The following is a 144,179-nucleotide window of genomic DNA, read 5'->3' as shown; positions in this document are numbered from 1 at the left end:
TTGGGCCAATCCAGCTGGCTTCCTATTTCTGTATGGCCTGTGAGCTAAAAATAGTTTCTACATTTATAAATGGCTGAAAATAATAAAAGAGAGAATATTTTGTGAAATGCAAACATTATATAAAATTTAACTTTCAGTGTCCATAAATAAAGCTTATTGGAGCACAGCTGCACTCATTCATTTACACATTGTTTGTGGTTGCTTTTGCACTACAGTAACAAGGTTGAGCAATTGTGACAGAAACCATATGTGGCACTAATTTCTTCACACTGTTCTTGGTGCACTATAAATCACAGTTCATAGTTACTATTCAACAGCATGTCAAGTGTCACACACATTGTCATACAATTCTATTTTATGTAACTTTTCTTGCTAGTGCATCCCATCATGTCAGTAAAAGAGAAAAAGTGGACTTTGAATGACATGTTTTTAAAGCACGGTGAAGTGTAGATGATTTTGTTATTGAATTAGATAGCACATTGTGTTCATCATGCAATGACACTATAGCTATAGAATACAATATGTGATGACATTGCCAGATTAAGCCTTTATCACAATATTCCCAATTCACAGGAAAGCAACAGTCTGAAAAATTACTAGAAAGTTTAAAACTGAATATCTCATCACAGCAGAATTTCTTCACACAAACATAAATAAAAGTAAGTTTACAACCAAAGTAAATTTCTAAGAGGCTCATTTGTTACCCAGCCAAACAGTAGTTGGTGAGTTAAATAAATCATGCGTGATTGCAGCAGCCAAAGAAATGTGTTCAGACAAAACTTGCTTAAGACTATTAGCCTTTCAGATAAAATACTTGCCCAAAGAGTTGAGAACATTAGGGGCAATATCAATAGTCAATTTAAAACAAAACAAATGATTGTCAGTGTTTCCATGGTGCTTAGTGATTCAACAGACGTTACCAATACTGCTCAGCTGTTGTTTATTCAAGGAGTTAATGCTGAGTTTGAAGTGACTGAAGAATCAGCCTGAGTGATCTGTGTGGAATAACTACAGGAAGGAATAGTTTCAAAGTTGAGAAAACATAATTCAATATAACATGAAGTGGAATCTTCTAAGATGTGTTACAACTAATAATGGTAAAAATGTGGATGGAGCAGAAAATCACAGCTGAGCAAATTTACAAATCTTGTGAGAAGTATAGTTTTTATAGCCTATGGTTATTTGCTGTATTATTCATCAGCAGATATTAGCAGAAAATTTTTAGTTATCATGTGATATTATTCCAGTAGTGTCAATTGTGAGCTTTGCTTGCTCTCATGGACTTAATCATTGCCAATTCTGGGAATTTATGAATCGAAGCTGTGAATTGCAGCTGAATGTTATGACTTAGTCTACCACACAGCAGTTCAGTGACTTAGCACCAGTAACATTTTATTGCTATTTTTTGGAGCTCACAACCAAGATTGGAATTTTTCTGAACAAAATGAACCCTAAACACTATTATCAGACACTGAACAACTTTGAAAATTACTTTTTGCTGTGGACTTGACAATGTTTATTTATGAGTTCAACCTAAAATTATGAGGCAAAACAATGTTTATTCAAGATACGTGTAGTAGTTATTTCAATGGCAATAATGTTTAAATTATAGTAACATCAATCTGCTTTACATACTTCCTGTGCTGTCGAAACAAAAACTGAGATCTCCATTCCGACACAAATTTGCAAGAGCTATATTTTCTATGTTCAAAGTAGAGTTCCAAGAGCCTTTATCGTATTTCAATGCAAGTACAAAAGAGATGTTCAAACTTCAAAATCCATTTAACTGTGCTATCAAAGAGAGTCCACCTAAGCTTCAATTTAAAGTGATTAATTTGCAATGTTTTCACATGCTCAAAAGCAACTATCAGGAGAGGAATCTAATGGAATCCTATCAATACCTTCCAAGCAATGAATATTCTCAACTAAAATCATAGACACATGGATTGATACCAGTATTTGGTGGTATCTATCTTTGTGAAAAGACATTTTCAAAGATGAGATGTACTTTTATACATGATATTACAACTCAACATTAACAGAAGAAAATTTGCAATTGATTTTGTTAATAGCAAAGACTACCTTTGAAATTCAATTAGGCAAACTATTATCCCCCCTCAAAATAAAATTCCATTTATCTCATTAGTGGATCCATATTACAAAAAGTAGTATATTAGTTCTAATATAATATTATATAATATAATAATATTACATTTTTTATTTCCTCAATAAAATTTAGGGCAATTTGTCTCCTCTATTGTTATAAGTACCTATAATATCTTTAATTTAGCCTCTTGACCAACAAAGTCTAAAGTATCAATATTTACTATCTGACTCTTTACAGAAAATGTTTGCCAATCCCTAGTCAAGATAAACTATGTTGTAGTAGCAATGAACCCTGAAATATCAAGGACTTAACACAATAGGGGTTTACTTGCTCATCATGGCTCAGTCTAACTTGGGTCCCACAAGTCTCCTTGTGCTCTCTTCCAGTGGTGACTCAGGAATCCAGGCTTCTTCCATCTTGCAATGCTATCATTTTGGAGTTCTTTATTTTCAAACCTGTGTATGAGAGAGAGAGAGAGAGAGACTATGAAGAATTCACAACTGTTTTATCTACCATGGATTAGAAGTGACAAGTTCCTTCTGCTCAAATTTGAGAGTCATCAGAATATGGATGATATTTAAAGATATGTGAAGAAATGAGATCTTCTACAAAGAAAATAGAGTGAGAGAGAAAAATCACTAGAGGAACATGCCCTAAGGTACCTCAATTTATGGAGGCCCAGTCCACAAGAGGAAAATTCATATGAGAAGATCGTTGAGTGTGACAGCTTTAAGAGGAAAAGAACCAGGATACTTTGATGTCACAAAAGCCAAGCAAAGCCTCGAAAAGAGTGTCATGTATGATCTATAGTATCAGTTACCAACCGTGACTAAGGCAAGTCACAACTTCCCTGAAATGAACTGCCCACACCTCTATATTAATATATTAATAATATTTACCTGAAAAGATCCATAATGAAGATGAAATGACATAGTGTATATGAAAATACTGGGATCCCTACATAAATTATGACAGTAATTGTTTTCATTGTAGTCACAAGCAGAGACTCCTCTATTTTGTGCCAAATCTTTCTGAAGAGTTAGAATTCTCCCATAACCTACCCCAACCATTGCCTCCAAATTAACACAGCAGGTTTCACCAAACTGGTTTAGGTGCAGATAACAACAATTTAATTGAAATTCAGTGATTCCTAATCTGAAGGATTTCAGAGGCAAGAACGACTCAGGGATATGAATCTCTCTTTCATTAAAATCAGAGTAGTGTGTGAAATCCTTACGATCTTTCTGGAACAAAGATCCAACTCAAGCTGGCAGCTCCTAAGCCACCACATGGCCATAGGCAGACACAGTAAGCTATAGTCTGAAATTCTGGTAAATAGTGCCCCAAACTTTGGGGAAATCATAAAATCAGCTGAATGAAAGCTGTGTCCTAAAGCTCTCTGGTTGTTAGGTGTGATCGACACGGAAGGTAAAAATAAACAAATATAAATGGGTCTCTACTTAACTCTAGAGCTTTCTAGATTTTTATTAAAACACATTTGCAAAAGTACAAAGGTTAGTTTGTGTTTTATTTTTCCCTCTTTTTTTCACAATGATATATTGGAATTGTTCAATTGAAACCATATGTTGGCTCAATAATTCTCAATTGCAAGATGTGCACCATTTTAAGACCCAATAAAAAAGAGGGGGAGGGGACTAATGTGTCAGCCTAAATACTCTTGAGGAGATAGAAATACTGTGTTTCCAATCTATTGGAAAAGAGGAAAAGCCACCTCTTTGGTTACTTAACTACAGAGCAGAAATGTAATGTAACTGAGGTAATGACACACTGATGCATCAGGGAAAAAATATATAATTTCGAAAAAAAAACCCAAACAAACCCTGGGTTCAAATCCAGCTCTTCCACCTATTGGCTCAGTGTCTTTTTAAAACATTTGTCATTTCAGGGAGACAGTTTTATTTCCTGTGATATGAAGATAACAATTCCTACCTTGGATCGTTGTTATATGGATTAAATAGATTTAATGAGACAAAGCACACATATGGATGATACGTGGTTGGAACTTGACACAATGAAATGGACAACTTAGTCCATTCTAGATTCTGCTACTTTGTTTTGTTTGCTTTTTTTCTGAAAATTGATTATGGAAAACTGAGAAGTTGAATAGATAGCAAATTCGATAATATGCCAAAACCTGAAGCATGAATAGGAATGAAAATAAATCTGTTCAGTCATGAGCACCTGTCATGCCCCCCTCCACCGAGTTTAAGCTTCTCCAAAGCCAGCGTGTATCCCAATTACCAAGGACCTTGATAAAATGCAGATTCTACTTCAGTGAGTCTAAGGAGGGTTCTGAAATTCTGTATCTGTAACAATTACTAGGTGATGACAATGGTTGACCATTAGTGAGCAACATTTTGGCACAAGGGATAATTTAAGAAAAATAAAAATGTTTATGAGCCACTTTTTTTCTTCAAAATTCCAGTAGCTTTACTGAATTTCATAGAGAAAAATTCTTGTTATTAGAATTTAGGGTAACAATAATAGCCAACATTATTGAGAGCTTACCATGTGCTAATTGCAATGTTAAATGCTTTATAAATATTTTCTTATTTCATCCTCTCAAGAGTCCTTATGTACCTACTACTGTATTAGTATCTTCACAATAAGGAACCAGAGGTCCAAATGTGTCTTTCCTTTTCACTCAGCCCTTCTCCTTTGCCTAAATCACTCTCTTTTGAGTATGGGAATCTATGTTCATTGCCTTTAATAAAACGGACAGACAGAAAAAGTATATTCAAGGTAAGATTGATTACAAAACAGTCTATACTTGTTGACTGTTAAGTAGTAGCTTTTAAGCAGCATTTGATATATTTTAATATAACGATAATGGACAACACAGTTGGACACCCAAGGTGTCAGAAATACCTGGATTTTTCCATGCATCCTTCATAAAAATAAGTTCCCATTACAACTATTTTCTCAAAATGTTCTTTTTTCCTATTACATAATTTTGGCATATTATGGACATTCCATACTCAGAACAGATTAAAATAGCTCTCATACATTCTATAAATGTATAGTGAACACACCTATTCTAAATTATACAAGAAAATTTACTTTGAGAGCAAGCAGATAATTTAGAACAAAGATAATGTCAAAGTGGTTTTGGAGAGCCACACAAACTCTGAGGCTGCTTTGGAACTCACTCATTCCAGCCCCCAAAGGAAAGTTAGAATAATGGTAAGCAGTGTCGGTACTTGTATCAGACAGATTTGTGTGAAAATCTCAGCTCCTCAATTTACTAGTTATATGACCCTGGGCAAGTTGTTTACCTTTATGAGACTCAATTTCCTCACCTGCAAGGTAGAAATGAAAAATAATAATCCTGATTTCCTATGCCTGTTGTAAGGATTATTAAAGTATGTAAAGCACTTAGCCAATGATATATGCTATCAGTGTTGTACTTTTTTGGTTCTAAGATGTACTTTTTTTTGTAGCATTTTAACATCTCTGAAATTAGGAAGTGTTTTCTAATAGATGTGTAGTGTAAGTGTCTGACAATTGCTTTTCTTGATTGCAATGTAATTGCCTGACATTAAGCTTTTAATTGCAAGGCATCCATTTCAAAGACATCCATCTATAATAAACACATTGCCAGCTACACAACTGGATAAAGAGCCAGGCGGCTCCACCCATGAAGTTTCCCTTTTGGAAAGCCCTAGTTGACCTAGATAACTGACTGACTGACCCTGCTTTCCCTTCCTGTACTTTAATTCCCACTCTTATGTTTTAAATTCACCAATAAAGAGTGAAACCTCAAAACCCTAAGCACACCACCCTTGATCCCAATAAAGGCAGAGCCACAGTTCCTCTCTCTCACTCTCTCTGTCCCTCTCTCTCTGCCCCGCTCACCTACCTTTCTGTATGGTCCTGGGTGCACCATGTACCTTCTAGGACTTGTGAATAATAAACCTTGTTTTTTTCAAAGTTCCCTGATGGATGTTGTTGAGGTGTTTCTTGCAATCATAATAAGAATCACAAGGGTCAGGCCAACCATACACTGGGTCTGGTTGGTGAAATGTCTGTGGAGCCTCACCACAAGTAGTCTGTTATGGTAGGTGTGTGCTCCCAGGCATTTCTAGCTGATAGCCTTAGGGAACCATTGATCAAAACCTCCCACTGTGGCCAGACACGATAACAACGGCTTGTATGAGTTGCCTCACAACAGGAGGTCCCATAAGGAACACAGTGCTGCCGCCATGAGAGAATTCGTGAGGGGTTGAAAGGAGGGAGGAGATGCCAGCCCATAATATGGGCCAACTTCCCAGAAGCTCTTGCACTAGAATCTTGGCAGAGAGATGCATGCACCACCAGGAGGGACCCGAGTCTGACCAAATATGACACAAGCAAGATGACTGGCCAGAGACAACCCGGAAAGCTAACCCCATGACCTTAAAACCTGAGACTGCGAGCCACGTGGCAGAGCAGTTCTCCTGGGTTCCCTTACCCTGCTGCTCTCTGCCAGGGCCCCCCTTCCCAATAAAGTCTTTTTCTCTGTCACCACATGTGTCTCCTTGGACAATTCATTACCGAGGGTTAGACAGGAGCAAACTCTCAGGCCCTGAAAGGGGCTCTATTCCAGTAACGATAGTATCATTATGGATAGGCAGAGACCAATTCAAAACAAGATAGTTTATAATCACTGTTGGCCAGGTAGAATTCATGAGGTAAGTGTCATTCTCTGTGTTTGCATGATTTCAATAACAGATGAGCACATCTTTGTCACTTCAATTGTTGTATGTGCATAGCTGTTTCCATATGTGCTAAGTGTAATTGGCATTTTAAATGTCTTTTAAAAGATTATGCTATGATTCCATGTTGAAACAAAAGTTATTATGTATCCTCGAGATCACAGGAAAAGAATATTGAGACGTTTGGGGCATTGAGATATTTGAGTATTGATATATTAAGTACACAAATATCATTGTTGAGAAATCACCAAAATTCCATATTTTCTTGCAAAGCAACAATCAAGTGTTTAACAGGACCTAAGAAGGTAAAATACCCACAAGTAAATGAAGCTGTTAACATTTTCTTGCCTGCATATCTACAAAAAGATTGTCTATCACACAACAAACAACAGAACTAAAGACAGGAGAAATTGATATCTGAAAGAGATAAAGGAATCTTAAAGAAATGAGAGGCTGATAAGACCAATTCTTATTTTACACAGGACAAGTGATAAGGTATTAAACAAGAATTCATGAAAAATTTCCTTCTAACTTTGAATTTAAATTCCAGAGATATATGATCAATGAAGACAAAACGATGGAAGGGAAAAAAAGGAAGAGGGAAGGAGGAAGGACAAATTAATTTCTCTTATATTTTCCTTTTAATGTTTGCCCAAAAGTGATAAATGATTAAGGTCTATGTTTACATAAGTCTAAAAGGGCTCTTTCAATAAATTTTTTTTAAAAAAATTCTACAATAGCATTATGTTATAGTGTAATAGACAGCATTTTTTTCTTTTGGTACACAAAATAATAAGGCATCTCAAAGTTGATAACATCTTGGGATGGATGAAATATGGAAAGGATTAGCTACTACAGTATAGCTATATCTCCATAATATTAGCAAGATTTCTCTCAAAAATATTTATTGATAGAAAAATAGCCACTTTACACTTTCAGTGTTGCACTATACCTATCAGGGTCCAATTTACAATATGTAAAACAATGACCAAGCAATTAGACAAAATTAAAAATTCAGGGACTTCCCTGGTGGTCCAGTGGTTAGGACTCTGTGCTTCCAGTACAGGGGGTGCAGGTTCGATCCCTGGTCAGGGAGCTAAGGAACTAAGCTCCCATATGCCACGCAGCCAAAACAACAACACCAACAACAAAGAGCCTCATGATAACATAAATAAAAACTATTAAAAATTCAGCCATTTACTTATTTTTTTCATCTCAAGTACTGTTTGGTAATCTGTGACTTTTCTCCTGGTGAGCTTTTGGTAATACTTCTGCGAGGCTCAAATGCATGCTGTTAACACTTAGGTTACCATTTTTGACTGATTTGTCTGTTTAGTCCAAAAAGTGATTCAATAGATATTTCCCCAGTGAACTTCCTGCTGGGACTGTGATCACCCAACATGAATAATAGTCTCTAGACCATGGAAAGCACTAGAGAGGGTTCTGAAGGTCATAACCAGGGACAGCCCTTGAGAAATATTGCCCATCATATAAATTTGTCTTGAGTGTTACCCTCCTTCCCCTTCAGTTACTCATTGTAGGTGTGCACCCATGCACAACACACACACACACATACACAGTAGCATTCAGACTCTCAGCTAGCTAATAACAGAGTAACAGAAAGTTAAACATAAGCAATATGACAGGAGAAAATATTGGCAAAACTAATGGGTTGATAACTTGAGTGCGTGAGGTATTTGTCCCCTCGACTCTATTTGTGAAGGGTTGCAGTGGGAGAGATGTTAATAAGCTTAAAGAACTTAATTCGTGAATTTAAGCTCCTAGCAGTTTGAATCCTGTCATAAACAAAAGATGTGCAGGCATAATTAGCTAGCCAGAATTTCCTACTGCAGAGAGAATACATAGAACTTCTAAGGGCTGGAGGAGATAGACAGAAATTTTTCAAAGAAAGTGAAAGAGTTAGGCAGAATGTGGTACGCCTACACATTTTCCACTCCAAGAATAGAGCCGTGGGATGGGAATAGGGGAAAACAATAGAACTCCTAATAAAAACTTAAACCCCAAAGTAGAAAATTCCTGAATATTTTTTCTTGGGTGCAGCCCAGAAAAATGATAAACATCTTAAATATCACACACTTGCAAAGAGCTGTAGTAGATATGGTGGTAGGTATGGTAGTTGCATCTGGAGGTACTGGAAGACAAAAAGACCCTCAGAATTTTTCATGTTACTGTAGCATACAAAGAGAGAATAAGGATGCTTAGGCAAATGGCCAATCTTATGCTGACTACAGCTTCTAGTGTCCTTACCATGTCTGGCATCTCACTCTAGCAACATCCTACTGCTGGATTTACCATGTGGTATATTTGTAAGTTCGATGACATACCATCCTAGCAAGAGTGATCCTATGTCCAGGCTGCCTCTTCCATGGCTTTATTTTGAAACATATTTGTGCTGGATAAGAATTCTTTGTTGACAGGTTTGGGGTTTTTTTTGGTTTGGTTTGGTTTTTTTGTTTTGTTTTCAGTACTTTAAAGATGTTGCTCTACTGTCTTCTAGGTTGCATTATTTATAAGGGAAAGTTGTTGCTATCCACATCTTTGTTCCTCTGTTCAAAATTTGTCCTTTTTTCTCTAGCTGATTTTTACATTTTGTCTTTATCATTAGTTTTAAGCAGTTTGGTTCATGATTCTTTTATTGGCTTTCTTGAGCTTTTTGGATCTGTGGGTTTATAATTTTCAGCAAATTTGGAAAAATATTGGCCATTATATCTTCAAATACTCTTTCATTTATTTCCCCTCTTCTCCTGCAGGAACTGCAATTACATATGCATAAGTCTGATCCAAGGCATCCCACAGCTCACTGATGCTGTCTTCATACTTTTTTGGTCTTTTGTATTTCTGTTTTATATTTATATATTTTTATAAATATATAAATACACTTATATTTGGGATTTTTTATGTCTTCAAGCTTGCTAATCTTTTTTCCTGTATGTGTTATCTACCTTTAATCCACTCTGTTTGTTTTACACCTCAAGTGTTTTAATTTTCATATCTGTAAGTGATTTGGTTCTTTTTTATACTTTCCACCTCTCCTTAATATCATCAGCCTTTCCTCTAGTTTTCTGAATAAATGGAAAGCAGTTATATACCTGTTTTCATGTCCTTGTCTACTAATTCAATTATTGGTGCCATTTCTGGGTCAGTTGTGATTGATTTTCCTCCTCATCATGGGTTCTGTTTCCCTAGATGAGAAGTGCCTGGTAAATTTGTATACCCAGTAATTTTTAATTAATGCTAGACGTGAATAGTTTTACCTTGTTGGGTGTTGGTTATTTTTATGTTCTTATGAATATTCTTGAGTTTTGTTCTGGTATGGTTGTGTTATCTGGAAAGAGTTTTGGTCTTTGGAGGTTTGGTTTGTGAGCTTTCTTAGCCTACAGAGCAGCATTTAGGATATGACTAACATTTCCCCACTACTGAGGCAAAATTCTCTTGAGTAATCTACCCAACATTCAGTGAATTATGAAATGTTCTACTCTGCCTGGATAGAACTGGACCTCTTTCCAGCCCTGTGTGAGCTGTAGATATTAGGCCCTCTAATTCTTTTGGGTGGTTCTTTCTCCACTTCTGGTAGTTTTCTCACATGCCTGCGCTTATTAACACTCTGCTGAAGACTCCAAGGAGATCCTCTACATATTTCTGGTGCTCCTACTGCACACAGTTCTATCTTCTCCATGACTCTGCTCTGTGAACTCTAGCCAACCTAGCCTCCCTGGACTTCAAGACCCACCTTGGTTTCCCTCCCTACTCATGTTTGGTTTCCTCTCTCTCAGGGGTCACTTTCCTCCATTGCCCAAAGCCCCATGTCTTAAAAATTGTTATTTAATGTATTATGTCTGGTGTTTTAGTTATTTTCAAGTTGGAGGATACATTCGAACTCTTTTACACCATCTTGGCCAGAAACACAAATCAATGTGATATATTTTTATTGTGTTAAGTTTCCCTATAATATTTGAGTTTACATATTCTGATCATATTATGGTTTTGGTTATTTGGGATGGCATTTTTCAATCAACAGTCTTTCTTCCTCAAATTAAAATACCTATAAATCTCTATGTGTTTAGGATTCTAAGTCCAGATTCCCAATATATTAAAATATCTAGAGTAAGAGCAAAACACAGATGTATTTTGCCTACATATTACCAAACATCCAAAATCTAAATGTATCCAATAGCCCAATGTTTGGTTTCATATAGGCTTAACATTTGAGTGCTTACTTTTTCTCTTTCCTGTCAGCTGTTGGACCTCCACATCCACAGATACAAACCACAGTGAATTCACTGTTCCAAAGCTAATCCCTTTCTTCTCTTCAAGCTGCTTTGGAATGCAGTCATACCTGAGCCAAGGAGGGCCTGAGAGGTTAAAAATAAGAAATATTTTCCTCTAATTGAAAATTTAAAAAATCATTCTACAAGTGGAAAGCAAATTTTTAATGACAAATCACTTTTAGTTATTTTTAAACTTGTTTCCGTAAGTCCTAACTGGAATATTTTTCTTCTCTGGTGATCATTTTGTCCTTTTCCTTGGCTCTTGCTTTTGAGATAAAGCCATTATCAATAAAACACTTGGGAGGAGAAAAAAGGAAGATGGCTTTTCCTAGGCAGAAAGCCTCTTTCTCATCTTACCCAAACATACATGCACTCCAGTGACATACCCCATAGTGAAGTGGCTCAGTATTCTTAATGCTAATAAAAATCTCTAAGAAAATAATGAGAACACTTTATTTATTTATTTATTTATTTATTGGCTGAGTTGGGTCTTTGTTGCTGCGCTCAGGCTTTCTCCACCTGCGGTGAGAGGGGCCACCCTTCATCGTGGTGCATGGGCCTCTCATTGTTGTGGCCTCTCCTGCCACGGAGCACAGGCTCTAGAGTGCAGGCTCAGTAGTTGTGGTGCACGGGTTCAGCTGCTCTGCGGCACGTGGGATCCTCCCAGACCAGGGCTCGAACCCATGTCCCCTGCATTAGTAGGCAGATTCCCAACCACTGTGCCACCAGGGAAGCCCTGAGAACATTTTTATTTTGTGTTCTCTCTGTATTAAACATCATCAGCCCTATCACTGTGCTGTCACAACAGGGTTATTATAAGTCACAAGTCTTTCCACTATTCATAAATTATAATTTGCTGTCAGTTTGTACCAGACACTAGTCTATTTAGGGGAAAGGAAAAAGGATGCTCTATCTTTTTATACTGTTAAGAGTCTTTCTAAACATCATCAGTTACTTGGATACTTGACAGACCTTCCTGGCAGTACACACTTTATTTTTAAACGTTCTTAAAATCCAAATTTTCTTTTTTTATTTCACAACATTGAAAAATAAAAAGCTTCAAAGGGTATTTTCCATAACTAGTGTTAAAACCAAGACAAATTTTGCTGTTAAATTTCATTAAAACGTGTTCTCTTTATTTTTCATATTTGAAAATGAGAAATTGTAACTTTTCCCCCATTTTCTTTACAACACCACATTTTCTAGACAGCTACACATCTTCAAACTTGGCTTAAACATTCCTGAAAGAAACCTTCATTTATATCAAAAGAAATGAAAGAGAAAAAATATATGGTATATAACATTATGGATTTTAACATTTTCTCGTGTACATTACGGGATACAAATTAGGCTATGAAGAAATCCCTAGCAGAAATCCCTTCCGTTTAGGTAATGGTGTGAGGAAAATCTGGAAAGCAGCAGTCTTAATAAATATTCAAAAGACCAAAAAGTGAGAAAGAAAAAAAAAATCCAGTTCTTGGATTATTTATCTTGACTCTAATTCCTGGATTTTAAGATTTGTGGTTAGAAGATCTTTATCTAGCCTAGCGTAGAGAGGCTTTATCACAAAATAACACTCTACAACACATAGGAATTGCATCTTCTCTCACCTTGCCCTTCAGCCCAACAAAAATTCCAATCCATGAAAATTTAGGAATTTAACCTCAAAGTCTACAGTAATGGAACATGCTGTGTTTTATTTTGACAGTGGAAAGAATCTACCAGAGGCTCCCGAATCCACAGGGCTTGGGTATCTGGTTCCAGAGCCAAGTGGTTTAGGAGTCGAATGCATGGGAGAGTCTGCAGGCTGCAGACCCAGGATGAGGATGTCAGGGAAGCCTTCTGCCTAAAGAATGAGAAGTCAGGAGCTCCAGGAGGCAAGTGCTTTCAGAATGCAGCTCAAGGTTTTCTACCTCTATATTCTATTTTCCTTTCTTTGTTTCTCTTTTTCTTCCCAAAATTCATACTATCTTCTATTGTAGAAAATGTGAAGAAAGCACACCAAATTAAAGAAGAACATAGCATTGCCTACAATCCCTCCATAGAAATAAACATAGCACCTTTCACCATATCACCATCTTGGCTTTGTGTTGTTCCTTTTGTTGTTGTTTACTTTATTAAACATTTTGATAAAATGGGAAACAATCATGATACCATACTCTATATAACTATATAAATATAGTATGGTATCATGATTGTTTCCCATTTTTTTAAAAAATCTTTAAATTTACTTTTCAGAAAAGGCAAAATAGTTCCAACATATGGTGTACCATGTATTTAATTTTTTTTCTCTTTGGATGTCTTGCTTGTTTCTAAGTGTCTATTCTTGGACACAATGCAGCAATGAACATCTTTGCTCATAAATCTCTCTGTGCATTTCTGTTTATGTTGCTGATATATATTCTAAGAACAAAATTACTGCTTCGGACGCGCAGGCTCAGCAGCCATGGCTCACGGGCCCAGCCGCTACCGCAGCATGTGGGATCTTCCCAGACCAGACACGAACCCGTGTCCCCTGCATCGGCAGGCGGACTCTCAACCACTGCACCACCAGGGAAGCCCCACAATTTCTTTATTCATTTATCCATTGATGGACTCTTAGTCTCCATATCTTGGCTGATGTAAATACTACTGCAGTGAATATGTGGGTGCATATATCTTTTCAAATTAGTGTTTTTGCTTTCTTTGGATAAATACCCAGAAGTGGGATTGTTGGATCATGTGGGAGTTCTATTTTTAATTTTTTGAGGAATCTCCATACTGTTTTCCACAGTGGCTACACCAATTTACATTCCTACCAACAGCCCACAAGTTTTCTCCTTTCTCCACATCCTCGCCCAACACTTGTTATTTCTAGTCTTCTTGATAATAGCCATTCTAACAGGTGTGAGGTGATATCTCATTATGGTTTTGATTTGCATTTCTCTCATGATTAAGGATGAAGAGTATCTTTTCATGTACCTGTTGACCATCTTATATGTCTTCTTTAGAAAAATGTCTATTCAGATCTGCCCATTTTTTTAATCAGGTTGTTTACTTTTTTGCTATTGAGTTGTATGAGTTCTTTATATGTTTTGGATATTAGCCCCTTATCAACTATATAATGATTTTTACATACACTTTTTTATGTAACCAAATATATCATACTTTCCTTTTATAGCTCCTTACATTGTTTTATTTGCTGATCATTACAGAGCTGCAATAGCATGCTAAAGATAAGCTGTGACTCAGACTCACTCCCAACAAATCAAGAGTTGTTTGTTGTAAACAAAATTTTGCAGAAAAAGTTCATCAGTAAATGAGAATGTTTGCCCAGTCTAAATAATCTTCAGCTACATGTTACGTAAATTCTGTTGAAGAGTCTTAACCACACTAATGAATCCTGTCTCAAATCTATACCATTGAGTCCTCTTACAGCCATAGTTCAAAACTTATGGTCATTATTAAATTGGTAGGCTCACTTATCGCATGATCATTTGTTTAGTACTTCTATCAACAAATATTTGCTGAGCACCTACTCTGAACATGATCAGATTGAAGAGCATCCCAGTTTCAAACAAGCACATGCCCTAAATTAAGATTCAATACCTAACAGGCATATTTAAGTGACTTGTTATATGACAAACATCTAGATGAGCTGGCTCTTCTTCCTCCATCTGTTTGACATTTGGGGTCATTAGTGATAAGGGCCCAATGAGGAGTAGGTGAAAAAACCGAGAAACAAAGTGTGGGTATTCATTAGGTGGCATAAACAAAGCTGCAAAATAGGAAGTGGAGTAAATCATGTCCAGCCTGGCACTAGAGTCTGGAAATAAGCTTTGTGAAGTCTATTCAGACTTCTTCTCCTAAAAGCAATCATGACAAGCCCGTTCTTGACTCACCTTCAAAATAGCCTCTATCATCCTCTTCCAACTACATTTCTTTAGAATTAAAAATTGGAGGGCTTCCCTGGTGGCACAGTGGTTGAGAGTCCGCCTGCCGATGCAGGGGACATGGGTTCGTGCCCCGGTCCAGGAAGATCCCACATGCCGCGGAGCGGCTGGGCCCGTGAGCCATGGCCACTGAGCCTGCGCGTCCGGAGCCTGTGCTCCGCAACGGGAGAGGTCACATCAGTTAGAGGCCAGCGTATCGAAAAAAAAAAATTGGATTTGAATTTGGATTCAAAACATAATCAAGGACTTGTTCACTGCAGGACAATTTAAAAGTATTCAAGATCTTGAAAAAGAAAAGGCAGCCAAGAAGAAAGAAATACAACTGTGGAAGATATTCCTCTTTTCTAACAAAGAAAAGAAAGAAAAATGTGAATACTAACCCTGCCACAACCCTCCATTTCCTGCCCAGGCTGATTTCTGAGGGGCACCTCTTTGGCCATTTCATGAGCTCCTTTGTAAGTTTTATTGAGTCCAGAAACAGCAGAACGCCTTAAATAAGGGGATTGACTCAGCCCCTTTGTTCCTCGGTAACCTCAGTCAGTGGCTCTTGGCTTAAAAATTCCATGACACTTGTCCTGTTCCCAATCAGATGTGAGATTCAACTCCCTAAAATCATCACAATCTTTGTAGGACCCTCTTGTGATCCTCACTGTACACTTCAGTTTGTGTACTCTTTGCATCCATGTTTCCCACAACCTCCACAGAGTGTAGACCTGCATCTACTCCTCCTATTTCCCCATGTGTGCTGCTGAACAAAGTGCCTGCAGAATTGAAGTGAGACCAATAAATTTACTCTCTCATACGCTGTCTCTACCTTTTCTCATCTCCCCTGATTCTACCGGACCTGAGAATTAAAATAAGGAAAAATAAAAACACTGCTTAAAGAGGGGAAATAAACAAGGCCAGATTATCCTCCAACCTGGTTCAATCACAAACCAGGCATGAGCTTTCAACAGCAGAAAAGAGAAAATCTTTACCAGGCAAATAACAAGCTACCCTGCAGGGTGGTCTGATGCTTCTGAAGCTTATAGACCAGAACACTAGGATCACATGTACAGACTGCTGCATAGTTTACTTAGAGTGGGTCAAAAGTCACCCTTCTGAGTGATACTCCCTTCTGAATGTTCTGAATATTGGAATGCATAGGGCTCTTCCCTTCTCTCCTGCCAGGATCATCCAGATTAAGTGTGAGACATCACTGGCTGACTGTTGGCTGGATAAAACATGTGCTCAAATAAGATGGATTATCTGACCATCATTAAATAATAGAATGCCTTAAATTCTACAGTTTAGCTATCATATCAATTAACAAATATTTGGTCCTTGCTATACGCTTGGCTCTGTGTTAATCAGAGAAAATAAAGGTAAATAAAACACATCCTTACACTTGGGAACTCACAGTTAAGTAGGGGAGATAGACCAGTTTAACAGAAACCCAATGCAATGCAATACACATTACAAAAAAACAAAGAAAAAGTGCCTCTGAAATACTACCAAAACATTTTGTCAAACACTAAATAGGAAATGATCAACTTAACCCAGGGTTTGCTAACGAATACTCATTAAGCACCTCCTATGATTCAGGCACTGTGCCAGACACTGGGGAGAGAGAAGTGAACATAGGTCTTATCTTCATATGCTGTAAGTTGAGCTGGACTGACAAACCTAGAACAAATAAATACATAAAGTACAATTATAAATAGTGGAAAATGCCATGAGGAAAAGAACAGGGTGGTATGATAGGGAATGCTCGGGAGAACTAAGTAAAATCTAGAAATCAAGGAGGGACTTTTAGAGGAAATGGCATTACAGTTAAGACATGAGAGAGTAGGCATGAAGCAGGGCAGGGGTTGGCTAAGAGGGTTCTAGGCAGGGAAAACAGAACAAGTAAAGACTTTGAGATAAGAACAAATTTGAACAAGAATCCCATATGGCTTAAACATAGTGAACAAAGTGGGGCGTTGCAGGAGGTGGAAATTGGGAAGCTGGGACCAGACAGAACAAGACCTGGTAGGCTAAATAAGGGAGCTGAACTTCAGTCAAAGTGCAGAGGGACGCCATTGAGGCATCTACAATCGTGGATAAAATCCCTCCCAAATGACTCTGAATCCTTATAATGTGCCTAGCTTACACGGCATCGTGCTGCACAGACAGACACTATTTGATCCCTAGCTCAAACCTCTTAGTAACACTCTCCTTCTCTCCTCTGAACCCCCTAGCTCTTATTTTCAGTGATGCATCTCGTCCCTGAGAATTTAACTGCCCCCTTCCATCCCCTCCCTTCCCCACCACCATATGCATTATTTCTTGTACCTTTGTCCTCAGAATCCCCTTCAGCTAAGGGTGGTCCTCTACCTGATACCATGCTTTCCCCCTGTACCTTCCTGGAAACCCTCCTCATACTCTTGACCTCCCTCCCTTCCTTCAGACTCTCCTACTCCACCTCTGTGACTCTCCCTAGCTCTTTCCTCTATGATTAGCATAGACTGTGTTGATGGGTGAAATGGGTGCATAGGATCACAGACTCCTTGAATCTGGTAGTGACAATAAAATAAGTGCTTATAATCTTTTCTTTGAGAGTATTTTCTAACCTAGCTGCAAATAAGAAATATTTGCATTATTGTAGAATCTATTTCACAACCTACATCCTCATTTCCTGTTTGGCAGTTCTACAATATTTCTAACAGCTTTTTTTTTCTGGAAAGTGTGATAGAGATACCTAGTGTTCTTTCACATATGGTTTTCCTCTCCTTCTGGGCACATGAAAGAATTAGACTCCCCTTCCCTTTGCACCAAGGCAGGGTCATGTCACTGGCCAATAGGCAGTGTGCAAAGTGGCACGTGTCACTTCTGAACCAATGCATTTAAGTGCAGCACGTGTCTCTCTGGAGCCCTCTTCCTCTGCCACGTTAACCAAGGAGGTCTCATGTTGTAAATGGTCAGGTAGAGTTGCCACATAGAGGAGAGTTACTGAGTCGCCTTGAACTGCAGTAGACTTGAATTTGGTGCTAACATTTAGTTTAGATGTTTGTTACCACAGCATATCATGCCTATTCTGACTAATAGAGAAAGATGGGAGAACTAATCACTCTCTTCACACATTATACTTATTTCCTTGTAACCATTCTAATTATGATGTCATAGGTGAGTTTATTGCTTACTTTTTAATAAATTTATTTTATTTTATTATTTATTTGTGTCCGCATTGGGTCTTTGTTGCTGCGCGCAGGCTTTCTCTAGTTGCGGCAAGTGGGGGTTACTCTTCGTTGTGGTGCACAGGCTTATCATTGCAGTGGCTTCTCTTGTTGCAGAGCCTGGGCTCTAGGCATGTGGGCTTCAGTAGTTGTGGCACGTGGGCTCTAGAGTGCAGGCTCAGTAGTTGTGGTGCACAGGCTTAGCTGCTCCATGGCATGTGGGATCTTCCCGGACCAGGGCTCAAACCCGTGTCCCCTGCACTGACAGGTGGATTCTTAACCACTGCCCCACCAGGGAAGCCTTATTGCCTAATTTTGATGGGAACTTTGTGTGACTGTTCTTGTTAATTAACTCTCCTCTGCCCCAACCAATGTTCTCAAAGTAAATAATAATGACTATTTCACTGAGTTAATGTGACAAATAGTTGACTAGAAAATCAAAATGCATTCTATTGTCTTCCTTATTTTCTTCCTTCTGTCTTTTCTTCCTTCCTTCCTTGCTACCTTCCTCATTCCCTACTTCTCTCTTTTCTTTCTTTCTCATCCATTTCTAATCCTCTCTCCTTCCCACCCTTTGTAAACAATGGCTGCTCAATAAAAGCTACTGACATGTTAATTGATCACATAATCCCCAAAGTGCTAAATATTGTGTCCTTCTCATCTTCCCCCCCTTTCTTTTTCCCCTCTTCTCCCACCTCAGGACCCCTATTCTGGTCCAGGCTAATTCCCTTTGTTCATTTATCTTCTTTGACATGGTCTAGGGATGAATTCAGCCTGAGGGTTTTGGGGGGATTTTGGGAGCCTCCACTCCCCGAGGCCCCTTTTGGGTTAGAAACCAAATATAGTCTAAAAGACTATACAGTGGAACCTAATCTCCCCAACCTTTCTTATACTTAATGCATACAAGGCCCTTTTCTATAAAAGTTCTACCATTACCATAATCAGAAACAGTCAGAGGATCACAAAAAAACCTGTCGGGGTAAGTCACAGAGCTTAAGAAATCTTACAGGTCTTTAAGCTCAGGGTGCCAACCTGAATTCCTCCTTCCTTCTCTGAAGTGGTAACTGGACCAAAGGAGCAAGATTTTAAAGTGCACTGAAAAGGATAAGGGATAAGCAAGTTTTAAGCTAGCCAAACCTGCTGGTACTGCATAGCAAGGATTGCATATAAGAAGCTGGTATTGGGCAACGGTGTTCATCTACATGACATCTATATGACTCTGGCCCCTGCCCCTGAGTTTCTCCTTTATTCTTGAATTCACCTAGTTCCTGTCCCTCAACTTTGTCTCTAATCTTCAGCCCTAAACTCAACTGCTGTCCCTTTCAGCAGATAGTGCTTCTTGATTTTACTCTTCAAAGTCCTCTATGTGGCATGTCTGTGTTTAGATGTTTCCTCTGGCTCCATTTATTTTAGACCAATCCTCAGAAGCCCACCTTAACTCTGATCCTGGTAGACCAGCCCAAGATGGAATTGGGCATATACAAAGAATGTATGAACAAATGTTTATATAAAATGAACAAAATGAAGTGTTTAATGCAAAAGGCTACAGTGGGCTGGAGCTGGCTGACACTGGCTCATAAGAGCCAGTTGTTAGGTTTTCAGGAATTTTGCAAGTCAGTTGTTAAACATTGATCACCATTATTAAAAATTGTTATCGAAACTTACAATTAAATAAATTATACTAAATTAAAGGGAATGCATAAGTAAAACTCACCAGTTCTTAATTATTTTACTACATTTTACTATATTCTATGCTTTTGTGGTCATCTGTGTCTAATGTAGCTCTATGATAGGAATGCTATATAATGATGTGTTGTTGCCCATGTCATTCTAACTCTGCATTCAATGGCATCAGCCATGGTGAGAGTATTTACCCCATGGAAATCAGCAAATGCTAGAAAGGAGGTTCTTTTCTCCCCTCAAGCCTACTGTTGAACGCTTACCAGCACAGCACTGCAATAGGGTGCCAGTGTCTTTCAGAAGTGGGTACTGAAGACAAAAGCATGGGGAAGGGGGAATATTTGCAGTTACTTCCCCAGAATCTATTCTCATGCTGTCCCCTTGTTAAGCAGTTTCCTGTTTCCCAGCTATATAGTTTGCATGGTAACTTGCATTCGGCTGCACATCTGGGTCCTTATTATCTTAAACCCAGTGGCTATCTTAAACTTCTGACTATGATCAGCCTGGTTCAAGGATGGATTCATCTTCTAAATCAGTCCACCTGTGGCCACTGAGGCTGATCTGAAGGACCTGTATTTGAGCTACCAGGAAATCTAACCTGCCATTCCTGCTACACATGAACAAAGAAGTCTGTAACCCCAGAAGACACTGGTAGCCATCTTGGAACCACAAATGAAAGAGACTGCGGAAGAATGAATATACACTGAGGAAGTAGAATCAAAAAATGGTAAGAGAAAAACTAGAATCTGAACAGGTTTGGGTTGAAAACAATCTAATCTTAGACTTTCTGTAAGTCAAGGCATTTCCTTTGCCTTTAGTCTGATTAAATTGGACCTTCAGTTACTTGCACCAGAATGATTCCTTCCAGCTTCGTGACATGCGGTTTGTCTTTTAAAGGAGGTAACTGCAGGAAAAAGCAAATACTGTGTGTGTATATACACGCCTGACTCTTCAACCAAAGAGCAAGCTCTTTGGAGGCTGTAACTTTTTATTGCACACCTTTGTATCTGTAGCTAACTTAACACTGTGCCCTGCACATAGTAGGGGGCAAGTAGTAGTAAGTGCTTAAAATAGGCTTGTTTAGTTGAATTGGTTAGCAAGTCAGAGAAGGGATTGTGCAAGAAGTAGAGTGAATCAGAGTAAATTCCTCTTGCTTTTCCTGGCTGACCGGCCAATTTGAATCCATCTGTTGTCATTTGTCAAGGTTCCAGGGGAAAAGGAATGAAGCAATATGGCTCTTGAGTCCAAGAGTCCAGTCTCTCAAATGGAGAAAGTTGGAGTTTTCTGCTGAAACACAGTGAAAATGTCATAGTCTTTAGTTAGCATAAACACTAAGAAAACTCATTTGACCTACGTTTTCACGATGTCAAGTATCTGGATAAAAATTAAAATGTGTGCTCAACATACTCCTCAAAATCTGTGCATGTGGCACCACATCGACAAATATCCAATTACTTAACTGGACTTCTCACTGTCTAGCCAGGGTTGTTTATGTCATTGAAAGTTATGGCAGCAAGTATGGCACTGTGGCGCTAAATGACACCAGTGCCTTATGATTCTGAGAGGGAGATAAGCATAAACACAGGCAAATCACATGAGTGTTTCAGGTACATTTCAAGGCAGAAAGAGGAAATAACCATAGAAATAGGGACGCTGCCTCTGTTCTCCCACTCCTTCCCTGTCTTCTCCTCCACTACCCTATTCGACATACAATATCTCTTATTTATTTATATTAATTTTCTTGCCATGTCTCAGAATGTAAGCTCCAGGAAGGCAAGGATTTCTATTTTTGTTCACTGCTCTTTCTGTGAACAAAATAGACTCTGGTGAATGGTAAATGCTCAATAAACATTTGATGAACAAATGAGATGGCCTGAAGGATGGCAATATGCTAAGCAATTCATAAATCAAAAACTAAGATGGCCTGGTGAAAAAAATACTTTTTTTCTAAATTAACTTAAAAGACAGTGAATTAATGAGTTCTGGCTGGCTGAACTGCAATCTTTGTGATAATAAATAATTTGTTTAACTTTCTATCCCTTGGGTTCTCCACCCAGAAAACTGGAGATAACAGTGCCAGTCCCATATTCTTCAAAAACTTTTAAGTGTCCCCAAAGAGGCAATAGCTGTAAAGGTGTTAGGATAAAGATGCAGTGGAGGAGCTTAGAAAGGATAGACTTTCATGAAATTAAACAATTATCTCAGTTGCCCATTGACTTATTAAACCGGCAAAATTCCATTTATCAGCTTTTGTTCCTATACAAACTAGCAACCATACATTAATCAGTTTTCTATATTCTTGTTTCTACCAAAGTATTGTTATTGTAACTTTAATTAACTAACCATTTCCAAACAAAACTGCAATTTCATACACTTCAAATTTTCCTTTAAAGCCATAAACTTTTTAATGCTAAAAATAGACATACCCACAGAATGCAGTCTAACTGACATTTATTTTATTGTTTTGGAAACAATTTTAAATTGTGAAATGGCATTTCTCCAGGGTAATTAGCCTTCTTCCCGATTCGTTAATAGCAAAACAGTCTTTCTGTTATGGGAATTGGGAATCCTCTTCCCATTTTCTCCTTCAAGCTAAATTCTATTTTCCGGGGTCTCCTTACCAATCCTCAAAAAGAGACCCTGTACCTTTAATAGCACAGACCTGGAGAGAGGTTTCTTTCCAAACTTGTTCCCTGGCTTCCAAGTGACGAAACCAGCTGTAATTTGAGAGCAAAGAGATCCTCAGGATATCATTAGCCAAAGGAAAAGCTCCGCATTCCCACCCAGTCCAGGAGTTGAAATAGTATCAGAGGGCAAGAACCTTTCTCTCCAGCTACAGGCTCCATTTCCCAAGGAGCGAGGGGGAACTCAGGGAGCCAGAGTGGGGCAACGGAGCCAGCCAGCGTCCAGCCAGAGAGCTGCAGCAGGGGTTCTCCACCCGTGCCGGGATCCCGCAGGGAAGGAGCCGGCTGAGTTCCAGCCACCCGAGCGAGCGCAGGAGCTCAGAGCGAGGGTGCATCCTGGGCTGCGGGCTGCGGCGGCTGCTACCCAGGTTCTGGTGTCGCAGCCACATGAAGCCAGTTGGGGAGGGGGTGCCAGGGTGCAGCGAGGCTACTGGGACTGAGGCTGACGCCGTCTCAGGGAGGCGCTGACTCCCTAGGGGACCCCCTTCCTCGCGCCTGGGCGAAAAGTCTTCTCCAGGGGTCCCCGGTCATCCTGAATATCCAGGATGGTGTTCATGAAGTTCCTCTGGATGGGTTTTCTATGCCACCTGTGTCAGGGCTATTTCGACGGTCCTCTCTATCCAGAGATGTCCAACGGGTCTCTGCACCACTACTTTGTGCCCGACGGGGATTACGAGGAGAACGATGACCCCGAGAAGTGCCAGCTGCTCTTCAGGGTGAGTGACCCCCGGCGCTGCTCGCAGGGGGAGGGGAGCCCAGCCAGCAGTCTGCTGAGCCTCACCCTGCGGGAGGAATTCACCGTGCTGGGCCGCCAGGTGGAGGACGCGGGGCGCGTGCTGGAGGGCATCAGTAAGAGCATCTCCTACGACCTGGACGGGGAGCAGAGCTACGGCAAGTACCTGCGACGGGAGTCCCACCAGATCGGGGATGCTTACTCCAACTCGGACAAGTCTCTCACTGAGCTGGAAAGCAAGTTCAAGCAGGGCCAGGAACAGGACAGCCGGCAAGAGAGCAGGCTCAACGAGGACTTCTTGGGGATGCTGGTCCACACCAGGTCCCTGCTGAAGGAAACGCTGGACATTTCTGTGGGGCTCAGGGACAAATACGAGCTGCTGGCCCTCACCATCAGGAGCCATGGGACCCGGCTAGGTCGGCTGAAAAACGATTATCTTAAAGTGTAGGTGGAAGGGCAAACTTCCAGGGAGAGGGAATCCCATCAGACCCGTGGTGGAAGGTGGGGGACAGAGACGGGGCTTTTTCCCATATACTTATTACTTTTTATAACCAGATTTGCACTTGGAGAGTGACCTGATGTGATCTTAAAAAGAAAGAAGTGAGAGTTGAGTGGTTTTAGTTTTGTACACTATTTATGTGACTGCTATTGATTTGTCACCTGGAAAGAAGAATTTAAAACCATGTCTCCTGCCTTTCCTAGAAGGGCTTTATATCTCTGCAGACACCTGTTTCAGCCACCTCTGAAAGGACACAGTTTATGCAGTAGGGACTGTTTAATCTTCCTCATCCTGAAGATTATGTGAAAATACCCAGGGAGCATGTGCATAGCTCCTTTCTGCCTTCAGCCTTCTCTCCTGGGCTCTGAAAGCTGTCAAAGTTGCCTGTTTTTCAGATGAGGTCAGAGGTGCTGCTCAGCATGCCTGCCAGAGGATGGAAGTTGCCGGTTTCTTCTCCTTTTCCTTCTTATTTATTAACCATGGTCTTTAGTTGTTTTCTTTTTGGTTTTGGATTTGGGTTTTGTGGTTTGTTTTTTTCTTAAGTATTGGCTAGAAACTATATGCAAATCACCTTTTGCAGGGAGATGTCTGCTGTGCCTCTGTGGGTGTGTGTAAGTTAAAGGGGTCACATTCAAGAAGTTTAAGGTTTGTGGTGATTATGCACTCCTGTGATATGCTGATTTGCTGTGTCTCTCATTGTGTGTCTGTGTCATCATCATTGCAGTCCATTACAAAGAAGTAGGTAGATTGCCTTGACACACCCCCAAATGCCTGTGATTTAGGTTACCAGTGTATTCTTTCTCATTTAAGGATTTTGCTTCTGTTTGCTTATTGAAAACTTGTACTTCAAGTAGAGGGAATTTTAATTCTCATAACTCCTTAACTAAGTTTTATTATTCAGCCAATAAATATGTTCTCATATAATACCTGCTTATTTTCTAATTTATATTCATAACTTTCATACTGCAAAGAGGAGCCAGTGCAAAAGGGAAGAGAAGGCTGGGATTGAAGCCAGTTTACTTAGCGCATATGATAAAGAAGGCAGAGGGATCACTACGTATTTGGCAATCCTCCCTTCCCTGGCCACCCTTACCATCCTCAAAAGGAAAAAATAAAATCTAGGCTGTGCCAAAACTTGATCTCTGCTGGTCTGCCTAAAAACTCCAATTTTCTCTAGTTTTCCCCTAGAATTATTTGGAAAAGTTTATGGCAAGTCTCAGAGCTTATACGCCCTCAGAATGCAGAGGGAAGTCTCCATTCTAAGCTGTAAGAATATCAGTGATGTTTAATAACTTTGAAGACAGGTCTACGTTATTTCATTAATGATTTTTAAAATGGAAATGCACTTTATTTCATACCTTTTCCCAGCCAGTCCTCACCCTTACCTTAAATATGCTTTCCTTTCATACATATGCACACACACACACACACACACACACACACACCACACATACTGGGAAATAAGTGTTCATAATCTATTCTTCAACAGGGAGCCATTTTTTCTCTCCCATGCACGAGGAATCCAGTTTTCTATTCCTCTGAAGTGTCCAATATCCTCCTACGACAATAGGGGAAACTGAGGCCCAGAAAATGACCGATCCTCAGTTAGTTCTAACAGCACCAAGTCTCCTAGATTTAAGTATGGGACTTTCCCACACTGCTCTTTTCAAAGATGCTGAGAGATGAGAGGGAGTGGTTTGAGGCCTGAGGCTTTGCATAACTCTTTCATTGTTTGAAATAAAAAGGAACAAAATATGGAATAATACTTCAAATAATCATTTGTCATTTCAGCACCCAGGGGCCTGATTTTAGCCGCCTCTAGTGTATGGGGAGAAGACTGGTGTGTGGGAAAAAGGTAAAGATCTTTTAAGAGGGTTTCTATCTTTATTCCATGAAAGATGAGGGAAAAAATAACAGCAGAGGCAAAGGAGAGGATATTTGGTACCTAAATGATTGTAGTTTGTAGTCACAACACTTCCTATCTCAAAACTTTCATATCACTCACTTCACAGTGATCACATCTAATCCACAGACGTATTAAATGTCATCTCCTTAATTTTCCCAGTTGTAATAAGAGGATATTAGACTCATGATATGGATGGAAAACTGATTTCTTCTTGGTGCTAATTTCAATCAGTTGGGAATGGCTACATACAGTAGTACATCAAAGAGGATTTAAATGACACAGATGTAAAGATTGCTGTACCCAATTAGAGATATCTTCCATGCGTGCAGGAAGGCGAATGCTGACACATCTGCTACAAATTTGAAAACCCAAAAATAGATAATCTCTGAGGTTCTTTCCAGTGCTGACATTCTATGATTCCTACAAAACCAGAATGAAATTATCTGACATTGAATGATCCATTCAAGGCTAGATGTAATGCCAGTAATCTCACAGTCTTTTGTAAATGAGCCCAGAGGGCAAAATGGAATTCCCAGGTGGGGAGAGCAAGCCATCCTGGACTATCAACCCTGGACTATCAATCACAAGGAGTTTCCAAATCCTCTTATGACGGGGAGCCAGCCCCACGCAGATCTTTCCTCTCTGCTTCCTTATTATTCTTACTAAGACTTTATTACTCACACAGTGACAAATTCTTTTTTTTAAGTAGTGTTCTTTATTTTTTAGACCATGAAATATTTTAAGAATCTGAAGAAAACTATATACTTTCTTCCCTGAGAAATCTACTTACAAGAACATTCAATGTGGGATAGTCTTTCTTTAATAAATATTTGTCGGTCACTCAGTATGTGTCAGGCACTAGGTTAGGTTGTGGGTAATTCTGAGATATTACAAAGTGTTGGGATACCAACTAACTGAAAGTTTTAAAAAGCCTCTTAGGGCTTTTTTTGTTTGTTTTTTTGCGGTACGCGGGCCTCTCACTGTTGTGGCCTCTCCCGTTGCGGAGCACAGGCTCCGGTCGCACAGGCTCAGCGGCCATGGCTCATGGACCCAGCCGCTCCGCGGCATGTGGGATCTTCCCGGACCGGGGCACGAACCCGTGTCCCCTGCATCGGCAGGCAGACTCTCAATCACTGCGCCACCAGGGAAGCCCCCTAGGGCTTTTTTTTATTTGGAGTAGGAGACATTTATTATTATTATTATTGTCATTGTTATTATTGTTATCAACAACAACAAAATATCCAACCTTTTTGAGAACTCAACTCAGCATTATTGGTTAGAGCCTGTGCTAAGAACTTTGCCAGGGTATTTCCCTTAATTCTAACAACAAACTGTGTGAGGAAAGTATTATAAAGAAGGAATTAACATATGCCAAGGGCTTAGAATAGTACCTGACACAGAGTGAATCCTCAATAAATGTTAGTTGTTGCTTTACTGTATTTATTATTATCATTATTTTTATAACTGAGGCCCAGAAAGCCTAGGTAATTTTCCCAAGGTTGAAACAGTGATGTCTTATTTGCTTCACTATTCTCTCACTTTTTAAGCTGATGATTATCTAGTGGGATATATGATCAAATAAAAGAAGAATGTGGAGAGTAAGGGTCCACTGGAGCTGCCAGCTGTCCACTCCAAACATTGCCCCTTCTAGGCCAGGCAGCCTACAGCCTACAGCAGTTCAGATGCCTGAGAGCTGTCAGTCAGAAGCTGAGTGGCTCCACTGGTAACAGAATTCCTCACTGATACTTTCTCCATGTAATGCGTCATTCAGTATCCTCACACTCTCAATCTGACCATGTGAAAACTGCCATATACCTACTTTGAAGAATTCCATAGATATCTGTCCATCTATAGTCTGCCGATAAAAGACACCAGGCCACGTTAGCCTCTGCAAAAACCAAAGCCACACTCAGAGAAGCTGGCAGGTGTGGGTGTGTTATGCATGGCAGCACGGAGAGGCTGTTCCACAGTGTATATGTTTTCATTGTCTTTTAAACTCTCACTTACAATTCTGCTAAGGAAACAGACACAAATCTTTCTTAGAGAAGCCTTGAAACTTCAATTATAAACTATTTAACAAGTAATAAAAGCATCCATGAAAACTACTAAAGATATAAAATCTCCCTAAAGGGTATGGTCAAATTTCCTTGGGACATTTTTCAGAGGATGATTATTAAAATCTTCTTGATAAAGAATAATACTAGGGTGTGAAATATGAATGGTAAATGTGGTTTACAAATGTTTTAATATAAAAGGAAAAACAACTGGAGACATAAAAATCTTGGTTAGAAATAGAATAGAGAAATACATAACAATCATTCACCAGTATAGAGAATGAGATTCTGCAAATCATCTTAGTAATTTTGGAATCAGGGTGGTCCGTAGGAATACTATTTCCAGAGTCAGAATCCCCAAGGATATGTTATTTACCAGACATTTTTAAAGTGCCACTATATGAGGTAACTAGGATAGAAATAGTATAGTCGGCTCTCTGTATCTGTGGATTCTGCATCCCTGGATTCAACCAAACTCGGATAGAAAATATTTGAAAGAAAAAATATTCCAGAAAGTTCCAAGAAGCAAAACAAAAAGCAAAAATAGTGCACTGGCAACTATTTACATAATATTTATGTTGTATTAGGTATTAGTAATAGAGAGATGATTTAAAGTATATGGGAGGATGTGAGTATATTATATGCAAATACTAAGCCACTTTTTATAAGGGACTTGAGCATCCCTGAATTTGGGTATCCACGGGGGTCCTGGAACCAATCAACTTCAGATACAGAGGGACAACTGTGTTCAGGCATATGAGAAAACTGACACCTAAAAAAGGATTTGAATTTGGCACACTGTGGATTTGTATGTACAAGGTCCAGCAAGAGTCTAAACAAGAATTCTCTGGACAATGTAAAACAGTGTAAATAAAATAAGGATTTTGTATAACCACATATTCAAGGGATAAAGGAGTTTCACTGTTGCTGTTATTAATGTTGCTGTTTTGCTTTTTAAATAACTTTTTTTCTAGTTATATAAGCCATACCTGCTGAATTCTAACAACGTGGCAAACAGCAGAACATAAAGAAAACAAAATCGTTCATATTCTCAAACTCTCCCTGCCATACACTTACTATTTGCATTTCGGTGTGCATTCTTTTAGTGCTTTACACACATATCTATGTATTGTATTTTTTTTAGAAAAAATGATATTATAATATGTATTGTTTTGTAGCCAATGTGAAGTTTAAGTGTTAAATATGCTCAATTGCACAAATCTTTTAAAAATGCTTAAACTATCCACCATGCTTCAGGAAGTGGAAGTTCTGGATTCAGATCTTGGTCCAACACGTGTTAGCTGTGCAACTTTGAAGAAGTCCCTTCAATGTTCTGAAATTCAGTCACTTTGCTTGCAAAATGAAGATAATAATAGCTAATATTTACTGAACAGGCACAGCTTAAAGTGTTTTCCATACATTACCTTATAAAATCCTCACAGGGTCATATTTCAGGTAGATGTTATAGTTTCTGAACTTTTTGTATAATGACACTGAGGCACAAAGAGGTTAAGGTCTCACAGCTAAACAGGAGTGGAGTCAAGTTTCAAAAGCAGGTAATCTGGGGCTTCCCTGGTGGTGCAGTGGTTGAGAATCTGCCAGCTAATTCAGGGGACGCGGGTTCGGGCCCTGGTCTGGGAGGATCCCACATGCCGCGGAGCAGCTGGGCCTGTGAGCCACAACTACTGAGCCTGGGCATACTGGAGCCTGTGCTCCACAGCAAGAGAGGCCGCGATAGTGAGAGGCCTGTGCACCACGATGAAGAGTGGCCCCTGCTTGCCACAACTGGGGAAAGCCCTCGCGCAGAAACGAAGACCCAATACAGCAAAAATAAATAAATTAATAAAACTCCTACCCCCAACATCTTCTTTAAAAAAAAAAAAAAAAAGCAGGCAATCTGACTTCTCTATTGCCCTCATAACCACTAATGATGCTTTTCCTTTCTGGAAGCAGGAGACTGGACACATGATTTCTTATCTCTCTGCCTATTCCAGGATCTATGACATGTGGCCTGTGAAATGAACATTTTCTTTATATGATTACCTTAACCAAAAAAAGTTAAACCCAATTTCTCTCAAAGAACTTTTTTCTCTGCTTGATTTTACATTGGACCAAGTATCTCCTTATACCTGTGTCACTCTGTGATTCTTTGCCTAAGAACAACTGGTTTCTTGATAAATATGACATTTTTCCAATCACTTTCACATGTATTATCACTTTCTATCATAACACATGTTATGATAGCAGAGTAAATCAGAGAAAGAAAGAGCTTGGGGTCAGAGAGGAGAACTGAGACTAGGTAGTATAGGAACTAGATGGTTACCATAAGAAATTTGGATATTATTCTAATTTCAATGCACTTGAAGTCTAAGGAGAGGATCTATTTAGATATTAATTAATATAATATATGTAATATTGGATAATATTTGGGTATTATTCAAATTTCAATGATCTAATTTCCTTTTGGATATTATTCAAATTTCAATGCACTTGGAGGTCTAAGGTGAGGAGTAGTATGATCTGATTTACACTAAAAAGACCACGTTGGGAGGAGATTATATGTAGGGCAGCAAGAGTGGAATTAGGAAAGCCACTTGGATAGGTGGCTACAAGGTCATGCTGATGAAAGATGATGAAGGCTTGGGCTAAGGTGGTAATTGGAAAGACAGCAGGAACTGGCCTTGATCCTCTACCAATATGTCTCATTGTTGCTTCTGTCCCAGAAGAGTGTGTGTCATTATTCCCAACCTTCTTCTGCATTGATCCAATTTCCCAACTCTTGGCTCCACTTCTTCTCTTCCTCCCCTTTTGGATTTGACTCTAGCATTGCCTCCCTCAGGTTCTTGACCACCTTCCCCTCCAAAAGGTGGCTGGATATGTATGAATGACTACATCAGGCAATATATGGACCCCAGCTGACCCCTCCCAATCAAAGCTCCAACTCTGGCCCACCAGCCCAAGCCCTGTCTACCCTACTTTTTAGGCTGGAATGGACAGACCTGTAAAGGTGGAGATTTGCATGCAAACCACAGGCATGACTGACATGATTGCCTATTACACAAAGATAGCTGTGATCTCACTAAAGTTTAGACATCTCCCCTTTACTAATGATCTCAGGCATCACCACTGCATCTCTATTTATTCTGCATTTTTCTTCACAGGAGTTTTAAGATAGATAAGCTATATCTAAATACATAACTTTTCTTTTGAGGCTTTCAAATGACTTCAGAATTTGTCATTGCCTCGTACTCGATAAGGGCACAGAGCATCCTATTTTGACTCTCACAGTGTTTACTCGTATGGCTTGTACATTTCACCATGTCTCTTTTTTGCCTTTCCACGAAAAACAGAAGACATTTTGTGTGTCAATAGCTTGCTGTTTACAGAGCAGAACCTGACAGCTATGATTAATGAGGGAGAGCCTCCATGCTTTGGGATTGGCAGTAATGACTTGCATTTTCCAGTTGTGAAAAGTTTCCTCCTGCAGGAGTTAAGGAAATGTGCTTCCTGAATGTCTTTTCTTGCTTTGATCTTTGCCCGACTCTAAATGCAGGCACTCCGCTCAACTTTCAAAACGTATGCTTTGCTGGCAGTCCCACTGAGTCAACCACTAACATTTTCCACATGATTCAACTACAGATTAAATTATAAAGAGCAGAAAATCTAGTGGGTTTGCTCTGCTCTGAGGTATATTTTTGCCTACCCTTCAAGTGTCTGTTTTCTCCTGCCCTGGTTTCCCCTCCCCCTTGCCTTAGCAAAGCTCTTTCTCTCCTGTTTCCTCCTTTGCTCTCCATCTCTCCCTCTCCTTTTGCTATTAGGAGCATGGGGAGTAGAGGCAGAATTCTGATTCACATCATGACTCTGCAATTTATTAGCTGCAGAAGCTAAGCAAATCGTTTAACCTCTCAGAGCCTCTGTTTCCTCCTCTGTACAATGGGAATCATGACACGTAGTTTGCAGGGTTCTTGTGAGGATTTGATATGCCATTGTATGAAGAGGACTTACTATAATACTGAGCCAAAGTGCGTGCCACTATACCTATGCTGTCTGGCCATGGGTAGCTTATTGAAGACCCTCCTTTAAGAAGGGACCCCTTATGTGTTCTTAGGTTAAAATGAAAAAGATGTGTTTCAAATAAGCCTTAGACATTGTATGTATGTGTCATGAACCTGTATGAACCTCCCCATTCTAGGCAGGCATCTCAGAAGCCAAAGATGTGTTTGATCCCATTCATGTAAGAGAAGCTCCTTTGCATGTATGTGTGCATACCTCAAACATTCCTCCCTATTTAGGCCAAGAGAATGAATGCTGTTGCAGGAAATAACAGTTAGCAAACTTGCTTACCTTTCCTTTCCAAATGTTGACAGTGTCTTTGCTTTGTGCCTTGAGCATGGGGATGATGCACATGAAAGAAACTCGGGAACTCAGTACTTGGGCAGCTACAGTGAGAGAACTCGCAAATCTTGGCAACAGGGTTATCAAGTGAGAGAGAATAAGAATATTAATTCCTAATATTCATTGAGCACTAACTACATATTTGGTCCCGGGTATTCTGGAAAAGTCCAGTTTTCAGGCCTGTCAGACTAAAACCAGAGCCCATTTGTGGTGACCTCAGTATGGAAAGCATTAGGGTGACAGCATGATCTTCTTTATGTAAATCCACACTCTTGCTATGTGATTTGCTGGCCTTAACTGCCTGGTAGTCCTCTATCACAGCAGTCCCCAACCTCTTTGGCACCAGGGCCCGGTTTCGTGGAAGACAATGTTTCCATTGGTGGGGCAGGGGAAGGGGGGATGGTTCAGGCCATAATGCGAGTGATGGGGAGCGGCAGAGGATGCTTCGCTCGCTCTCCCACCCACCGCTCACCTTCTGCAGTGTGGCCCAGTTCTTAAGAGGGGTTGAGGACCCCTACTCTATAGTCTCCAGGTCATGAGCTTGCCAGGGCTGATAGACTGTACTGATCTAAACCCTGTTTCAGCTCGGACATATGTGGGCTTCACTAAGAGGACCCGGGGACATTTGTATGCAGCTTGCAGACTTCCTGAAGTGAGAATTTCTGAAGTTAGTAATTCTCTAGCTTGCCTGCTTCTCCCCCATGCACTCTCTACCTGCGCTGCAATGGAAGAGGCTCTGGGTCAGTTGAACAACGACTCAGGATAGGGCATGGTGATCCCTGCAAAACACACTCAGAGAAGACTTGGATCTACATCCTCTTCAGTACAAAAGCAGACAGTGTGGCCCAGTGAACACTAATCTGTGCATATATTTAGCAGTAAATCTAAGGAATAAATAGGCAACATTTCTTTTCTAATTAGAGGAATTTTGTTCACTTAGGAAACTTCAGAAATAGAACAATTTTTAACTGTTTGGCTCAAACAAAAACTCATTCAGGCTCAGAAATTGGCAAAGGCCATACTAATGATAAATACTTATCCCATAATCACATTTTCCATAGCCCCTCTAATTTCCAAGAGTTTTGTCATAAAAAGAATTGCAGTGAAAAATCTGGACTGCCAGTTTGCAATAATGACATAATATTACCAGGATGTCAGGGTTTACAGGGCTCTCCCATTTATTCGGTAAAAATCTGACCATTACCAAAGCCACCACTTTGCTTTTCATTCATTGTTAAACAACTATTTTTCAGAGAGGCTATTCATTCATTTTTCTGTTCATTCAACAAATATTTATTGAATACCTACTATGTGCAATTACTTTACTAGATTCAGAGCATAATAATTGTAATAATAATGATAATAAAAATAAAACAATAGACAATATTTTTACACTCCTTACTATGTGCCCAGCACACTATTTTGAGCATATCACATTTATTTAACACAGGTAAACCTTGCAATAACACTTCAGAAGGTTTGCTTGTAAATTGCTCAATGACCTTTCTAGAATGTCACCAATGTCAATGCCAATGCCTTCTTCTTACCTCTTCCCTGATCCCCAGCTTTGCCAGAGTCCCCTCTCTGGCTACCAGCCTCTCCTGATCTGACCCCTCCTACCTTCTAATGGAATGCTAATTCTGGAAGGATTAAGCAGTCTTTAAATCAGGAGTTCAGGGATATTTGGAGAAAGTTCTTCCTCAGTGATCCAGGGAGTTAAATAAAACAAACTTTAGATTATCTGAGAAAGAAATGTTAGAGAAAGAAAGTTAGCAGGAGAAGACCTTGACCCCAAGCTCAAGTTTTCAGGATTGAGCCAGCCAACCTGATCATGAAACCCAAGATTTCAACATTATGTTAACCTCTGTCAGGCTAAAATAGTAATAAAACCGTATTTGTAATTACATCTCTAGACACAGTTTGGCCCTGAGAGCTACACAGTCTGAGAACATCAGAGCTAGAAATAACCTTCATAAATGGAGAATCGGAGATCCAAACAAGTGAAGAAATTTATTCCAGGTCATATAAATGCATGATATTAAGGCCAGGATGTCACAGAATCACAACCCGAGGGGCCAAGTTCATCCCATTTACCTGGTCAGTCATCAGCTGCCTGAATTTCTTATATTATAATATGGCAGCCCTGCCAAGTGATAATACAGCCCACATGCTTGCACTCCTCAAATTGTGGTGCATTCCTTTGTCTCTGGAGGAGTGCATTCAATTGTCAGAGAGTTCCAACTCTTAGAAAGTTCTTCTGCAGTTTGAATTTAAATCTCTCCTCATGGAGCTTCCACCATTCAGGGACCCACAGCTTCATTTATCCCTTTTCCATATCAGTTTAATCAGCGACCTGGCAGCTCCTTTGGCCAGGCTCCATAGCCTCCAAGCTTTCCTTCTGTAGCATAATAACCAAGGTCTCCTTGCTCTACTTTATTACCAGCAAGCAATGATTTACAGTGGTTAAAAGCATGGGCTTTGCAAACCGACAAACCTCTGGGTTGAATCTCAGTTTTACACTTACAACACAAACATCCAAGGGCAGTTTATTTATTCTGACCATAACCTGGGTTCTTTTACATGAATTGGTGATGATGATACCCACAACATAGGATTGTTGGGGTGAATAAATGAAATAACATGAATAAAATTCCAAGCACTACACCTAGCACTTCATAAGAATTCAACAAATAGATCTGAATGGATGAACGAACCAACCCCAGGTTGGGTCTTTGTATAAATTCAGCATTATTAAGGGAGCTGTATAGAAAGAATTGCAAATCTGGAGAAGACCCTGTTGGGGAGAAGGCCAAAGGAGGAATGAAGGGGAGAGGCCTGAATGATTACCCCAGAGCTGCCACGGCTTATGACTGGCGAGCTTTCCATGCAGGGCATCCTCAGCCCTTCTGTCACAAGTTCACCAGCCACGTGATAAGCCATGTAGTTCATGCTCATGGCTGTGCTCAGTAAGAGGACAGGAGGAGTCTTAAATTCAAGTCTTTTTCAACTAATTCTGGACTTCCTCATGAATGTCTGACCACATGCTAATTTGAACGTCCAAACACTAAGTTATTTGGGGAATGGGAGAAAAGGTACTTTCTATCTTATCTCTCTCCACCCCCTCACCAGCTACAAAAACAGCTGAACAGACTTTCTTAACTCTTTCCCAAAACTTTCACGTTTGGACTGAGCTCAGCCCTGGAAGGTCTCACCGTCAAGAGAAAGACCTGAGAAAGTCATTAAAGGCAAGTGAAAGCCCTGGAATAGAAATACACAAGGAAGATGGGAATTCAGTTGGCTTTTTCTCCCAGGTGATCCATCTCTCAGTAACAGGAAGATGAAACCAAAGCAAACTGTCTCAAGGATAACATCTTTTAAAGCATATAAACTTCAACATAGTGTTAAGAAGGGGCTCTTGGGCACAGACTGCCTTGCATTGAATAATGGCTCTTCCTCTGTCATCTGGGTTATCTGTGGCAAATAAGTACACCCCTTGGGCCTGTTTTCTTCTCTATAAATGGATATTATGGTCCTTATCTCCTAGTATTTTGAAGAGAACCAAATGAGAGACTCCAGCTTGGTATACGGTCTGGCACGTATGTTACACTATTTCATTAAGTATAAAAGGACAAAGAGCAAGCAGTCTTTGTCCCATGAATATGATGGGATCAAAATGATTAACACCTAGAGTCCACACTCTTTTTTTTTTAAACATCTTTATTGGAGTATAATTGCCTTACAATGTTGTGTTCGTTTCTGCTGTATAATAAAGGTAGAGTCCACACTCTTTTTCCTGTCCCTTACCTGTTTGGCCCCTCCTCTCTTCCTATCTCCTTCCACGCTCTTGGCAAAAGGAAAAAACTGCACTGACACATGATCCACCACACTTCCCAACAAAAACGTTTTGAAGGAGAAAGAACCACATGCATTAGGGGGATAGAGTGTGACATGAAAGGAAAGGGATAGAGGCCAGGGATGCTGATCGGCATCGTACAGTGGACGGGACAACCCCCATGACAAAGAATTATCTGGCCTGCAATGTCAGTAGTGCCAAGGTTGAGAAACCCTGGTCTATAATATGTAAGACATAAGGGAGCAGGGAGACAATAGGGATGTGATAGTTAGATTGAGGATCTTGAATATCAGGTTAAAATTCTTCCCAGACATAATGGGTGTTTTATAGAATTAAAGGCACAAAGAAAATACAAATTTCAGAAGATTTGTATTACAAAGGTTTGTCTAACATATTAGAACACAGAGATACTAGAGACTTTCAGACATCCTCATGCAAATTCACATATTTTATATAGTATCATGGTTATAATGCCCCAACATCTGGCTGAAAAGTGAAAGCATCTATCAAGAGGCTTATTTTATCTCCTTGGCTTCAAAAGACAACTGGATTTCTGGCCCTACCATTGATTAGGGCTTCCTCTACGCTCTGGCAAGACAATTAAAAGGGATGAGGGATGTTGATTTTTCTAAGTAATAGTTTGGCATGATGTAGACAAAACATCTGGTTGATTGGCACTTTCATTTTGCACTTGGTGGTTTTGATATGGAGGAAATGTAATCATTGTTGGATGTTGGCTAGTCATCACTGTAAACCTAGCTGATAGCAGGGTACTCAACTGGTCCTAAAATAAAGAATTGTAGGTATGAATCTTCAACTTGAAAGACCATTGCTTATAAGAAAGAGGAGCTCTAGAGTTGAAAAGGAAGAACTCAAGCATAACCTTCATTTATGTCGCCCTGTATATGTACTCTCAGTGTACTCCTGGGAAGTTTGTGTAATCCACCAAAACATTAGATCAAGCCACGTTCCCTGGACAAGGAATATATCTGCCTGGAGAATGTGGCTCCTTTATCTTCATGCACAAGTTACTGTCTGCTCACAAACTCAAGTGAATGCATCCACCCAGAAGGGGAACATTATATTTTTGTTTGTTTTTTAGTTTCCTTTTTATTCATCTACCAAGAGGTGACATCTTGTTCTAATTCATCTAAAGGAACAATATAAACCAGTGAAGACCGTGGTCCCTTTTTTCTGCTTTTCCAGTTCTTACATGTCTTTCCAAGCCCAGCTCATACTACCTCCCTAAAGCCTTCTCTAGGGTTCCTGTCGATGGTGATATAATGCATAACAACTGTGATTAATAAAGACTACCTGGATCACTGTGTCAGGTAGGATATTAAAGTCTTATCAATACAAGGAGAAAGAATTCTATGATCTATTAACAGCATCTTTTAAAATTACAAGATGAGGAGGAGGTAATATGTAAACCAAGTATTTTCTTTCCTCATCCTTTCCTGACATTTACTGACATTATCATTCATTTTGGTACCCATTATAGACATTAATATAACAATAGTGAGCAACAGTAGATATTATCCCTGCATTCTCAGCGCTTAAGGTCTAGTGGAAAGAATCAGTAATCAAATAATCATTTACCTTCTGATGAATTAGAGATAGTCCTAATTCTTTGCTGCTTCATCAGGAGGTGGCATTTTACATTCCTCCCCTTGAATCTGGATGGCCGTGTGACTTGCTTTGACTAATATAATGTGGTGTAAGTGACACTGTGCCAGTTCTGGGCCCAAACTTTAAAAGGCCAAGAGCAGCTTCCACGCTTTCCCCCTGGAATCTAGCCACAAAGTCGTGAAGAACATTGGGTTAGACTACTGCATGAAGGAGCCCACATGGAGAGAGACCAGGGAAGGTGAGAGGCCATGATGGACATGACAGGGTCAACTGAGCCCCCAGCTGAATGCAGCCACATGAATGACCTCATCACAGAATGTGGAATAGAAAAACCACCCAGCTGAACCCAGTCAACCAAAAGAATTGAACAAAATTTAACTTGTCATCATTTTAAGCCAAGAAGCATGGAGGTCATTTGTTATGCAGCAATAGCTAGCTAAAACACATCATATCTAAGATAGACTTCCACCACATTCTTTTTCTATCACATTACCCTGTTTTCTTTATAGCTCTTATCACTGCCTAAAATTATTCCATTTAGGTTTCTGTTGTCTGTCTCCCCCAGCAGAAGAAAACTGTGAGAGCAGGGACCTTGTCTATACTGTTTCCTGTGATAACTTCTATGCCTAAAACAATGCCTGACACAGAGCAGAATGTTCAGTAAGCATTGTAGATTAAATGAATAGATGGACAGTTGCAACTATGATAGATGAGATAACTGAGAAGTAGATGTTGCTAAAACAGTTTGTAATAAGGGAATTAGACCTGGACAGGGAAGTCAAGGATGAGGAGATTTGTTCTGATAAAACCTTCACATGATTTGTTCAGGAGGAGAGTGGTAGAGGAGCTATTTACTTTCTAATTATTGTTCAATTAATCATTCTCTTATAAGTGACATTATCACTTTAAACTTCCCATGGTGACAGAGCATAGAAATTTTTTCAAAATATTTTTAGATCAACCTTCTGAGGATCCAGATATTAAGATATTAAGTAGGTAAGTAATTTCCTGAATTATCTAAAAAATTTAATTTTACAAAAACTGCTGAAGAAAAGATGTGGAATCTGCTCTAGTCCTCTGCTAGAAATCTGAATGAAAGGGAAAATTCTTCTTCCTCAATTTGAGAAAGTACCTCTTTCTAAACGTGAGGAAATTTTGAGGTGTATTTTGTGTTTCCTAAGTGTAGAGTCCATTTGAGAAACTTTACAGGAAGAAAGAAAGAGAAAGAGTTCTTAAAGAAGAGAGTCAGTGAGAGAGAAACATGGAAAGATCTTTTTTCTCCTTCTTCCTGGAAAATGTTTCCTTGCTGGGAAACAGGAAATCAGAAGAACTCTGGAGTTGCATGAACCAAAAACCAGAATGCTGTAGACACATAGTTTCAGGGCTGTGAGTGAGTTGGTGAGTAAGAAGCTGAGACCCTTCCTTCAAAGCCAAAAGATGAAGATAAGAAAAGATCAGAAAGAGAAAAGGATAAAAATGAAAACAGTTAGGAAATAACGGAGCTGATAGCAATTTTGCTATATGTGTAAAATATATATGGACTGTGTGGTAGAATTAAACCTATTTTCTTCCTTATAGTTGTATGTATTTTATAAATGTTAGTTTTATACACACACACATATACATGCATGCATATCTATAAATATATACATGTATCTTGAGTTTCTATCTGTTTTAAAATTTTTTAATTACTCTTTTGATCTTTGTTTAAGCTTGGTTTGGGTTGTTTTAATGGAAAAAGATAAACAGCATGAAAGGAAGAGAAATTCATGGTTATAAGACTCTGAGATGAGTTTGAAAAGAAGCACACTATCAATTCGGCACACAGAAAGACAACGAGATTCAGATCAACAGGTAAACAGAGACTCTGGCTTTATTTGGACCATTGTCTGAATCTTTGATCCACCACTTACAATCTCTAGAAACTGAGAACACTACTTAATCTTTTATCTCTAAAGGACAGGTTCTTTCAATGTTTTGAGGTATTTATGCATGAAATAATATGATGTCTGAGACTGGGTTTAAAATAATCTAATAGGAAAGGTCATGAGGTGGGAGGGGATGTGGGTAGAGGTGAAATAAAATTGGCCATGAGTTAGCAGTCTTTGAAACTGGATACAGATGACTTTTTTGTTCTATTGTCCTTACTTGAGTATATGTTTGACATATCTATAATATAAAATTTTAATGTCAGGAAAAAATAATAAAGAAAGAACAAGTTCTTTCTATTCAGTTCAAGAAATATTCTATGCTTGAAGAACTTTCTATGCTAGGTTCTGACACTACAGCAGGGAGCAAGACAGCTAGCTGTTGCCTTCATGGAGTTTAGATTTTAACCAGAGAAAGAGACATCTAGAAAGTAAATTATAAATGAGCCGGGAATCTCCTCAAAAATCTTTAAGAAAAGTTCCCTTATAAAGTAGTTGAGAGGATTTTGTAAAATAATACATATAAGGTTTCCAGGATTGTGCTTGTCACATCATAGACATTCAATAATTTGGAGTTCCAAGCCCCTTGGCCTTGAAGCAAACAGAAAGTAGACAACCAATATCTTCCAGATTTGAAAGGTTGATGGGGGCAAAGATCATAGTTGCCTATTGTTCACCATAGTTCTAATGCTTAGATTAGATTAATGAATGACTGAATTGATACCTCTTAAAGCTTAAATACAAAATACATTATGTAAGTGTGTAGCTTTGTAGCACTGCCTGTTCTTTGAAAGCCAAATAGTGTCTCACTTACCTTTTCCAAGTCCATGGTGAGTAGCACAATGCTAAAGAAATGATAGAAAGTATAGACCAATGGGAAAACACTGGACTGGTAGGAGAAATAGTTCTCTCTCTGCCAGTTCTCACCTGTGGATCACTTCATCTCTAAATACCAGCATCCTTACTTTCAAGTAGGTTTTGAAATCTTTGCTTCCCTCACAAAATAGTCAAATGAGATAATATAAGGGAAAGTGCTCTGAAAACTACAAGACACTACACAAACATAGAGGAGTGTTATTATTAAGACACTTTCATGCTCTAATCCACTGCAGTCTGGCTTCATCTAACCATCTCTTTATTGAGACACCAGCATGTCTGCTTCCAGGATAAGGATGCATCTGCCTGTGAGAAATGGATGTTTATACCATCTAATCAGAGCACTCTCCCCTCTGGCTTGTGTCTCTCTGCTTCTCTTTGCTGGTCAAAATCCCTTCTGAAATGACACATTCTTTCCTTAGATAAGGTAACTCCTTCAGTCAAGTTTCAGTCCTGTCTTACTGGCCTGAAAGGCATTCTTTCTTCTTTATGTAGCTTTGACCATCTCTAATGGATCAAACCTTAAGTGTTCATGTTATAGTTTAATTCTCATGTGGCCATCTTATTTCATTTTGTATGTGTTTTTAGAGGGCACTTCATTGTTGCCCCATTTATCACCAAAAATAATGACCTTCTAATACACTTTCAAACTAAACGGCCCTTTTATGGTCCTCCTTCTCCGTCCTCCTTCTCCTTCCTCTCTAAGCAATATGACAAAGTCCACCTTGCCTGCTCTAGGAATTCCACAGCATCATCCCTTTTCTCAATAGTACCCAATTTCTTTGGGAGGAATAATCTTCCTCCCATTGTTTTTGAAGTTGATAGAAGGGTAATTCCTGGCTTGCAAATGCACACCTCCAATTATGGACCAGACTCTGGTTTAGCCATGATAGGTCTGTGACCAAAACACAACTAATCAGATGATTTGGGAACTTTGAGGGACAATTATTCTTATCATGGGGAGGATGAAGTGGCAATGACTACAACATCACCAGCATACAAGATTCTTGGTCTTGCTGGAGATATTTGTTAAATGGTCCAATCTTCCTGCATTTTTTTGGCCTCTGGATTGATAAATATATTATACACATATTTTTTATATAATGTATACAGTATATAATATATAACATATTATTATTACATAATACATTTATATATTATATTATATTATATTATACATTGATTCCTATTGTTCCTGAGCCTAGTCTACTTACTACCATTTTATTGCATTTAAGGACATTTTCAATAAAAATCTTGAGTTTGAGGTCTTGCCTAGGTAATTCCCTTGCATGAGAAGTCAGGTTTCTCTGACATAACACCATGGCCAGCTATGGGATTAATCAAAACCACAAACTCAAGCACAATGAATATTTCAATATTGTACTCAGTTTTTCACATTGAACTATCTCATTAGCTACAAGACAAACCAATGAAATTCTTTTTTGTTTGTTTGTTTGTTTGTTTGTTTGTTTGCGGTACACAGGCCTCTCACTGTTGTGGCCTCTCCCGTTGTGGAGCGCAGGCTCCGGATGCGCAGGCTCTGCGACCATGGCTCCCGGGCCCAGCTGCTCTATGGCATGTGGGATCTTCCCAGACGGGGGCACGAACCCATGTCCCTTGCATTGGCAGGCGGACTCTCAACCACTGCGCCACCAGGGAAGCCCCTGAAATTCTTAATACATAGAAGAAAACAATAAAAGACTGACTTTCTACATGTCCCCTGTTCTTTAGTCCTTCAGTAATAGTATTTAAATTGTTTCAAGGATAATAACATTTATGCATGTTTTCTCAAAATTTTTAACCTAAATTCTAAAAGGTATAAACAAGGATCTGTATTGTCAGAGCCATTTTTATAAACTTTTGATGTTTATTTTGTTGTATATCTCACAAAAATGAATATCTGGGGATAAGGACAAATGTACAATGATAAGGGTACATTTAAGTCATCCGTGGTTGTATGAATTCTGCTTATATGGCTATTTGCTTATATGAGTGCTGTAAATGGCCAGATATAATAATTCTGTGTTCTATGACCCCTGAACACTTCCACTAAATCCTTTTGCTTAAAGTAGGCGGAGGGATTTTTTTTTGCTTGCTACCAAGGGGCTTTTAGTCTCCTCGTGTAAAATGAATACAGCAAAATGGTTTCTCTTCACCTCCCCCAGCACACTGCCTTATATATAATAGGTTCTCAATAAAGTCCGCATAATTGAACTATTGTGTGTTATTCAGCAACTATAGTTGAATTGAATTGAATTGCCCTGAATCAAATCAAATTGAAATGAATTGGACAGGCTTTTTCTCAGACCCACAGTAACTATAAAACTAGATTATTTGACCACCACTCAGAAAATTGTGCTCACAGGAATCTTGACAGATAAGATTTCAGGAACCCCTTATTTAAACACTTCTCAGACAAATGACATGTTGCACTGTATTACTAGGATTTCTGTCAAGGATTTCCAAGTAAAATGTTATTCCAAAGAAACTACCTGTGTTTGTAGGTGGTGTGTCATTGTGAAGTGGCCATAACAGACTGCAGTGTAGTTTGGGGCTCTGGTTTAACCACAGACTCTGACTCAATGGCAACACTGGTTTGCAGAATCAGATGGAGTAATGTATGCTGAATAGGAATTGCAGATAACAGCACATGGATTGGGTTTTTTCCTCCTGAAGCTCAGAAAAAAAAAATGTTTTCTCTCTCTGTTACTGGGTTTCTATAGTACCTCCCTTATCCAGCGTTAGATCAATGTTATTTGGCAGTTGTGCAAAAGATTGTTAAATAAAAATGAGAGATCAGTGTTATGCTCATGGGAAACACTTCTTCTTAAGCAACCTATTCAATAAGACACTTTTTAAAATAATAAGAATAGACTTTGATTTTTTTAAAAAAGTGGTCCATATTTATGTGGCTCAAAAGTTTACCAAAACAAGACTATATGCTAACTTTGTCAACTAGTATTTTTACTTTTTCCTGAAAATGAACCTCTCTCCATGGAGAGAACCATCATTGGAAACCACCGGATCTTGCTGACCACAGAGATCTGGATTTCATCAATGAGGCCACGGAACTCACTAAACACCACCACACACTTGTACTGGGTGTATATATGCCATGCAGAACATACCATCTCAACAGTTTTTCACTTTTGAACCAGTGTGTCTTTCCCCAGCTTTGCAGAACACGTAAACCTATACTTTCTTCAAAGTGATCCTTGAATACCCTGGATGAAACCTCTACCGAAGGAGACGAGACACTCAAGGCACACATGCTTCATCTTTCATCACTGATTGTGATCAGGGAGGGAGGATTTCGAGGCAATAATATGGCCCAGTTCGAAGAACTTAAGAGAAATGGTTTAGAGCAAAGCAAATCAAATAATTTTGCCACTAAGAAAAATATAAAAAACAGTTTAAACAGCTTCACTAAAAAATAAAAAAAATTAACCTTGGTGAGGACAGAACCTTTTCCCACTCAGTTATGATGGGGAGAATTTGTCTAAGGGAAGAAATAATGAGGCCCATTCTATATCATTCATGATGTTAACCCAGGTAGAATGTCAAACTCAAATCCCTTAAGTACAAATGATGTAATAGAAAGACCATCGCAAATTGGCTATCCATACAGTGAAAAATAAAATTGGATTTCTGCCTGCCCCATAAAAATCAATTCCAGATGGATTAGAGAACTAAATGTCAAAAGTAAAGGTTTTAGTGGGAAATATAAGTGAATTTCTTTCTGACCTCAATGTAGAAAGGATTTCTTAAAATACAAAATGTGCTGATGTAAGTGAAAAAATGGATGAATTTAACTATATTAAAATTAAGGCCACTTGCTAATCAGAAGACACATTAAAGAAAGTGAAAATACCTGTTATGAACTGGAAGAAGATATTTTCTACATGTATAACCAATAAAAAATTGATAACAACATATAAAAATCTTTTGGAAATCATAAGGAAACGACAAATAACACACTAACAAATAGTCAAAGGCATGAGCACACACCTCGAGGTTAAGGAAATGCGTGTTGCCAATATACATACAGAGAAAGATCCAGTATCATCAGATATCTGGAAAATACAAATTACAACATAAGATGTCATTTTAGACCCTTTTGATTGGCAAAATAATAATAGTAGTAATAATTTTTGACAAGTGCCAAGTGTTGAAAAGAACTTAGATAATAGGTTTGAGAGGTACATATTAACTCTCTGAGACCAATCCACTGCAGGCTGATCTCCCAGAAAAAGAGATGACTTCCTGCAAAACTTCATAGAAACGAGCATTGGTCAAATACTTAAGATGACGTCAATCCCGGTTAACCTCAAGGCTTAGACCCCAGCACACTGATGATGTCCCATGATGGACTGGTGCTTCTGTGAACATGAATACTCTTGCCAGATGACAAATTCTTCCATTCACTCACATCATCATACAGCTGCAACTGATAGATTGGGACCCTGACCTCCTGATCACTGCAAGGGAAAGGCTAATGGTACCCTCTACTGAGAAGACTCAACTAGCAAGATAGGGCTGGACTAAAAGTTTTGCTATATTACTTTGCTATTTTATTCTGAAATCTGACCACACTGGGAGAGGAGCTGGAGCACGCTTAACCATAGAGATTAAAAGCCCCACAACCCAAGAACCAGGGTCTTCTATAGTCCGACATCTGGTTATGCGAAATAACTGTAATCTATCCCGTAATGGGTGAGCAAAGGGTAGTTTCAAGCAGTATTCTAGTTCTTATATTGAACAGTGAGTCCTCAAGTGTTTATTGTATTATTGAAAATAAATGAATAATTATAAACAAACAACAAAACAAATGAAACCATTCATGAGCCAGTGATGAGAGTGCTTCATAGCTAAAGACTATGATTAATCCAATCCTGTGCTCCTGGGTCCAAAATAGAAGGAAAAAATGGTTTTCAAGCTTTAACTTAGATGGTTTACCTACTTTCTCTAAAGTCTTAATACGAATTTGTAATGTAGCTATTTTTGTATCCATATTTCATACAAAGTGAGAGGATCAGAGAGGATAAGTGAAGAGCCCAACACTAAATATCTAATAAAAGGTAAGTATCAGATTTGGACTTAAGTCTACCTGATTATGTATTAGTTTGATTAAGCTTCAGTGATACTAGTCCCCAAACTTTTACTGGCTTAACACAATAGAAGCCTCCCATTCACATAAGTGTCCCAGGAACATCATTTGAGTCAGTGGGGCAGCTCTCCTTTATGTGGTCATCAATGGACTAAACCTCTCTGTCTTGTGGTTCCATAACCCTTTAAATCTTCATCATCATGTACAGGAAAGAACATGGACTAACAGATTGGGGAAGTCATATAGGCCAGCTTTAGAGGGATACTCATTATTCCTATTCAAGCTGTGTTAGCAAAAATGAAGTCACATGGGCACACTTAACTGTGAGGGAGGCTGGGAAATGTGGGAAGAGTGAATTTGGGTGGACAGATGGCGACTTCCACCACAGGCTCCAGATCTCATGCTCTTTCCAATCTTTCCAATGTAATAGGTTGCTTCCCTCGAAGAAAATGGCAGGCCATGAGCCACAAGTTCTGTGATGCTAGGGCACATGTGCTCCCTGAACAAATGTATTCATTTTACTAGAGTATAAAAGAAACATATCCCAAGTGAAGCTGTGTGAGGTGCTTCCTCTTTATGCTTAAATCCATGGATGCATATTAAACAACTGTTTTGGGCTTCCCTGGTGGCGCAGTGGTTGAGAGTCCACCTGCCGATGCAGGGGACACGGGTTCGTGCCCCGGTCCGGGAAGATCCCACGTGCCGCGGAGCAGCTGGACCCGTGAGCCATGGCCGCTGAGCCTGCGCGTCCGGAGCCTGTGCTCCACAACGGGAGAGGCCACAACAGTGAGAGGCCCGCGTACCACAAAAACACAAAAACAAACAAACAAAACAACTGCATTATACATAGAGTTGGCCATCCTTCAGTTGGTAACTATAGGAGAGAAACTGCACTGACTAATGTAGTGGGTATGTGTGCATTGGCATGAATATAAGGAAGTAGTGAAAAATGTAAACAATCATAATGTTGAAAATCAGTATATGTTGGTTGTCATCCAAGACCATCTTTTCTGGGCTTTGCTTCATAAAATATAACATATTTTAAATTTGTTTTTAATTTTGGCTAGTCCATTAGAGACTGATATATTAAAGAATTACCAATATTATTTATAGGTTCTTCAGAATTAGGACTTGTAAAAAAGAGAGAGTTTTTCAAACAAAATTAAAAATTTCTGTAGAGTGTGACAAAGTTATTAGAGGGCAGTAGCAGATATTCTCTAAGTAAACATGCATATGTCATACTAACTCAATCAGTTATCTGCTTTCATGTTTTTCTAAATAAGAGTAGCCATTTATTAAGCACATACTGTGTGCTAATAGCTTTATATACATTAGATCATTTAACTACAATAATGGTATCAGGTCGCTATTAGGATTCCCAGTTTTCAGATGAAGACACTGAACTTGGTTTAACTGCTTAAGGTCACACAGCTAGGAAGGAGTAGATTAGAATTAGAATGTAGATCTCTCTGATTCCAGCACCCTTCTTCTACCTCATCATGATCAGTAACCAGAAGTCCAGCTCAGAGTCAATAATGTTATTCACAAGGTGTCAAAAAGAATGATGATTTCCTTATTTTGATTAGAGAGTTTCTACTGGGAAGGCTACAGCTGGTACTATATATGGTAAGTTTAAGTTATATCCTTGCATCTTGCCTCTCAGGGTGGTTCCAATTAGCCACCCAATTCTGACCCACTCAGACATAGGGTGCCAGACAGCTGAACTGAGGATAGAAGAGATTAAGATGTTCTCTTGGTTTAGTCATTTTGGAAGCAATGCTTATCCCTAGGATCCCACCAACTAAGAATTTTAAGATGGAGCATTTTTATCCAAGAGAGGATATTTCCAGGGCACTCAAATTATATCCTGCAAGTATAATAATTTCCCTAGTAGCATGGCTGCTCTTGACTGGAAATCCCAGTTTCACATATACTAAGTAATATGAAATCGAATGGACTTTCCACCATTTCCTTAGAATTGACTCTTGGGAGCCTCTGTTGATGACAAAGAAGTGACAAGTACCCCACATTTTAAAAAGAGCAAAAAACAAAGGTGAGCCAAATTCTCTCCAAGGCTTGTTTAGAAGCAGTAGATCTGGCTCTTCCAAACCCAACCATGTCTCAGCTACCTGAGTCATCTTCCTCTCTTCCCTGCCACAACATCCAGCCTAAATAAAAAGACAGAGAGTTAGCGGTGTGTGGGAGTAGAGAGTCATTGACTCCCCAACTCCAGCTTCTTTTGGAGAAGGGAAATGTGCCTCCTAACTTTACCCCAAAGCTAATGAGGAGGGCACATAAAAGACAATCTGAGAGCCTGAGGGTGTCCACAGAAACATGAAATTGTTATCTCATTCCCTGGTTGGACCTTTGCTTAGGCAATAATCATGTTAATCTGCCTATTTGAGCAAGGCAAAGGGACTGGGGAGAGATGGCAGCATGAAGAGAGGGACATCAACGGTGAGATTTGGCAAAGGTGTGTGAAATTTTCAAGGTTAAGTGGACATGTCAAAAGGTGGTTGAACAGGAAATATCTTGCTGGTAACACACCCAGGAGGGCTGGGCACCCAGTGAGATATCAAGAGCATCAAGAAGCTGTGGGATAAACTGTCAGGAGCACACGCTGCATGGGTTCAAAACAGTTAAGCTGGAAAGAATCTCATAATAAAATACTAGACAGTAAGGAAAGCTCAAAGGGGCCTCTTGTACCCCACAATACAGTCGGCATGTTTGCCTTACAGGGGCATCAGCAGCCAGTCCATCTTAGCCAGCGACTCAGAGATTGCCCAGAGACATGGAGAATTGCTGAGACCTGCTCAGTTAGCGATGCTTGTACTATTCCGTCTTTTTCCATACTAGAGAGAACAAGAAAAGGCAGATAAAGAAGAGAGAGATCTAACAGGTGCCCCAGCCCTAAATCAAGCTGAAGTTGGATGTAGAAGAGTAGAACATAAGCAGTAAATTGAATATGATATTGAAGCTTTAGACTGGATTGGACTTCTTTGTACCTAAAATTTACTGGAAACCTGTGGGATCTGTTTAAAATTGTTTAGATTATTCGATTTCATTAGATTGTTTGCAAATGGTCACTCCCTCCCCCTTGACCTCCTCCATAGACTGGAAGATAATGGCATGAATCCTGCATTCATGTTGGGCTCAGCTATGGCACCTGCTTTGGCATATGGATTGTTGGCAAGAACTCAACTAGAACTATATGGATTGGTTGGCCCTTTTGCACTTCTGCTTTTTACCATGAGAAGAACATGTCTCAGGTGGTCACTGGTCCAAAGAGGATGGGATACCCATGGAGAGGACATGAACCCAACTCATGAACTACAGCCAAGCCCAGTCTAGAACTGCTGGAGCCCAACCAACTGGCACAATGTGAGAAATAAAAGGATGGATATGAGTTAATGTAGCCATTCCACCATATTTATAGGCATTACGTTGTTTACCTCCTCAAATTTTTTAAATTCAGAGAGTGCTGCAATAAATATCTCTTTGAATATATCATTGTACATATGAAAATTAGTTCTATATGCTAGAAAACTAAAGAGGAATTTCTGAGCCAAAGGCACTGCACATTAAAACTTTGTTATATACTGCTTAAATTCCCTGGAAAGCTGTTAGAGTTCTTCATATCATCACTATCTACATTCTCACCCACTGGACTTAGGAGGGCCTGTTTCTCCATGCCCTCCTAAAGACAGGCCTTAACAATCTTTTCCAATTTTACCACGCCAAGAGGAAAAAACAAAATCTCATTTTTTCAATATCATGGTTGAAGATAGTAAGGCATTACTCCATGTGCTCATAGGGAAAGTTTTCCACAATCCAAGTGAAAAAGCAAGTTGTAGAACTATGTATATAGTATAATCTCATTTCTTATAACATGTATGAACTTATACATGCCTCTTGTATAAATGTATGTATGTATGTAACTGTGTGTGTGGGCATGCCTTTATGTAAATCTAGATAAACATTAAAAACCTGGAAAGGTATTCTCCAAACTGTTACCATGATTCTCTCTGGCAAATTAATTTGGGGACAAGAGAGTAAGGAGAGAACTTCAGTCGTGTACTTTACATAGGTCCATGTTGTTTAAAATTTTATGATCATGTAAGATTTTATAAGAAAAGAAAGTGAAACAGATAAAAATATTTCCTTAAATATAAAACAAAGATCTTCAGTATCCAGAATTATACAGCCATAATCTCCATTAATGATTTCTTTTATTTCCAAACTCACTAAGAAATCAATAAATTAGTATACTCATATGATACATCACAATTCTTCTGTGCCTGGTATTTATCATTAATGTTATTTAACTTAGTAATATATCAAATATGGTAAGTTATAATAAAAATATTTGGAATGTTAGTGTACTATAAAACAAACGAATTCCAGATTTCCATTTGTATTTCAGTCTCAGAGCTCTGTGTTTATTAATTTTTTTAAAGCCATTAATGGGCCAGCCCAACCCTTTTAAGTAAGTTATTAGAAGAGTAAAGCCTTTCCATTGAGATGTTTTTATAGCTCTAGTTTATCTGTCTAAAAGGAACTCAAAGTTAAAACTCACTCCTACGTTTGCAAATCAAGGACACATGTCTGGATGAAGCATTTTTTAGTGGCTCTTGTTACTCAAGAGGACATTCTCTGAAGTAGGAAAAAATAGAGTATTTTGAGAAGTTGAAATTTGGCTAGACAAATAATGAACCCACAAATCATTGTTTCCCAAATGTTTTATATAAATGGTGTGTTAACTCTCTTTTCCCACTGTTCGAATCATGTAGTGAGTGAGGAGTTACCCTCTTTCTGCCAAAAATGCCATCAGAGCCTTGTGAGCTAATTGGAAAAATGATCATGAAAGAAAAACAAAGAATGTTATAGAACCCTACAAAGCTAAGAAAAAATAAAAAATATTGTAAATACATCTGGATAAGAAAGGAATGTGAGATTTAGAATCTAGTGTCAAAGGAACAAAAGACACTTAATATACTTTCTCAAGTGCAAGTCTGCCCACAAATTGCACACACTGGACCAGGTTCTTTAAGACATTTCAGTGTAGTATATATTTTCTTCCAGTCACATTCTAAACTCATCTTCCACAGTATATTATCAAATCCTAAATCCATTTACCCACACATATGTTTAAGTCTTTTGTTGAGGTATACAAACAGCCTGGAGAGCACTTCATTTGTTAAATAACAAATCAGAAAACAGAACTATCTGTTACTTTGTTGAATTTGATTGCTGGCTTGCAGAAAAAGTTTATGCAGGAGATACACTCACAAGAAAACAGCAAGGAAAGTTCCCTTGGATCCCCCTGGGTCTCCTAGAATTTAGCCACAGAATAAGAAACATGTTCTATCTTTGAGATCACTTGAACCTTTGCCTTAGAAACCCCCTAATTTCAAGGTGGACCTATAGGCTTCAGACCCATGTTACAGTGTTGACTTGGGAACCATTTGATAATCTTAGGAAGGCATGTTTATCAGTTTATGTCCTCAAATCCATGGGTATCATTTATTTAGTCCTATTTCCAGCTATTTGTGTTAACCTCAACCACCACCAGTGTGTTACACATCTTTCTAAATGTAAAAATCTTAATTACAAACAGCTGTTTGTAATAATGCATGCTTGACCTAACTGTGCTCAATGCTATAGACAATGTTGTGTCTTGTGTTCAACAGATGCTTGAACGAATACAATGGTTTGCATAGCTAAATCCAAATCTGTGGTACATGTCACTAGGTCTTGGCGGGGTGGGTACAGAGTAAGAATCTCTGGGAGTAAGATTGGTCCCTTGAAAGAAATATTTTTTTAAACCTGTCTTCCAAGACTCCTCAATTTTTCCCTCTTGTTTCTTTTACTCTCATCCAAGAGCAGATGCTGCTCCCTGCCTCCCATCTTCTGCCCTAAATGATTCCTGCTCATCTGTCTAACGTCATCTCCTCCAGTTCTTCCCCTTATCACCATGTGCATCTGCAGTGGCCGTCTGTTCCTCAAGGGCACCAGACTGACTCTCCTCTCAAACCATTTTCCATTGCTCTTCTCCCTGCCTGGAATGTTCTTATACTCTCCTGTCCTCTGTTCTCTCTGCCTGCAATGTTTTTCATCCTCTCCCAAAGGCTGGCTCTCTCTCATCATTCACTTCTCAGCTTGAGCATTTTCTGCATTAAAAAAAAAAAGCTTTCCCTGACCGCCACAACTAATATATTTTCACTCAAATTTCTCTCCACCTCATTCCCCTGTTTAGTATTTTTTACAGCACTTACCACTAACTGGTGAAATTATCTCATTATGAAATTAGCTCATTAATTTATTTCCTCCTTATTGTCTATGTTCCTCAGTGGAATAATAGCTCCCTGAGGAGCATCTCGAAGTGTTTATGGTGGGCTCTTAAACATGCTTGTTGAAGAAGCGAGTAAATGAATATTGCAATTACTTTTAGTCTCTTCATTGCTACATAGTGATGGGGAGCTCTGGTTTTGAAGTCAGAACTGTATTTGAATTCAAGCCTTGATAATTACCAGCTGAATAAACTTTTGCAAATTAACAACCTTCTCTGAGCTCCAGTTTACTCACCTGTAAAGTAAGAATAATAGTGTCTACCTCATTGGGTTTTGTGAAGGTTGAACAAAATAGAACATAAAACACTGATTAAAGTGTCTGCTCCACAAGAAATGCTCAGTAAACATTAGTGACAAAGTAGTGCTTCTCTCAAAGGATATTTGCATTTGAAAAGATCTCAGGAAGAGACTGAATCTTAATGAGAAGACGCTTGCCTTTCAATCAATGGGACGCCTATTACTAGTGTGGTTTCTTTTGGCAGAAAAGAGATCATGTTAAGAAAGGAAGTTAACTAGCACCTTGCACATCATAGTTTGAAGACTGTTTCCAATGGAGAAGGCAAGAACTGTCTTTTAGAGGTTGAGACACGAGGTCAGATATTAGCGAGGAGAAGGTCTTATCCAGCAGCATTTCCTGGGTGAATTTATCTTAATCAAGTATTGGCCTTGTAGACCCAGAAAATGTCAGTTTCTCAGAGTTGATAACACTAAGTGAGACTGCCTTGCAATGTCCACACTGAAACATATAAACTAGAGACCAATTTGTTGAATTAGAACAAGAAATCTTAACTTTGAAATGGAAAATATTCCTATTAGCCTAAGCTGTCCATTTTCCCCCTCTATGAAAAAAAAATCTGTGAAAGCCAAATTTTGATATAAAAATATCTTGGTAGTCAAGGAGAACTATTTGTGGGTCTCAAACGTTACTGGATATATGCTGTCAGACACTAATGCATCCATCTGCACTACCAAATCCTTTGGTGGTGCTAGAGGGGTGCTATCAGCTTTCTTCTTCTAACTCCTGTTTTTCAATGTTTCCTCACCTTCCAATTGTCACTTTCCTTAGGTAATCTTAATATCATTTATCTTGCAACTGCTTGGGTCTTACTAATTCAGACAGGTGAGAGTTGGAAGAAATGTTTCAGCCACTCAGTTCTATGCTAATTTCCTAGAATGAATTTTCTATAATTGTATTCTCAAAACATCTTATTTTTAAGGTTTTATTATGCCTTAGTATATATTATGTTTACAATCTATGTCTGTGAGTTCACACACTTGAAAATTGTCAGTGACTGTAGGAGTGATAAGGATTTGCAGACATTGGGACAGTTCAAAAATATTCCAGTTTCGTCCTCCCAATAACACGGTTGGATTGCAGTTCTTTACCTCCTTGAAGGGATGTGTGATGATTGACTTGCTTAACTAATAAAATGAGTGGAAGTGGTATGTGACACTTACAGATGGGAGTCTTTAAATTCCAGGCATAATTAGCCATGCTTACTGTCCCTCTGCTACAGCATCTGGTGTTGTGCTAGGTAGTAGAGACTTCATCAGTCTTGATCCCCAAGTTCATGGAGAAGACCCCACTGCCCAAACATGATGGGCACGTCATGTGTGTGAGAAATACCCCACAGTTTCTTTAAGCCATTCAGCTTTTGCAGTTATTTATTTATGCACCATAACCCAACCCATCTTCACTAACATAGAAATGAAAATCTCTAGAGGACACCTAGATGATATCACTCTTGATGTTATCTGTTTTTTCTTTCCTTCAGAAGTATTCCAGATTCACCATCTATAAATTGAGATTTTTCCCTAAGCTCGAATAACAGACTTGTAGCCAAATGGAATTTTACCAAACTTTCTAAAATGAGTAACATTGTGTAAGCACTGTTCCCTTGGGAACTGTATGAAAATGAGATGTCTGTCACAAATGATTCTCCAAGAAAAACCCTCAAAGAAATGGGCATTTGTCTTGACCTATAGACAACTGCAGAAAATTACAAAAACCTAAGAACAGTTTAAACTAAAAAACTTGAATTTTCCCCAAATATGATAATAAAAAACATATGAAAATTTATTGAAAGTCTATTATTCATTCTTTCAACAACATTTATTGATTGTATATAAGGTGCCAAAAACTGTGCTAGATGTTTTCACATGAACTGTATCATTTGGTCAAGAACTCTATAAAGTACAGATGAATTTATAGCTGAATGGCTTACCTAAAGTCATGCACCTATAAAGCCTCTTATCCAAGAGATATTTATTAAGGTTTACTATATTCCAGCACTTTTCTATGCACTAGGGTGCATCATTAACATTTGGCTGTGGGGGGGGGGTCCAAGAATGGGAGTACAAATTGAGGCTCCTATACCACAAAGCTAAATATTTAAAATATAAATGATACCTATGCACAATGAGGCCAAACAAACTGAAACATCAGAGTTTGGAGCAGAGAAAGATTTATTGCAGAGCCATGCAAGAAGAATGGGTGGTTCCTGCATACAGCCAACTGTATGCATCTCCTCCCAAATTCACATTCAGTAATGTTGCATTGGCAGTTTGAATTTGGCCGTGGTGGGAGAATTTACACCATGGCAAATGGAAAACACTACAAATTGGTTCATTGTTGTTGTTGCTGTTGTTGTTTTCAGAGAGCCTCTTGTTAAACATTTACCAGCATACCACTGCTTGTGACAACCTAACTGTTGAACAAAATATGTTCTATCCCCCAAACTTGAAAAACATACCTTCAAAATAATCTAGGAGGCCAAGTTTGAATTTATAATTCCCAGATTCCTGTTGTTCTGCACCAGACTTTGACAGGGAAGGGAGAGCCAGCCCATAGACTCTAGCCCCAGCCTGCAGCCTGAGGCCACAGCTCTGTCCACTTCTCATCAATCTCAAGTTTCACCCTTCACTGGGAGGAAGATCATGTGGACACTCCAGAAAACACATGTAAGCTCATCTATCTGTACACCACACACACAGGTAGAGCTGCCCCTGGACCACACCTTGGGCCTAGGGTTTTTCATGTCAGGGGTGCCGTACAACCTCAGTGGCCTAGCAGAAGAGAAGAGAATGGTTACAGACCCTTGTAGCAGACACAAGTCTTTGCAGGTCTGAAATGCCAGGGTCTGGGTTCACAGAGCATCATCTAGAATGTAGGGATGGTACAGGTGCCAGGTGGGTCCCCTGGTCCCATGTGAAATCACCTATGGGGAGTGGTATGGATGGAGAGGGGCCAGAGTAGAGCCCCCTAAAACACAGGGCACAGCATAGAGTCCTCTATTGTTTGTTCTAAGAATGATACTAAATACAGAAGTCTCAAAGTCCTCATGGAGCTCATATTTCACTAAGAGGACATATAATAGTTTAAATATCAAATATTTAAATATTTAAAACAAATTATTTTCAAGATCAAATTGGTTATATTACCACCCCTCTTTAAGACTAGTAGTGACTATTAATCATAAGATTAATAGTGACTGTTTATGGACAGATTATTTATTCAGAACTTACTAAGTTCTTAGAGACTGAATGACAAAATTCAGAGCTTGGCTATTGATTTTAGTTCACAAAATGATTACCAATATTTACTTTTCATCACAGTATTTGTTATGATGTCTGAGGAAGAACCCAGGACAGTTTCCCACCCGATATAATTGTTCCTTCTACCTACCTGAATGAGTCCTTTTGCAGATTCTGGGCTGGGCTTGCTCCTTGTTCATGGGTCCCATCACCCTAGATAATGAAAGTATTTTTGTTATTTATCTGAAAATTAGAAACTTGTGGACACAGAGAGCTGGTTTTTCAGTGCTTACAAGCATATCACTGGGTTACACATATGTATGGTAAATAGTTCAGTGTAGACTAAAACAAATTATTAACAGCTATTACTTTTGGGAAAAGTAATTCAAAAGAAAGAGAAGGAAGGCTTTTTATTGATTGTATTTCCATATTTTTCTTAATAATAATATGAGGTCAGTGGGATTATGGGCCATTTTGGTTTTCTTCTTTATAGAGAAGTATGTATAAATTATATTCTTTTTAATATCATTAAATTTTTTGTGTGTTTTCAACCTTTATGAAATGAATACAATTTAAACAGAAAGAACGCTACTATCTATTGACTGTATAGGAAGTATCATGTGTAAATCCTGTTAGTTTTTCCTCCTTCATAAGTGGAAATGGTGTAAGCAGCAGAATCTTTCCATGGGCACTAGATTTCACTAAAACTAAAGAGTTCTGCCAGTTAACAATGTTTTCTTAAGCCCAAGTCACCCTCTTTAGCATCACCAGATGCTACATATGATACAGGTATGTTGCCACTGGAGTCTCCAGGCTCCAGTGGCTTTCCTCCTCTGGAAACACCACCCACCTTCAAATCTGCGAGTGAGATCTTGCTCAGTCTCATCAAATTCTGCCACTTGGACAACCCCAAAGAAGCCTTTCAAGTAATCAAGACCATCTTTCATTTGTGCATGCTGACTGAAATGAGGGCATCATTCATTCTATTTCTGTTTAAAATAAAAACGGAATTACAATGTGTTTCTAACGTCTAACTCATTGGCTGTACTTAAGTTCAATTAGCTGTCCTTAACATGGAATTAACTTTTAAAATAAACTTTTCTTCAGCTTAAACCTAAAAGAAACACATGGGCAAACTATCAACATTTCTGGCTCTGGTACGGATGTCACCTCTTGTGCGTTTTGTGACCTTCTGTAGTCCATGAACCTCTACAGTCTCATTTCCTCTATCTGAAACCCAGAATTTTAATATCGTTTGCCACTGCCAGGATAGTACACTGAGAGACCATATATGAAAACAAGCTGAAAACTGTAAAGGGTTAATACAGATAGAAGAGAGGCCTCAGGGAAATGCTTATTTTCTTTTTTCAATCTTAAAGGGGCTTCTCACAGTCAAGAGTAGGATTTGTCTGTCTGTTTGTTTTCAATATGGGAATTAATTCTTTATGTGCAGGTGTTTAAACTTTAACCTTAACAGGTTTGTTTGTTGATTGTTGTCATTTTGTTTTCTTTCACTCTTCTGTTAGAAACCGTGTTCATGCAACCCATTTTTTTCAACAACGTTCTGAAAGCTGGAACAGAATTTACCTAATTTATTCCAGCAATTGTTACTAAAGCACAAAGTGTGAAATAAAAGTCAGTGGAGTGTACAGACACCAAGGGGGGAAAGCGGCAGGGGGCGGTGGTGGTGGTGTGATGAATTGGGAGATTAGGATTGACATGTATACACTGATGTGTATACAATGGATCACTAATAAGAACCTGTTGTATAAAAAAATAAATTAAATTAAGTTAAATTTTAAAAAGTCAGTGGAGTGTATTTCTACAATATTATGTCATCTGAATGCTTAAAATATAATTAACTGATTGCTTCTGGCATACCTATCACCTCAGTTACTGTGGGTTTAAAGTGCTGGCAACACTGCTGGAGGACCCCTATGTCCACACACCTTCTCCTCTCGTATGTGGGAAATAAAACCTGCCTGATTTTCACTGGATTCCTGTGTGTCAGTCTTTTGACCTGGAGACTTGGGGGAGGGAAGGAGGAAGATGGAGGAGGAGACCACTGATGAAAGGACACAGCTTAAATTTTTACTGTGAAAGAGCTGACAGGGCATCATTAATGGAGGGGATCCTGCAGTTCTGGAAGGGGGGAGTTGTCCTGGGCAGGAGACCTTAGAAGAGGCCATGGAGAATGGATCTGCATTCTCTCTCTCTCTCTCTTTCTCTCTTCTTCTCTCTCTCATTAGCTCTTTTGTGGCTGCCTGTCTGAGTCTCACAGCTGTGGAGTCTTTCAGGCAAGAATCAACAAGTTGTGGGCTGAGGCTGTTTGGGTGTCTTCCTGGGAAGGGTGGTGTTTGGTGAGAGGAGGGCAGAGGGCTCATAGGTCACTTTCCTGGACTTCAGTTGCCACCTGCAGACTTTCTTTTAATGGAATCTGGACCCCCGTTAAGAACTAGGACCTGAGACTTGCCCACCAGCCCTCCCCCTACACCGGGCATGCACATACTGAAGGCCTGGCAGCCCACCAGCCCTCCGCCTGCACCGGGCATGCACCTACTGAAGGCCTGGCAGCCAGGCTCTGGGTCTCTGGCAGGCTGCCCACCCTGGTCTTTCCCTTTTGTTGCCTTAAGGGCTGTGTGTTGGGAGTCAAGTCACTTGGCAACCAGGTGCCTTCAGAAAAGCCCCATGCTCTCTGGCTGCTACTGTTCACTCCAGCCAAAGCGGCAGAGAAAGGAGGGCATCGGGCTCAGGGGGACCATCCCAGCCTTCCTACTAGCCCCTGAGAACTAGTCAAGCTCCCTCCAAAGAGACCATATGGAATATTCTATGGACACGGAGGTACCGCCTCATCTCTGCTCAGGTGGGAGCAAGTAGCTCCTCCCTGTTAAATGTGAATCTCAATGTCTTTTCTCCAAGTGCGTTTTTCAACAATAAAGCTGTTGCTGTGAACAGGTGGGGCAGGAGTAAAGGAGTTCCTTCACTTGCTGCTGCTGGCTCAGGGGCAGGAGATAAGACAGGTGAGAACTCTTCTCCTTCTACCAGGAAAGATTCTAACTATGGCAATGCATTGCACTGAGTCCTGGGGTTTTATGGTTTTAGGCACTAGTAGAAGTTAAAGTATTTTCTCTTTCTAACTAACTCCTTCTCCTCTAGGCCATAAAAGCTCTTTACTTTTCTTTTTTTTTTTTTTTTAAATCTCCAAGCACCCGTCAGGAGTTGTTACACCTTCAGATTGGGACATCCTTCCTCATTTGCAAACCTCAGCTGTGTCTGGGGGCAGGGCAGCAGTGGCGTTGCCAGGAACAGGAAGAAAGGCTTCCAAGTCAGAGCACTACATCAGACGTAGGGAAACTGGGGGCAGATACATCTGGAAGGTGACGGGCATCAAGAGGCTACCTGCCCAAAGGACATTGAAGATCAAAGCTGATGTTTTCTTTCCTTGGTAAATTTTGCATGACTTGGCACACAACGTACATCTGAGAACAGGTATAATTGAGCTCAACTTTCCCTTATTTTGAAGGGCTTGTGGATTCGGGTCTACGGATTGGGGGTGGGGTGGGGGGAGTATCCAATTGGAAATCCAGTCACATGCATCTCACAGCCATGTGGGCTGAGACGGGGATGGTCCATCAGGCATTAGGAATAGGCTTGATTTTGGAATGCAGTGGATCTGATTGCTTCTTGGCAGCTTCCTTTTCCCAATTATGTTTGGCTTAGTCTAGTAGTCAAATTATTTTGCAGTCCCTAAGCTGATCCAGGAAGCATACAGAGGGCACAGAGAGGATACTGTCTAAAAAGTAGACTGGGTGAAGGGAGAGGGAGGGCTCTGGCTGGAAATTGGAAATGTTCACTAACTAATCCACAACCCAGCCCAAGGAAAGTGACTGTATATTATACTTTGGCCCTTTGTTAAGCCCCCAAACTGAATGTAACATGCTTTTTTTAGAATATTGGTCAATTAAGGCTATTATGCCCTCTTTCAATTATTTTGCTTCCTGAATATAGCTCAAGAAGACATATGACAGGTATTTTGAATTGATTTTATTTGAAAACATAGAATTTCTCATAATGAATATATGTTCTGTTTCAAAGATTTAGAAACCTTAAAATCTAGACCCAGTACTCTGCTTTACCTTGGTAAACAAATGAATTGATAATTTGAGTTTCATTCTGAATGTAATAGTGCCACCAGACTGAAGCTAAAATTTTCCTTTTTATAATTTAGAAAGGAAGTGTTTGCATAAAATGTGATACTTTAAAAAAAATGTGGTACTTTAAATAAGGGAGCAGTCAGAAGGGTAAACCTACTCAAGAGAATGGGCCAGTTTTACTAATGGTTTCATATTATTCATTATTCCCATGAGAGTATATTCATGAATTATTAAGTAACTCAGCCACTTATTAAATCAAGTTAGAGAAAAAAAGCAATAACTTCTAAAAGTTAAAAGGACTTAGGTAGCAAATGTAATGAGGAGAGTATGTATGTATTCAAACCATATTAAGGTTCACACACTACAAATACAGTTTGGTCAACTTCTACCTTACCAAGTGGAAATTGAGTTTTATGATTTAAAGGTTGTATATAAAGGAATAATAATATTTTAAGCCTTTATGGTGTAATGTCTGGAAACTTCTTCCTATTCTCTCCTTTCAATGATGAAATGTCGGATGGTGAGGTCAACCAACAACCAATAATCCTGAGGGTTAACTGTTATTTTAATAGTACCTTTTTGGTAAATTGAAGTTATTGCCTGGAAAATTATTCAGCCACAGATTCTCCATGAGGTAGTCCTGTGTAGTGGTCACAATTTCTATTTCCTCTGCCTTCAAATCAGTTTCTTTACCTCTTGAAACTTAAGATAATCTGTAAAAGGGAAGTGATGGAATGGATCTCACAGTGTTTTCTGGAGGATTAAATAAGGTTTATGCAATCAAAAGTATCATTAGAGCAGCTAGAGCATAAAAAGTGCTAAATACATGGTTTTGTGATATACCTCACACACCTACCCATATGATTTGCATGTTTCTTGCATTTTGATCATTTTTTTGATCCTAATACCTAAAAGCAGGAGGTCAAACACAGAGAATCCTGTTCTATGACAACAAGTCTGATGACTTACCAGAGGAAGAGAAAACAGATATTAATAGATCCTGACATTTGATAACATGAGTCCACTCTATCTGGTCTTCCATGATAAAAATCAGTCCAAAAATGACAGCCTTTTATTTTGGAGGGTGAGTAATCTAGCAGATGAATCAGCCTTCTCAGGTGCATATTATTAATCTCCAGCAATTTTAATTTTATATATGGTAACTATGTAGTTTCTACATCAACTTCCTGAGCATCCTAACTAAAACCTCTGATTCAAATTAGTTGTAATTCACATTTGAGGAATTTTTGCACTCTCTTGTATAGAACCAGAAGTTGTTCACTTTCTATGTGTGTACTGGACTGGCAAATCCAGGTTTGGGGCAACCTCTCCCACTAGCCAGCAGTATGTGCTTGGACAAATCATACCCAACATCTCTGTGCTTCCACTTTCCTTGCATAAAAAAAGAGGCTACTGGGCTTCCCTAGTGGCGCAGTGGTTGAGAGTCCGCCTGCCGATGCAGGGCACACGGGTTCGTGCCCCGGTCCGGGAGGATCCCACATGCTGCGAAGTGGCTGGGCCCGTGAGCCATGGCCGCTGGGCCTGCGTGTCTGGAGCCTGTGCTCTGCAACGGGAGAGGCCACAACAGTGAGAGGCCCGCGTACCAAAAAAAAAGAGGCTACTTAACCCAGTGATATTGAAGATTGTTTCTTTCCAGCTCTGAGAGTTCTAGTTCTAAGTTTCTTTTATTTCCAAGATCAATACATAAGGTAACTTTCAGAGCTACTTTCTTGATTTTCCAAACCAGCTGACAAAATTTGAGTTTATAAAATTTTAAAGATGACAAAAATTGCACCTATGGCTTAAGTAAGATAATCTCTAAAACAATTTAGTTGTGCAAAACAGGAGTGACAAACACACTTCCATAACTCTGAAGGGGAAAAATATGGTAAGTGAGTTTGGAAGGAAAACAACAAAAACAACACATACGCATCAAGTGATGGGATGAAATTAAAAGAAATCTGTCCCATCAGATAGTAATCCCCCCTGACCCTAATCCAAGGTCTATTTTCCAGGATAGGTAAAATTACTTCCTCCCACAAAACTCAAGCTGATATTTCATAAACGAAATTATACTTGTGAATAATAAGCAGAATAGTTAAGTATAAAATAAATAAACATTTTCATTTTATAGGACCTCTCTAATTCAGCAAAAAGATCACACTGAGATAGATATAAAGATATATATATATATATATACATACATATCTAGGAGCATCAATCTTTCTCTTTTTCTTTTTTTCTCTTTTCTTCAGAGAAACACAATAGTTTATCAAATAACTAAATGGTCATTATGCTTCAACAGGGCTCAATTTTTTTTTAACATCTTTATTGAAGTATAATTGCTTTACAATGTTGTGTTAGTTTCTGCTGTATAACAAAGTGAATCAGCTATATTTATACCTATATCCCCATATTCCCTCCCTCTTGCATCTCCCTCTCACCCTCCCTCCCCCATCCCTCTAGGTGGTCACAAAGCTCTGAGCTGATCTCGCTAACAGGGCTCAATTTTAACAAGTCAAATTGAAAAACAGATTTCAACAAATCACACACACGTACAAGCCTATTCATTTTCATGAAGAATCTGCTTTCAAGTTCTGATGATCCTTGATGGTTTCTTCCTGTTTAAATTTTCAGCCCATTTGCCCCAATACAGCTTTAAATAAATCAAGAAAAGTTGAAGAGGGAAACTGTTTTCCCATTGCTCCCTGCTTTTGTTTGGATTACCATTCACATTTGTCATGAAGTTGAGAAAGGAATTGTGAAGTGTAAAAATAACCCACCAAGTTCCTTCATGGATACCCAAACAATTTAACTTCAGCAACACCCAGGTCTTTCCAGTTCTTCCACCCTCTCCCAGGCGCCTCAGGCAGCCTCCATCAACCACCCTCCTGATGTGGCCACCGTTCTCAAAATACCCTCCTCAGAACATCCATTTCAGGAGGGCTGGGGGGAAGAGTCTCAGTTTCCCCTAATACCTGGGAATGGACTTTCCCTCTCCAGTTCAAATTTGCTAGGCAGAAGAAGAAAAAGAAAGAAAAAAGAGAGAGAAAGCCTAAAAGGGAAGGTTGGATTGTAATTAGTGTCTGTTAGTGCAGATACATCTATTAGTGTGATCAGTTCAAGCGTTAGTGTGACTTGGCACAGTGCCAAGTTAAGTGCAGAACAGTATTTATTGTGGTAGGAGATGCACCCTTCAAACAATGTATCCATTAAGAATTCAATGTGTTATGACCCAGCAATCCCACTACTGGACATATACCCTGAGAAAACCATAGTTCAAAAAGAGTCCTGTACCACAATGTTCATTGCAGCACTATTTACAATGGCCAGGACATGGAAGCAACCTAAGTGTCCATCGACAGATGAATGGATAAAGAAGATGTGGCATATACATACAATGGAATATTACTCAGGAATGAAAAGAAACGAAATTGAGTTATTTGTAGTGAGGTGGATGGACCTAGAGTCTGTCATACAGAGTGAAGTAAGTCAGAAAGATAAAAACAAATACCATATGCTAACACATATATATGGAATCTAAAAAAAAAAAATGGTTCTGAAGAACCTAGGGGCAGGACAGGAATAAAGACACAGACGTAGAGAATGGACTTGAGGACACAGGGGAGGGGTAAGGGTAAGCTAGGATGAAGTGAGAGAGTGGCATGGACCTATATACACTAACAAATATAAAATAGATAGCTAGTGGGAAGCAGCCGCATAGCACAGGGAGATCAGCTTGGTGCTTTGTGACCACCTAGAGGGGTGGGATAGGGAGGGTGGGAGGGTGATGCAAGAGGGAGGGGCTATGGGGATATATGTATAGTTGATTCACTTTGTTATAAAGCAGAAACTAACACACCATTGTAAAGCAATTATATCCCAATACAAATGTTTTAAAAAATTCAATGTGTGAAATTTATAAAAATCCTTTCTACCAAGACATTTTCAAGCTCATTAATAAACACTTTATTGACAATGAGTTAAGCTTAGAATATACACTGATACACATGAAAGTTTAATGATAAAAATAAGAAGGATTTTTTTCCTTAATTGTCTTACTACTTGGGAGAACTTAAGATGGTATCATCTGTATTCTGATATTCCCCAACCTCTTTCTCCTGATGTTTACTTGGGTAATTGCCATAGATTTTTCACTGGGCAGTGATGGTTCCAGTTAATTTGGGATATTATAACCAGACCCTTAAATAGCATACAACACATGAGAACAAAAAGAGTAAACATAATAAACTTTTCTCTAGCTCAGAGGTTGGCAAATATTTTCTGTAAAAGGGCAAATATATTTTTTGGCTCTGCAGGCTGTATACATTCCCTGTCACATGTTCTTGTTTTATTTTTTCAAACCTTATAAGAATGTAAAAACTATTCTTACCTCATGGGCTGTACAAAAACTTCTGGCCCACAGGCAGCAGTTTGCCTGTCCTTGATCAAGTTATGTAAGCCATGCTTTTACTTCAGTAGATACAATCTTACTTAAATACAGAATAGAGTTCTATTTTTCCTCCCCATATGTAAAGCTAGAGTTATCATTCAAATATATATTAAATATCTTCTATGTGTCTGCTGCACTAGAGAATACAAAGATCACCATGAAGTTTCAGACCTCAAAAAAAAGTGAGATAATTATGAAAGTAAACAAAAAATAAGGAAGACTGGGCACAAATGGCATTGATAGTTGTCTGAAAGGCTCCAAAATGCCTCCTTAAAGATGTCTATATGAGTAAGTCTTAAAGGGTGTGATCAATGCTGCTGAATGCATATTAACTCTATCTTATTCTCCTTCCTCATTAAAAAAACATTGATTTCTGAAGAGCAAGCATGTGACTAGTAAACAGCTATGTTTCCCAGCTTCCCTTGTAGCTAAGGTTAGATTGTGATATAATTCTGGTCAGTGAAATATACTTGGAAGTCGCTAGATGGGGAAATGTTTAAAAATGAGGTAGACTTAGCTGCCACATGATGTTTTCCCTTTTCCCTTCTTCCTCTCTGGAATGTAGATGTGGTATCGGTGATGCAGCAGTCATTTTGCAAACATGAGGCAAGAAGTAGAAGGAGAAAATCTACCAGTAGCCTGGGCTTCCCATGGTTCTGTGAAATCACATTACATTAATGGACAGTCATGTTGGGACTTCTTTTCACACAAGAAAAATAAACTCCTTGCTTATTTAAGCCACTATTTGTCAGATCATCTGGATACAGATAGGTTGGCTCATGAAAAGAAAAGTTTGTAAAAGGTCATTCCAAGCAATGGGGACAGAATGAGCTGAGGAACTGAGATTTGAAAGTATGGAGGTTGAACGATAGAAAATATTTAGTTTGGCTGGAGCCAGTGTACTTGGGCAAATAGTTAAAATAGCACAGGTATGATTACACTTTCAATTTGTGGAGTATTTTTCTCCCTTAAAAAATTTCCAGAGCTTTTATGCAAACACAAAAGTGCCTGTGTCATTGGTTCTGAACTTATTATCTAAAATTACTGTGAGAAAAACAAGGAATTCTTTTCATCTGGATCCTGACTCAGCACGTTTATCTTGTTTACTTTTAGTCACTGTGTTTCTGTTTACAGCTCATGAAATACTCTCATCAGAACAAAGGTTCTAGCATAGATAAGTGAAACCACAAACTCAAGCAAATAGCAGAAGCCAGAGTCCATTTGAATTGAAGTCAAGTTCAGAGCCGATCTTCCTGAGAGTCCTTTTAACACTGATTTGTCATAGCAGGTAGCTGACAAGATTTACCCTCAAGGACCAGAAACATGCACTGTGCCATCCAAAAGGCAGAAGCGCTGGATGGGGCTCAGTTGATGCGAATCCTCTGGCAAGATGGTGTAGAGTCTGTCTACCCCGCTGTGTGGCTGAGGGACAACTGTCAGTGTCCTGACTGCTACCTGGATTCTGCAAAAGCACGGAAACTTCTCATCGAAGCTCTTGATGTGAACATCGGTATCAAAGGCTTGACGTTTGACAGGAAAAAGGTAACTATCTCTAAATTATCTCTGCCTTCTCTCTCAACTTAAATAAAGGAACTAGTCTCCAATAATTTACATAATGAATTATATTTTATTTGGTCATATTTTATATATAAAACCGTGATTGCATAGTCCTTGGTGCAAAGTCCACATGCTCACTAAAATGGAAGCTTCTGCTATTATTATTACTATTTTTATTACTGCTGCTATTATTTTAATAAAATGTACAGTGTTGCTCATTATTCCTTCAGTGAGTGGCAGCCTTGAAGGCACAATCAAACTATGTCTCTAATAAAAGAATGCCCCTGGGCTTCAGTTTACTCATCTGGAAATGAGGGATACTAACAAAATTTGTTCCTAGAGATGGTGTGAAGATTCAATGAGCTAATACGGATAAAAATCTTAGCATGTGGCTGGCATATGGTGAGCACTCAAAAACTTGTATTGATGAATATTTTTAGTCAAATTCGTGAGTAAATGTGTAAGGCTTTGTATGGGATTCCTGAAAGCATAGCTCTCAAAACCACAAACTAGATGTGGCCTCACCCTGTGTTTCTCTCTTCCAAATTTGCTAAGATAGTTATCAGAAGAGCAAGTGTGACCAGCAAGGTCATCGTCTCCCACTCCTGTCTCCATCTCGAATTAAGGACTTTACCCCCAGGGTTCACAGCTTGCTAGCTGTGGGACCTTAGACATGTTATTTCCTCTTACTTTGCTCACCTGAAAGATGTGAATATTAGTTATTGCTTCTCCCTCAAGTTGTATGAGGACTAAGTGGGTTATATTTATAGTGCTCATTGTATAGTGTACACTCAAAATGGTGTTATTCTTACTATTATTATCTGCCTCATCATCATCATCACTATTTCTGACACTCTTGGCAGGAATATTAATTGATCTCTAACTTCAAGTCATCACAGAAAGTTTAAGGACCACAGGTTTTCAGAATATAGAACAAGAACTCAGATCTAGCCAGGTTTTATATCTTTGTGATAGTTAAAGGGCCTCAGATCTCAGCTGTATCCCCTTGGCTTTCAGTTTCCTTGTTTTCCAAAAGCTTATTCTATGCCTGTGAGTATATAAGTTAAAAAACAGAAAGAAAAAAGAGCAAGGGCTAATTAGATTCCCTGATAACCTTAAATAACATTCAGAAACAGCAAGAGTGGAGAACCAAAGTACATAGAAGCATAATATACGTTTACGTGATATTTGCTTTCTGTATTATAAGGTTCATATCACGTGGCCAAACGACCACTACAGTGAATATGAAGCTGACTGGCTGAAGAAAAGATGCTTTTCACTGCAGGCCAGAGAAAAGCTCCAGAGAGAATTGTTTTTGCCAGGTAACCTTGCTATGGTCTACAATGTCCTTTAAAACTTGTCCGGTAAGCAATTTGCTCAGAAGCAAATTAAAACCCTTGTGCTTTGGTTAAAATATTATTGTAATTTATGTGGAATGTTTAATGATTTACCAACACAGATCATGTAGGTAGAGATGGAAAGAAACATAGAGCAGTTCTAGACATTCTAAAGAGACAGAAAGAAAAGAAATGCAGCAAATATTTATCCTCGTCATCTAACACAAAAACTGGCACACCATAGACACTCCACAAGTGTTCCCTGCGAAGCAGCAGGATGAACCAGAGGCAGACTTGCCCTTAATAATTTTATCTAAGGCCAGAACCACACAGAATCAACAAGGCAAAAATTCCTAATCTGGCATCAGATAAAACTATGTGATCTATGAACCTCATGAAATGATATACACAACACTGACAACACTGAGTGTGCATGTGAGCGTGTGTGTGTGTGCATGTGAGCGTGTGTGTGTGTGTATGTGTCAGGCTTGTGCACAGCAAATTAAGACTTGGGGAGAGTTTATCTGAATCCCAAGGGAATCTGTGAACACAGAAACATTCAGAAAATCTCCAGTAAACAGATTCGGTCAAGAAGGAAGACTTTATTCTTTGTTGTTTTTTTTTTTTTTTTGCTGTACGCGGGCCTCTCACTGCTGTGGCCTCTCCTGTTGCGGAGCACAGGCTCCGGACACACAGGCTCCGCGGCCATGGCTCGCGGGCCCAGCCGCTCCACGGCATGTGGGATCTTCCGGGATCGGGGCACGAACCCGTGTCCCCTGCATCGGCAGGCGGACTCTCAACCACTGCGCCACCAGGGAAGCCCGGTTTTTTTTTTTTTTTTTTTTCCTTTCAGTCTTTTTTCTTTTTTTATTGAAGTATAGTTGATTTACAATGTTGTGTTAATTTCTGCTCTACAGCAAAGTGATTCAGTTATACATATATATATACATTCTTTTTTATATTCTTTTCCATTATGGTTTATCACAGGATATTGAATATAGTTCCCTGTGCTATACGGAAGGGACTTGTTGCTTGCTCATCCATCCTATACATAATAGTTTGCATCTGCTAACCCCAAACTCCCACTCCATCCTTCCTCCACTTCCCCCTTGGCAACTATGAGTCTGTTCTCTATGAAGAAGACTTAATTTTTGATCTGAGAGACAAAGTAAATAGTTAATATAGATTAAAAGTTAATTTTTAAATACGATTTTTGGAGAGACACAGTAATACAGCTCAAACAGAGGTGCTGGGGAGAAGTGGGAAGTATTAATACTTTGCTCTCTCTGTATTTTGAAGATTTGTGTCATATGATGTGGGTCAAAGGCCCACAAATTCATGTTTTCAAATTCTGAAAACATGCTGATTCATATGTATTTACTAGAACCTTGGCTTCTACAAGCACACTAACAAGCCAACTTTCCCTGAACATTCTTTTCCACTGTTTACCAGATATATTGAGCCACTGTCCCTTTGGGCAACTGACCAGCCTTGCTGGATTTTATACACACCTCTTCTGGGATTTCTGGGTCATACACCAAGATAGAGATTTTACCTTACTCCTTTCAAATCTGAAATTCTCAGACGTGTGTGGTAACTGCATGGTTTTCAATGTTAGACTTACAACAGTTTACTGGGTGTGGAGATGTTACTAAATAGCCACCTTGAGCCCCACAGCTTCACCTTGTCCCATGGTTATCAATAGGGTATGACGTGGTCCCCTTCCTGTTCAAGCATAGTCCAGTCTTATCAAGAGCTAGCTTCCTCCATTCTCTTAATCTCAGCATTCTGACAACTGACAATGTTTTGCTCTAGTGCTTTCTGTCTAAACCACCAGGAATCCATTTTCCTCTTTATCTAGTCCAGCTAGCTGGTAGAATCCAAATGGATATCCAGGGAAAGATGTTTTTCCTGCCTTCCCCCAGTGAGTGCTTTACTAGATTCTTCAAAGAGTCTTCAATTACAAAACTGAGTGGCAACTGTCTGGGTCAAATAGTAATATCACAAGTATATTATTACTTTTTATTTATTTTAGATTTCTTCTGGTACTCAAAATATTTTTCCTTAACTCTGCCCTAACTTTGTAATCCCGTTGGATTTTACTTTAATTTCCTTTGAGTTCTTCTTTTGATTATTTTCAGGGAATAAAAACCAACTTTTTATTATTACAGCTTATGCTTCTAAGCATTGTAAAAGTATATGGCTACCCCCTCCATTAATATTTCTCGACGGGTTCAGTTTTATAGCTTACATTTCTCAGTACTATCAGGCAGTAGCAGGATGGAAATGATACTACATTCAGTTAAACAGTGGAAAAAACTAGTCACACTGACAGGCTGCAATCATGAATAATATAAGGAGGACTGGAAACTATTTTAATGGTTTAAAACAAGATCAGATTTTGAAAATATATTCTCAAGCTGTGCAACTGGTAGGTGAAAGAAGAAATTAATGGACCATTTTTGAAATATTGGTTCTATGGCTTTTTGCCTGTAGAATTTGACACCTTATTTCTCTGCCATTGCATATTTTCAAACATTCATACTCAGAACAAGTAAACAAACTCAGTTACATTTGTCAAAGAATTTTGTTTTTAGTCCTCAGTAGCAATGTTTCCTCTGCTGCTCTTTCCTTAGAGTGAGGAAAGACTTTTAAAATCTGGCGTCAAGATGCAGATCACTTTTCCTTGATCTTCGCTTGGCACTAGATGTTGAACTCAAAAATGAAAAAAACATCAGCAAGAAAAAACTCTTGTCATGGGACAGCCACAGCTGGAAAGAAGGCATGGGTAACAATCATTCCATCATAAATTTCTATTCAACTGCACGTATATCGCGCACCTATCTTGTGTGGGAAGCTGTAAGGAAATACCAAGTTTTAAAAAGACATGGATTCTGCCCTAAAGGATTTATCCAGTCTAGGAGGGGACACTAGCCATGGAAAAAAATAAGTATAGTACATCATTTTAAGTGTGCATAGAAGGTTAATTAGAATGTAGAAGGACTCTGAAGAAACAAGGAAATGGGACTCAAATAAGAGCTAATACTTGAGCTGGGTTTTGAAGGGTCTGTCAGACAAAGATAGAAGGAAAGGAAATTCTCAACAGAGAAAAGGGTATGTAGAAAATCAGAGAAGCATAAAAAGGCAGGGTAGGTGTAGGAAACTGCAATTAGTTTAAAATATGGGTGAAGTTAAAATTGTTAGGCAACAAGGAAGGAAGTGGCTTAAGTACCCTACTAAGAAGCTCAGCCCTAAACCCTTAGGCAAGGAAGTTTGCTCAGCACAGAGGTCAAGTATGTTTCCTTCCATTAGTTTCCCAGGCTGATTCTCTTCCTAAAATTCTAGAGAAATGAGTTTAAGGTCTTTATAAGCTTGAGAAGATTGCTTTACTTATTTTCATTAGGATGCATTTTATATTTTCAGAGTTGTAGCTTTCTGATTTTTACCAAATGTATATAATTTCATAAATGCCTACAAGGTTGTGAATGTCTTCTTAGCTTCCTTTTTCTCTTGATGCATTCTCTCTGCCTACAGTGTACCCCTTTGGTTCTTGGTTTGTACTTATCTTACTAAAGATGGTGAAGTGATCAGTTCTGTGTTGTAGAAAGGTCTTGGTCATGGTCATCTGTGCTGGATGGATTGGCGTGGGGAGTGCCTGGGAGCAGGGTAACCATAGCATGGCCTAGAAATTGTCCTGTAAGAGCCATTAAGAACTTAAACTAGGGAAGTAGCAGAGAGGATGGGGATAGAATTTGTACTCAAGAGAAACATATACTGACCTGGAGGACAGGAGGTTGCTGGCCCTCTAATCTCTACCAATTTAAAACCAGACTGTTGAAGCCTTGCATGTGAGTGTTTCCAGATAGGTGGATGAAATGGAAGACTTTAATAAAACATTGGCAATATGAAGATTTTTTAATATAATTGTATTTTAGCCTCCATGTGAAATTTACATTATACACTCATTTTTTTGTGACTAACTTCATGATGCAAAATTCCCAAAATAAGGGCTTCCCTGGTGGCGCAGTGGTTGAGAGTCCGCCTGCCGATGCAGGGGACATGGGTTCGTGCCCCGGTCTGGGAAGATCCCACATGCCGTGGAGCGGCTAGGCCCGTGAGCCATGGCCGCTGAGCCTGCGCGTCCGGAGCCTGTGCTCCGTAAGGGAAGAGGCCACAACAGTGAGAGGCCCGCCTACCGCAAAAAAAAAAAAAAAAAAAAAAAAAAAAATTCCCAAAATAAAATTGATAAGACTAAAATGGGAAAAAAATCAATACATAGCATGATCTTATATATATGAACCTAAATATCTGTTCTTCTTATTAACACTCAGAGGCAGAATGAATGCTTGTTTTCCTATCTATCTCCTTGAACTGGTACTGAAATGTTTGTATATTATTCTCTGACATCAGTAGTATTTGTCATTGTAAATTGAGATTTAAAATGTGGTAATTTGAAGAAAATCTTTTGTTCTATGGAAGGAGTCTGCTCAGTTTTCTCAGCAGTGCAGGGAGTGAGTACATTGCACGGTCAGAAAAGGATATTTCCCCTTGTTTTGATATGCCCCACTTTAGCAGAGCAAGTCTTCACCTGTGTACTTTATCAGACTACAACCCTTCGGTACATAGCTATGACTCCCTCCTTTGTTTCAAAAGGAATATGCTACAAGAGGGGTGAAAACTCTCAAGGAGATATAAGGTCCCTCTAAGATCTCTGTGCCTTGCACATGGTGAAAAAAAACAAACCAAAAAACAGAGCTTCGCCTTTCTTACAGAGGGCATGTGTTTCCTTGAAGATGAAGCTTTCTATTATAGTGCAAAGAACAGAATTGATTTGGTACCTAGGTTAATTTTACAGAAATTTTCCAAAAGAGAAAAAATCACTATCTTTGAAAAAAATTAACAAGTAATGTGCACAATAAACATACCTAACTCCCATGTAATATTTCATCCATGTCCCTAAGCTTTGCCCCATCCTTCTCCCTTTCTTAAACCCCTAGAGGTGGGAATCTGCAATGCATGTCAGGGATGGGTGAGGGAATTTTTTCACGTATTACTTGGTAATTATAAAAAAGGACTGGGGGTTTGTTTGTTTCAAGCTGCCTTAGGATGTTACAACTGTATCAGAACTGCCAGGTCAGAATGGCTTCAGAAGAGCTCTGTTAAATCAGCTGCATTAGAGCAATCAACTCACCATGTCATGTACCAAAATACATTCCCTTCCCAAGAAAGACCTTATAAAAATTCCTTCCCTGAGGTCATCCAGGCTCACACTGTCTGATGCACAGGTGGGAGAATGGTTCAAAGTCTTCGTAAGTTTAAGAAGCCAGTCTCTATTCTACTTTGCCTGCCATATGTGAAATGAACCTATTGACTTTCAGAGAAATGTCTTTGGGGTTTTGATGAAATGAATACAAGTATCTTAAATGCTTGTGAGTTTACAAATGCATATTTTGCTTCACTTTTTCTCTGTGCCATAGTGATGTCTTCCAATGTGTCTTGTTCTTTTCTGAATTACATATCATTTATCCCACTCAGTTTCTGCATTGTACTTGGTAAACGTGGGCATAATATGTAAAGGGTCTAATATCCCTCCATGGGCTGTGAGTCAGTGAGTCCAAGATGGGAGATTCACAGCCTGGGAAGTACCCTGCTGTGCTGTGTACCCAGCAGAGGCCCCGAATCTGCAGGTTGTTCCCACAGCCATCTGCCTAGTTTTTGATTCCACTTGTAAACTCTAGGTCAGATCCTTTTTCTTTTGCCTTTTCTCATATCCATCCATACCTCCAATTAGAAAATACATAACCACATACTCAGAGATAAGTATTGGGTTGACCAAAAAGTTTGTTCGGGTTTTCGTAAGATGTTATGGAAAACCTGAACGAACTTTTGGTCCAACCCAATATTAAAGATGTCTATTTTACAACTAGATACATTACAGAAATATTGGGGGAAAAAAGGCCTGTGTACTACATCTATTACTTTTTTAAATATAATTTTTAGGTAAGAAACATTATATTCTTTTTAAAAAATCATTTTTTATTACTTAACAACTTCATAAAACAAAGTATCGTGCCATCATCCAACGTTAGTGTGAAATAGTATTTTGAAAAGCTGGTGTCTTCAAAAGCTGATATCTTTAAAAGACTTGAAAAAGTTTGAGGATATTTTTGAGAACCTAAAACAAATCTATTTTAAGGAAGAATTATTATGTTGTAATCCCTTTTCATATTTTTTCAGTATACTTACCACATCAAAAATTAAGAAAGGGCTTCCCTGGTGGCTCAGTGGTTGAGAGTCCGCCTGCTGATGCAGGGGACACAGGTTCGTGCCCCTGTCCGGGAAGATCCCACATGCCGCAGAGTGGCTGGGCCCGTGAGCCATGGCCGCTGAGCCTGCGTGTCCGGAGCTTGTGCTCCGCAACGGGAGAGGCCACAACAGTGAGAGGCCCGCGTACCGCAAAAAGGAAAAAAAAAAAATTAAGAAAAATATACTAACTTTTTTAATTCTTGGAAAAGTAATTTTCTAGAGTTACACTAAAGTAATTTTATTTCTTTTCCTTCCTTTTTCTTTTCAAACAGGGTAGAGTGGGCTTTTTTTCAGTGAGTGAAGAACTTCCATTTCTCACAAACAAGACTTACTTTTTCTTGCAGCCCAGGAATAAGTTTTATAACATTGGCAATTGGACTGCAAATTCAGAATTTATAAATTTAGAAAATTCCAAAGTGTGGCAATTTCAAGAAGTAAAGTTGGATTGCTTTATATGCTAGCTTCACTTTTACCAAACCTACACATAAGTTATAAACAATTACTTCTCACTTCTGGTTTTACTTTGTTCTTCAAGATGACAGAACACAGCAGAACAACTATAGTTTTGGGATAGTAGATATCTTCATCATACTTAAATTTCTTCCTTAAGATTCCAGTCCCAAACTTTCAAATATGCCCATGGAAAAAAATGATTTTTAATTTCTTTTTAAAGTTTTCTATCCCTGTAGGAAAAAATTGATTTTTAAAAAGAGTTTTGATGTTGCTATTTACCCATTCTGTGTATTTGCATAATATCTAGCTGAGCAAATTAGGTAAATAATTTTTAATCACTGCTCCATTGAATGAATTCTCTAACTTTATTCTTTTCCTCAAAATTATATATATTTCTCAATCTGTAACTTTGCTCTTAATCAAAAGAGCAATGTAGCACTGAAATTAAAAGTACTCTTGAATTTAGTTCTTTCTAGGTCTGTGATCTTGAGCAATTTACTTAACCTGTCTATGCCCCTAAATCTTTAACTGCATGATGGTACCTACTTATCACCTTGAGTAGCGCCATGTTGAGAGAAAAACAATGACTCACTTTACATATTAACTCACTTCATCTTCACAAGTTTCCCTTGAAAGCAGTTGTAAATAACTACAGAGAACAGCCTTTAGAGACTTCTTGAACTTCTTGAACAGTATATGTTTACTGTTCAATGAAACAAAGGAAATGAAAAAATGTAGAATTCTATTAGTAAAATTCTTTCTCCTTTTTTCCATTAGCTGTCAAGCTTCCATGCACATCACCTGTTTGCCCAGAGAAGACTGACATTGAAAAGATTTTAGGGGGAAAATGTTGTATAGGTTGTCCTTCTTGCCAACAACTTAGCTGAAGCCTTTTATTATCTCACACTTGAATTACTGAAATAACATGGCCTCTGTGTTCACTCCCAGCATACACAACTCTGCAGGGTAATCTTCCTGATGCCCACCATCATCTTTCTTCCCCCCTGGCTCTGGTGTTTCACTGCAGCACAATAAAGTCCAAAGTCTTCCCTGGGACTTTCTAATCATCCCACAATGTAGTGCCCCCTCAGCAAGCATGTGGATTCTTAATTTTGTCCAAACTCCTAGTTTCTCAGATCACTTATTCTATTCTTTTGGTCTGGCCAAACTTCACCTTTCCATCCTACAAGGTCCAACTCACATCCCAAAGAAGCCCTTTACCAACCTACCCTATATTTATATTTATCCCCAAGTCAAACTACAAAATAGAGACCAGAAAGAAAGAAAGCCCAGGAAATGGACATAATTTCACTGGTAACACTAAAATGCAGAGCTATAATGTAACAATGGAAGCATATATATTTTTCTAAAAGAATTTTGTTAGAATTTGTTAGGAGAAGAAGTGAAAGAATGTGGTCTGCTAGGAAAACGCTTCCCCCCGTGAAACAACACAGTGTTTTGAAAGGAGAACAGCTTTAGAGTCAGCAGAGGGGCTTTGACTTTCTTCTCTGTGAACTTGACCTAGTGTCATAAATGATCTGACTCTCACTTTTTCCATATGTAAAAGAGGCAATGCCTCTTAGCTCCAGGATGTGAAGAATAAATGGAAAAATGTAAGTACTTTGCCTGCCACACTGTGGATGCTCAAACCCTGTTAGGTCCTTTCCCTTCCCTTCTCCTTCTACTTAGAGAGCCACGAACATAGCAGAGGCATAGTAAAGAGCATTTAGGTAAGGACAGGAGAGAGAAACAACAGTGGCATGATCACCTCTTATGCGTGAGTTCCCCTTACTTGACTAATAATCATGTTATAATCCCTATTAGACACTTGAGAGTGACTCAGATGTGAATTATTGCCACGAAAAGGATTTTAGTTATTCAGACATTGGTTTGAAGTATGAGCCAAATATTTACCTAGCTGACGGATAGTTTCCTTTAAATAATACTAAGGAAGACAATGAAAAGGCTGGTCAACTATGACCCTAATTCAAATCAGTGCTGTAAAAATGTTTACTGAAGCTGGGATGATCAGCAAACTTGGGGAAAAGTGGTGAGTTATCTACTAGTTAGTTAAGGATCACTACAGATGAAAATACCAGCACTCAGCAGATATATTTCATGCACAAACCTAGATACTTGGATGAAAAAAATTCCAGACCATCTAGATACAGTCTCATCACCATATAGAAAACAGATAATATGAATAAGGAAGATAGAGGAAAGGTATCTAAAGAGAACAATGTGCTCATGCAAGGAGGAAGCAGAGTCTCTCAACTCTAACTTCACTGAGACACGATGGAAGTTTCTAGCCCAGAATAAATTGGTCAAGCACAATATATGATGGACAACCAAAAAGGAGATGTATAAAGTGATTTACTTGGAGCAATAAGAAAAAATGAGGAAAACCAGAGAAAATGTGAATCCTCTGATGGGAGCAGATGGTCTTAGGTAATCCTGTTTCACACACAGTCTTTCCCATCTCAGTTGATGGCAACTCCATCTCTCAGGCAGCAGGACCATCCTAGACTCCTCATTATCCCTTATACAAGCTACACACACAATGTGTCAAGAAAATCTACTAGCCCTATTACCAAACAATCCAGAATCCATCCACATCTCACTACCTCCACCACCAACCCTCCATCTGAACTACCAACAGCATACACCCTCTTCCTCCTCTTCCTCTTCCCCTACTCCTTTGCCAGTCTTCCTTCTTCATATTTTTAAAGCATTGTTATATGCCAGGCACAGAGCTCAATGTTTAATATGTATTACTCTATTTAATCCTAGCAACAAATTTACAAAGGCACTATCATTGTAACCAGTTTACACATGAGGAAAATAAGGCTGATAAAAGTAACTAGTCCAAAATCAGAGGCAAAGAAGTAACAGAGCCAAGATTTGACTGAAGAACATCTGCTTTATTGAATGCCTTTCTGTCATCCTCCACCTCTTCTATGTGCTTGCAGCAATTTGTGCCAGCTACTCTTTTTGTGTCGCTGCAATTATTGCACTGAAGGGTCAATGTCGGTGTATTTGACTGTCATCCCCACTAGACAATTGGAATCCAGCAAAATAGCTAATATTAATAACAGGTACCATTTATTGAACATCTTCCATGCATTATATTTATTCAGCAAGTACTTAATGAGTGTCAGCTATGTACCAGCCGCTGTTCTAGGTACTGGGAATGCAGTGATGAACAAAACAGAGGTAGACTTTATCTGTAAGGAGTTTACATTTTGGTAGAGAAAGAGATTGCAAAATTTACAAATTTATCTACATTAAGTCAAGTGGCCATAAGGACTTGGGCACAGGCAGGTTGGTCGATGTGGCAATGGGGTGTATGGAAGTCTCTTCGGAGTCCTTCTAATTTTTTACTGAAATGGGAAGCAAAGTTATCAGCTAAGTATGAATAGGAGGAGGAAGTGTGGGAAGATTGAGGACAGGGAACGTGAGAAACAGTCAGCTAGGGGAGCACAAGATAGAGTTAACTATAGATTAATGGGTGTGCAATAAAATCACTCATCATGGTATGTTTTCCTCCAGCCATGTTCAGCTGCTCTGGGTCAAGTTCAGATTTAATTAAGTATACAATGTCAAGTTCTTTCTAGGTGTCATCTCATTTAAATTTCCCAACAACCCTGCAGGTTGTTTAACTCTGTATTTTCCAGATGAAGAAATTGAACTGAGAGAATGTATCACTTTCTGAAGGTCATGTAGACGGAAAGTATCAGAATTCAGATTTGAATCCACATCTGTCACCTTCAAACCTTGAGTGATGAATTTTGACACAAAGTCCCTATCAAATTGGACCCGCATCCTTGTGCTCGCTTTGGCAGCACATATATTAAAAATTGGACCCACATCCTCAACTCTCTATGTGCTTAGTATGTTCTCAGTGAACTAGCTTTGGAAACTTGGCTGAGGAGGAATTCTTACACATTCTGGTTGACCGAAAAGTTAATATGCGTCAACAGACTTGAGACTGCCAAAACAAGGTTAATTAGATTTAAGCTGCCTGAATAAAAATGTAGTAGCGAGCCCACCATGCCGGCACGCCTATAGTATTATGTCTGATCTGAGATGCCCAGGCTGCTGTGGGACATCAGCAAACTTGAAAGCATCATCCAGAGGAGAGCAGAGAGCATAGTGCAGGGCTTGGGAGCCACAAAACAGGAAAAATATGGGAGAGAAAGAGACTATTTAGCCTTGGAAAGAAAAACTTAGCTCAATGCCTGTCTTTATACACATCTCCAAGACTGCCATATTCTGTGTGATTCTGGAGCACAGAATTAGTGCCTAAAAGAAGGTGACAGAGGTAGATGTGCCTCTGCATAAGGAAGAAGATTGTGTTGATTGGAGCCATCTGGAACCAGGATGGGCTGTGCCATAGAGAGATGTGTGCTCTGGAATTAAAAGCCATCAAGAGGGTGTTCTGTAACCTTTTAAGAGATGTCAGAGGGGATAGTCACAACAAGGACAGAGGGTAAAACTGAACTTTCTGTTAGTCCTGCCAATTCCAATGAAGTCTGAGATAATAATCTCCCTTCTCAACATCCTTTGGTGCTTGTTATCCTTTGACAAATTTTTTTCTGAATATCCAGAGTCTAGTTCTTCGTGTGGGTATCCCAGCTCTGACATATATTAACTGTGTGACGTTGCATAACTTAGGTATGATCCTGACGCCTGTCTAATCTATAAAGGGGGAATAATATAGAACCTCTATTATGGGGTTGTTGTGAGGATTACAGGGATCACTCCATGTAAAGTGCTTAGAAGGGTGCCTGGAATTACAAATGACCAATAAGTGTTCACTCTCATTTTTTCAAATGTTTTTCACACACTCCCCTTTAGTGCTGCTTCATTATTTCATGAGTTCTTGTTTTTTCCAACTAAATTGTCACTCTTGTCATAGGGCTGAGCATATATATATTACTGGGTACTTAATAGTTCAAAACAAAAATGTGTTTCTCTTCTTTCAAACAACGTAAACTTGTTTAGAAACATCTTTTGAACATCCTCAGGGAGACTTTTCAAGTTTGGTGAGATTATCACCTAGAGGAAATGTTTTATGGATTTCTCCATCTTTTAAAATACTAAAGTGTGCTCAAACACTCCTTTTTCAGGGGTTGCTTCTTGTTTGCAGTCATCATTAGGAAATAAGCAAAAATTTGTTTAGGATACAGAACATAGCAGTTTTCTGAAAATCTACTGGGTGCAAGCCCTAGGCTATATACCAGGGGCAGGAAGAGTAAGGGGGCAACAGTGGTGAGGAAATAAAGATAAGCAACAGGATCTCTATAGTTTGCAAGGATCATACAGTCCAGTGGCAGAGAGAGAAAGATAAGGACCTGCCTGACCCACACTTGCTTACTTTTTCCCTTCATCTGCAACACCCACCCCTTTGTCTCATGGGTCCTAGCTTCAGTGACTTTGAGTTCCTCCAACAAGCTAAGAGATCACCCCTCTTCCTACTGTCTTTCCTTGTTAGACACTTTCCCTACCCTTTGAGTGACTGGCTTCTCTCACCTCTCAGGATGTGGCTTAAACAGCTTCTTTTCAGTTACACCTTTCTTATCCGTCATGTCTAAACAAATAAGTTCTTCATCCCACTCCCAATGATTATTTGTCAATATACCCCATTCATTACGCCCACAGCACTTGCTACAATGTTTATTTTTATGTATTTATTTGTTTGCTTCATTGTTTATTCACTTTTTCCATCCCAAAGGCAGCAATCACATCTATTTTTATTCACCAGTGCAACCTCTTTCGCATAGCCAAACTTTCGGCAAATACATGTGGAGTAAGTGAAAGATCCTTTCAGCATAAGGTGGTGAGCACAGGGACTGAGGTGCGTATTGGTGCTGGGGATCACAGAAGATAGCCATCTAACCCAGTCTTGGAGATCCTGAAGGAGGGCATTGCAGAGGCTGTCACTGCCCCATCAGATCTCCTCAGCACTCTTCCCATACTTGCCAACAGTTTGCTATTGCAAGATTGCCAAGCTCCTGGAGGGTCCTCTCTGCCTGAGGGAACATGCTTGGCCAACACCCAGGGAAGGCCAGAAAGACCAAGGAGTGAACACCCAGAAGCAGCTCTCAACCAATAAGGGGTAGGTGTGGGTGGCCTCTGCATCTCAGCTTCATTGTCCCTGGGTGGGACAACTCTGTATCTGAGTATAGTCTACAGTGTTGCCATGAGGTCCAGCAGTGCTGAGCCCCAGCTGCAAAAGCAGTAACCCGTTCATTGAAACACCCTCCAGAGGCCCCCTTCCCTTTCTCACTAACCCATTTCCTATTGGTGCCTACAGGGAGACCTCCTTAGTAAAATTGCATTCAAATCCTCATCTCAAGGTCAGCTTCTGGAAGATCTCAATCTAAAAAAGGACAAGTGACCAGAATTTTGAAAGGTGTGTCGAGTTCACTAGACAAGAGGTAAAAGAATTTCCAAAGAGGGCAGGATTTCATTAGTACAGAGAAGAGAATCAAAGTCCCAAAATCTGGGGGTCAGATTTTGATTATGGCTGGGCCCCTGCAGGATCTTTATAGGGAAAGATAGTAAGCAATCAGCTGATCATCAGCCCATGAGATGAGCTGTTTCAGAGCCAACAACACAGTTCGGTGCAGATAGACAGAAGGTCCTAAACTCTTGAAATAACACATTGCAACCCTGCATGCTGTACTCATGAATCTTTAACTGAAGAGCTTCTTTGTGTCTTTTCCTTTTTTGAAATACAACTCAGGATCCAGGAATGTGAGGCTTAACCCTGAAAAGGAAGCCTTGTACAAATGGTGTCTTGAAAGCCAGCATGTAGCCTGTTCATAAATTTTATGATGTGTGAAGCACATGTTCAAGGAAGTATTTATTAGTAAGTCTATAAGTTAAATTAGAAAGGGTGGTTCATGCCTTAAATATTCCGTCATTTTCCATACTGTTTATGTTTCCAGACCCAAGTGTGAAATTTAAATTTTCTTTTAATGTATTCACCTAACAAATGATTTACTCTAGGTCAGCATGTTTTCTTATGGTCCCCAGTAGTGAAGTTTTGCAGCTGGGGCGGGGGGGGACTGGGAAAATGCTACTAAATTACTTTTTCAATGGCAAAGTTTCTGTACAGAAATCATAGAATGATCTTACTCGTGGATTTATTAAGAAGATGTAGGTTATTTTGCCCGGAAAATTGGAGTATTTTATATCAGGGATGTTTTGATGAATTTGGAAACTGGCTAGTCATAGTGCTGTCTCTGAAAGTCACAATTGGCATAACTGAGTCTGTGAGTGGCTCGTATTAGGACACAGATCCTGTGATGGGTTGTGGCCCTTGGTCACTGATTTTTTTCAAAGCTCCTGCCAAGGTACACCAAAATAGGAGCTATAGTTGGAAAACTGTAAACTCTGTAGAATTTAAAAGGTATTGTGACCAACCCCTGATTGTAAAATCCTATGAATTTGAAATTATGTATAGTACAGACTATGCTATGTATGATATGAACAGCCTTATACTGAGTTTTATACTGAGTCTTTGTGTGAATATGGTTAATTTTACACGTGTAAAGAGTAACAAATTTATTAAAAGAATCTAACTCATTTTGTATTTTTAAAACAAAGAATATCGTGTGTGTATGTGCATGTGTGTTTGAGAGTGTGTGTGTGTGTGTGTGTGTATGTTATTCTATAATGGGAAAATGACTCATGTAGAAACAAAAATTCACTAAAATATGCTATAATTATATATAGATGTATATAGTGTGTGCCCTTAACAGAGCTTTCTTGAATCCACAAAATGCTCAAACTACAAAAGTTTTGAAAATATTTACATCTTGTGAAAGTGTTTTTTCCATCTCTATTTATTACATTTCCCTGCTACACTGTCACTAAAACTCTCTGGAAAGTGATAAAGGCCTTAAGTAAAACCAGACTGGCATGGATCACTGACATATACTGGCATAAATTTAAAAAAAGAAGCTAGCTGATTTTTAAGCTTTGGTTCATTTCACAAAAGCAATGAATAACAATGCTGTCAAAGAGTTGTGCCATGAAACCTAGTCATAAAGCTTTTACTGCATTTAAAATCCTAACTAGGAGGGCTTCCCTGGTGGTGCAGTGGTTGAGAGTCTGCCTGCCGATGCAGGGGACACGGGTTCGTGCCCCGGTCCGGGAGGATCCCACATGCCACGGAGTGGCTGGGCCCGTGAGCCATGGCCGCTGAGCCTGTGCGTCCGGAGCCTGTGCTCCACAACGGGAGAGGCCACAACAGTGAGAGGTCCATGTACTGCAAAAAAAAAAAAAAAAAAAAAAGAAAGAAAAAAAATCCTGACTGGGAACCAAGGTTTATCTTTAAACACTCATGCTTGAACATGTCCAGACAGAGTGTTCCTAATTGTAATTTGCCCTGCTTTCTTTTTCATCTAGAAAGTAGATTTCCTTTGTAGGGGATAGAATAAGCTGCAGACATTCAGACATAGGACTTAAGAATACATGTAACAACAGTATTTCAAGGCATTAAATGTTTATTTTCTGTGTAGTTGTTGAAATTACAGACTTTGGAATTAGTCACCTGAATTTGCCTAACTAGCTCTGCAAATCATTAGCTGAAAGACTTGGATCTCTGTTCCCTTCTCTGTAACATGGGAATACTGAAAGCATCTATCGCATATATTTATTACAGACATTAAAAAAAATAAGGTATGGAGAGCACCTAGCACTGTGCCTGACACCTAGAAAATATTCAGCAAATATTAACTATTATATTATTATTATTATTATTATTATTATTGGTCTACTATGTGTCAGGCACTGTACCAAGCTCCTTGCATAATCTCATTGCATGGTCAACATATGATCTGCAAGGTAAATATAAGTATGGTTATTTTATAAATTAAGAGATGGAGGATCAGCGAAAAGATAAGGAAACAAGCTGGTAAGAAGCAAGACAATGACTCAAACCCAGGCCTCTTTAGCTCCATGTTCTTTATTCTATTCATGTCCTGTTTCATACAGTATCAGTGATATGTGGCTATTTAAGTTTAAATTTAAATCAGTTTGAATTAAATGAAGGAAAATATTTAGTTTCTTCGTTCCACTAGCCACATGCCAAGTCTTGATAGCCACATGTTATTAGCAGCTATGATTCTGGATGGTACAGATAGAGAATATTTCCTTCATCTGTTCTATTTGACAATATTTCAGTCTAGACCATACTATCTCTCCAGTCTGGTTTGCTCTCAATAGGGCAAAAATTTTTTTCTTTTAAATATTATAACAAAGGCTCATCAATTAATTACTTAACCCTTTGTAATAAAGACAACACATTGCTATAGATGGCCATGTAGATCATATCTAATCCATCTAACAGTCTGCACAGGAATGAAAAATTTGCCCTTGGCCAGATCATCACAGTGCCCAAGAACTAGGAGAATCCTCAGCTGTAGTCTAGATGATTTTTTATTCAATAATAAGAACCCATGGTGATGGGAAATCCTAAAGCCAATGTGAAAATGCAAGATGAGTCTCCACCTCTCATCTACCTCTAATACTCTATGGACCTATAACTTTCATTTGGGGCTCAACAAGCTTAAAGTTGTTTTCAATATTTTTTAAATTTTTGGGTGTAGTCTACATAGGTGTAAGCTTTGGAAAGAGGAGATAGTGATTTATTATGTCATTAACACTGATACTTTGCCCAGGAAATTTTTCTCTTAACTGGAAGCCAAATGACTTTTCTAGCTAAGTAGCCAATAAGCAATATTTATGATATGTATCACCTTCTTTTCACGGACCTTTTTGATTAGTATCAGATATTACAATCTGGAGACTGTAAATGAAATGGGCAAATGGGAGTGGCAAAGCAAACAACCATATAATCCAATATTCAAAACAAAGTCGAATAGATTGCCTCTTTGAACAAAAGCTCTTTCATATAAAGCCAACTCTTATTAGAGAGCAGAGTAGTGCAGCAGAACCGCACTGGGCCCATAAAACCAACTTTGATTTCAGAAGAAATAGTTGAGGCATGAGGGACAGACCTGAGGAACTTCATGCATATAAAAGAGCAGCTGGCATCATAGAAGGAGCATTAGGTAAGGGATCAGAAGATCTGATATCTCCATGGTATCCTGAACGTACTTCAACTATAGCATCTACCATATTATGTTATTTATTTTTCAGTGTTTCGAATCTTCCCAGTGTTTTTTTTTTTTAACATCTTTATTGGAGTATAATTACTTTACAATGGTGTGTTACTTTCTGCTTTATAACAAAGTGAATCAGTTATACATATACATATGTTCCCATATCTCTTCCCTCTTGAGTCTCCCTCCCTCCCACCTTCCTTATCCCACCCCTCTAGATGGTCACAAAGCACTGAGCTGATCTCCCTGTGCTATGTGGCTGCTTCCCACTAGCTAGCTATTTTACATTTGGTAGTGTATATATGTCCATGCCGCCCTTTCACTTTGTAACAGCTTACCCTTCCCCCTCCCCATATCCTCAAGTCCATTCTCTAGTAGGTCTGTGTCTTTATCCCTGTCTTACCCCTATGTTCTTCATGACCATTTTTTTTTCTTAAATTCCATATATATGTGTTGGCATATGGTATTTGTCTTTCTCTTTCTGACTTACTTCACTCTGTATGACAGACTCTAGGTCCATCCACCTCATTATAAATAGCTCAATTTCGTTTCTTTTTATGGCTGAGTAATATTCCATTGTATATATGTGCCACATCTTCTTTATCCATTCATCCGATGATGGACACTTAGGTTGTTTCCATCTCCGGGCTATTGTAAACAGAGCTGCAATGAACATTGTGGTACATGACTCTTTTTGAATTATGGTTTTCTCTGGATATATGCCCAGTAGTGGGATTGCTGGGTCATATGGTAGTTCTATTTGTAGTTTTTTAAGGAACCTCCATACTGTTCTCCATAGTGGCTGTACCAATTCACATTCCCACCAGCAGTGCAAGAGTGTTCCCTTTACTCCACACCCTCTCCAGCATTTATCGTTTCCAGATTTTTTGATGATGGCCATTCTGACTGGTGTTTAAAACATAATATGCAAATCATTAGAGAAATGCATATTATGTTTTAATTGTCAGTTTCCTTGTCCAAGTCTCCCATAGACTATGAGTTCCTGAAAACCTACTGCCTATCACAGTGTCTCACAACATGGTAAAATATTAGACTTATTGAAAAAATAAACCAACAAATAATTATTGAGTAGCTAATAGAATCAAGGAAGACAAAGAACCTGTATTTTACACCATCCACCCTCCAAAAAAAATTATGATTATATCCCAAACCCTTCACACCCCATTGTTATTGCTTTAGTCAAATTGCTCTGGCCCATGTACTGAGCTGCTTCTCTTTGCCAAGCTGACTTGGTTTAATAGTAAATTCTAAGTTTTTTCTCTAAAAGCACTTGATAAGAAACACTGAAAAAAAAAGGAGCAGGAACAGCTATAGTTCTTTCAGTTACGGTTAGTCCCACAAAGAGAAGAGTTAAAACAAAAATTAGGAACCAGTTGCTGAATATAAACTTGACTTCCTGAGAAGATACAGTAAGTCACCTGGAATGTATTCAATACTGAAGAATATTAACATTGTCCAAAATAATGAATGCAGCCACTAGGGAGGACTCATTTAGAGTTTGCAATTTAGGTCCTGAAAATTCTGCCTCATTATGCATTATGCAATATTATGCAAACTTTGGCAATATATGTGTTTATAATATGATTAGTTCTCCCCCCCTCCCCGCCCTGATACACACCTGCTCATCTCTGTGAATGTCCTCATGCAACTCGCTGATGGGAGATCAGGAAGTGGCTTCCTGCACCTGTAAGTATCTTTGCTACTACTAAACCAACATCTGACTCCTAAGAAATCCTTGGTTCTGCAGAAACAGCCATGCTGACATCAAAGAAGAAATGATTCCCAATTTACAACTACTACAAGGGAACACTGACCCAATCTTTTGTCTTAAATTGGAGGCTCTGGCATTGTTTTCTGTAACATGACATATATTTCCCAGTTAGAAAAGGGAGGCATTGCATAGGATGATTTTGAGATCATAAGACCTAATTCTGTCACTTGTTAGGAAGGCTTGCCTTCCTAAGGCAAATTCTTTCCCCCAAAATGAAGAAATCAAGTGGATTAGCTAGAGTGGTCTTTGCTGAATGTAATTGTTAATATCTGAGTTATTTTCCTTGACAAAATTATGTCTCCTCTGTGTTATACCTCCTTTGAGAGAGTCTGGTTTGTAAGCAAATTATTTTCTACATTTGTTTTCCTTTCTGTTTTTTTCAAGTAAACATTTTTATGAGCCATAAATCATGAGGGATCAGAAAACAAAGAAAGGTATTTGACTTTATCTCATGTGGTATTGTCACCAAAGTGTTTGTGTGTGCCATGAGCACAACTTTCATCTTTTCCTCCCCATGGACAGTTTTTGCTGACTCCTGTGAACAAGTTGACCCTAGAGAAAGCTTCTTATCAGGTAAAATAAGAGGAAGAAGGAGCAGTTCCACCATGGCAAACACTTCTCACCCCGACCCCCAGGGATAGGCATAAGCTGTTCTAGCACATGATTCTGATTTTATCTCTATTTGGAATTGAGCAATATAACTTGGCTGTTAAAATACACAATATTTCAAGGCTATTTCTAAGCAATGTCCAGGCAGAGAAGCCCTAAGGATCTCTGTATCAGGAGCCATCGCAAGCTAAACAACATTCTCTTGACAAATGTGCTATAGTGAATACCTGTCATGGATCTTCCACAATTGTAGGCAGAAAGCATAGAGTAGACTGGCTTGGGTCCAGGGAAGAAGAGCTGGTAACTTGGGCATTTCTAATATGACTGAAATTTAATCAATTCCATGGTAGAACAAAGGTCAGCTTCCATGAACTAGTCCCTTCTCTGAGGTTCTCACTGTATGTTAAAAACAGTGCAATCCCATCTGGTTTCTTCTTTTTCTTAATTCACAGAATGTCAGTACTGGGGCTCAGAGTTCCAGCTACCTACTCTGGATTTTGAAGATGTTTTAAAAGATGATGAGCATGCATACAGGTGGCTCTCCAGGCTCAAGAAAGTCGGCATAGTGCGACTCACGGGAGCATCTGACAAACGAGGAGAAGTTTTAAAACTTGGGAAAAGGATTGGTTTCCTTTATCTCACATTTTATGGGTGAGTCACCAAATAGTTGGTATTCTGCCATTATATATAGGATTTGATATACTTTCCAGACAGGGGACTCTTTTGATTAATGATATAGAAATTTCCACAATGTCTTGACAGGAAGTCAGATGAGAATCTAAAAGTGGGATTTCTCTGAGAATGACTGGAATGAGGTCAGTTGCCAAAGACAGGATAGTTAAAGGTCGAGGATTAATTTGCTAGGGCCGCACAACAGAATACCATAGACTGGGTGGCTTAAACAACAAAAGTTTATTTCCTCACAGTTCTGAAGGCCAGAAGTCCAAGATCAGGGTGCTGGCAGGTTTGGTTCTTGGTGAGCGCTCTCTTCCTGACTTGCAGTTGGTCACTTTCTCACTGTACCTTCACATGGCCTTTCCTCAGGGTACCTGCACTCCTGTTATCTCTTCCTCTTCTTATAAGGACACCAGTCCTATTGGATTAGGGCCCCATCCTTAAGATTTCACTTAATCGGGAATTCCCTGGCAGTCCAGTGGTTAGGACTCCACGTTCTCACTGGAGAGGGCCCAGGTCCAATCCCTGGTCAAAAAAAAAAAAAAAAAAAAAAGATTTCATTTAACCTTAATCACCTCCTTAAAGGTCCTTTCTCCGAATGTAGTCACATTGAAGTTTAGTGTTTCATCATATGAATTTGGGGAGGACACAATTCAGTCCATACCAAGTGGGATAGAAGACTGTTTCTCTAAGCCTTTTAAAAAATATTCAGCTTTACAAATGTGAACGTTTATTAAAGTTTTACCTCCCAAGAGTTGGCACAAAATTAGGTTGGGCCCTGGGGAAATGAAACCAGCCACCAGATGTTTTAAATAAAGCTAATATGCAGAAAATTAAGTCTACACACTTTAGCAAGTAACAGGAAATACAATTGATTTTAACTTTGGAACAAGAGGCTGTTTGCATAAGAATTGCCTGGGAGGTAACATTAATTATGGATAAGAAAACACTAGCAACAGGAAACACTACCTGGAAGTGGGGGTACGACTGTATTTCTAACCTTTAGGGTGAGCCTGTCATTTGCGATGGAGACACTTATTCTTGGGCTCAGAGTAGAGGGCACTAAAAGTGAAAAGGACCTGCAAAATGAAAAGTTTGCAAACTGGTAGCACATGGGCAGTATTCAGATGTGTTTTGTTTGGCTCACATGATGTTGAAAAAAAATGGAATCAACATTTAAAAACTGGGAGCTTTTACATTAAATATGGAGTTGACTTTTCTTGAAAAATCAAACGTAGCAACAACTGAGCTTAAACCCCTGCTTGCCAGCAACCTTCTGGAGGTAAGAAAAGGCTGAGCCCTGAAGAGAGCATATTCTCACTCTCCAATTTCACGAATTCTGCCTCCCAACTCCCACCTCAGACCTGCAAGAGCCCTGCTAACCTTTGACTTTGCCCTTAGGTTTGCTAATCTAGAGCAAGACCTCGTCTGTAGGTAAACAGAAGGTCAAAAATATTCAGTCACTTGCCTCCAATGATTTGAGCATGTTTATTCATGGTAGAAGACTCTATCATGTTTAGGCTTGGATGACCCAGTCCCCACCCCCATCCCAAGAACAAACTTTTACCATTAGCGAGTTTGTGTCATACAACATTTTTATCTCCCCTACATCTGTAAGAATTTAAGCTGCCTTAACAGATTACAGCAGCAACAGCAGACAAAGGAAAGAGGAAGAGTCTTAAAATTTTTAAGAGCCCCAACTGTATTATTTTCTCTCTATTTATTTTTCACAACATTCTGGAATAGATATTATCCCTGAGTTCACTAATGAGGAAGCTGAAGCCCAGAGAATTAAAGTATAAACCCAAGTTTCCACAGATAGTAAACAAGGAACCAGAGTTGGAATCTGTGTCTGTCCCATCCCTGGGCTTTCTAATCTACCTCACTATCAATCATAGTATGAAGGAAGAACATGGAAAAGATGCTTTAGGGTGCTGGAGGTAAACAGAACACTTCAAATATCTTCTAAGTTCTTTTACTTCATTTTTATTTGCTGACAACAGACTTTTTGCACTGATGCCAACACATTTCACAGTTTTATTACAGTGGCCAAATTTGGGGCTCTTTGTTATGGTTCCCTAACTTCCACCCCCATCCATCACATTAAGGGTCAGATTCTTAATCCTGATTTATGACTTGTGTTTTATTTTGTTTTGTTGTTACAAATCCTAAAAAAGGCTTAATAATTTGGCCACTGATCTAATATTGTGAAATTTATTGGAATGAATACTAAAGGTTTGTTGTCAAAACAAATCAGACTTCCTACTACTCTTTCATTCCCTTTGTCCAAGATCTTTGCATCTGACCACATAGTTTAACTACACAATTTCACCTTCAGCAGTTGATCACATTTCTTCCCTAAATCTCTCAAACTATACCACACTCCAGAAAATGCCTTTTTTTCCACCTTACTGCTTCTTCCACCAATGATTGCCAAGATCTCTTTTTTTAATTTTTAATTTTTTTTTTTTTTTGGTAATTTCTAATTCCCTACCTCAAGAACTTAACGATGAGAACGGTTTTGTTGTTGTTGTTGTTGTAACTTTGATTTTGTTTGTTTGCTTACTTGTTTGGGGGTGGTTATCAACAGAATGAGAAAAGTGAATATTTTCCCCGAAGTTACTTGCCTTTTCTATACTGTTGTTAGGGTAACATGAGACTTAAAAAAAGGGAGATATTTAAGACAATGTTTCTCAACCTAGGCTGCACAGTGGAATAACCAATTTAAAAAATACTGACATCTGGGTCCCATCTCCAGAAATATTTTTTTTAACAGGCCTTGGATTTGGCCTGGGTATCAGGAATTTTAGAAACACTTCAGGAGATACTCATTTGCAGCAAAGGTCATAAGCCTCTGGTTGAGAGGAAGGGTAGTTCAAGAGAAGGCAGGTCACAGGTGGTATGAAGCTTGGTTTCTTTACATCCTCTGAACTCTCACAATTATGTAGACTAAATGGCACTTGTCATGTTCTTCTTTGTACTGTGGTAATGCCTGGACATGACTTTAGAACAGAATCAGTAGCTGCCTTAGACAGGGTCTCTCCCTTTTATATCTTTGTTTCTCCACTGGCTTTACTCTTATTTAGTTATTTATTTATTTATTTTTGCTGTGTTGGGTCTTCGTTTCTGTGCGAGGGCTTTCTCTAGTTATGGCAAGTGGGGGCCACTCTTCATCGTGGTGCACGGGCCTCTCACTGTCGCGGCCTCTCTTGTTGTGGAGCACAGGCTCCAGATGCGCAGGCTCAGTAGTTGTGGCTCACGGGCTTAGTTGCTCTGCGGCATGTGGGATCTTCCCAGACCAGGGCTTGAACCCGTGTCCCCTCCATTGGCAGGTAGATTCTCAACCACTACGCCACCAGGGAAGCCCTGGCCTTACTCTTGTTTGAAAAATAACTAGTTGGTGAGTGAGTGAACGGAAAGAATAAATGAAGGCAATAAATAATGAAGGCAATAATAATAATGCCAGAAATAGGAGAGGGACAGAGAAAGGAAAGTGGGGAATGTTAAAGGTAAACTTTGTTTTCCGGATAGATTTTTCAAGGAGCCTGGTTTCCGCTCTTGCTTAGATGCCAAAAACAATAATAGCTTGATGCTACTTCACACGTGCTTGCCTTGGGAAACTAACCTAGTACTTTTCCATTCGAATAGGGTTACTAGTTTAGAGAATTTAAACGGCGTGGGTCTAAAGTGAGAATTATAATGACTATTTTGGGGTTTTGGCTGCCATCTACATTGTTAGATTGTTGGTTGGATAAACAAAAACAGTAGATTCCAGAACTTTCTGTAGTTTTAGCATATGGTAGGCAAGGAATAAATGTATAATGAATAAATTCACACCTAGTTTTTAAAAGACTATAAAGCAGCTGACAAATGCAATAATTATTAGAGCATTTCATATTATAAAATTATGTTCACCTACTAAATCAAAATGGCAATAGCTTTGAGGATAAATGTTTACATCATTTTCCACAGCTGTATTTTCTCAGATACTTGTCATTTTTTGACAGTGCATCACCTAGGCAATATTTTTTCATGTAGCCATATGAAATGCTCAGTAACCTTACTGCCTTAATGATGAAATATTTCCTGGGAGAAAAGAATAAGAGTTGGTAAAGAAACCTCCATTGTCAATTTTGTCAAATACATATACATGTGGAGCAGTATGTAAAAAGATGACCTTTTCAGGAGGATTTAAACCTTTGACTTGGAACAATGTAGTTTTTACAGAATGAGGCCAAAAGCCTCATCCCATATCCCTGACCACACCCTGCCCCCACAAAAGGAATAAAAATAGCTTTCTGAATCATTTCTTTATTGAACAAAATATCTGAATTTTATGACATAATTTAACCCAATGGGAAATAGTCATTGTAAACTACACTCCACTGCCATCTTCAATGACTGAATGCAAGTTAGAATAATGCATTCGATAATGCATCCTACAGAGTAAACCTTAAAGAAAGTACAATCACTGTCAATAAAAGAGAATGTCCTGGTCGGTGGTATTGTCATCTTACTCATCCATACAACAACCATTCCTTGAATACTTCACCACATGCAAGGCACCATGCCAGGCATTTTGTTCTGAACTAGATCTGGGTTTCTACTTTATGGAAAACTATCTTTGGTGATTGCTGTATATGGGTGAATATAAAGAGTTGAGTTGACTTCATCTAGATCATCTGGAACAATAAATATTCCATAAAACCAAGGAACAAACTGTAAAGTACCCCTGGACTTTTGGCATCACAAATGAGGGAACAAGATAGTCAATACATGCCAACAGTAAATAAAAGGTAGCACATAGCTGAAGGGTGATACTCTCCCAGCCTGGTGAAAGCATGGTGAAGATGGGGTGATATTCAGCTATCAATATGGCAACTAGAGAGAATGAAACCAGACTCCTTAAACTTACACAGGCTACCACTGTATAAATAGGTGTGACATTACTACATACATATTTACTTATGACTATATAATTCCATACAGCTCCTCCTCCCCATCTCAAGCTAGCCCAACTTAGATGCAAACCATTTTATCCACCAAAGAGAGTTGATGGGGAACAACTACAGCCATAGTTCCTTTCTCACGTTGCTCAGATTGCTTTCCTCCCTTCCAACTTAACACCTTCTTTCTTGCATGCATCTCCCTCACTTTTCCATCTCCTTTATCCTGTCTACAAACAACCTGTTCCAAGTCCTCCTCTGATTTTGACTGCTTTTTGGCCTTTCGTGCCCTAGTTGCTTGACCTATTAATCTTCCCCCTCCTGTGTTCCAACCACTATCCCTGCTACATCCTCCCTTGATCTGGTAGCCTCTGCAGTTTTAAGGGAGAGAACCCCTCTCCCAACCTCAGCTCTGTGAGATCACTCCCAGCGCCACATCCCCATGCCCAGGAATTACAAGAAAACAAAATAAGTACTTTACTACTCATCCTAGGAGCCAGTTTTGCATTCTGAACCGCCCATCCAGAAAGAGAGGTGGAAATTCCCTTCTCTCTCATATATTCCTAATATCTAGTTAGGCAATTTCTGTTTCCTGTGGAAGATTCCACTTTTAGGGATAATGCATGCAGTGTGAAAGAAAATAAAACTACTGTGTTGTAAAATATCACCACTGTTAGTTTGCTGGGTTGTAGTAATATTTGCTAGTCATCATATTTTGAGACTGTAATTAAGACAACAATGAGAAGTTCACATGCTCTTCCCTAAAAAGGCAAAAGCATAACCTGAGAATTTCTTCTCTTATTAGTTGGACAACTAAATTAACTGGTGAGGTCAGGGTATTACTATTTATATATATATATGTGTGTGTGTGTGTGTGTGTGTGTGTGACACAGAGATGGGGTGGGAGAGGAGGGTTCAACATCATATTTTTTAGTGTTTGCCATTAATATTGTGTATTAACTAGTTACCTTGCTTGTGACTATTAGCCAGGATAACCTTTGAAAATAAGGCATGTGTATCTCATTGCCATTGCCACCGTCATATTGAGCTCTTTTCAGGCAGAAATGGTGGCCTGCTCAGTACTAGCTTGGTGTCTCACACACACTTACCTCTCAGGAAACGTTAATGAAAGGGAATGTATGCTGTGATATTGAGAAATTCCATTTGATCAAGACATCAAAAATTCTTTCTTAGCATTGTTGACATTTATCAGTCTTTAGAAAATTTACCTCATGAACAACTCATCAGAAAGTCAAGAGGAAGAAAAATACAAATTTCAACCTTAGCTAGCAAAACTCCTCTTTTCCAGATCAGAGCCCAGAAGTTCAGTTCTTTCTTCCTCTTTCTTCTTTCTAAGAATATTTTATTTTCTAGCACAAGCAAGATGCAGTAACACATGTAACAAGGATTAGACTAAGAGGAATAATCAGGTGAAAATTAAAAAATATATTTTTCTGAAACACTAATATCAGGAATAAAATAAAGATGATGAGAGACAATGAGGAATAGGGGTAAAAGCAAAGAAATTTATGAATCTTGGTGGTGGTCAAATTTTATCTTGTGGAGACAGCATGAAAGATACGTAAATGCTGAATAAAACTTATAAGGCCACAAATTGTAGTGGAAAATAAATAAACACTTTGAAACACTTCCTTCCAAAAAGTTTAGGAAAGAATTGAGGACCCAATGCCCCAGAGCATCTGTATTGCCTTACTGCCCAGAGAGCTGCCCATGGGACCAATAGGGAAGCAGAGCTTAATCATGGCTTCACCACCAGCTATTTGTAGGTGAGAAGTTGGTGTAAACTTTTCTTTTAGTTTCCCAGAGTTCTATGATTCTCCTCTACTGAGGCCTTGTTTCTCTTTCTAAAGGAGTGTTTTAATACCTATCATGCCCTTTGAGGCCTTTGAATGAAAATTTGCTGGAAAAAATCAAAAAATGCTACTATTACTGCTGAGTTTTGCATCTGCAAGAGTACCTTGCATGCAGGCTTCATGAGATGAATAAAATAATGTCAAACAGCAAATGTTTCTATTGGGCTGTTTGTCAAATACACCAGCCAAGCCAGTTAAGAATTAACATTATTGAAATAGCCTCTGGGGAGGACAAACATATCTCCTTTCCAGCATTCACTGGATTTCTGCTAGCATTTCTGTAAACCAGCCCAGCAGCACTTCACACATTAGCTTGTATTAGAGATTGAGGATGTATGAGTGAAAAATATGATTATTCTTTGGCATCTGGCCCCTTAGAAATTGCTCCTATCATTACTACTTCCTCCAGATCTGACTTTGAAACAGCTACTTGCTTGATATACATGTTACTAGAAAACATTTGTGAAGTGTGGGGACTGAAGAGGGAGAGAAAAAACAAGTTTACCCATTTTGCTGAAGTTTCTAGCCAAGCAATTGCTAGAGAAAACCACACAGCCCTTCTTGAATAAGAATGGCTATAAAATAACAACTAACCTAGAAGCAATTCAGACTTGGGAAGAAAACAAAGAAAACTTGTCTGAGTTCTGAATTGAGTTGTAATTTCATCCTACTTTGTGAAAAATCTGCACTGAGATTTCTTAATGAGTTGTTTTAGATTTAGTACTGATCACAGTATTTGAGGATTGGGTTGGGGGAAGCTTTAAAATGTGTATTCCTCTGAGTATTAGGGTTTCCCAAGCAGAGTAACAAGCTGTGTTCTTTCGGCCATTGTGAGTCCCAGTTTATGTTATCAGCCAAGAGCCAGTCTCTGGAGTTCCCTTTGTTATCTTAGGTTTCACGGTAAAGTAGCTGCCAAAAAAACCACTTGAGTATGAGGTCATCTCATGAATGAAAGGAAAAATAATTTCTGTATCTGATGCTCCTCTAGAAATCACTTGAGGAAATTTATAGGCTACCCTACTAAGGCAGTTGCTTTTACACAAGCCCTCTGATCCCCATTACCTCCTTGGTTATACTCTGCACAGCCAAGACAGGCAGCTGCTGTTATTGGGATGGGAGAAAATAATTTTCTATTAAGCACTTTTTATGTGCTAAGTATTGAGCTCTATGCTTTACCATCATGATCTTGAATCTTGACAATTCTGATAAGAATCATTATCCCCATCTTAAAAGTAAAGAAACTGAGGCAGAAGAATCAGCTGCAAACTCAGGTTTACTTGACTCAGCAGTCTGTAATCTTTCCTTTACAACACGCCACTATGGTGGTTTGTTGATATTAACATTTTCCCATAATCCCTAATGCCATAATAATTGTTGACTAACAAATGTGTCTTCGACTCATACTGCTAGCCCAGATGCAAGGGAATAATTTGACAGGATTATGTGGAAAGTTCTCAAACTAAACCATAATGACAGTACCAGACTATTCATTCCCTTCCCCTCTTTTAAATTCAAATTATAGCCAACTGTTTATGCAAAGGGAAAATGACAGTTGACAAACAGATAACTTGTCACAAGAGAAGATAAAGTTTATTTTTTTTTCTTTTTTAAAAAAAATTTTAATTTTATTTTATTTATTTTTTTTATAGAGCAGGTTCTTATTAGTCATCAATTTTATACACATCAGTGTATACATGTCAATCCCAATCATCCAATATGTCACACCACCACCACCACCACCCCACCACTTCCCCCGCCCACGGTGTCCATACGTTTGTTCTCTACATCTGTGTCTCAGTTTCTGCCCTGCAAACCGGTTCATCTGTACCATTTTTCTAGGTTCCACATATAGGCGTTAATATACGATATTTGTTTTTCTATTTCTGCCTTGCTTCACTCTGTACGACAGTCTCTAGATCCATCCACGTCTCAACAAATGACCCAATTTCGTTCCTTCTTATGGCTGACTAATATTCCATTGTATATATGTACCACATCTTCTTTATCCATTTGTCTGTCGATGGGCATTTAGGTTGCTTCCATGACCTGGCTATTGTAAATAGTGCTGCAATGAACATTGGGATGCATGTGTCTTTTTAATTTATAGTTTTCTCTGGGTATATGCCCAGTAGTGGGATTGCTGGATCATATGGTAATTCTATTTTTAGTTTTTTAAGGAAACTCTATACTGTTCTCCATAGTGGCTGTATCAATTTACATTCCCACCAACAGTGCAAGAGGGTTCCCTCTTCTCCACACCCTCTCCAGCATTTGTTGTTTGTAGATTTTCTGATGATGGCCATTCTAACTGGTGTGAGGTGATATCTCATTGTAGTTTTGATTCCACAGGCTGCAGGATTGTAGGTTTTCTTGCTTCTAAAGTTTATATTTTAATGGTTCACATTAATAATCTAAACTAGCATCCAATTCTTGTTCTGATGAAATAAATTAAGCACAGTTTTCCTTTCACCCCCCATAAAACTATTAAATATGCTTAATGTGGAAATCTTATAGTTTTTTTTTTTTTTGCAATGTACTACGTTCTAAGTTTTTCCTAATGAAGGCCTTTGGAACTTTGGAGCAAATTGCTGTAACGTTTTTCTTTATGTTTTTAGAGGCCGCTGCCATCTTTCTATCATTACCTGTCTTCATTTTTATTGTTGGGAGTATTATTAACCTTTAAAAATAAATTTTCAAAAAATACTTCTCATGGTAGAATATAGATACAGAAAAATCACATAAAACAAATGTATAGCTTAATGAATTACTAAGGCAAACACCCTTAAATACCATCTAGTTCAAGAAATGGAACATTGCCAGCCACTCTACAGCCCATCCACAAGTCCTAACCAATCACAAACCTCTCTTTTCTCCACACATGTAATAGTGCCCCTGAATTTTAAGGTATTCACTATCATATTCACTTACATGGTTTTCTACTTTAAAGTATTAGCACCCAAGTGTGACTTCCTTAGCACTACAGTTTGGTTCCCCAACTTTTTAGTTTTCTGATATCCTTTTTCCTTACCTACAATCAGTTCTATTTGTAAACATAAATTTATTAATCAGAACCAGTGCTATGTCAATGTATTTCTATTCACTTCGGTTGCCTGAAGCCCATTCTCTTGTAAATTCCTCAGGAAGAACTCATGGGAACAATAGTCTCTGAATTCTTGCATATTGAAAGCAACTTAAGACCTTTATACTTGAAAATCAGCTTGGCTGAATATCAAATTCTTGGCTCACAGCATCTCTAAGATGTCAGTATGGTTTTATTGGTAATCTAATTTTCTTTTCCTTATAAATAATTTGATATTTTTACCAAGATTCTCAAAAGATTTTATTTTCTTTAAAGACCAGTAATTTTATAGACGAATTCTTCATGTTGGTTGCTCTGGAGTAAATTTTTCAGGGAGTATATGGGTTGATCTTTCAGTGTGCAGTTTCGAATCTCACTTTTTTAATTTCAAGAATTTTTTTGAGTTGTAGATTTTAGTATTTATTCTGTTCTTTACTTTGAGTTTCTTCTCTTAGGACACCTATTATGTATATATTAAATCATCTTTGCCTATCCTCTTAATATGTTACTTTCTCTCAAATGTTCTTACCTTATTTTTAAAATTTTTTAATTGAAGTATAGTTGATTTAGAATGTGTTAATTTCTGCTATACAGCAAAGTGACTCAATAATACACATATATACTTTTTAACATTCTTTTCCATTATGGTTTATCCCAGGATATTGAATATAGTTCCCTGTCCTATACAGTAGGACCTCATTGTTAATCCATTCTATATGTAATAATTTGCATCTCCTTACCCCAAACTTCCAATCCATCCTTCCTCCAACCCCCTCCCCCTTGGCAGCCACAAGTCTGTTCTCGTGATCATGGTATCTTCCCTGCCAGGTAAGTATATAAGTTTGTTCTCTGTGTCTGTGACTCTGTTTTAGTTTCATATATAAATTCATTTCTGCCATATCTCAGAATCCCCATATAAGTGATATCATACGGTATTTGTCTTTCTCTTTTTGACTTACTTCACTTAGTATGATAATCTCTAGTTGCATCCATGTTGCTGCAAATGGCATTATTTTGTTCTTTTTTATGGCTGAGTAGTATTCCATTGTATATATGTGCCACATCTTCTTTATCCATTCATCTTCTGATGAACACTTAGGTTACTTCCATGTCTTGGCTATTGTGAATAGTGGTGCTGTGAACATTGGGGTGCCTGTATCTTTTTGAATTAGACCTTTTGTCTTTTTCCAGATATATGCACAAGAGTGGGATTGCTGGGTCATATGGTAATTCTACTTTTAGTTTTCTAAGAAACTTCCATACTGTTTTCCATAGTGGCTGCACCAGTGTACATTCCCACCAACAGTGTAGGAGGGTTCCCTTTTCTCCATACCCTCTCCAGTGTTTGTTGTTTGTAGATTTTCTGATGATGCCCATTCTGACTGGTGTGAGGTGATACCTCATGCCTCCCATTCCGTAGGTTGTCTTTTTGTTTCGTTTATGGTTTCCTTTGCTGTGCAAAAGCTTGTAAGTTTGATTAGGTCCCATTTGTTTATTTTTGTTTTTATTTCTATTGCCTTGGAAGACTGACCTAAGAAAACATTGATATGATTTATGTCAGAGAATGTTTTACCTATGATCTCTTGTAGGAGTTTTATGGTATCATATCTTATGCCATTTTGAGTTTATTTTTGTGTATGGTGTTAGGGTGTATTGTAACTTCATTGATTTACATGCTCCTGTCCAACTTTCCCAGCACCACTTGCCGAAGAGACTGTCTTTCTCCCATTTTATATTCTTCCCTCCTTTGTTGAAGATTAATTTACTGTAGGAGTGTGGGCTTATTTCAGGGCTCTCTGTTCTGTAAAATTGATCCATATGTATGTTTCTGTGACAATATCACATTGTTTTGATTACTGTAACTTTGTAGTATTGTCTGAGTGTAGGAGAGTTTTGCCTCCTGCTTTGTTATTTTTCCTTAGGATTGCTTTGGCAATTCTGGGTCTTTTATAGTTTCATATAAATTTTAGGATAATTTATTCTAGTTTTGTGAAAAATATCATGGGTAATTTGATACCTCTTTTTTTAACATCTTTATTGGAGTATAATTACTTTAAAATGGTGTGTTAGTTTCTTCTGTATAACAAAGTGAATCAGCTATACGTATACATATACCCCCATATCTCCTCCCTTTTGCATCTCCATTCCACCCTCCCTATCCTCTCTAGGTGGTCACAAAGCATCAAGCTAATCTCCCGCTGCTATGCTGCTGCTCCCCACTATCTATTTTACATTTGCTAGTGTATATATGTCCATGTCACTCTCACTTCATCCTAGCTTACCCTTCCCCCTCCCCATGTCCCCAAGGCCATTCTCTACGTCTGCGTCTTTATTCGTGTCCTGCCTCTAGGTTCTTCAGAACCATTTTTTTTATATTCCATATATATGTGTTAGCATACAGTATTTATTTTTCTCTTTCTGACTTATTTCACTCTGAATGACAGACTCTAGGTCCATCCACCTCACTACAAATAACTCAGCTTTGTTTCTATTTATGGCTGAGTAATATTCCATTGTGCATATGTGCCACATCTTCTTTATCCATTCATTTGTCGATGGACACGAAGGTTGTTTCCATGTCCTGGCTATTGTAAATAGTGCTGCAATGAACATTGCGATACATGACTCTTTTTGAATTATCAGTTTACATTCCCACCAACAGTGCAGTAGGGTTCCCTTTTCTCCACACCCTCTCCAGCATTTATTGTTTGTAGACATTTTGAGGATGGCCATCCTGACTGGTGTGAGGCGATACCTCATTGTAGTTTTAATTTGCATTTCTCTAACGATTAGTGGTGTTGAGCATCTTTTAATGTGTTTGTTGGCAATCTGTATATCTTCTTGACAGAAATGTTTATTTAGGTCTTCTGCCCATTTTAGGATTGGGTTGTTGGTTCGTTTGATATTGAGCTGCATGAGCTGCTTGTATATTTTGGAGACTAATCCTTTGTCAGTTCCTTCATTTGCAAATATTTTCTCCCATTCGGAGGGTTGTTTTTTCATCTTGTTTATGGTTTCCTTTGCTGTGCAAAAGCTTTTACATTTCATTAGGTCCCATTTCTTTATTTTTGCTTTTATCTCCATTACTCTAGGAGGTGGATCAAAAAGGATCTTGTTGTGATTTATGTCATAGAGTGTTCTGCCTATGTTTTCCTCTAAGAGTTTGATAGTGTCTGGCTTTATATTTAGGTCTTTAATAAATTTTGAGTTTATTTTTGTGTATGGTGTTAAAGAGTGTTCTAATTTCATTCTTTTATATGTAGCTGTCCAATTTTCCCAGCACCACTTATTGAAGAGGCTGTCTTTTCTCCATTGTATACTCTTGCCTCTCTTATCTAAGATAAGGTGACCATATGTGTGTGGGTTTATCTCTGGGCTTTATATCCTGTTCCATTGATCTATACTTCTGTTTTTGTGCCAGTACCAGACTGTCTTGATTACTGTAGCTTTGTAGTATAGTCTAAAGTCTGGGAGCCTGATTCCTCCAGCTCCATTTTTCTTTCTCAAAGTTGCTTTGGCTATTCAGGGTCTTTTGTGTTTCCATACAAACTGTAAAATTTTTTGTTCTAGCTCTGTGGAAAATGCCATTGGTAGTTTGATAGGTATTGCATTGACTCTGTAGATTGCTTTAAGTAGTATAGTCATTTTCACTTTGTTGATTCTTCTAATCCAAGAAGATGGTATATCTCTGCATCTGTTTGTATTATCTTTGATTTCTTTCATCAGTGTCTTATAGTTTTCAAAATACAGGTCTTTTACCTCCTTAGGTAGGTTTATTCCTAGGTATTTTGTTCTTTTTGTTGCAATGGTAAATGGTAGTGTTTCCTTAATTTCTCTTTCAGAATTTTCATCATTAGTGTTTAGGAATGCAAGAGAGTTCTGTGCATTAATTTTGTATCCTGCTACTTCACCAAATTCATTGAGTAGCTCTAGTAGTTTTCTGGTAGCATCTTTAGGATTCTCTATATACAGTATTATGCCATCTGCAAACAGTGACAGTTTTACTTCTTCTTTTCCAACTTGGATTCCTTTTATTTCTTTTTCTTCTCTGATTGCTGTTGCTAAAACTTCCAAACCTATGTTGAATAATAATGGTGAGAGTGAGCAACCTTGTCTTGTTCCTGGTCTTAGTGGAAATGTTTTCAGTTTTTCACCATTAAGAATGATGTTGGCTGTGGGTTTGTCATATATCGTCTTTATTATGTTGAGGTAAGTTCCCCCTATGCCTACTTTCTGCAGGGTTTTTATCATAAATCGGTGTTGAACTTTGTCAAAAGCTTTTTCTACATCTATTGAGATGATCATATGGTTTTTATCCTTCAATTTGTTAATATGGTTTATCACATTGATTGATTTGTGTATTTTGAAGAATTCTTGCATCCTGGGATATACTCCACTTGATCATGCTGTATCATCCTTTTAATGGGCTGCTGGATTCTCTTTGCTGGTATTTTGTTGAGGATTTTAGCATCTATGTTCATCAGTGATATTGGTCTGTAGTTTTCTTTTTTTGTGACATCTTTGTCTGTTTTTGGTATCAGGGTGATGCTGGCCTTGTAGAATGAGTTTGGTAGTGTTCCTCCTTCTGCTATATTTTGGAAGACTTTGAGAAGGATAGGTGTTAGCTCTTCTCTAAATGTTTGATAGAATTCGCCTGGGCAGCCTCTGGTCCTGGGCTTTTGTTTGTTGGAAGATTTTTAATCACAGTTTCAATTTCACTGCTTGTGATTCATTTGTTTATATTTTCTATTTCTTCTGGGTTCAGTCTCAGCAGGTTGTGTTTTTCTGAAAATTTGTCCATTTCTTCCAGGCTGTCCATTTTATTGGCATATCATTGCTTGTAGTGATCTCTCATGATTCTTTGTATTTCTGCAGTGTCAGTTGTTATTTCACCTTTTTCATATCTAATTCTATTGATTTGAATCTTCTCCCTTTTTTTGTTGATAAGTCTGGCTAATGGTTTATCAATTTCATTTATCTTCTCAAAGAACTAGCTTTTAGTTTTATTGATCTTGAGTATGGTTTCCTTCATTTCTTTTTTATTTATTTTGATCTGATCTTTATGACTTCTTTCCTTCTGCTACTTTGAACTTTTCTGTTCTTCTTTCTCTAATTGCTTTAGCTGTAAGTTTAGGTTGTTTATTTGTGGTGTTTCTTCTTTCTTTAGGTAAGATTTTATTGCTATAAACTTCTCTCTTAGACTGCTTTTGCAGCATCCCATGGGTTTTGTGTCATCATGTTTTCATTGTCATTTGTTTCTAGGTATTTCTTGATTTCCTCTTTGATTTCTTCAGTGATCTCTTGGTTATTTAGTAATGTATTGTTTAGCTTCCATGTGTGTATTTTTTCCTCTAATTGATGTCTAGTCTTATAGGGTTGTGGTCGGAAAAGACACTTGATAACGATTTCAATTTTCTTAAGTTTACCAAGGCTTGATTTATGACTCAAGATATGATCTATCTTGGAGAATGTTCCATGAGCACTTAAGAAGAAAGTGTATTCTGTTGTTTTGGGATGGAATGTCTTATAAATATCAATTAAGTGCATCTTGTTTAATATGTCATTTAAAGCTTGTGTTTCCTTATTTATTTTCATTTTGAATGATCTGTCCATTGGTGAATGTGGGGTGTTAAAGTCCCCTACTCTTATTGTGTCACTGTAGATTTCCCCTTTTATGGCTGTTAGCATTTGCCTTATGTAGTGAGGTGCTCCTATGTTGGGTGCATAAATATTTACGATTGTTATATCTTCTTCTTGGATTGATCTCTTGATCATTATGTAGTGTCCTTTGTCTCTTGTAATACTCTTTCTTTGCAGGTGAACTGCCTATTTCCTCTTCATTTGTTTGGTCTGGTGGGTTTTTACCTTGCTCCATAATCTGCTGTTTGTTTCGCTGTCTTCTCATTTTGCTTACTTTACTGTGTTTGGCGTCTACTTTTGGCAAGTTGCAGGTTTGTAGTTCCCATTGTTTTTGGTGTCTGCCTTCAGTCGGTAAGGTTGGTTCAGTGGGTTGTGCAGGCTTCCTGGTACAGGGGACTAGTTAGTGCCGGTGTTCTGGTGGATGAGGGTGGATCTTGTCTTTCTGGTGGGCAGGACTGCACCCGGTGGTGTGTTTTGTGGTGTCTGTGAACTTAGTATGATTTTAGGCAGCCTCTCTGCTAATGGGTTGGGTTGTTTTCCTGTCTTGCTAGTTGTTTGGCATGGGGTGTCCAGCACTGTAGCTTGCTGGTCGTTTACTGGAGCTGGGTCTTAGCGTTGAGACAGAGATCTCTGGGAGAGCTCTTGCCAACTGATATTACATGTGGCTGGGTGGTCTCTGGTGGTCCAATGTCCTGGACTCTGCTCTCCCACCTCAGAGGCTCAGACCTGACACCTGGCTGGAGCACCAAGACCCTCTCAGCCACGGGGCTTAGAACAAAAGGGAGGGAAAAAAAGAAAGATAAAATAATAAAATAAATAAAGTTATTAAAATTAAAAATATATAATTAAAATTTTAAAAATGAAAAAGTCGTTTAAAAAAGAGAGCAACCAAACCAATAAACAAATCCACCAATGATAACAAGCACTAGAAACTATACTAAAAGAAACGGACAGACATAACCTTAGGACAAATGGTAAAAGCAAGCCTATACAGACAAAATCACACAAAGAAGCATATGGATACACATTCACAAAAAGAGAAAAAGGAAAAATATATACATATATATATTTAAAAAAGAAGAGAACAACCAAATCAATAAATAAATCTACCAATGATAATAAGCTCTAAATACAAAACTAAGATAAACATAAAACCAGAAACAAATTAGATGCAGAAAGCAAACCCCAAGTCTACAGTTGCTCCCAAAGTCCACCACCTAAATTTTGGGATGATTCGTTGTCTCTTCAGGTATTCCACAGATGCAGGGTACCTCAAGTTGATTGTAGAGATTTAATCCCCTGCATCTGAGGCTGCATGGAGAAATTTCCCTCTCTCTTCTTTGTTCGCACAGCTCTGGGTGTTCAGCTTTGGATTTGGCCCTGCCTCTGCATGTAGGTCGCCCTCTGGCATCTGTTCTTCACCCAGACAGGAGGGGGTTAAAGGATCACCTGATTTAGGGGCTCTGGCTTTCTCAGGCCGGGGGGCGGGAAGGAAGGGTACAGAATGCGGGGTGAGCCTGAGGCAGCAGAGGCTAGCATAATGTATCAGCCTGAGGGGCGCTGTGTGTTCTCCTGGGGAAGTTGTCCCTGGATCATGGGACCCTGGCAGTGGTGGGCTGCACGGGCTCCCAGGCGGAGAGGTGTGAATAGTGACCTGTGCTTGCACACAGGATTCTTGGTGGCTGCAGCTGCATCCTTCGCATTTCATACCCGTCTCTGTTGTCCGCACTGATAGCCGCAGCTCACGCCCATCCCTGGAGCTTGTTTAGGCAGTGCTCTGCCTTCTGTGGGCACTCGGGGAAGGAATGCCCTCACCTCGCACACCCCAAAACAATGGTCTCTTGACACTTAGGCAGTTCCAGAGGTTTTCTCGGACTCCCTCCCAGCTAGCTGTAGCACACGAGCCCCCTTCAGGCTCTGTTCACGCAGCCAACCCCAGTCCTCTCCCTGGGATCTGACCTCCGAAGCCCGAGACTCAGCTCCCAGCCCCCGCTCACCCTGACGGGTGAGCAGACAAGCCTCTCGGGCTGGTGAGTGCTGGTCAGCACTGATCCTCTGTGCAGGCATGGTATCTATGACTGGCCATCTAGACTAGGGTGAATCTAGTAAATTAGCATTCAAACCAATTCCATGAAATACAGTGCTACCTTAACATCATAATTTTAATGTACAGAAGATTTTGATAAAATTCTTGAATAGATGAGGAAAAGTAGGGAAAGTTCTAATCAAATGTTGAGAATGACATGAATAGCTCAGTGAAAATACTTAGGCTTATTTAATAACATCTTTGGCAAAAGCAGTATTTGTACACTGACAATTACCTGCCCCAGTACAATTCCAAGCAAGTCTACACCATCAGATTTAGATGCTATACTGAGCCTGCTTCTTCTGCTTTAGAACAATCTGGTCCTGCACCTCTATTTCATTACTCCTGATAATCTGCTTGAGTTGTTTCCTTTCTTAGAACAAACTAAGAATATGTCACTAATAAGAGGTGCACAGGGCCTCCCTGGTGGCGCAGTGGTTGAGAGTCCGCCTGCCGATGCAGGGGATACGGGTTCGTGCCCCGGTCTGGGAGGATCCCATATGCCGCGGAGCGGCTGGGCCCGTGAGCCATGGCCGCTGGGCCTGCGCATCCGGAGCCTGTGCTCCGCAACGGGGGAGGCCACAACAGTGAGAGGCCCGCATACCACAAAAAAAAAAAAAAAAAAAAAAAAAAAAAAATAAGAGGTGCATGTAAGTACACCGTAATCTCACTAAGGCCGGCCCCACAAGCAGACTTTTTAAAAATGCTTTCTACACAGGCCAATGGATCATGCTTGCATTTATTTCTGCTATGTTTCATTGGAGATTTGGATTTGAGAAGGATAAGTGAAAGCTTATAGTCATAGAAGCCTTCCTGGCATGACTCATTTCTATAAGGAGGTAGAAAGGTAAATCAAATGACATTTCTAAGATTTTTCCAGACTTATGCTATAACTATTTAGAGAATGTTTTATGATTGGAACTGGCAAACTCCTTTCCTGGGATTTATCATTATATGTGAGCATAGACTTTTAGGCTATACATCCCATACCGTGCCTAAGACACTTTAGGGCTATAAAATGTTTACCATCCCCTGCCAATTAGCTCAGAGGGCTGGAGAATTGCTTTGAAGAAGCCAAGTCACAAGCCCCATCCCTGTAGAAGCCAGTTAGTGTCAAAGAAAAGATCTGTTCCCTGCCTAAAGCTTGCACCTTGAATCTCAGCCAGCTCTTGGCCACAGCACTCAGTTCATTTACCCTTGATCATAGGAGGAACCAGGAAAGAGAATGTAGATGGATCAAAGCAAAACCATCATCACTCTTGGACAGAAAATCTAAATAAAGTCATTTCCTCCTGACAGTGTCAAGAGCATCATCTTCTTAGAAGACATTATATATTCTATAATTTGATGAAATTATTCTTTTTGTATCCTTAAATCCCTTCCTATATGTAGATTATTCTTGGAATGCTAATGTTGACAATAGTCTGAACCTGTATTATATATGGACCATGGAATGACATGAACTTCATAGAGAACATGTACTTCTTGGCTATAGTCATAACAATATAATGGATTGCCTGACTCATACTTGAGTTGCAGCAGGCTATACATACCCTTTTCTCCTTTCACTAGGTCTCTTTCCAGTTCATGCCCACATATGGATGGCTCTTTAATTTTAATGAAAGTTATACCAGGCTTTCCACCCTAAATTTTAATGAGAAAAAAAAAAGAGCAAAATAGCTAGTTTCATTCTCAGTCCCAGAGAATGGGGAAGAAACCCAACTTTTTCATTTCAGATTCCTCTGCTTCAAATACATCTCTCAGACATTCACATTTCTCCTTCCCTTATTTAATTCAGGTTTCTATGAAAAATTTCAGCTCTTTCTAGAGTACTTCCCAAAGCATCATTTCCACCATGATGTTCTCCTGGCCCCAAACATTATCTCCTTGCCTTGTTTTATTTTCTTTATAGCACTTATCTCTATCTGATATTAGATTTGGTGATTACTTGTTTGTCCTTTTTGTTCCCTATTATATTACTAATGCTAAAACACTACCTGGAATAGAATAGGTTTTTTCAATATATATTTATTGAAAATGACTTAATATGAACATAAATTAACAAATAGACATTATAACAGCAATAAAATGACATGCATGTATAGTGACATCTTTTCAAATCAGCTTTAGTTTATTTTGAGACACAGCTTCCATCCAATTACCCATTGTTTCAATCTTCCAAGGAAAAGCCTTACAAAATCTGAATAATGGTTGCTTCTCTTGCCACAGAGTTGCAAGTAATCTCTAGTTATTATTTTAATTAATTTTTTTTTTTTTACGTGGGCCTCTCACTGTTGTGGCCTCTCCCATTGCAGAGCACAGGCTCCAGATGCACAGGCCCAGCGGCCATGGCTCACAGGCCCAGACGCTCCGCGGCATGTGGGATCCTCCCAGACCGGGGCACGAACCCGCATCCCCTGCATCAGCAGGCGGACTCTCAACCACTGCGCCACCAGGGAAGCCCTCTAGTTATTATTTTAATTAACTTTTTTTTTTTTTGAGGTACGCAGGCCTCTCACTGTTGTGGCCTCTCCCATTGTGGAGCACAGGCTCCGGACACACAGGCTCAGTGGCCATGGCTCACAGGCACAGCCACTCCGCGGCATGTGGGATCTCCCCAGACTGGGGCACGAACCCGTGTCCCCTGCATTGGCAGGTGGACTCTCAACCACTGAGCCACAAGGGAAGCCCCTTAATTAACTTTTTATAATGTTTAAGTCAAGCTATTTTTTGGTAATAGAGGTAAAATTGACATAACATAAAATTAACCATTTTAACATGTGCATTTCTCTGTCATTTAGTACATTGGCAATGTTGTGAAACCATTACCTCTATTTAATTTTAATCCATTTTCATCAGTGATGTTACTTTTTTTAAAACTTATTATTCATCTTGGAGTGGTAGAAAACTAACCCATTACATAGCAAAATGGTAAATAAAGGAAAGAATCAAGCATTTATCTCATCATCCCTATTTAAGCTATTATATGGGGTAAACAAATAGTAGATGAGGGAAAATGAGTCTTTTTAAAAGTATTCCAACTGATAAATAAAAAAGAAAGTATTAATTTGGTATTTCACTGTTTGGAATCCCCAATGAATTAGTGAGTCTAGCCACTGAGCACGAGCAACAAATATCACAAAAAGAAAGACATCTAGATATTCTGTGCCTTGTAATAAAAGAACACAATCACATCTATAGTTTTGTCAAAGAGAGAAGAGAGAGTCTGCCCAAGCCTCTGCATTTAGCTGCCAATTTTCCAGAAACACAGAGGACAGGGAACATGTTGAACTACACCATGAGTATACAATCTGCAAAGTTCAGGCTGTGAGGAGCTCTATAGGGCAAATTCACTAACTTCTTCAAATAATAAATTGTAAGAAGTATAGGCTAGAAGAGAAACATATAGATCAAGAGACTTAAAAGACATAACAATTGTTTTTAATGGGCAAGATTAAACATAGTGTCTTAGGATACACGTTCAGGGAATAAAAATGTAAAGAAATGCAAAGAAATGATAAATATAGAAGTCATGGTCATGGTTATTCTAGAGAAGAGAGAAAGGATGGTGACTGGGACAGGGCATATGTTTGAGCTTAAAGTTCTGTTTCTTGATCTGGGTGAAGTTACAAGAGTGTAATTAAAAATTCATTAAGTTCTCCCTAAGATCAGGAATAAGACAGAATGCTGATTTTTACCACTTATATTCAACATTGTACTAGAAGTTTTGACAAGAGCAATTAGGCAAAAAATAGAAATAAAAGGCATCCAAATGATAAAGGAAGAAGTAAATCTATCTCTCTTCCCAGGTGGCATTATCCTGTATGTAAAAAACCCAAAAGAATGCACAAAAAAGTTACTGGAGCTAATAAATGAATGCAACAAAGTTGGAAGATACAAGATCCATGTAGAAAAGTCAGTTGTTTTATGTATATCAGCAATGAACAGTCTGAAAAGGAAATTAAGAAAACAATTCCATTTATAATAGCATCTAGAAGAATAAAATACCTATGAATATATTTAACCAAGGAGGTGAAAGACTTGTAAAATGAAAACTACAAAATGTTGCTGAATGAAATTAAAGATCTAATAAATGGAAGGACATCCTAGATTAATGAATTGTAAGACATAATATAGTTAAAGATATAAGTACTAACCAAAGTGGTCTACAGAGTCAATGCAGTCCTTGCCAAAATTCCAATGGTCTTTTGGCATAAATGGAAAATCCAATCCTCAAACTGATAGGAAATTGCAAGGTGTTCTGAATAGCCAAAACAATATTGAAAAGAACAAAGTTGGAGGACTTACCCTTCCTGATTTTAAAACTTACTACAAATCAACAGTAATCAAAATATTGTGGTACTGGGATAAGGATAGACATATAGACTAATGGAATATAAGTGAAAGTGCAGAAATAAACCCATACATCTATAGCTGATTGATTTTTAAAAAGGGTACTGAAACCATTCAATGGGGTAAGAATACTCTCTTCAACAAATGGTACTAGGCCAACAGTATACCCACATGCAAAAGAATGAACTGGGACCTCTTACTCACACCACTTATAAAAAAATAATTCCAAGTGGATCAATTATAGAGCTAAAATCATTAAATTCTTAAGAGAAAACATAGGGGTAAATATTCATGACCTTGAATTAGGCAGTGGATTCATACATATAACACCAAAAACAGCAACAAATATAAATTAATAGGACTTCATCAAAATTAAAAACTTTTGAACATCAAAGGACATTCCAAGAAAATGAAAAGACAACCTACAGAAGAGGCAAAAATATTTGCAAATCATGTATCTAAGGATCTAGTATCTCAGATATATAAAGAACTCTTACAACTTAATAAAAAAGACAATTTTAAAATGGGAAAAATACTTGAATACTTTTCTTTAAAGTAGATATACAAATGCCCAACAAGCACATGAAAAGTTGCTTAACATCTTTAGTCATTAGGATATCACAAATCAAACCCACAAGCTACCACTTAACACCCACTAAGATGGCTATAAATAATTAAAAAACAAACAAACAACAGACAACAAGTGTAGTGAGGATGTGGAGAAATTGGAACCCTTGCACATTGCTGGTGAGAATGTAAAATGGCTCAGCTTTTGTGGCAAACGATTTGGTGGTTCCTCAAAAAGTTAAAGATATAATTATGACATAATTCCATAATTCCACTCCTAAGTATTACCCCCCCAAAAAAATTTGAGAACAGTTATTCAAATAAATGCATGTTCTTGAACATGTTCACATGTTCAAACCAGGAATATTCACAATAACCAAAGAGTAGCAACAGCGCAAATGTCCATCAAATGATGAATGGATAGAAACATTGTGGTATATCCATATAATAGGACATTATTCAACCATAAAAGAGAATGAAGTACTGATACATGCTACAACATGGATGAATCTCAAAAATATTATGTTAAGTCAAAGAAGCCAGACACAAGAAGTCACATATTGTATGATTCTATTTACATTAAATAGCCAAAAGAGGTAAATCCATAGAGATAGAAAGCAGATTGTTGTTTGCCAGAGACTGGAAAGAGGACAGAATGGGAAGAAACTGCTTAATGGGTAAGAGGTTTTAGTTTGGAGTGATGGAAGTGTTTTGAAACTAGATAGAAAGAGGTGTTGGTTACCAACATTGTAAATGTTCTAAATGCTTCTGAAGTGTTCACTTTAAAATGGTTCATTTCATGTTCTGTAAATTTTGCCTCAATAAATCATTTTTTCAAATGCATTAAGCTATTAAAAAACATAACCTACACCCATATACACCTCTTTATAAATTCTGCACTCTTTTTTGGAGAGGAGAAGAGAAATGAGGAGATGCTGATTCTGAAATGGTTACTTTGGACAAAGAAAGGTCAGACTCTTTTCCTGACTCATAGTCATTATGGTAATTATTTCATAAAATGAAGTTTCCATTTGCCCCATGTCTCAAGTTCATTCTAACACATTTCCTCTGGCGTAGTGACAGCCTGTTTAAACACGTTTCTTGTATTTTACAGACACACTTGGCAAGTGCAAGACAAAATCGACGCAAACAATGTGGCTTACACAACTGGGAAGCTAAGTTTTCACACTGATTATCCAGCCCTCCATCATCCACCTGGGGTAAGGTGAGCCTCAACATATTTTCCACAAGGCAGGCCAAGGACTAATATTCTCCTGCATTTTGAGCCTAGACGATTATATGTTTCACTAGCTAATTTGTCTTATGTAGATCTTTCTCCAAACACAATCCAAACTCAGAAAATCTCTGTACTTAAATCCTGAATAGCCTCATATTCCCAAGGAATAGAAGATTTTCATGTTTTTTGTTTTTTGGTTTTTTTTTTTTTACATTTCTTCATTTCTCCCTGGAAATAACTATTGGCATTTGTTGCTTTGCCAAGACATTTTACCACAGTTGTACATCTTGAGGTCTTTTTGCACATTTAGCATTCCCAAGAGAGTTAAAAGAGAAAATAAAACCAGGGAACACAATGTAGAGTTTTTCCCACAAATCACATGGCTACCATTCATATCAGTTAGCTATTGCTGCAAAAAAAAAAAAAAACAAAAAAAAAAAAAACAAAACCCACTCCATAACTTCACAGCTTAAAAGAACAGCCATTTACTTAGCTCATGTCTTTACAATTTAATCTATGTTCAGCTGGGTAGTTCTGCAGCTGCTGAGTCTGCTAGGGACTGGTTGACCTAGGTGGTAGCTGAGGTGACTTGCCCCTGCTCCATCTGATCTGTCATCCTCTCCCCTCAATCAGCAGAATGTCATCTCTGCCATGTTTTATTGGTCAAAGCAGGTCATAAGTTTAGCCCAGATTCAAGGGGTGAGGAAATAGAGGCCACCTTTTATGGGAGAAGCTGCAAAGGTGTACTACAAAGGAGTATGAATACAAGAAGCAGAATAACCCTGTCTGGTTGTGGAAATCATCTACTCTCCCAGCTATCAGATACTTCATTGAGGAGGGAGATGTTCACCATGGAACCACAAATCCTCCAGATTTTCTGGAAGCCTCCTCTTCCACTACATTGTTACAAAATTACCATTTTACTAAACCAGCTACATTTTTACAAAAGCATCATTTTGTTAAACCAAGAAATAAATGGTCAGGAAACTACCTTTGAAAAGATATTTTGTTCCTATTTTTAGAGCTAAATGAGACTAAATGAAATAGCCACACAGAAATTTATATCTTCAAAGGTAAGTGGAAATTTGGGGCAGTTCTCTAGCTAATGAAGGTGAAATGGGGGAAAATCAAAATTCCTGTGTTTTTCATCATATTGACTGGACACATTTTCCCTGTGCCTTTGTTACCCCATTGTCCTCATTAGTATTAACTAAGCTAGTCTAGTATTTGACTTTACGTGTTTATTTTGTTGATTATAAAACACCACATGATTTCTCTGAACTAAATGACAACAGTGAAATGACCCTCAATAGTCACCTTTTTGGGTAGGGATTGAGGGGAAGTCACACAATGTGATTTGTTTTAAATGTGGTCCAGAAATTTTCTAAAACCCTGAGGGTTAAAAGCCAAACTAATCAGCTCAGTTCATCTGCCAAAGACAGGTTGGAGAAGTTAAATGGAATAAAGTTTTTAAAATTAGACTAGAAAACTAGATTCTATTTGAATTTTTAAATTATCTGCTTTTTATGAGTTTACGTTTGTTTCTGGGTTAAAATTGAAAGCCTATGGAAAAGTGATTAAATGACTTCATAAATGTCCCTGAAGTATAAGGCTTGACATTTTCATAGCATTTTATATTATTTTTTCTGCATTTTATATTCTTTCAAAGAATTTTTACTTATATTGCTTTATTTGATGCCTCTTAGAATTCCTTTAAGGTAGACAGGAGCCATCATGTCTTTTTATGTTAAATGACGAAATGGTACCCAGCATGGTTAAATACTTTCACAGGGTGACATCTGATAGGGAACTTGAACTTGAAACCAGGCCTCCATCAAGTTTTTTCACCACACCATAGGGATCTTGAGTTGGACTTTCTAATTACCATAATTTCTATAAAATGTTGATTATTTATAGACATTGTCATATATTACAAACTCTTGAAATACAGGAATTGAATCTTATACTTCCATAAATTTCAAGACTTAACCCAGCACCTTGCATGTAATAGAGACTTAATAAATATGCCAAAAAGAGGTTTAAAAATGCCACAAAATTGTACCAATCTCTATCAGCAAGTGCAATATCCAAATCTAAGTGACCTGATAGGAGATTTTTAAATAAAAAATGATTCCTGAAATGTCTAGATTCTGGTAAAATAATGAATAAAATGTAGCCACCTGCTTGTGCTATTGTTTAAATTTCCATTTTAAATTATTCAGGGATTAAACCAAAGTTTGAGCTCTTTTATAACAAATAAAATAAATCAATGCTCTTTTCAGTACAGATGAAATGATCTGGATAATGAGTTACCTGTTGAGAGTTCAGTTTGATCAATTTCAATCACGTGGGGGAGGATAAGGAGACATCTTTAATGAAACACAGATGTTGCTTCCTTCACTGTCTTTGTCTGGGCCAAAAGTCACATGTTGCCATAAAGTAACATTTAAAAAGAAAATATTTTGGGTTCTGAATGACTTACATGACATCAAATTTGGTTTTATACACATCAGGCATATATTTACCTTTTGAATTCACGATGAAAATATTGTCTGGCTCCATCATCTTTTTTCTTTCATAAGATGGCATTACATGTAAATGTACAAAAGAAGATTATTAGTTGGCCTTGCCACATGTAAAAGACATCAGCTGACCTTTTTTTTTTTTAATTTGTATTTGCAATATTCTGTGACTTCATTATGGCAGAGTATAAAAGGATTTAAAGAACACTCAGATTCTCCCAAAGACAAAGTTATGCTATTGCTTTGCCTTCTTGGAGTTTGGAAGACTTGAGTTTGATATTTCCATTTCATCTTCTTTTTAATCATGCTGTTTCACCCCTCATTGACCTGGAGATGAGATAATTCTCTACAATGACTTGGTCAACTTATGCACATATTTTTTCAAGCTTAAAAAAAAAAGGCATCAGCTTAAGAACTGAACCATTATTCATTTAGATCAGTTATCTCCTAATAGCAGAAAATAAGGTATTATCAACCTGTAATGGAAGTTTAAGTTTACAAAACACATAAACACACACACCACATAATATCAAATTAGTAAGAGTACTATAAAGGGACTTCTCCTATTACAGAAAAGGAACTTGCTGTATGAGGACTTTGAAGCAAATAGACTGAGGTTTGAACATTAGCTTTGCCATGTATTAGCAGAGTTCTTACCAGCTGGCCTGTGTTTACACCTGACTCTCAGTTTCTTCATCTATATAATGGAGATGAAATTATCAAATTCTAAGGACTGTTGTGAGGAATTAATAAATATGCATTATAACATCATAATTTAAGATCAAGTATGTATAAAATTTTAAATATTGAGAAATTTTGTGTGGACTTGGGAGGAGGCAGAATTTGTGTTCTAGATCTGCACTATCCAATATAGTAGTCACTAGTCACCTATGATTGTTTACATTGTAATTTAAGCTAATTAAGTCACACTAACCACATTTCAAGTGCACAGTAGTTGTATAGGACTAGGGACTACTATATTGGGCGGCAGAGAAGAACATTTCCATCAACACAGAAAGTTCTAATGGACAGCACTGCCCTAACCATCTATGGAGATAACCAAGCCAAATAGATATTTTCCCCACTTATACTGATATCCTCCTAGTCTGAGTATTTGATTATATTTGCCTCTTCCTTTCTACAAGAACTGTCAGACACTGGTTTTTATTTTTAGTTTATTCAGTAAAGAGAAGTTTTAGTTTATAGTGTTAGTTTCTTTAAGCAGAAAAATTACTGTCTAAATTTAGGTATTAAAATTTTAGGTATTCAAAATCACTCACCCATGCTGACTTACCAAAAAGAATCATATAACCAAGGAAAACAAATCAACTCCATTCAAAAGAATATTGTTAAAATATTACTACATTTAGTTTTTCAAAATGAAATAATGTTAAACATTTTTCCCTAACTCTTAGTAAAAGTAACTAACACTCCTTTTGGTTTCTCATTCCCAGTGTATCTTGGGCTTATTCATCCTCATAGCCACATCCTTCCTCATTCCCTTATCATTATGATTGAACTACTGCATTAGACTCTCAAGTAGTTACTCTCTCACTAGTTCCCCCCCCTTAAAAAATGTACCTCTTGTCAACATCACTAGATTAATAATTTCCAACTTAGTCTTGACTACATTACTTCCATATTCAAAAGACTTTAACAATTCCCCTCTGTGCACAAGAAAGTCCAATATCTTTCATCTGACATTCCAGACTCTCCCTGATGAAATCCTAGATTATCTTTCCAGCTGGATCTACTATTCCCAGTTGTGACCCTTTACTGCAGCCAAACTTTTTGAGACCCAGTGAAGTATGCATTTCTGCATATCCATCAACACTGCCATCTGATTAGCTCTTGCCATTCCATTCTATGTATCCAAAATTTTATCCATCCTCCTTTGCCCATGTTAAATCCCATCTCCTCTGTAAAGTCAACACAGAGTGCTCACTCAAAAGATCACTGCTCTTATGATTTGTGCCTTTTGTTTACTAATGAACATTATATGCCTGTGCTCTTGTCTTCAACTGTAACAATGTTTGAACTATAAATTATTGATTACAAGCAACTTTTTCTCCCTAACCTCTTTCTCTGTTGTCACCAAAGAGACAGATATAAAAGGTTTTAATTCAATTACTTTTATGAATCTTTCCTTAAAACTGTCAAAAATGATAAGTGTATACCATTTAAAAACATAGTTCTCTGTTGCTTTTCATAGGTTCAGCTTCTGCACTGCATAAAGCAAACAGTCACTGGGGGTGATTCAGAAATTGTAGATGGATTTAACGTATGCCAAAAGCTCAAGGAAAAAAATCCTTGGGCATTCCAGATTCTGTCCTCCACCTTTGTGGACTTTACAGACATTGGAGTGGATTACTGCGATTTCTCCGTACAATCCAAACACAAAATTATAGAGTAAGTACTGTTTCTAAATGTCTCAGAGCAGTAAAACTGTTGACAGCAAAGGCTTCATTAACCTAAAGTTTAAACAACAGAAAAATTCAGTTAACTCCCGAGCTTTAGTTTTTATTAACTGTTTAATCCAGTTCTTGAATGAAAGAGGAAAAAAGAACATTATCACCATTAAAAAAACTCTTTATCAAATTCCCTGTTCTTAATCAATATAAGAAAAGTAACTAAGACTTCATGTATACTTCATTTTTAAATATAAGTTCTACGGAGTTATAATCAGTGTGATTGTATGCTAATCAGGACCCTTTCAGAAGTGAAAAAATATAACTCAAATTAGGTAGGTCCAGGAGTTTAAAAATATCATCTGATATTGATCTCTTTTTTTCCTTCACCTCTTAGCCAACATATTCTCTGTGTTGGCTTCATTTTCAGAGATAATCAATAGAAGCTCCAAGTTTTCATTGTTATTAGAGCTGGTAATCACAGCACACAGAAAACACTTATTTCCCAATAGCTAACACAAAGATGTAGATTCGCTGCTCAACATGTGTTCAAGTCTATACTGGAAGCAATCACCATGGCTAGGAAGTCAGAGAATTCTGACTGGCTGTCCCTGGATCACATGCTCATCTCTGGAGTAAGGTCAGTCTCACATGAACCAAAAGGGCTGAGAATGAAACAGTGACATCTCCCCAGACTGATGCCCAAAACTCATATGTTCCCTACACAGAATGTTTTGTGTGCTTTTTTCATTTAACATTATTTCACAATAATTTTTCAAGTATCTACAAGGGCTACACATTTATTCTCTTATATGAGAATTATCCTACAATGTATTTCTAGGACATGTTTTATTTAATCCAACCTCAGTTAATGAATGCTGGGGTGTTTTCCAATTTTATAACTGAGTTTGTATTCTTCTTTTAGGAGAAATAACCAAATAATATGAAAATAAACTCATTTAATAAATAATCAAATCCTCAGTATACTAACTCAGCTTTCTAATATACACATATGATCTTCATTTATTCATTCAACAACTATTTACTGAAGCCAGTCACTCTTCTTGGTGCTTGGGATACATCACTGGACAAAACAAAGATTCCTGCCTTCACGTAGCTTACTTTCTAACAGGGGAGGGGAGAATTAGGAATTTTAAAATAGATGAGTAAATTGCAATGAATGTTAAAACATCTTAAGTGCTTAAGAAAAAAGGAAAAGTAAGGCAGGATAGGGGAATCTGTAGAGCCAAAGACTTAGGGAGGACAAAATTTGTATCATTAAATAGTGTGTCAAGGATAAGTTTTGCTGAGTAGGCAATATTTGAGCAAAAACTTAAAGGAGTGAGGGAGTTTGTCCAGAAGATGAGCAGCTAGAGAAAACTTCCTAGGATAACCCTAAGAAGATGCTTGGTGTGTTCAAGGGACAGCAATGAGGCCAATGGGGGGATAGTATTACAAAAGGAGACCAGGTGGGGGTAAGTTTATATAGAGCCTTCCTAGTCATTGTAATAACATTAGCTTTAATTCTTAGTGAAAAAAGGGCTTGCTGGAAGATTTTGACCAAAAGAGAGGCATCTATATTTATATAAAGTCATGTACATTTTAAGTGGATCACCATGGCTGCTGTGCTGAATATAGTGTTTAAGAGCAAGGACAGAAGCAGGAAGACCAGCTTGGAAGCTTACATGACCAGAGGTCAGAGATGAGGGTAACTTGAACATGAGTGGTCCAGGTGGTGATAGCAGCAGTATGGAGAAGGGTGTGCTTGGGGATATATTTTGCATATCGAAACAGCATATTTTCATGACAGTTTGAATGACGGTGTGAGAGAAAGATGTCAAAAATAAATCCTAGTTCATAATAACATACCCTGAGAGGTAGGTCATTGAAGTGGGAAAAGGATAAACTAGCTTTTGAGATTCCCAGTTTTAACAGGACAACTTTCACTGTTTAAAAGTTAACTTAGAGGGCAGACAGCAGAAGCAAGAAGAACTACAATCCTGCAGCCTGTGAAACAAAAACCACATTCACAGAAAGATAGACCAAATGAAAAGGCAGACGATTATGTACCAGATGAAGGAACAACCTAAAACCCCAGAAAAACAACTAAAGTAAGTGGAGATAAGTGAACTTCCAGAAGAATTCAGAATAATGATAGTGAAGATGATCCAGGACCTCAGAAAAAGAATGGAGTCAAAGATCGAGAAGATGCAAGAAATGTTTAACAAAGACCTACAAGAATTAAAGAACAAACACCTAGAAAAATTAAAGAACAAACAAACAGAGATGAACAATAGAATAACTGCAATGAAAAATACACTAGAAGGAATCAATAGCAGAACAACTGAGGCAGAACAACAGATAAGTGACCTGGAAGACAGAATTATGGAATCCACTTTTGCAAAACAGAAAAAAGAAAAACAAAGAATGAAAAGAAATGAAGACACCATAAGGCACCTCTGGGACAACATTAAACAAACCAACATTCACATTATAGGGGTTTCAGGAGAACATAGAGAGAAAGGACCTGAGAGAATATTTGGAGAGATTGTAGTCAATAACTTCCCTAACATGGGAAAGGAAATAGCCACCCAACTCCAGGAAGCACAGAGTTCCAGGCAGGAAAACCCAAGGTGAAACACGCTGAGACACATAGTAAACTAACTGACAAAAATTAAAGACAAAGAAAATTTATTAAATGCAAACAGGGAAAAACGACAAATAACATACAAGGGAACTCCCACAAGGTTAACAGCTGATTTTTCAGCAGAAACTCTACAAGCCAGAAGGGAGAGGCACGATATATTTAAAGTGATGAAAGGAAAGAACGTACAACCAAGATTACTCTATCCAGCAAGGAACTCATTCAGATTTGACAGAGAAATCAAAAGCTTTACAGACAAGCAAAAGCTAAGAGAATTCAGCACCATCAAACCAGCTCTACAACAAATGCTAAAGGAAATTTTCAAAGTGGGAAACACAAGAGGAGAAAAGGACCTACAGAAACAAAAACAAAACAATTAAGGAAATGGTAATAGGAACAGAGATATCAATAATTACCTTAAATGTGAATGCATTAAATGCTCCAACCAAAAGACACAGACTAGCTGAATGGATACAAATACAAGACACATACATATGCTGTATACAAGAGACACACTTCAGACCTAGGGACACGTACACACTGAAAGTGAGGGGGTGGAAAAAGATATTCAATGCAAATGGAAATCAAAAGAAAGCTGGAGTAGCAATACTCATATCAGTTAAAATAGACTTTAAAATAAAGAATGTTACATGAGACAAGGAAGGACATTACATAATGTCAAGGGATCAATCCAAGAAGAAGATATAACAATTCTAAATATATATGCACCCAACATAGGAGGACCTCAATACATAAGGCAAATGTTAACAGCTATAAAAGAGGAAATCAACAGTAATACAAAAATAGTGGGGGACTTTTAACACCTCAATTACACCAATGGCCAGATCATCCAGACAGAAAATTAATAAGGAAACACAAGCTTTAAATGACACAATAGAACAGATATATTTAATTGATATTTATGGGACATTCCATCCAAAAACAGCAGATTACACTTTCTTCACAAGTGCACATGGCACATTCTCCAGTATGGGTCACTTACTGGGTCACAAATCAAACCTCGGTAAATTTAAGAAAATTGACATCATATCAAGCATCTTTTCTGACAATGACACTATGAGATTAGAAATCAATTGCAGGGAAAAAAACGTTAAAAACACAAACACATGGAGTTTAAACAATACGTTACTAAATAACAAAGAGATCAGTGAAGAAATCAAAGAGGAAATCAAAAAATACCCAGAGACAAATGACAATGAAAATATGATGATCCAAAACCTCTGGGATGCATCAAAAGCAGTTCTAACAGGGAAGTTTATAGCAATACAATCCTACCTCAAGAAACAAGAAAAATTTCAAATAAACAATCTAGCCATACACCTAAAGGAACTAGAGAAAGAACAACAAACAAAACCCAAAGTTAGTAGAAGGAAAGAAATGATAAAGATCAGAGCAGAAATAAATGAAATAGAAACAAAGAAAACAATAGCAAAGATCAATAAAACTAAAAGCTGGTTCTTTGAGAAGATAAACAAAATTGATAAAACATTAGCCAGACTCATCAAGAAAAAGAGGGAGAGGACTCAAGTCAATAAAATTAGAAGTGAAAAAGGAGAAGTTACAAGGGACACCACAGAAATACAAAACATCAAAAGAGACTACTGAAAGAAACACTATGCCAATAAAATGGACAACCTGGAAGAACTGGACAAATTCTTAGAAAGGTATAACCTTACAAAACTGAACCAGGAAGAAAGAGAAAATAGGAACAGACCAATCACAAGTAATGAAACTGAAACTGTGATTAAAAATCTTCCAACAAACAAAAGCCCCGGACCAGATAGCTTCACAGGACAATTCTATCACACATTTAGAGAAGAGTCAACACCCATCCTCCTCAAACTCTTCCAAAAAAATTGTAGAGGAAGGAACACTCCCAAACCATTCTATGAGGCCATAATCACCCTGATACCAAAACCAGACAAAGATACTACGAAAAAAGAAAATTATATACCAATATCACTCATAAATAAACATGCAAAAATCCTCAACAAAATACTAGCAAACAGAATGTAACATATTAAAAGAATCATACACCATGACCAAGTGGAATTTATCCCATGGATGCAAGGATTCTTCAATATATGCAAATCAATCAATGTGATACACCATATTAACAAATTGAAGAATAAAAACCATATGATCATCTCAATAGATGCAATAAAAGCTTTTGACAAAATTCAACACCCATTTATGATAAAAACTCTCCAGAAAGTGGGCAAACAGTGGGAACCTGCCTCAAAATAATAAAGGCCATATACAACAAACCCACAGCAAACATCATTCTCAATTGTGAAAAACTGAAAGCATTTCTCTAGATCAGGAATAAGACAAGGATGTCCACTCTTGCCACTATTATTCAACATAGTTTTGGAAGTCCTAGCCATGGTAATCAGAGAAGAAAAAGAAATAAAAGGAATACAAGTTGGAAAAGAAGAAGTAAAACTGTCACTGTTTGCAGGTGACATGATACTATATGTCAATAATCCTAAAGATGCCACCAGAAAACCACTACAGCTAATCAATGAATTTGGTAAATTTGCAGGATACAAAATTAATGCACAGAAATCTCTTGCAATCTTATACACTAACAATGAAAGATCAGAGAGAAAAATTAAGGAAACAATCCCATTCAGCATTGCAAAAAAAGAATAAAACACCTAGGAATAAACTTACCTATTAAGGTAAAAGACCTGTACTCAGAAAACTATAAGACACTGATGAAAGAAATCAAAGATGATACAAACCAATGCATAGATATACCATGTTCTTGGATTGGAAAAAACAATATTGTGAAAATGATTATACTACCCAAAGCAATCTACAGATTCAATGCAATCCCTATCAAATTACCAATGGTATTTTTTTTTTTTTTTTTTTTTTTTTTGCTGTACGCGGGCCTCTCACCGCTGTGGCCTCTCCCGTCGCGGAGCACAGGCTCCGGACACACAGGCTCTGCGGCCATGGCTCGCGGGCCCAGCCGCTCCGCGGCACGTGGGACCCTCCGGGATCGGGGCACGAACCCGCGTCCCCTGCATCGGCAGGCGGACTCTCAACCACTGCGCCACCAGGGAAGCCCCCAATGGTATTTTTTTTACAGAACTCAAACAAAAAATCTTAAAATTTGTATGGAGACACAAATGACCCGAATAGCCAAAGCAGTACTTAGGGAAATAAACAGAGCTGGAGGAATCAGACTCGCTGACTTGAGACTTTACTACAAAGCTGTAGTAATCAAGACAGTATGGTACTGGCACAAAAACAGAAATATGGATCAATGGAACAAGATAGAGATCCAAGAGGTAAACCCACGCACCTATGCTCAACTAAACTATGACAAAGGAGGCAAGGAAATATAATGGAGAAAAGAGAGTCTCTTCAATAAGTGGTGCTGGGAAAACTGGACAGCTACATGTAAAAGAATGAAATTGGAACACTCCCTAACACCATACACAAAGATAAGCTCAAAATGGATTAAAGACCAAAATGTAAAACCAGACACTATAAAACACTTTGAGGAAAACATAGGAAGAACACTCTTTGACATAAATCACAGCAAGATATTTTCTGACCCACCCACTGGAGTAATGGAAATAAAAACAAAAATTAAAAAATGGGAACAAATGAAACTTAAAAGCTTTTGCACAGAGTGAAATTAGTCAGAAAGAGAAAAACAAATATCATATATTAAAGCATATATGTGGAATCTAAATAAATGGTACAGTTGAACCAGTTTGCAATGCAGAAATGAGACACAGATGTAGAAAACAAACGTATGGACAAAAAGAGGGAAAAGCAAGGGGGGTGGGGGTGGGATGAATTTGGGTATTGGGATTGACATACATAAACTAATATGTATAAGATGGATAACTAATAAGAACCTGCTTTATAAAAAATGAAATATAATAAAATTCAAGAAAAAAAAGAGAAAATAAATGGTAAGATTGTAGATTTAAACATGACCTTATCAATAATGACATTAAATATATATGGGCTAAATACAACAATTAAAAAAAAGTTACCTTGGGCCTCCCTGGTGGCGCAGTGGTTGAGAGTCCGCCTGCCGATGCAGGGGATACGGGTTCGTGCCCCGGTCCGGGAGGATCCCATATGCCGTGGAGCGGCTGGGCCCGTGAGCCATGGCCGCTGAGCCTGCGTGTCCGGAGCCTGTGCTCCACAACGGGAGAGGCCTGCGTACTGCAAAAAAAAAAAAAAAAAAAAAAAAAAAGTTACCTTAAAACCCCATGGCAAATTACCATTTTGTTGTGACACAATATTGTTGCAGACTCTTCAGGGTTAGAGAAGAGAGGGAAAAAAACAAAAATGAAAAGAAAAAAATGCTTAGCTATTGAGTGAGATTTTTTTTTTAACACCTTTACTGGAGTATAATTGTTTTACAATGGTGTATTAGTTTCTGCTTTATTACAAAGTGAATCAGCTATACATATACATATATCCCCGTATCTCCTCCCTCTTGCATCTTCCTCCCTCCCTCCCTCCCTAACCCACCCCTCTACGTGGTCACAAAGCACCAAGCTGATCTACATGTACTATGCAGCTGCTTCCCACTAGCTATCTATTTTACATTTGGTAGTATATATAAGCCCATGCCACTCTCTCACTTCGTCCCAGCTTACCCTTCCCCCTTCTCGTGTCCTCAAGTCCATTGTCTACGTCTTCATCTTTATTCCTGTCCTGCCCCTAGGTTCTTCAGAAACTTTTTTTTTTTAGATTCCATATATATGTGTTAGCATATGGTATTTGTTTTTCTCTTTCTGACTTACTTCACTCTGTATGACAGACTCTAGATCCATCCACCTCACTACAAATAACTCAGTTTTGTTTCTTTTTATGGCTGACTAATATTCCATTGTATATATGGCCACAACTTCTTTATCTATTCATCTGTCAGTGGACACTTAGGTTGATTCCATGTCCCAGCTATTGTAAATAGAGCTGCAATGAACATTGTGGTACATGACTCTTTTTGAATTATGGTTTTCTCAGGGTATATGCCCAGTAGTGGGATTGCTGGGTCATATGGTAGTTCTAGTTTTAGTTTTTTAAGGAACCTCCATACTGTTCTCCATAGTGACTGTATCAATTTACATTCCCACCAACAGCACAAGAGGGTTCCCTTTTCTCCACACCCACTCCAGCGTTTATTGTTTGTAGATTTTTTGATGATGGCCATTCTGACTGGTGTGAAGTGATAACTCATTATAGTTTTGATTTGCATTTCTCTAATGATTTGTGATGTAGAGCATCCTTTCATATGTTTGTGGGCAATCCATATATCTTCTTCGGAGAAAAGTCTATTTAGGTCTTCTGCACATTTTTGGATTGGGTTGTTTGTTTTTTCGATATTGAGCTGCCTGAGCTGCTTGTATATCTTGGAGATTAATCCTTTGTTAGTTGCTTCGTTTGCAAATATATTCTCCCATTCTGACGGTTGTCTTTTCTTCTTGTTTATGGTTTCCTTTGCTGTGCAAAAGCTTTTAAGTTTCATTAGGTCCCATTTGTTTATTTTTGTTTTCATTCCCATTTCTCTAGGAGGTGGTTCCAAAAGGATCTTGCTGTGATTTATGTCATAGAGTGTTCTGCCTATGTTTTCCTCTAACAGTTTTACAGTGTCTAGCCTTACATTTAGGTTTTTCATCCATTTTGAGTGTATTTTTCTGTATGGTGTAGGGAATGTTCTAATTTAATTCTTTTACACATAGCTGTCCAGTTTTCCCAGCACCAATTATTAAAGAGGGTGTCTTTTCTCCATTTTATATTCTTGCCTGCTTTATCAAAAATAAGGTGACCATATGTGCATGGGTTTATCTCTGGGCTTCCTATCCTGTTCCATTGATCTATATTTCTGTTTTTGTGCCAGTACCATACTCTCTTGATGACTGTAACTTTGTACTATAGTCTGAAGTCAGGGAGCCTGATTCCTCCAGCTCCGCTTTTCTTTTTCAGTATTGTTTTGTCTATTCAGAGTCTTTTGTGTTTCCATACAAATTGTGAAATTTTTTGTTCTAGTTCTGTGAAAAATGCCATTGGTAATTTGATAGGGATTGCACTGAATCTGTAGATTTCTTTGCATAGTATAGTCATTTTCACAACTTTGATTCTTCCAATCCAAGAATATGGTATATCTCTCCATCTGTTTGTACCATCTTTAATTTCTTTCATCAGTGTCTTATAGTTTTCTGCATACAGGTCTTTTGTCTCCTTAGGTAGGTTTATTCCAGGTATTTTATTCTTTTAGTTGCAATGGTAAATGGGAGTGTTTCCTTAATTTCTCTTTCAGATTTTTCATCATTAGTGTATAGGAATGCAAGAGATTTCTGTGCATTAATTTTGTATCCTGCTATTTTACCAAATTCATTGATTACTTTTACTAGTTTTCTGGTACCATCTTTAGGATTCTCTATGTATGGTATCATGTCATCTGCAAACAGTGACAACTTTACTTCTTCTTTTCCAGTTTAGATTCCTTTTATTTCTTTTTCTTCTCTGATTGCTGTTGCTAAAACTTCAAAACTATGTTGAATAATAGTAGTGAGAGTGGGCAACCTTATCTTCTTCCTGATCTTAGTGGAAATGATTTCAGTTTTTCACCATTGAGAATGATGTTGGTTGTGAGTTTGTCATATATGGCCTTTATTATGTTGAGGTAAGTTCCTCTATGCCTACTTGCTGGAGGGTTTTTATCATAAATGGGTATTGAATTGTGTTGAAAGATTTTTCTCCCTCTATTGAGATGATCATATGGATTTTCTCCTTCAGTTTGTTAATATGGTTTATCACATTGATTGATTTGCATATATTGAAGAATCCTTGCATTCCTGGGATAAACCCCACTTGATCATGTTGCATGATCCTTTTAATGTGCTGTTGGATTCTGTTTGCTAGTATTTTGTTGAGGATTTTTGCATCAATGTTCATCAGTGATATTGGCCTGTAGTTTTCTTTCTTTGTGACATCCTTGCCTGGTTTTGGTATCACGGTGATGGTGGCCTCGTAGAATGAGTGTGGGAGTGTTCCTCCCTCTGCTATATTTTGGAAGAGTTTGAGAAGGATAGATGTTAGTTCTTCTCTAAATGATAGCTTTCGCCTGTGAAGCCATCTGGTCCTTGGCTTTGTGTGTTGGAAGATTTTTAATCACTGTCTCAATTTCATTGCTTGTGATTGGTCTGTTTATATTTTCTATTTCTTCCTGGTTCAGTCCCTGAAAGTTGTGCTTTTCTAAGAATTTGTCCATTTCTTCTAGGCTGTCCATTTTATTGGCATACAATTTCTTGTAGTAATCTCTCATGATCCTTTGTATTTCTGCAGTGTCAGTTGTTACTTCTCCTTTTTCTTTTCTAATTCCATTGATTTGACTCTTCTCCCTTTTTTTCTCTTGAGTCCGCCTAATGGTTTATCAATTTTGTTTATCTTCTCAAAGAACCAGCTTTTAGTTTTATTGATGTTTGTTACTGTTTTCTTCATTTCTTTTTCATTTCTTGCAGATCTGATTTTTATTATTTCTTTCCTTCTGCTAACTTTGAGAGTTTTTTGCTCTTATTTCTCTAATTGCTTTAAATGTAAGGTTAGGCTGTTAATTTGAGATGTTTTTTGTTTCTTGTGGTAGGACTGTATTGCTATAAACTTCCCTCTTAGAACTGCTTTTGCTGCATCCCATGGGTTTTGGGTCGTTGTTTTTTCATTGTCATTTGTTTCTATTTTTTGATTTCCTCTTTGTTTTCTTCAGTGATCTCTTGGTTATTTAGTAGTGTATTGTTTAATCTCCATGTGTTTGTATATTTTACAGATTTTTTTCCTGTAATTGATATCTAGTCTCATAGCATTGTGGTTGGAAATGATACTTGATATGATTTCAATTTTCTTATATACCAAGGCTTGATTTGTGACCTAAGTTATGATGTATCATGGAGAATGTTCCTTGAGCACTTGAAAAGAAAGTGTATGCTATTATTTTGTGATGGAATGTCTTATAAATATCAATTAAGTGAATCTTGTTTAATGTATCATTTAAAGCTTGTGTTTCCTTATTTATTTTTATTTTAGATCATCTGTCCATTTATGAAAGTGGGGTGTTAATGTCCCCTACTATGATTCTGATACTGTCAATTTACCCTTTTGTTGCTATTAGCATTTGCCTTATATATTGAGGTGCTCCTTTGTTGGGTGCATAAATATTTACAATTGTTATAACTTCTTCTTGGCTTGATCTCTTGATCATTACGTAGTGTCCTTCTTTGTCTCTTGTAATAGTCTTTATTTTAAAGTCTATTTTGTCTGATATGAGAATTGCTACTCCAGCTTACTTTTGATTTCCATATGCATGGAATATTTTTTTCCATCCCCTCACTTTCAGTCTGTATGTGTCCCTAGGTCTGAAGTGTGTCTCCTGTAGACAGCATATATACAGGCCTTGTTTTTGTATCCATTCAGCCAGTCTGTCTTTTGGTTGGAGCATTTAATCCATTTACATTTAAGGTAATTATCAATATGTATGTTCCTAGTACCATTTTCTTAATTCATTTAGGTTTGTTATTGTAGGTCTTTTCCTTCTCTTGTGTTTCCTTCCTAGAGAAGTTCCTTTAGCATTTGTTGTAAAGCTGGTTTGGTGGTGTTGAATTCTCTTAGCTTTTGCTTGTCTGTAAATGTTTTAATTTCTCTGTCAAATCTGAATGAGATCCTTGCCGGGTAGAGTAACCTTGGTTGTAGGTTTTCCCTTTCATCACTTTAAATATGTCCTGCCACTTCCTTCAGGCTTGCAGTGTTTCTGCTGAAGGATCAGCTGTTAACCTGATGGGGATTCCTTTGTAGGTTATTTGTTGTTTTTCCCTTGCTGCTTTTAGTGTTTTTTCTTTGTATTTAATTTTTGATAGTTTGATTAGTATGTGTCTTGGCATGTTTCTGCTTGGATTTATCCTGTATTTGACTCTCTGTGCTTTCTGGACTTAATTAACTATTTCCTTTCCCATATTAGGGTAGTTTTCAACTATAATCTCTTCAAATATTTTCTCAATCCTTTTCTTTTTCTCTTCTTCTTCTGGGACCCCTATAATTCGAATGTTGGTGAGTTTATTGTTGTCCCAGAGGTCTCTGGGACTGTCCTCAATTGTTTTTATTCTTTTGTCTTTATTCTGCTCTGCAGTAGTTTTTTCCCCTATTTTATCTTCCAGATCAGTTATCCATTCTTCTGCCTAGGTTATTCTGCTACCGTTTCTTTCTAGAGAATTTTTAATTTCATTTATTGTGTTGTTCATCATTGTTTGTTTGCTCTTTAGTTCTTCTAGGTCCTTGTTAAATGTTTCTTCTATTTTCTCCATTCTATTTCCAAGATTTTGGATCATCTTTATTATCAATACTCTGAATTCTTTTTCAGGTAGACTGCCTATTTCCTCTTCATTTGTTTGGTCTGGTGGCTTTTTATCTTACTCCTCCATCTGTTGTGTGTTTCTTTGTCTTCTCATTTTGCTTAACTTACTGTGTTTGTGGTTTCCTTTTCGCAGGCTGCAGGTTCATAGCTCTTATTGTTTGTGGTGTCTGCCCCCAGTGGCTAGGGTTGGCTCAGTGGGTTGTGTAGGCTTCCTGGTGGAAGGGACTAGTGCCTGTGTTCTGGTGGTTGAGGCTGGATTTGTCTTTCTGGTGGGCAGGTCCACATCCAGTGGTGTGTTTTGGGGTGTCTGTGACCTTATTATGATTTTAGGCAGCCTCACTGCTAATGGGTGAGGTTGTGTTCCTGTCTTTCTACTTTTTGGCATAGGATATCCAGGACTGTAGCTTGCTGTTTGTTGAATGGAGCTGGGTCTCAATGATGAGATGGAGATCTCTGGGAGAGCTTTCGCCGTTTGATATTACGTGGAGCCAGGAGTTCTCTAGTGGACCAGTGTCCTGACCTCAGCTCTCCCACCTTCTCGGCTCAAAAGAAAAGGAAGGAAAAAAGAAAGAAAGATAGGAATAAAATAAATAAAATAAAATAAAGCTATTAAAATAAGAAATAATCATTAAAAATTAAATAATTAAAAAGTAACAAAAAAAGAAAGAAAAAGAAAGAAGAGAGCAACCAAATGAAAAAACAAATATACCAATGATAACAACTGCTAAAAACTATACTAAAAAAAAAAATGGACAGACAGAAGCTAGGACAAATGGTCAAATCAAAGCTATAAGACAAAATCACACACAGAAGCATACACATACACAGTCACAGAGAGAGAAAAAGGAAAAAAAAATATATATATATGTGTATATATATATATATATATATATACATATATATATATATGTGTGTGTGTGTGTGTGTGTGTGTGTGTGTGTGTGTATATATATATATATATATATATATATATATATATATATATATATATATATATATATCATTGCTCCCAAAGTCCACTGCCTCAATTTTGGATGATTCGTTGTCTATTCAGGTATTCCAGAGATGCAGGGTACATCACGTTGTTTGTGGATATTTAATCCACTGCTCTTGAGGCTGCTGGGAGAGATTTCCCTTTCTCTTCTTTGTTCGCACAGCTCCCGGGGTTCAGCTTTGGATTTGGCCCCGCCTCCACGTGTAGGTCACCTGAGGGCATCTGTTCTTCGCTCAGACAGGACGGGGTTAAAGGAGCTTCTGATTCGGGGGCTCTGGCTCACTCAGGCCGGAGTGAGGGAGGGGTACAGATGCGGGAATATCCTGCGGTGGCAGAGGCCGGCGTGACGTTGCACCAGCCTGAGGCGTGCCATGCATTCTCCCGGGGAAGCTGTCCCTGGATCCCAGGACCCTGGCAGTGATGGGCTGCACAGGCTCCCCGGAAAGGGGGCATGGGCAGTGACCTGCGCTCACACACAGGCCTCTTGGCGGCGGCAGCAGCAGCCCCAGCATCCCACGCCCGTCTCTGGGGTCCGCTCTTTCAGCCGCAGCTTGCGCCCGTCTCTGGAGCTCCTTTAAGCAGCACTCTTAATCCCCTCTCCTCACGCACCAGGAAACAAAGAGGCAAGAAAAGGTCTCTTCCCTCTTTGGCAGCTCCAGACTTTTTCCCAGACTCCCTCCCGGCTAGCCGTGGCGCACTAACCCCTTCAGGCTGTGTTCACGCTGCCAGTCCTCTCCCTGCACACCGACAGAAGCCCAAGCCTCAGCTCCCAGCCCCGTCCGCCCCGGCGGGTGAGCAGACAAGCCTCTCGGGCTGGTGAGTGCCGGTTGGCACCGATCCTCCGTGCGGAAATCTCTCTACTTTGCCCTCTGCACTCCTGTTGCTGCGCTCTCCTCCGTGGCTCCGAAGCTTCCCCCCTCCGCCACCCGCAGTCTCCGCCCGTGAAGGGGCTTCCTAGTGTGTGGAAACCTTTCCTCCTTCAGGGTTCCCTCCCACTGGTGCAGGTCCCATCCCTATCCTTTTATCTCTGTTATTTCTTTTTTCTTTTGCCCTACCCAGGTACGTGGGGAGTTTCTTGCCTTTTGGGAGGTCTGAGGTCTTCTGTCAGTGTTCAGTAGGTGATCTGTAGGAGTTGTTCCACGTGTAGATGTATTTCTGATGTATTTGTGGGGAGGAAGGTGATCTCCACGTCTTACTCTTCCGCCATCTTGAAGGTCTCCTTGAGTGAGATTAACTGAATATCTATCATCATAATTTGCTTTTGTTATTTTTTGCAATAACATTCTAGAATTTGGCCATTATCAAGGTCTCAGGAATATCCATAGAGAATATCAAGTGGTTAACATTAATTCACTTAAAATGTATTTTTAACAACAGGAGATGAAACAAAGTGAGTTTTCAGTTAATCAAGGGCCTCGGTCCCCTGAGTGTTTGGGTTAATTTTCCTGGTGGTTAAATCTTTTAAGTCTTTTGAGATGCTTATGTCCTATCTAATACAAAAAGATCTTGGAGGCTGCTGAGAAAGTTAAGTATCATGCAGTACAATAAAAAACAAAGTAACTAGGACGAAAATAATAGTGAGATTAAGCTATAGTGTTGCATCCTACTGGTTAAAAATTCAGTCACATGAACACAACTCCTCTTGTTGTCTGTGAGTTGTTGGTCAAGTGACTTATTCTTGCTAAGCCACGAAAAGGAGTAATTGTCAGTTAAAAAGAAAAAAGAAAAAGTGATATTAATACTTACTACATAACAATTATAGTGGGAATTAGAGAGAGAATATACAGACAGCCCTGTCAAAGTGCCTGGATCAGAAAGGGCAGAATAAATTTTAGCTAGCCATAATTTTCATAATCCAACACATTTACTGGTGATAGATTTTAATTTCAGCTCTGAGTTTCTAAAGACCAAAGCAAGGAGGGAACATAATCCGTTTGCAAGATTTGAGATGCTTTTAAAGTCTGAAATAAATTTTTCTTGCATAAAATGTGATGTGGTGGGCAAGACCATAGTGATATTCTCACAACAAATTCACATCACATCTCTCAATGAGAAATAATATTTTAACTAATGAGTCATATCCACAGCATCCACTTGGATTGTAGAAGATGATTCTACAGTCTTTTCCTTGGGTTCTTTTATTGACATCACTGATGACGTTTTGCTTTTACTAATTTGCAGTCACCATGTTGTTTGTTTCTGTTTAAATGCTTGTCTTTTATGCATAGCTAATACATAGCTGGTTATTCCTTATCTTTGGGGGTTTTTCACCCTTCCTCAGCATATAATCCTGCATCAAGACCTTCCTTTCATTCTGTTTTTGCACACAAAATATCCTGCTTACTAAGATTCAATTTTGCATTTTAGGTTGATCTTCAAGATGCCAGCCACTCATCTCCCCTAACATTCTTCAATCCTCAGGATAACATCTCTAGACCTCAAAACTAAATTTACTTTCTATTTCTCCTCAGGTCATTACTGAGAATGTTAAATAAAAAATGTGTTTCTTATTTTCTCATATAGAAAGTAGATACCAGGTGAAAAGAGACAGAGGCTGTGTTACACACATGTACACACAGAGAAATTGCTTATTTTTGCCCACATGTGTGAACTCTGGGAAATGAAAACTTAATACAATGTACCATGGGGCACACAATTCTGATTTCATGAGATTCATGAATCACGAAGTTCCTTTAAAGATATGTGAGGATACATACCTGGACTCCAAAAGAGAGAGCTCATAACTAGCATAACCATTCCCATGCAAGAATTACGGCATTAGTGGGACAAAAAAACATCACCAGAGTGGCTGGGATGGAAGACCCCAAGAAGTTTCAAAGATGTGACAAATTTGTCAGTGTCAAGGAGGATGACACAAAGGGTGTCATTGGTATATGTACAGAAAATAATACAGGGGGAGAGGAGGGAATGTGGGTCAGGAGCAGTCAGGCTCGAATTTTAAAGATAAGATGAAAAGGCAAAATGCCCTCAGAAACTGTGAAAGGGGTCTGAAACCAGCAGTATGAACACTAATGGGGCAATTGAAAGGCCAAGCACTGCCCTTTGTACCCCTCAAACCCAGAGGTCCACAGTCTCTTCTGCTGACTGACCTCTTCCTTGATTCTTTGTTCATAAAGCCACAACCTGCAGGCCACAGAATATCCTTTATCTATGTGGAGAAGATGGGGCAACAGGGGAGGGCCCTTCACTGCCTATTCAGTCATATTTGTATTTTATCAATATATATAAATTCAAGTTCTAAGAGCCTTTTCTGAAAACCTGTTCCTTTCTTACATTCTTTCCCTATATGGTTCAATAGGTAGTTTTCAGTCACTATTCAATAAGCAAAGAGTTGCTGCTAATCAGTATTTCTTAGAGTTTATCATTACACTTGCCATTGGCTCAGAGGATTGACTATTAATCTGAGGCACAAAGCACGGGAGCCCAGATAGCCATACTTTGTGTATCACAGGCCACTGCATCCTTCCTCCCATAACCTAGCTTGTTGATAATGGTTCACTCTGTGTGAGCAGCTAGCTAAGTGTAATCTAGACCCCAAATCAGTGTCACCAACCCCTGCAACGTGTGACAGTCTGTTCGGTTTGACCCATCAGTCAGCTGTTGGTTCACATTACCACCTCCTAAGCTGGCCCAGGAGTAATTCTTGGCACTTTGTCACCATCCTTGCCCACCTTCAGTTTTTATCCATCCCTCCTGTACCTAAAGAAAAGGTAAAGTTGGTTGATGTTTTAGAACTGGAGAAAAGTTCACCTTCCGAATAAGTTAAAAAAAAATTGTGTCTCTTCCTTTTGTCTCTGTGTCTAAATGGTCATGCCTCACTAATTATAACCAGCAAACTTAAAGTTAGAAATAATGTTATCATTTGTTACATTGAAAACAGTATTATGTTACATTGTCGTGATCATGATTTATATTCTAAGAAAGAATATAAAGATCACAATATTAGGATCTCCCAAGTTACTAAAAAGACCTTGGTACTCTCTAAATGTACTGAAAAAATACATACAAAGTTATATATGCAACAAATATTTAATAACTGCCTGTTATATCCAGGATCTATGTTAATTGCTGGGAATACAACATTAAATGACATTCAGTATCAGTCTTCTAGAAGCCTATGCACTAAGATACATAGTATAGATGGAAAGATCCAAAGAATGTGCCTCAGGCTAGATTCTTCTTTCTCTGTGCCTCAGTTTCCCCATCTATAAACTAGGGATTGAAATAGAACAGAGTATTTCCAATTTTTAAAAAACAATTTTTTCTTACCCATATTGTTCCAGTAAAATCATATTTAAAACTTCCATAGATGAAACATATAAAGTGATTGACCTATGAACTGTAACAAAAATATTTTAATATGTAAAAGCTACTGTTTTAAAGAATAAAGAATGAATTTATTTTCTAAACAAACAAATTTTAGCTGGAATTTCTCAGAAACATTTATTTTAAATTAATTTGAATCAATTCTGGCACTTATGTAGTAGGATTTCAAAAAATTCTTGCTAAATGAATATGTGAAAAAAACAAATGAGTACATTGTACCACAGATAACCTTAATATCTTCTGTACATATGTTTGGATTCTTTAGTATTGTATTTCAGAAATATCTTCCCAGATGAAATGACCCTTACAAATGGAAACAGATACTTCATGACTTCTATATTTTAACTTTTTCTCTTTGAAAAATAGATTAGACGATAAAGGCCAAGTGGCTCGCATCAACTTCAATAATGCAACTAGAGACACAATATTTGACGTACCTGTTGAAAGAGTTCAGCCTTTTTATGCTGCTCTGAAGGAGTTTGTTGACCTCATGAATTGTAAAGAATTCAAGTTTACTTTCAAGATGAACCCAGGTCAGTGAACACATTTTCTCAGACAACTGAAAGAATGGATTTTCTTCAACCTTAACCATTTAGCACAATATCTAGAGCAGTGTTTCTCAAACATGGCATGTGGAACACTAACAACAGAGTCTTGGTGAGCAGCCAACTTGCTTAAATAGCAGACTCCTGGCCCCTACCCTTCCTCTAAATTGACTCTCCAGACTTTAAAATACTTATTTTAATAAGTCCCTAGGTAATCCTTAAGCACACCAAAATTTAATAACCTCTAACCTAAAGAATAAATATTGAAAGACAAGCTACAGACCAAATAAAATCTCATGTCTGATATGAAGACTGATGACTTATATTTTCTATTTTGATAGCCAATCAATACAAACTGAAACCTGTACTTAATTCTTCTATCTTGGCAAATACATAAAATTATCTCCATGAGCCTCACTCTAAAGTACATGAGTAGGGTTTACTCATTACTCTTATTTGACCTGGTAAACATGGTGCTACCTGAAATAAAGTAGTACTTGAAGTATTCCAGACACTTGGATAAAGGAGCAGAAAGCACTATGGTTTGTCTGGACCATCTCTACTCAATAAAGTGACATCAAACTTGAGGCTTTTGATATCTAAAATAAAAAGCATAATTTCTCCCTCCTGCTGATTGGGCCAAGTGGAAGATACTTTTCATGTGTGATTATTTTTTGAATTGATCTTTGGTATAATAAGATAATACTAGAAATCTCCATAAATCCGCTGCTATGAAGTCAACACCAAGTTGAGTTTAAGAGCAGCAACATGTAAAATGGAAATACCATGGGAGAAAAATACCCCCAAAATAGGAGTTGGAATTCAAGCTTCACCATTCAATGGCAGTGTGTCTCCTGGCAAGTGCCTCAACTGCTCAGAGCTTCAGTTTTCTCATGTATGAAAATATGAGATAATACTCTCCTTTTAAGATTTTTATGAGGCAAAGAAATTATGTACATAAAATACTAGGAACATGAAAGACAAACCAAGAATGTCACTACCCTTATAATTGTTTGAAGCTGTTAAAGTAGAAATAAATACTTCTTAAGTCAGGAGGAGAAAAACAAATACCATATGATATCACTTATATGTGGAATCTAAATTGTGACACAAATGAAACAGACTCACAGACATAGAGAACAGACTTGTGATTGTCAATGGGGAGAAGGTTGGGGAAAGGGATGGATTGGACATTTGGGGTTAGCAGATGAAAACTATTATATATAGAATGGATGAACAACAAGGTCCTACTATATATCACAGGGAATTATATTCAATATCCTGTAATAAACCATAATGGAAAAGAATATAAAAAAGAATGTATATATAACTGAATCACTTTGTTGTACAGCAGAAATTAACACAATATTATAAATCAACTATACTTCAATTAAAAAAAAACACTTCTGAGTAAGAGATAAGTAACCATCAGGAAGAACAATTCAAAAGTTTTATACAGAGATAATACTTTAAGTAAGAATTATAAAAAGTGTCTAAAAGGGCCCCCCAAGCTATGTAGTTCAAATGTCAAAAGGTCTAAAGCAGTCTCCATTCAGTGGGCCTGATTTGTATGAAAAAGCAAATGCGCAGTTTTATGTAAAGAAATAAACATATTGCGTCTTGATGTGAACCAAGTAGCAATGCTGTTTTGCAGTTTACATTTTCTAGCTCAGCAAATCATTTACACACGGAATTATATTCATATTGAAAAAAAATTTTGTCTAGGTGATGTGATTACCTTTGATAACTGGCGCTTACTTCATGGCCGACGGAGCTATGAAGCAGGAACTGAGATATCCCGCCATCTAGAAGGAGCTTATGCCGACTGGGATGTGGTCATGTCAAGGCTTCGTATCTTAAGGCAGAGTGTCCGGAATAGAAACTGAATCTCCTGTCGATAAGATTCCAGTGAGTGTATTTTATAAGATAGGGCAAGGTTATTTGTCTTCACAGGCCATGAGCCATGTCAGTAACACATTAATTTCTTTAACACAAGAGTTCTCTTTTCTTTGTAGTTATATACACTGCCAACTTTTTAGATGTTGTAGCCATGCTCTCTCTTTTTCAAATAAAGCATCTCTTCTGTCCAATTGCTTATATGATCTAATTTATTTTGCCCATCTGTGAGAGTCTCCAGAATGCCTTCAAATAGTTTTGTATCAAAGTCTTTCTTCAAGTAAGGCTTCTTTTAAATAAAGCTTTTGTTTCAAATAAAGGTTGTGTTTCAAACAAAACTTGTCTCAAAACATGTTTCTGCTCTGTTGCCTGGAGGGTCTCATATTTCATGACTTCATATGACTGTCTTTAGCATGCTTGGGAAGAGGCTTCATATTTTCAAAGATCTCTTTTGTTTACTCTTATTACAGAATTACATGACCCCAATTTCCAGACCTCACCAACCTGGTGGTCTCAGCATTTCTTTTAATACCTAAATTATGATACCAAATCCAAGAATATGCCAAATGAAAAGAAAATCTAGTTCCACTCCCCACCAAGTTGCTCTTGCCCCAAATAAATACTCCCAAGCACTGCCAGAATAGCTTACCCCTGTCCATGGATCAGTTCTCCTCACTCCTTGCCTTTAGCTAATAACTAGAAAAGGTAGAACCAAGATGCATGCAACACTCATAAGTGGACATGATGTTTGTTAACCTCTGGACAGCTTGACTTGCTGGTCTTGGCTTCTTATATGGCCACTGCCTTGCCTCCAGTGATGGAACACAGGTGTCACCACCAGCCATGAAAGTTCCACTCCTGTTGTGCCCAGTCCCTTCCCTACCTCTGCCGAAAAGGGGAGTCTCAGCATTTCCATTTGCTGAAATCCTGGTAGTACATAGATTTTTAGTCCATACATTTTGGGACCTAACCAAGCCTCCTATTTCAAAAGTCTTAATCACTGCCACCGCTGTAGAGCTCTACCTGTCACCTTAAGACCGAGTGAAAACACTACTTCCATCCATGCTTTAACTTTTGTTTCACACTCATAGTGTGCCCATGGCACTGGGAGTCTGGATCAAAAGTGTCTTAGGCCTATGTCAGCACACCCCTCTATTTTCTGAACTCTGGTAGTAAGTCCACATCACCTGCCAAGGCTCCTCTTTCTCTTGGAACGCTGCCCCTTTCTGGGGCCTTCTTTGTCCTTTCCCATCATCTGGTCTTGCCTGGGGCTACTATAGTACACCACACATGTTTGATTCCTCTATACTTCAAATGAACTGGGTTGGGTTCTCAGTCCCACCTCTGCTAAGAGACTCCTAGAATGAAAACAGGTAAGTTCAATGGGGGCATGGCTTGATTTGAAGAGGCTGCATTCAATACCTGAAAACAAATAAGTTTCTGGACTAACCCTAGCTCCATCCATTTACAGCATCTAAACCACAAGCACTTGCAACACTAAAGTGACTTGTTACACTTTTATTCATTCGACAGATATTTAATCACATACCTGGTATATATCAGACACACTGCTAGACTAAGGACATAGAAGGACTTGGGATGTTCCTGCTTATAGTCTGGTAGAGGAACAGATAAGGATGTAGATGACGATGTGTTATGTTAACAGAACCATTCATAGGAAGGCAACCAATACTGGGGAGGTTAATGAAAGCTTCAGTGTAAATTGAATGAGTGTTAACAGTAGTTTTCCTGGCAAAGATGGGAAAATGACTTTCCAAGTCAAAGGGAAGAAAAGGCACAGAGAATTGAAAGTGGTCACAGTGCAGGCACTGAGAGAGTAGAGCATAGCAGGGTTGTAAATCCTGGGATTGGATGCCTAGGTTCAAATTGTAATAATGATAATCAGTTAACTATGTGTCTTTGGACAAATAACTTCTTCCCTTAAGCCTCAGATTTCTGTCTATATATGAGACTAATAACAGTTCTTATCTCATTAAATTTTTATGTGGATTAAGTAAAAGTTCATGTAGAGCAGTGTTTTCCCAAACTTCTCAGATGATAAGAGTCATGTGTGTGTGTGTGTGTGTGTATGTGTGTGTGTGTGTGTGTTTAATACAACTTCCCAGACTCAGTCCCTGAAGATTATGACTCAGTGGATCTGGGCTAAGAACTAGGGGCTGTATTTTGAGCAAAGATCCCAGGTGATAGGCATCAGCAGAGAAGTTTGGAAAATATTAATGTAAAGCATTTAGCATGGTTCCTAGCTGAGGGTACGCACTCAATAGATGTTAACTATAATTAGATATAATAACAGAGGTTGTAGAGGGAGAGGGTAGATAAGGATGGAAAGAGATATATGATGCCAGAGAAGGATATAGGGACCAAGTCATGAAATGTCAAAATGTATGTTGCACTAAAGAGCTGACATGTTATCTTGAAAGCAATGAGGAGCCATTTAAAGGTTTTTAAACAATAAAGTGCCTTGGTCAGATATTCATTTTTTTAAAGATCCACCTGGCTACATTGTGGAGGAAATTGTAAATGAGCAAGGCTAGAAGCTATACATCCACTTATGAGGTTATAAATCTACTTACTGTAGGAAGCCAGATGTGATGTTAAGAAAGATTGAATCAGAATGCTGGGAGAGGGAATAGAGAGATACTTAGAAGGCTAAATCTAGAGAACTTGGTGCCTCTCTGTATGTAGAGAATGAATGAGATGTCCAGGATGCCTGCTGGGTTTCTAGTTAAGAAAAATGGATTAACAGTGATTCCATGCTTAAGAAGAGAAACCACAAGAGCAGAAGAAAGCTTGTGGGTAAGACAGTGAATCCAGTTTTGAACAGACTGAACTTGAATTGTCCTTGGACTAGTCCATTTGACAGTTGGCTCTGTATATACATACAGCTCAGGACAGAGACCTGGACTGGAGATCTGCATGTGGAAAGTATGTAAATGATGGATGAAATCATTACTTGTTTTCCTGGAGACATTTAGTGATCATGACCAAAATTACAAGCCTCATGATATGATGATAAACTAATGATATTGGCCTAGTTTGTGGAATCAGTTACACCCTGAACATATCAGCAGTGGCTTACATTCAAAATCAGCTAGACCTCTTACATATCGTATTTTGTCACTAGACGACAACATTCCAAACCAGTGCCCCATGGACTGGCTGCTTCCTTCTCTGCTGAAAAATTATTTCTGCCCTGGAAAGAAGGGACAAAAGGATTGGATGCCATTGCAACAATTTCTGAAGCATTATATAGGACATGACATATTATGGGCTATGGCAGCTGGTGCTGACTGAAGATGATTAGGTTTCCTGGATATAATAGTCTAAAGATTTGACTTTCCTCCAAACTCATAATAGATCTGATGCAACTTGGATTAGAATTTACCCCTATTTGGCAGCATGGACTCTTACTGTCTGTTCTATTTCTCAGATTTGACTTGCAGACTATTAGCTTCTTGGCTGGTTAATCAGAATAACTTCACAGGTCACCAGAATGCCATGTCACAAGGTATCTTTGTTGTTCTCTATTTCCCCCGCCCAATGGACCATTAAAAGGTAAATAAGTGAGTTTCATTAGAGGGAATTTATGCAAAAGAAGGAAATCCATGGAAAAGCTGAGTGACACTGAGGGTAATTTCTCTGTTCAGAATTTAAACTAAGAAACAGAAGACACTTTATGAACAAAAATACCATTTTATGTTAAATATCATTTTGAGGATAGATTTGAACCAAAAGTTCTTGCAATGAAAATGTGATCTGTTCAGACTAAATGGCTTAGAACATACCTCTGTGTCTCTGCACATACTTTTCCAACTGTCTGGACTATTCTTCCCTATGACCTTTTATGCCAGGAAAACTCGTCTTCCTCCTTTCACCTCTCTTGTGAATCCTTCCTTGATTCTCCCAGTCAGGCTTAAGCACCCTTTCCTCTGGCTCCCAGTGAGCTTTACATAAATGTTTGTATATTCATCTATTTATTCTATCAATATTCATGAGCACCTACTCTGTGCTAGACACTATTCAAGGCATTGGTAACACAGTGGTGAGCAAGACAGACATAAAGGCCCTCATAGAGCTAATGGCCTAGTGGTAATATCAGGCATTGATCAAGTAATCACAGAAGTAATTAATTACAAATTGTAGTAAATGCTATAGGTGAAAAGTCTAAGATACAAAAGCATAAAATAAGAGAATAGGACTAATTTGAAGGGAGTGGGGCTCAGCCTTCCTTGAGGAATTGACTTTTGAGTTGTTTGATGAAGAATGATATACACTAATGGTACTTTTGACATCAAGAGAAACTCTTAATCTAAAAATAAAGAAACTTTTTATCTCACAAAACATGAAGTCCAGGAATGAGGCAGTCTCCCCATATCACATTTCCTCAGTCCCACTCCTCTGTAGCTCTCTTGCTTCTGCCTTACTTCATATGTGTGCTTCATCCTCAAGTTGGTAAAATGGCTACAGAAGTTCCAGGCATCACATCCAGACATGGCTGTGTGAAAAGGAATAAAAAGTCTGATATTTTTCTTAGAAGCAGAGAAACTTTTCCTAGAAAGCTCTCTTTCTTGGAAGCAGAGAAACTTTTCCTAGAACCCCTTCTACAGGCTTCCTCTCATGCCTTCTCAACCACAATTGTGTCAAATACAATCTCCTAAGCTAGTGACTGAAAAAGAAAATGAGATTTCCATGTTTAACTTAGATGAATCAGTATCTGCCCTTGGACAGGGGAGGTAGTCTCTATCACTGGTGCAGGTTGTTGTGCGGAGAAGAGCAAATAACTAAAACATTAGGATGGAGATTAAGGTTAGATGATGTGTAGGCAACCACCAGTGTCTGCTCTAGATAGGAGAGACTTGTCTCGGTGAAGGAGAAAAGCAGGCAAGGAGAGCATGGCAGGCAGACCAAAAAGAGTAAGGGCTCTGATATGGAAGGCAATACGGTACCTCTGAAGAAATAGATGAACGCCATGAGTTTAGAAGCTGAGTAGCCAACCAACAGTGTCCAATAGATTATACACTCTTTAGACAGAGATATTTTCATTAGTGTATCCCCAGTGCCTAAGTATGTGAAATAAATGAGTGAAGCTAGGGCATACTAGTACTCTCCATTTTATACCCTAGGTCACAACCCCAGAACCTCAGTCATCTAGAAAAACCTCAGTTTTTGTGCCAGGTGGGACCTCATTTCTTCTCCCTCTTCCACTTGTATAACACATTTTATCTGTGCACATACCCAATTTTAGCCTCAGAAGCTTTTTCATTCTCTACCAGGATCAGTCCATTCACCAATTTAAAACATCCCAGCAGGGAACTTTCAGTTTTCAGACCACCATGCAAGGAGCTTCAAAGCCCTTGCTCTCTTTACAACAAGTAAAAAGTAAAACAAACTGAAAAATCAACAACACTCCCTAGATCCATCAAACAAGTGAGGTCACAGGGCAAACTGCTGTGACAAACTCTACAGACAAACAAGCAAGTACAGAAAATCACAGCTTATAAGAGCAGAAACATCCACAGGACCAGTGCCAGGGTAGGAAACCCTAATTTATAATTGACAAATTGCTGGAGGCTCAGAGTGGACATATCTAAGAGGCAAAATCTCTAGGGGACCCCAGTCATAGGGAGGTCCTCACATTTTTGTGAGTTTTACCTTCAGGAGCTCTACAAGTTCTCATAGTGAATATCAGAGAAAAATCCCCTGTTCTTCCAGCAGGGGGAGGGAAAAAGAACCATTTTAAAATGTGCCAGATTATTCTGTTCTTAACAAAGCCTTCCCTCAGGGGAAACTATGCTACCAGAGCCTAATCTGTTGGTGCTATATCAGAGCCTAACCTACCTGAGGGAAGGGAAACACAGAGCTCCAGACCCCTCCAGCCAACCTGTCTCACCTAAGAGAGTGAAACTGAGATATACTGGTGAAGTTCACAGTCCAGGGGCATAAGTTCACCAAGAGACTGAGACCTAATCATAAGACTAAGGAACCCTTTCCTCACTCACTGTCTTACCATTACATTATTAAAGGCCTATTTACTAGTTTCTTTTACCTAGTGTATCATGACCACATTTCAACAGAAAGTTACAAAGCATACTAAAAGAAAAAAACACAGTTTGAAGGGACTGATCAAGTATCAGAACCAGAGTCAGATATGGCAGTTGGAATTATCAGACCAGGAATTTTTTAAAGTTATGATTAATATGCTAAGGGCTTTAATGATAAAAGGAGAAAACTTGCCAGAACAGATGGATAATATAAGCACAGAGATGGAAATTCTAAGAAACAATCAAAAATAAATACCAGAGATAAAAAATACTATAATGGAAATGAATAATATCTTTGATGGGCTCATAAGTAGAGGGGACACAGCCGAGGAAAGAATCTCTGAGCTTGGGGATATGAAAATAGAAATTTCCAAGAGTATTAATCAAAGAGTAAAAAGAATGAATAAAAAGAGAACAGAATATCCCAAAACTGTGATACAACTACAAAAGATATAACATATATGTAATGGAAATAGGAGAAGAAAGAGAGAAAGGAATAGAAACAATATTTAAAGCAATAATGAATAAGAATTTTTCCCAAATTAATGTCGGACATCAAACCACAAATCCAGGAAGCTCAAAGAACACCAAGCAGGATAAATATCAAAAAACTACACACAGTCATATCATATTCAAACTTCAGAAAATCAAAGAAAAAGAAGAGAGACTTCCGGGTAAGATGGCGAAAGAGTAAGACGTGGAGATCACCTTCCTCCCCACGGATACACCAGAAATACAGCTACACGTGGAACAACTCCTACAGAACACCTACTGAATGCTGGCAGAAGACCCCAGACCTCCCAAAAGGCAAGAAACTCCCCACATACCTGGGTAGGGCAAAGCGGAGAGATTCCCGCACAGAGGATCGGTGCCAAGCGGCACTCACCAACCCGAGAGGCTTGTCTGCTCGCCCGCCAGGGCGGGCGGCGCTGGAAGCTGAGGCTCGGGCTTCGGTGAGAGCGCAGGGAGAGGACTGGGGCTGGCGGCGAGAACTCAGCCTAAAGGAGGCTAATGTGCCACAGCTAGCCGGCAGGGAGTCTGGGAAAACTCTGGAGCTGCCGAAGAGGCAAGAGACTTTTTCTTCCCTCTTGGTTTCCTGGTGCGCGAGGAGAGGGGATTAAGAGCGCTGCTTAAAGGGTCTCCACAGACGGGCGCGAGTCACGACTGAAAGCACGGAGCCCAGTGACAGGCGTGGGACGCTTGGGCTGCTGCTGCCGCCGCCAAGAAGCCTGTGTGCGAGCGCAGGTCACTGTCCACACCGCCCTTCCGGGAGCCTGTGGAGCCCGCCACTGCCGGGGTCCCGGGATCCAGGGGCGGCTTCCCTGGGAGAACGCATGGCGCGCCTCGGGCTGGTGCAACGTCACGCTGACCTCTGCCGCTGCAGGCTCTCCCCGCACTCCGTGCCCCTCCCTCCCGCCCGGCCTGAGTGCGCCAGAGTCCCCGAAGAGGCTGCTCCTTTAACCCTGTCCTGTCTGAGCGAAGAACAGACGCCCTCCGGTGACCTACATGCAGAGGCGGGGCCAAATCCAAAGCTGAGACCCAGGAGCTGTGAGAACAAAGAAGAGAAAGGGAAACCTCTCCCAGCAGCCTCAGAAGCAGCGGATTAAAGCTCCACAATCAACTTGATGTACCCTGCATCTGTGGAATACATGAATAGACAACAAATCATCCCAAATTGAGGAGCCAGGAGTCAGTGCTGGGCCTCTGAGGTGGGAGAGCCAACTTCAGGACACTGGTACACAAGAGACCTCCCAGCTCCACATAATATCAAACGGCGAAAATCTTCCAGAGATCTCCATCTCAACACCAGCACCCAGCTTCACTCAACGACCAGCAAGCTACAGTGCTGGACACCCTATGCCAAACAACTAGCAAGACAGGAACACAACGCCACCCATTAGCAGAGAGGTGGCCTAAAATCATAAAAAGTCCGCAGACACCCCAAAACACACCACCAGACGTGGACCTGCCCACCAGAAAGACAAGATCCAGCCTCATCCACCAGAACACAGGCACTAGTCCCCTCCACCAGGAAGCCTACACAACCCACTAAACCAACCTTAGCCACTAGGGACAGACACCAAAAACAATGGGAACTACGAACCTGCAGCCTGCAAAAAGGAGACCCCAAACACAGTAACATAAGCAAAATGAGAAGACAGAAAAACACACAGCAGGAGAAGGAGCAAGATAAAAACCCACCAGACCTAACAAATGAAGAGGTAATAGGCAGTCTACCTGAAAAAGAATTCAGAATAATGATGGTAAAGATGATCCAAGATTCTATTTCCCAGATCCAAAATCTTGGAAATAGAATAGACAAAATGCAAGAAACAGTTAACAAGGACCTAGAAGAACTAAAGATGAATCAAGCATCAATTAAAAACACAATAAATGAAATGAAAAATACTCTAGATGGGATCAATAGCAGAATAACTGAGGCAGAAGAACGGATAAGTGAGGTGGAAGATAAAATAGTGGAAATAACTGCTGCACAGCAAAATAAAGAAAAAAGAATGAAAAGAACAGAGGACAGTCTCAGAGACCTCTGGGACAACATTAAACACGCCAACATTCGAATTATAGGGGTTCCAGAAGAAGAAGAGAAAAAGAAAGGGACTGAGAAAATATTTGAA

General features: G+C 38.6%; 2 protein-coding genes across 2 annotated transcripts; both read left to right on the top strand.

Moving 5' to 3' along the window:
- The first annotated feature begins 22,673 nt into the window (after positions 1-22,673).
- Positions 22,674-25,596, top strand: FIBIN (fin bud initiation factor homolog). Its single transcript, XM_060103957.1, has one exon. It carries the CDS (start codon positions 23,147-23,149, stop codon positions 23,780-23,782), a length of 636 nt encoding a protein of 211 aa, XP_059959940.1. The 5' UTR covers positions 22,674-23,146; the 3' UTR covers positions 23,783-25,596.
- A 39,793-nt stretch (positions 25,597-65,389) lies between these two features.
- Positions 65,390-135,471, top strand: BBOX1 (gamma-butyrobetaine hydroxylase 1). The gene is made up of 7 exons (XM_060104955.1): positions 65,390-65,614; positions 66,837-66,951; positions 86,715-86,913; positions 110,597-110,702; positions 115,454-115,650; positions 133,407-133,573; positions 135,311-135,471. Exons 1-7 carry the CDS (start codon positions 65,396-65,398, stop codon positions 135,469-135,471), a joined length of 1,164 nt encoding a protein of 387 aa, XP_059960938.1. The 5' UTR covers positions 65,390-65,395.
- Positions 135,472-144,179: the final 8,708 nt, after the last annotated feature.

Source organism: Mesoplodon densirostris, chromosome 7, assembly GCF_025265405.1.
Source record: "Mesoplodon densirostris isolate mMesDen1 chromosome 7, mMesDen1 primary haplotype, whole genome shotgun sequence".
Classification (NCBI taxonomy): domain Eukaryota; kingdom Metazoa; phylum Chordata; class Mammalia; order Artiodactyla; family Ziphiidae; genus Mesoplodon; species Mesoplodon densirostris.
The sequence above is the reverse complement of the archived record's forward strand: the minus strand, read 5'-3'. Positions and strand labels throughout refer to the sequence as shown.

Bases quoted from the DNA above. Each gene is read 5' to 3' on its own strand.
- FIBIN (XM_060103957.1), top strand. From the start codon at position 23,147: ATGGTGTTCATGAAGTTCCTCTGGATGGGTTTTCTATGCCACCTGTGT.
- BBOX1 (XM_060104955.1), top strand. From the start codon at position 65,396: ATGCACTGTGCCATCCAAAAGGCAGAAGCGCTGGATGGGGCTCAGTTG. The intron at 86,914-110,596 runs GTGAGTCACCAA...TGTATTTTACAG, and splicing joins CTTTATCTCACATTTTATGG to ACACACTTGGCAAGTGCAAG. The intron at 115,651-133,406 runs GTAAGTACTGTT...TTTGAAAAATAG, and splicing joins TCCAAACACAAAATTATAGA to ATTAGACGATAAAGGCCAAG.